This window comes from Doryrhamphus excisus, linkage group LG14 (assembly GCF_037039965.1).
Source record: "Doryrhamphus excisus strain RoL-2023G ecotype Guam linkage group LG14, RoL_Dexc_Guam_v1.1, whole genome shotgun sequence".
In the NCBI taxonomy this organism is placed as follows: Eukaryota; Metazoa; Chordata; class Actinopteri; order Syngnathiformes; family Syngnathidae; genus Doryrhamphus; species Doryrhamphus excisus.
This window is the reverse complement of record NC_136370.1, coordinates 18,249,494-18,371,098: the sequence shown is the minus strand read 5'-3', so window position 1 is coordinate 18,371,098 and position 121,605 is coordinate 18,249,494. Positions and strand designations below refer to the sequence as shown.

The 121,605-nt window shown below is 38.6% G+C and overlaps 9 protein-coding genes across 10 annotated transcripts; 3 read left to right on the top strand and 6 right to left on the bottom strand.

Moving 5' to 3' along the window:
• Nucleotides 1–20,952: 20,952 nt before the first annotated feature.
• Nucleotides 20,953–34,206, bottom strand: eif4eb (eukaryotic translation initiation factor 4eb). Its single transcript, XM_058090609.2, has 7 exons — nucleotides 34,066–34,206; nucleotides 29,924–30,036; nucleotides 27,911–28,006; nucleotides 27,762–27,825; nucleotides 25,840–25,953; nucleotides 22,953–23,092; nucleotides 20,953–22,885 (listed from the first exon to the last, which is right to left on the bottom strand). The coding sequence occupies exons 1-7, from the start codon at nucleotides 34,081–34,083 to the stop codon at nucleotides 22,771–22,773; spliced, it is 660 nt and encodes a 219-aa protein (XP_057946592.2). The 5' UTR covers nucleotides 34,084–34,206; the 3' UTR covers nucleotides 20,953–22,770.
• On the top strand, nucleotides 34,173–50,091 carry metap1 (methionyl aminopeptidase 1). The gene is made up of 11 exons (XM_078796309.1): nucleotides 34,173–34,337; nucleotides 36,221–36,272; nucleotides 36,361–36,470; nucleotides 36,594–36,654; nucleotides 42,126–42,217; nucleotides 42,285–42,368; nucleotides 42,453–42,591; nucleotides 44,388–44,519; nucleotides 46,473–46,616; nucleotides 46,704–46,769; nucleotides 49,021–50,091. The coding sequence occupies exons 1-11, from the start codon at nucleotides 34,221–34,223 to the stop codon at nucleotides 49,185–49,187; spliced, it is 1,164 nt and encodes a 387-aa protein (XP_078652435.1). The 5' UTR covers nucleotides 34,173–34,220; the 3' UTR covers nucleotides 49,188–50,091.
• An 802-nt stretch (nucleotides 50,092–50,893) lies between these two features.
• Nucleotides 50,894–60,362, bottom strand: LOC131140230 (alcohol dehydrogenase 1-like). Its single transcript, XM_078796317.1, has 9 exons — nucleotides 60,216–60,362; nucleotides 58,544–58,645; nucleotides 56,850–56,991; nucleotides 55,882–55,969; nucleotides 54,411–54,630; nucleotides 52,947–53,210; nucleotides 51,564–51,696; nucleotides 51,317–51,455; nucleotides 50,894–51,231 (listed from the first exon to the last, which is right to left on the bottom strand). The coding sequence occupies exons 1-9, from the start codon at nucleotides 60,231–60,233 to the stop codon at nucleotides 51,198–51,200; spliced, it is 1,140 nt and encodes a 379-aa protein (XP_078652443.1). The 5' UTR covers nucleotides 60,234–60,362; the 3' UTR covers nucleotides 50,894–51,197.
• A 4,142-nt stretch (nucleotides 60,363–64,504) lies between these two features.
• Nucleotides 64,505–65,348, bottom strand: LOC144901716 (olfactomedin-4-like). The gene is made up of 4 exons (XM_078796334.1): nucleotides 65,295–65,348; nucleotides 65,044–65,217; nucleotides 64,766–64,978; nucleotides 64,505–64,642 (listed from the first exon to the last, which is right to left on the bottom strand). The coding sequence occupies exons 1-4, from the start codon at nucleotides 65,346–65,348 to the stop codon at nucleotides 64,505–64,507; spliced, it is 579 nt and encodes a 192-aa protein (XP_078652460.1).
• Nucleotides 65,349–67,139: 1,791 nt separating this feature from the next.
• On the bottom strand, nucleotides 67,140–76,788 carry lrrc74a (leucine rich repeat containing 74A). The gene is made up of 13 exons (XM_078796126.1): nucleotides 76,011–76,788; nucleotides 74,250–74,419; nucleotides 74,055–74,162; nucleotides 73,878–73,971; nucleotides 72,360–72,409; nucleotides 72,118–72,199; nucleotides 71,937–72,022; nucleotides 71,684–71,878; nucleotides 71,507–71,602; nucleotides 71,270–71,413; nucleotides 71,054–71,158; nucleotides 68,623–68,708; nucleotides 67,140–67,807 (listed from the first exon to the last, which is right to left on the bottom strand). Exons 1-13 carry the CDS (start codon nucleotides 76,111–76,113, stop codon nucleotides 67,216–67,218), a joined length of 1,911 nt encoding a protein of 636 aa, XP_078652252.1. The 5' UTR covers nucleotides 76,114–76,788; the 3' UTR covers nucleotides 67,140–67,215.
• angel1 (angel homolog 1 (Drosophila)) lies at nucleotides 76,416–85,088 on the top strand. Of its 2 annotated transcripts, none has more exons than XM_078796125.1 (10): nucleotides 76,416–76,530; nucleotides 78,367–78,930; nucleotides 79,004–79,218; nucleotides 80,639–80,708; nucleotides 80,772–81,214; nucleotides 82,625–82,766; nucleotides 82,864–82,974; nucleotides 83,067–83,100; nucleotides 84,336–84,484; nucleotides 84,559–85,088. In XM_078796125.1, exons 1-10 carry the CDS (start codon nucleotides 76,437–76,439, stop codon nucleotides 84,720–84,722), a joined length of 1,986 nt encoding a protein of 661 aa, XP_078652251.1. In that variant the 5' UTR covers nucleotides 76,416–76,436; the 3' UTR covers nucleotides 84,723–85,088. The 2 variants fall into 2 exon arrangements, with proteins under 2 accessions (XP_078652251.1, XP_057947383.2); XM_058091400.2 differs by having other exon boundaries at nucleotides 82,852–82,974; nucleotides 84,559–85,087.
• A 1,065-nt stretch (nucleotides 85,089–86,153) lies between these two features.
• On the bottom strand, nucleotides 86,154–95,066 carry vash1 (vasohibin 1). The gene is made up of 7 exons (XM_058090544.2): nucleotides 94,404–95,066; nucleotides 92,832–92,920; nucleotides 91,950–92,006; nucleotides 89,983–90,057; nucleotides 89,496–89,877; nucleotides 87,198–87,307; nucleotides 86,154–87,116 (listed from the first exon to the last, which is right to left on the bottom strand). Exons 1-7 carry the CDS (start codon nucleotides 94,623–94,625, stop codon nucleotides 87,044–87,046), a joined length of 1,008 nt encoding a protein of 335 aa, XP_057946527.2. The 5' UTR covers nucleotides 94,626–95,066; the 3' UTR covers nucleotides 86,154–87,043.
• A 748-nt stretch (nucleotides 95,067–95,814) lies between these two features.
• fcf1 (FCF1 rRNA-processing protein) lies at nucleotides 95,815–98,779 on the bottom strand. Its single transcript, XM_058090545.2, has 8 exons — nucleotides 98,629–98,779; nucleotides 98,118–98,182; nucleotides 97,963–98,034; nucleotides 97,742–97,890; nucleotides 97,276–97,348; nucleotides 97,102–97,189; nucleotides 96,917–97,011; nucleotides 95,815–96,042 (listed from the first exon to the last, which is right to left on the bottom strand). The coding sequence occupies exons 1-8, from the start codon at nucleotides 98,629–98,631 to the stop codon at nucleotides 95,994–95,996; spliced, it is 594 nt and encodes a 197-aa protein (XP_057946528.1). The 5' UTR covers nucleotides 98,632–98,779; the 3' UTR covers nucleotides 95,815–95,993.
• On the top strand, nucleotides 98,717–115,986 carry arel1 (apoptosis resistant E3 ubiquitin protein ligase 1). Its single transcript, XM_078795932.1, has 22 exons — nucleotides 98,717–98,797; nucleotides 100,401–100,579; nucleotides 100,797–100,965; nucleotides 101,262–101,482; nucleotides 101,617–101,688; nucleotides 103,235–103,461; nucleotides 103,541–103,778; nucleotides 103,865–104,034; nucleotides 104,122–104,302; nucleotides 106,295–106,539; nucleotides 106,620–106,697; nucleotides 108,009–108,150; nucleotides 108,227–108,348; nucleotides 108,422–108,497; nucleotides 108,583–108,692; nucleotides 108,849–109,028; nucleotides 109,126–109,251; nucleotides 111,411–111,540; nucleotides 111,623–111,681; nucleotides 111,748–111,837; nucleotides 111,918–112,093; nucleotides 114,145–115,986. Exons 2-22 carry the CDS (start codon nucleotides 100,432–100,434, stop codon nucleotides 114,245–114,247), a joined length of 3,063 nt encoding a protein of 1,020 aa, XP_078652058.1. The 5' UTR covers nucleotides 98,717–98,797; nucleotides 100,401–100,431; the 3' UTR covers nucleotides 114,248–115,986.
• The last annotated feature ends 5,619 nt before the right edge of the window (nucleotides 115,987–121,605 follow it).

The window sequence follows — 121,605 nt, the reverse complement described above, 5'->3', positions numbered from 1 at the left end:
AACATAAAGTGGCCGGAAATATTTCAATATTGAACAAAGCAAAAAAAAAAAAAATGTGTTCTCAATCAGAAAAAAAAGACTTAAACTGTATTATAGAAAGCAGGAAGTGAACAAATGTAACAGTTAGTGATTGTAAAAGTACCAGATGGAGGGGTAGGATTTAATAAGCTTTGCTTCTTCCTACTCCTTTTGGACATGTGGAACTGTGAACTGATTATGTGATGCATTCAATTGTAATCTGATGCATGTTCAAATGAAATAAAACCATTAAAAAAATGGAAATAAAAACCACATAAAAAATTTTAAAAAAACACTTAAATTATATGTATAATTATATGTTGAAATAAAATTAAACAATTAAAAAAAATTAATAAAAAATGTTAAAAAACACGTAAAAATAAAAAATAAATTATATTAGGAAAGCAGGAAGTGAACAAATGTAACAGTTGCTGATTGTAAAAGTACCAGATGGAGGGGTAGGATTTAATAAGCTTTGCTTCTTCCTACTCCTTTTGGACATGTGGAACTGGGAACTGATTATGTGATGCATTCAATTGTAATCTGATGCATGTTCAAATGAAATTAAACCATTAAAAAAAATGTAAAAAAAAAAATAAAAAACCACATAAAAAAATAAAAAAATTAAATTAACAAAAACTTAAATTAGATGTATAATTATATGTTTAAATAAAATGAAACCATAAAAAAATTAATTAAAAAAATTTAAAACATAATTTTTTTTAACTATATTAGGAAAGCAGGAAGTGAACAAATGTAACAGTTACTGATTGTAAAAGTACCAGATGGTACTTAGGTAGGGTAGGATTTAATAAGCTTTGCTTCTTCCTACTCCTTTTGGACATGTGGAACTGTGAACTGATTATGTGATGCATTCAATTGTAATCTGATGCATGTTCAAATGAAATAAAACCAAATAAAACCTATATGTGCCCTGTGATTGGCTGGCCACCAGTCCAGGGGTGTACCCCGCCTCTCGCCTGAAGACAGCTGGGATAGGCTCCAGCACCCCCCTCACGACCCTCGTGAGGATAAGCGGTAGAAAATGAATGAATGAATTATTTGTATATTATTTGTTATTTGACTCTAATGCCTCATCTTCAGTGTCAAGAGGAAACTAAGTGTGTGTTTGCTTGTTTTTGTGTGTGTTTGTTTTTGTGCATGTGTGTGTGTGTGTGTGTGCACGCAATTAAATCAAATATCACATTAGCATGAGCTGGAAGGCTTTCCTATTGTGAGATAACTAGCAGTGATCAATGGTCCAATCTATTTGTGTTTAACCCTTTAGATGCACGAGTGACTGGACCCTACACTCTTCCATAAGTGGCTCAAAAATCACCCATACTAGAATCAATGCCTTTTTATGACAATGTTGCCATTTTGGTTAGGAATAATCACTCGTATGATATTTAGTATTATATTTAGGACCACACAAGAATCATTTCATGTTAGAAACATCTTCATTTTTCACTTTTTTACATCTTTGAAAAAGAAAATGACCCCAAGTACAACAATAGAAAATGTGAGGATCCATTGTGTGTTGCATAAAGGGAAGTTAAAAATGTGAATGGCATGATATCAAAACATGTTTTTTGAGGAATACCTGGAATATGAAATGATAAAAAAAATTTAATTATGAAGATATTTCAAGAAAACAACCTGACCGGGTCATTTTTGACCCACTTATGGAAGGTTGGGGTAGTAACACAAAAACTAAAATTTCTTAAAATTCATAAAAATGTGAATGGCATGATATTAAAAAAATGTTTTTTTAGGAATACCTGGAATATGAAATGATGAAAAATTTTCATTACAAAGATATTTCAAGAAAACAACCTGACCGGGTCATTTTTGACCCACTTATGGAAGGTTGGGGTAGTAACACAAAAACTAAAATTTCTTAAAATGTATAAAAATAAGTTAAAAATGTGAATGGCATTAAATCAAAAACATGTTTTTTGAGGAATACCTGGAATATGAAATGATAAAAAATTTAATTACAAAGATATTTCAAGAAAACAACCTGACAGGGTCATTTTTGACCCACTTATGGAAGGTTGGGGTAGTAACACAAAAACTAAAATTTCTTAAAATTTATAAAAGGTAAGTTAAAAATGTGAATGGCATGATATCAAAAACATGTTTTTTAGGAATACCTGGAATATTAAATGATAAAAAATTTAATTACAAAGATATTTCAAGAAAACAACCTGACCGGGTCATTTTTGACCCACTTATGGAAGGTTGGGGTAGTAACACAAAAACTAAAATTTCTTAAAATTCATAAAAATGTGAATGGCATGATATCAAAAACATGTTTTTTGAGGAATACCTGGAATATGAAATAACAATTTTTCATTACAAAGATATTTCAACCTAGACAAACTAGAGAGCTAGCGACCTAAACGGTAGCCTTCAAGTTATTTCCTTTAAACTCAAATAGCCAAAAACTTACCACTTCCACACGGATAGGGAGGATAACTATTAACAGTTATTTAACCTTTAACATGAACATTAATCAAACGTAATAATTTTTCATATCAAGGCGGGGGCCTCAAAGTAGTGTCCTGCGGGCCACATTTGGCCCACGGTTTGAGACCCCTGATGTAAACAAATACATGTGTAGAGTTTTTAAATAATTACAATAACCATATAGTGTATCAAAATTCTCTTATGAAAAATGTCAACTCCATATCCAAATTCTAATTTGTGAAGCACTTTCCTGATCTCCATCTTGGCCGTATTTTTTTTTTTTTTTTTTTTTTTTTTTTTTAGCTCCTGCCATCTGCCTCAATATTGGCAATAGGCTCAGGAGGTAGAGTTCAACTTCATCAGTTTGCTTAAGCCCCGGGATTGGAAGATGCTAGTTGATATTGGCAAGCATCCAATCTCTCCGTCCAGACACTGCAACCACCAGCCTCAAGGCCAGACCACCAAAGAGGCCTACGGACTCCACAGACCTGGCAGCAGATGCACAACAAGTAGGATGCAAGACCAAAGTCCATCAGGTTGGTTTTCTTGTTTCCTCCACCATCAGACTCATGAAAGATCTTGGTCTTCATGGACAGTAGGATCTAGTCTCTGAAGCGAACCGAAAGAAGCACACCTGGGTTGCCAGATGTTGTCAATAACCTCTCTGGAGATTATCAGTGGGCCTATCATCAAAACCCCAATGAAGGAGATTACCATGTGACGATCCTAATTAAGTTTGAAACCCAGCCCCTTTTTGCTCGTACCCAAGAATAGGATCTAGTGGGAAGGTGGCGGGGGGATGGGGGGCTGAACAACTCTGTAAATTTCCACGTTTTCTCCCCAACAAGTCCACTATATCCACGAAACGTTCTGCACCCAAAAGGCAGAAAAATGTAACCATTACAGAAAAAGTTGGAAATGAATCTTCGGTTCATGGAGAACGATGTTGAGGACAAAAATATTACAACAAGAACAAAAAGTTTTAACAAGGATACAAAAATGCTACAGTTGTAGCTGTTTTGACATTTTTTAAATATGTTTTTTAATTGTTTTTATTATTTTTTTAATGGTTTAATTTTATTTCAACATATAATGATACATCTAATTTATTTTATTTTATTTTTAATTTTTTAAAATTTTTTTATTTAAATTTTTTTTAATGGTTTAATTTCATTTGAACATGCATCGGATTAAAATTGAATGCATCACATAATCAGTTCCCAGTTCCACATGTCCAAAAGGAGTAGGAAGAAGCAAAGCTTATTAAATCCTACCCCTCCATCTGGTACTTTTACCATCACTAACTGTTACATTTGTTCACTTCCTGCTTTCCATAATACAGTTTAGGGTTTTTTTATATGAGGGAAAAAATTTGCAGTTTTTTCTTTGTGTAATCATTCCGTCCTCGAAAAAGAACGGTTCAAATAAATCTTAAAGACCCCGGAATGAATAAGACGTTCTTTCCATCAAGTTGCCACTTTTTTCGGTTTGAATGTGTCTTTTATTGCGACGCCTTTTATGCCTGCAAAAAAGGAACAAATAAAACCAGAGCAAAATGATTTTTATTTTTTTTTCCGAGTGTGAGCCGGCTGAAAAGACACGGAACGAATCATACGTGCGAATCTGAATAAATGACGGCGATGAAGTGACTTTCGATTTGTGTAACATGGTTACTGTCAAACTAAGACTTGGTTGCGGATACCAACGGAGACGGAACTGTCCCTCCTCAGATGAAGTTTATTCACCTGACATTTTGAGTTAGAAAATGAAAATGTCATCTTCCTTATGTTTAATAACTTGAGGTTCACTACAGAGGAATAATGTTTCCTGTTTATCAATCCAAAATGTCAGGATGAAACTTGATTATGTTTATGGCTTCGCCTCCATAACGATTTGCCCAGAGAATATTTGACATATTGGTAGAAGTATGGAACTGTAATGGTAATGGTAATGGTTTAATTTCATTTGAACATGCATCAGATTACAATTGAATGCATCACATAATCAGTTCCCAGTTCCACATGTCCAAAAGGAGTAGGAAGAAGCAAAGCTTATTAAATCCTACCCCTCCATCTGGTACTTTTGCAATCAGTAACTGTTACATTTGTTCACTTCCTGCTTTCCTAATATAATTTAAGTTTTTTTTTTTAATTTAATAAAAAAAAAATTTACAAATATTTTTAATGGTTTAATTTCATTTGAACATGCATCAGATTTTTTATGATTTTTTTTAAGTTTAAAAAAAAATATTTATTTTTTTATTAAAAAAGTTTTTCATTTTTTTTAATTATTTTTATTTTTTTCATAGTTTGATTTCATTTGAACATGCATCAGATTACAATTGAGTGCATCCCATAATCAGTTCACAGTTCCACATGTCCAAAAGGAGTAGGAAGAAGCAAAGCTTATTAAATCCTACCCCTCCATCTGGTACTTTTACAATCAGTAACTGTTAACGTTTGTTCACTTCCTGCTTTCCTAATATAATTTAAGTTTTTTTTTTAGTTTTAATTAAAAATATTGTTTTTAAATTTTTTTTTACAAATTTTCTTTATGGTTTAATTTCATTTGAACATGCATCAGATTACAATTGAATGCATCCCATAATCAGTTCACAGTTCCACATGTCCAAAAGGAGTAGGAAGAAGCAAAGCTTATTAAATCCTACCCCTTCATCTGGTACTTTTACAATCACTAACTGTTACATTTGTTCACTTCCTGCTTTCCTAATATAATGTAATTTTTTTACAATATTTTTTAATGGTTTTATTTAATTTGAACATGCATCAGATTACAATTGAATGCATCCCATAATCAGTTCCCAGTTCCACATGTCCAAAAGGAGTAGGAAGAAGCAAAGCTTATTAAATCCTACCCCTCCATCTGGTACTTTTAAAAAATTTAAAAATTTTTTTAAAAATTAGAGACCTCTCGGCATGAAATAACATCCCTATAGTCACATTCTTGACTTGACTCTTGAGGTTAATTCTTGACTCCAAATTGTCCATAGGTATGAATGTGAGTGTGAATGGTTGTTTGTCTATATGTGCCCCGTGATTGGCTGGCCACCAGTCCAGGGTGTACCCCGCCTCTTGCCCGAAGTCAGCAGGGATAGGCTCCAGCATACCCCCTTGACACCTTGTATTTGTCTCAAGGAACATTAAAGTAACAATACCGAGTGTGAAGAGTGTACTAAATACTAAATTCACCATTTGAATGCATCTTATTATTTCAGTTCTTTAACCCATTTTTTTTTTTCAAATTTAGAAATGTTAAATTTCGGCATGAAATATGTAAAATGTGGTTAAACATGCTTATTTTGTTCATTAACCGAGGGACATCCTTTTATTATATCCACTGTTTAGAGACTCATTGAAAGTCCCTCGCATGTGAAAATGGAGGTGTCCACCCGTCCATTGGGAGGCAAAAATATAAAAATATCTCAAATTCATTTTTTTTTTTTTTATGTCTAACCGAGCAGCACCCTGGAGCTAAGGAGTAGCTAAAGTGTTCCGTGTTTACTAGCAACCCAAAATACCTCACTTGGTCCGTCGCCACCGTAGTACAGTCCTGGGAATGCAGAGGAAAACTGATGGATGTCTCCTCATTGCTCTGGGCTATGCTGTGAATATTGCATAATAAATTTTTGCATTTGCGGAGTGACTCCCTCACCGTAAGGTGCCCTGGAGGAGCAAATAAACAAATAAAAAAAGGCCCAAAAGATTTAAATCAAAGTCGGGTCCTTTTTGCGGGAGAATCACTGAGGGATACCAAAGAGGTAAACGTTAAATAGTTCCAATAATCGGTGCATGCAAGGGATGTCTGTTAGGAAACCATAAGCAAAGCAACAACATGAATTTTAATAATTTAATAGATATTTTGGCTAAATATACGACCCTCGTGAGGATAAGCGGTAGAAAATGAATGAACATTATTCCAACAGTAAAATATGGTGGTGGTAGTGTGATGGTCTGGGACTGTTTTGCTGCATCAGGACCTGGAAGACTCACTGTGATAAATGGAACCATGAATTATTGTTAAACTGTTCACAAATATGGGCTGCACGGTGGATGAGTGGTTAGCTTGCAAGCCTTACAGCTAGGAGAGCCGAGTTCAATCCCACCCTCGGCCATCTCTGTGTGGTGTTTGCATGTTCTCCCCGTGCATGCGTGGGTTTTTTCCAGGTACTCCGGTTTCCTCCCACATTCCAAAAACATGCTAGGTTAATTAGCGACTCCAAATTGTCCATAGGTATGAATGTGAGTGTGAATGGTTGTTTGTCTATATGTGCCCTGTGATTGGCTGGCCACCAGTCCAGGGTGTACCCCGCCTCTCGCCCCAAGACTGTTGGTGACAACCCTCGTGAGGATAAGCGGTAGAAAATGAATGAACATTATTCCAACAGGAAAATATGGTGGTGGTAGTGTGATGGTCTGGGACTGTTTTGCTGCATCAGGACCTGGAAGACTCACTGTGATAAATGGAACTATGAATTATTGTTAATATGCTAATATGGGCTGCATGGCGAATGAGTGGTTAGCGCGCAGACCTCACAGCTAGGAGACCAGGGTTCAATTCCGCCCTCAGCTATCTCTGTGTGGAGTTTGCATGTTCTCCTCGTGCATGCGTGGGTTTTCTCCAGGTACTCCGACATTCTTCCCACATTCCAAACATGCTAGGTTAATTAGCGACTCCAAATTCCAGGGTGTACCCCGCCTCTTGACCCAAGTGACGGTGGGCAGCATAGAAAATAGATGGATAGACGAATGGGTGCCATTGAAATGATATTCTCCAATTGTGTGAGTGTGCATGGTGTGCGGCATAAAGACATGAAATAAGGCCATTGTTTGTCTCTATGTGCCCTGTGATAAGCGGTAGAAAATGAATGAATTACTTATGTTTTACTGCTAATTTCCAATTTGGTAAAATTAATTTTTTTTCATATTTTTGGGTGTGGCTTACATAAAAAAAAAGATTGCTCCGTTTTTTGTCGAACTTTTGGAACAGATAAATGACAAAAACTTCCAGGATACTGAAGATTTATGATAGAAAAGGTAGTACCTAGTACCTATGAAGTACCTATAAATCTTCAAATTTCATTACTCTGCTACATCACCAAAACAAACGAAAGGAGAGCTATTTGTGTTTTATTAATACGACTGGCAACCGCCCGGAAGCGTGATCATTTGTCATGAAATCAGAGTCACGAATGTCTGAATGGAGCAGTTATAAAAATACTGAGCGTTGATGCAAATATTCTTTGGCGAGCTAGTCAACATCAGCCGGCAAGCTGCAGGTTGGAGACCCCTGACATTGACAGTGAGCTACATTTGTAAAATCCCGAAAATACCAGGTTCCCCCCGTCTTCTACAGGAGTGTGATAGTATCATAAATATGGATATGGAGCTATATTCCTGGTCCATGTTAGCATAATGCAATGCATTGCACATGTATGAGAGATGGAATGTGAGACGTGAGCTCGCCCCGCACGCCCCACACGCCCCACTCGCCCCACAGTGGAGTGCTGTATGAGTTATTGAATGGAAACGGAATGAAATGTTGTGTGAGGCTGCAAAGATGGATGAGTCGACTGCAGAGCATCAAGCAGAGGATGAGTCAGGTGGCTTTTCTTTCACTAACTCTTCTCCGGCTTTCGGTTCCATCAAATAACTCATGTCCTTTTCTGATCAGGGACCATTTCATTTTTGGGGGGGATCAATTCCAATAATAATATTATTAATATTAATAATATTAATAATATTAATAATATTAATAATATTAATAATATTAATATTAATAATATTATTAATATTAATAATATTAATAATATTAATAATATTAATAATATTAATAATATTAATAATATTAATAATATTAATAATATTAATGATGATGAAAATAAAAATCATCATCATCATCATCATCATCATCATCATCATCATAATATATATAATATATATAATATATGTAATATATATAATATATATAATATATATAATATATATAATATATATAATATATATAATATATATAATAGATAATATATATAATATATAATAATAATATATATATAGTATAAGTGAGGATAAGTGAATGAATAATAATAATATTATTATTATTGCAGTATAAATTGATTATTATTAATATGAATAATAATAATAATAGTTATTATTATTATTATTATTATTATTATTATTATTATAGTATGACTTGATTATTATTATTAATAATAATGATAAATATTATATAAATAATATTATATAATTATTTATGATATTATGTAACTAATAACGATGATGATGATGATGATGATGATGATGATGATTATGGAATTGGTAGGAATTGATTATTATTATTATTATTATTATTATTATTATTATTATATGGAATTGGTAGGAATTGATGATTATTATTATTATTATTATTATTATTATTATATGGAATTGGTAGGAATTGATTATTATTATTATTATTATTATTATTATAAGCGGAATATGTTTGCACAGAAAACCTGTTCAGTACACTCTAAATACTGTTTTTACAATGATTAGAGCCCTCTAGATATTTAATAACACCCCTATAGTCCCCTTTATAGTACTACTACCGTATATCGTAGATATAATCATAGAAAAACCAACCATAAATAAGACCCGCGCTTGTGTGTGTTACAAAAATCCACATTCCCAAAATATGCATGTTAGGTTAATTGGAGACTCGCCCAAAGTCAGCTGGGATAGGCTCCAGCATCTCAACTCCAATGAAGATAAAACAATAAAAAGCCGTCTTTGGCGATAAAGTTTGGTGCGTATTAGTAGTGACACCCATTAGCCGGTCTAGTAAACCACAACATATGATATTGGCTTAAACTGTATTTATATTTTTGTTAATTTACAACATTTTCATGTCTAAAAATGCTTCATTAAGGCCAGGAATACGTAATACTGATGTTTTGAATCGGTTTGTGTATATAGTACATTATGTGTGGGTTTAGACTTTAGAAAAAAAGCACGTTTTTGTGCTTTGTATTCTGTTGTGTTGTTACGCTAGCAACAAAACTATTCAACTATTGTGCTGTCAGGAAATGGGCTTTGTACACAAGACTGACTCAGACAGCTGCACAGGGAGTCGAGATCAATATAACACACACACACACACACACACACACACACAACGTCCTCCATGTTTGCTTTTCACTCTAAGTGATCCAAATATTCAGGTCAGGGAAATATAATAAGAGTAATAATAAGCATAATGAGATGGGTATTTTTTAGCTTCATTCATTTTCTACCGCTTACCGCTTAAGGGTCGCGAGGGTGCTGGAGCCTATCCCAGCTGTCTTCGGGCAAGAGGCGGGGTACACCCTGGACTGGTGGCCAGCCAATCACAGGGCACATATAGACAAACAACCATTCACACTCACATTCATACCTATGGACAATTTGGAGTCGCTAATTAACCTAGCATGTTTTTGGAATGTGGGAGGAAACGGGGAATGACAGGGAGAACATGCAAACTCCACACAGAAATGGCAGAGGGTGGAATTGAACTAGGGTCTTTTAGCTGTGAGGCCTGTGCGGTAACCACTTGGTCACCATGCAGCGCCTCTAAGAAAACATTCATTCATTTTCTACTGCTTATCCTCACGAGGGTCACAGGGGTTGCTGGAGCCTATCCCAGCTGTCTTCACCCTGGACTGGTGGCCAGCCAATCACAGGGCACATATAGACAAACAACCATTCACACTCACATTCATACCTATGGACAATTTGGAGTCGCTAATTAACCTAGCATGAGGAAACCGGAGTACTTGTAAAAAAAAAAAAAAAACACGTACGCATGGGGAGCCCAAACAAGATTCGAACCCAGATCTTCCCGATTCCCAACATGCTAACCACTCGGCCACCGAAATTCCAGGCCAAATCACAAACAATACCGACAACACCGTTTCTGTATTCAGTACCAAAACTCAAAGTACTGACCAGCCCTCCTTTTACTGCATGTATTATGCGGCTGTACTGTCTGAAAGTATCCTTCTAGATGAAATCCTTCAGGCTTTAATGTCATTTGAAGATTGTAGATGAAGGCCACACGGTAGGATAACCACCTTTGTGATTGTCTCCTCCTTTCCTGTAATCTGGATGAACAAATCCTGCCATTGATCTTTACGCCACCGGGAGAAAATAAGTGGAAGATCGTGGACCCTGGGGAAATTCATCAGTCTGCTGGAGAACAGTTAACTCCTAAAGCAATCAGCATCGGTGGCGGTGGCTCAGATCCTCCACTTGCCAAGGGTACAAACTCATTTCCTTAGGACACTACACCACAAAAAGTGCAAATCAAAATTAAAAATGGAATGGACGGTTTTGCCCACCACCGCAATTGACCGAAATGAACGGATCTTTTTACTGAACAAACCGGAATTATCCAGTTCACAGAAATGAACGGTTTTGCCCACCACTACAATTGACCAGAATGAACAAAATGAACGGATCTTTTTACTGAACAAACCGGAATGATCCGGTTCACTGAAATGGACGGTTTTGCCCACCATGACAATTGACCGAAATGACCGAAGTAAACCAAATGAACGGATCTTTTTACTGAACGAACCGGAATGATCCGGTTCACTGAAATGGACGGTTTTGCCCACCACTACAATTGACCAAAATGACCGAAGTAAACAAAATGAACAGATCTTTTTACTGAACAAACCGGAATGATCCAGTTCACTGAAATGGACGGTTTTGCCCACCATCACAATTGACCGAAATGACCTAAATGAACGGATCTTTTTACTGAACAAACCGGAATTATCCGGTTCACTGGAATGGACGGTTTTGCCCACCACTACAATTGACCGGAATGAACCAAGTGAATGGATCTTTTTACTGAACGAATCGGAATCATTCGGTTCACTGAAATGAACGGTTTTGCCCACCACCACAATTGACCGGAATGAACAGATCTTTTTACTGAACGAAACGGAATGATCCGGTTCACTGAAATGGACGGTTTTGCCCACCACCACAATTGACCGAAATGACCGGATCTTTTAACTGAACGAACCGGAATTATCCAGTTCACTGAAATTAACGGTTTTGCCCACCACTACAATTGACCAGAATGAACAAAATGAACAAATCTTTTTACTGAACGAACCGGAATGATCCGGTTAACTGAAATGAACGGTTTTGCCCACCACCACAATTGATCGAAATGACTAAAATGACCGAAATGAATGGATCTTTTTACTGAACGAACCGGAATCATTCGGTTCACTAAAATGAACAGTTTTGCCCACCATCACAATTGACCGAAATGAACGGATCTTTTTACTGAACGAACCGGAATGATCCAGTTCACTAAAATGAACGGTTTTGCCCACCACTACAATTGACCGGAATGAACAAAATGAACGGATCTTTTTACTGAACAAACTGGAATCATTCGGTTCACTAAAATGAACAATTTTGCCCACCACCACAAATAACCAAAATGACCGAAATGAACGGATCTTTTTACTGAACGAACCGGAATTATCCAGTTCACTGAAATGAACGGTTTTGCCCACCACTACAATTGACCGGAATGAACGGATCTTTTTACTGAACGAACCGGAATGATCCAGTTCACTGAAATGGACGGTTTTGCCCACCACTACAATTGACCAAAATGACCGAAGTAAACAAAATGAACTGATCTTTTTACTAAACGAACCGGAATGATCTGGTTCACTGAAATGGACGGTTTTGCCCACCACCACAATTGACCGAAATGACCGAAATGTACGGATCTTTTTACTGAACAAACCGGAATTATCCGGTTCACTGGAATGAATGGTTTTGCCCACCACTACAATTGACCGGAATGAACAAAATGAACGGATCTTCTTACTGAATGAACCGGAATTATCCAGTTCACTGAAATGAATGGTTTTGCCCACCACCACAATTGACCAAAATGACCAAAATGAACCAAGTGAATGGATCTTTTTACTGAACGAATCGGAATCATTCGGTTCACTGAAATGAACGGTTTTGCCCACCACTACAATTGACCGGAATGAACGGATCTTTTTACTGAACGAACCGGAATGATCCGGTTCACTGAAATGGACGGTTTTGCCCACCACCACAATTGACCGAAATGACCGAAATGACCGGATCTTTTAACTGAACGAACCGGAATTATCCGGTTCACTGGAATGAACGGTTTTGCCCACTACTACAATTGACCAAAATTACCGAAATAAACAAAATGAACGGATCTTTTTACTGAACTAACCGAAATTATCCAATTCACTAAAATGAACGGTTTTGCCCACTACGACAATTGACCAAAATTATCGAAATGAACGGATCTTTTTAATGAACGAACCGGAATTATCCGATTCACTTAAATGAACGGTTTTGCCCACCACTACAATTGACCAAAATGACCGAAATGAATGGATCTTTTTACTGAACAAACCGGAATGATTCGGTTCACTGAAATGAACGGTTTTGATCAGGAGATCGGGAAAACCTGGGTTCGATTCTCCGCCTATGTGGAGTTTGCATGTTTTCTCTCATGAAGGGACTTTTATTCACATTTTAATTGCTTCTTAAAACATTAATGAGGCTGCAGTCCAGAAGAAATACCCACAGACGTGCAACAGACCCTGGCGGATACGCAGTGAAGAGTCGGGAGGGTCGGGTATGTTGTTCTCATAAGGTTTTTGGGAATAAAATCCAAATGGTTTTTCAAGTGACCTTAATAAATGGCTTTTCCTCTAATTACAGTGCATTACTCTTTATCCAATAAAAAACCCAGTGAGCCCCACATTAATTAACGGCTGCCTGAACAATGAAGGGATTAAGCCCACATGACATTTACTGGACTAATATATTTAGAAATGCAACACCACTGGTCAAGACGAGGTTGACAGTTAAAGAACCAGTGGATATATATGGTACAGTCCAGACCAGGGGTGTGCAAACCTTTTGACTCGTGGGCCATGTTGGGTTCAAACATTTGGTGTGTATTAGGGTTCGGCGATATGGACCTTAGAATACTATCACAATATTTTCAACATTCTCACAAAGGTCGCGGGGGCGGTGGCTGGAGCCTATCACAGCTATCTTCGGGCGAGAGGCGGGGTACACCCTGGACTGGTGCCCTCATCAAAGGACCCACCTAGACATATGAGAATCGTTATTTTCATTTTGACGCAGAAGATAAGCTCTATTTCATGTCTTCATGCCGCACACCATGCACACTCACACAATTGGAGAAGATCATTTCAATGGCACCCATTCGTCTATCCATCTGTTTTCTATGCTGCCCATCGTCAGTTGGGTCACGGGTATGCTGGAGCCTACCCTGGAGAGGCGGGGTACACCCTGGACTGGTGGCCAGCCAATCACAGGGCACATATAGACAAACAACCATTCACACTCACATTCATACCTATGGACAATTTGGAGTCGGGAATTAACCTAGCATGTTTTTGGAATGTGGGAGGAAACCGGAGAACATGCAAACTCCACACAGAGATGGTCGAGGTTGGGATTGAACTCGGGTCTTCTATCTGCGAGGCCTGTGCGCTAACCACTCGTCCACCGTGCAGCCTGCAATATGAACTCATTCATTCATTTTCTACCGCTTTTTCCTTACGAGGGTCGTGGGGTTGCTGGAGCCTATCCCAGCTGTCTTCAGGCGAGAGGCGGGGTTACACCCTGGACTGGTGGCCAGCCAATCACAGGGCACATATAGACAAACAACCATTCACACTCACATTCATACCTATGGACAATTTGGAGTCGCTAATTAACCTAGCATGTTTTTAGAATGTGGGAGAACATGCAAACTCGACACAGAGATGGTCGAGGTTGGGATTGAACTCGGGTGTTCAATCTGTGAGGCCTGCGTGCTAACCACTTGGCCACCGTGCAGCCTGCAATATATAACTATGAAGACTAAAACATCGATATCAAGAGTATGTTAACTCTTTGTTTACTTTTCTGTAACAACCTCCTCAACAAAAACGGCAAAATGTTAAGAGAAAGTGCCAAAACCTACCCAGCATGCCTTGCGACGGGAATATAAGGGTGTTTTATGGCATGGGTGTTGTACGTAGATATTTAGGTACGTAGGTTACTTTGACTCAAGCATGCCACAATAGCTCCAGTGTCGTTGTTAAAGGTTTTTAAAAAAATGAATTTACATATGCCCGGTGGGCCGGATTAAGACGCTTGGTGGGCCTGGTGCGGCCCAGTTTGACCTCCTCTGCTCTAGACTCAAATGCAACTCATTAGTGCTGAACTAAACATTGCCTAAAGTATGTACATGTAATATGTACAAACAGATACACACAGTATAAGAACACTAAATTTTAAAACTAGCATAATTATAAAAAAAACTATAAATCAAATAATTAGAATTAGATCAAATGTATAGATATATATGTATATATATATTACACACAATTCAGAACAACAGTATTTTTAACACAACAGGAGCTGCAGCTAGTGTGGCGAGTCCATTAATATTTTAGACCACTATTTACACCAGGATCCTTTATACAGGCCAAGGTACGGATAGAGTGGAAAAACCCTAAACCCTCTCCATAGTGCCCCTACAGCAGGGGTCTCAAACTCAATTTACTTGGGGGCCACTGGAGCTAGGGTCTGGGTGATTATTTATACTATTTTTATTTACAACATATTGCGCAACTGCAGGGTCTTGAGACACATGCTAACTCGCAAATTAGAGAGCTAGCGACCTGAACGGTAGCCTTCAAGTTATTTCCTTTAAACTTAAAAATGCCAAAATTACCACTTCCACACAGATAGGGAGGATAACTATTATTCTCAGCTTATTCTAACGAGGGTTGCGGGTGTGCTGGAGCCTATCCCAGCTGTCTTTGAGCGAGAAGCGAGGCCAGCCAATCACAGGGCACATATAGACAAACAACCATTCACACTCACATTCATACCTATGGACAATTTGGAGTCGCTAATTAACCTAGCATGTTTTTGGAATGTGGGAGGAAATTGGAGTACCCGGATGGGGAGAACATGCAAACTCCACACAGAGATGGCCGAGGGTGGAATTGAACTCGGGTCTCCGAGCTGTGAGGTCTGCGCGCTAACCACTAGTTATACCATATTATACCATATTTGCATATTAACAATAATTCATGGTTCCATTTATCACAGTGAGTCTTCCAGGTCCTGATGCAGCAAAACAGTCCGAGACCATCACACTACCACCACCATATTTTACTGTTGGAATAATGTTCATTCATTTTCTACCGCTTATCCTCACGAGGGTCGTCACCGGCTGTCTTCTTGGGGCGAGAGGCGGGGTACACCCTGGACTGGTGGCCAGCCAATCACAGGGCACATATAGACAAACAACCATTCACACTCACATTCATACCTATGGACAATTTGGAGTCGCTAATTAACCTAGCATGTTTTTGGAATGTGGGAGGAGAACATGCAAACTCCACACAGAGATGGCGGAGGGTGGAATTGAACTCGGGTCTCCGAGCTGTGAGGTCTGCGCGCTAACCACTAGTTCACCGTGCAGCCCATATTTGCATATTAACAATAATTCATGGTTCCATTTATCACAGTGAGTCTTCCAGGCCCTGATGCAGCAAAACAGTCCTAGACCATCACACTACCACCACCATATTTTACTGTTGGAATAATCACAGGGCACATATAGACAATACCAGGGTTGTATGAGGGACATCAGTGGGCATTAGACTTGACAAAACGTACCCAAATAAGAACGCTACAGTAGAAGTAGACATTTTCCATCAGGAGTAAAAGGATCTTTAGTTTGTACAATAAAATGGATGTCGGAGTTTTACGTTTTCTGCGCTGCGTTTATAAACCCCCACTCAAGTTTTGATTGCTGATCAAGCTGCGTCCGGCTTTCCTTAAAAGGGATCATATGTGGGGATCAGCTGACCTTTAAAGGTTGCTTCCTCAATCAAGTCACCTAAACAAAGACCCAATCTGCCTTCCTACGGGCCATTTAACACTTGAACACATCATGGAGGATCCGGCGGTTACTCGGCTCTCGCCCGCTGACTTTAAGAGTAGCGCATCTTGTGATGACATTTGTCATACCGAAGTGACATTTTTAAAGCAGCCTAGGTAGGAAACAAGACGTTAACATTGGCCAATGTAACCTTTTATTTCAAAGTTCCTTTTACGGTGACATTTGAAAGGATTGCCAGATGATATTGGGCGGGGGTTTAATTTGGTGCACGTGCATGTACTCCAGTTATTAATTGTGAATGTTAAAGCGGCTGTAGGATTGGGACGGTTATTTCACTGCCTCGCAGACGTCAATCAATGGATCCGTAATTCTTAACTCGAAGTGTGTAAGCGAGGTGAAACAGGAACTGGCAGTTCGTATGGTTGTCGTGGTAGCAAAACAACCAAGCGAGTAGCTGTTTTATCGATCATCTTTCATTAGCAAACATTAGCGGTGAGTGATCATTAGTGGTGTGTCGGTCATGAACAAACAGGTCAAAATAACTAGTTCTTTTATGTGAACGGAACGAACGAGGTCACCGTCTTTAAAATACCCGTTCAGTTCGTTCAGTTGCAAATGCTTTGTTTTTGATTGGCTGAGTGGGTTAGCTGACTGAAAGACCGACACCGAGAGATTGACCGACATTGTCGGTGACCTCGTTCATTCCGTTCACAAAAAAGAATTGGTTCTTTTGAACTGTTCGTTCGTGACCGACACACCAGTAGTCATTATGTCTTGTTGCGCTGTTGAGTCGGAACGAACGTGAACATGCACAGAGGGAGATCATAGGCTAACGACTAATTGACCAAAATGAACGGATCTTTTTACTGAATGAACCGAAATGATCCGGGTCACTGAAATGGACGGTTTTGCCCACCACTACAATTGACCAAAATGACCGGAATGAACAAAATGAATGGATCTTTTTACTGAGTGAACCGGAATGATCTGGTTCACTGAAACGGACGGTTTTGCCCACCACTACTACAGACCAAAATGACCGAAATTAACAAAATGAACGGATCTTTTTACTGAACAAACCGGAATGATCCGATTCACTGAAATGAACGGTTTTGCCCACCACTACAATTCACCAAAATTACCAAAATGAACGCATCTTTTTACTGAACAAACCGGAATGATCGGTTTCACTAAAATGAACGGATCTTTTTAATGAACAAACCGGAATGATGTTTTGCCCACCACTACAATTGACCGAAATGACCGAATCTTTTTACTGAACGAACCGGAATGATCCGGTTCACTGAAATGGACGGTTTTGCCCACCACTACAATTGACCAAAATGACCGGAATTAACAAAATGAATGGATCTTTTTACTGAGTGAACCGGAATGATCTGGTTCACTGAAACGGACGGTTTTGCCCACCACTAGTACAGACCAAAATGACCGAAATTAACAAAATGGACGGATCTTTTTACTGAACAAACCGGAATGATCCGATTCACTGAAATGAACGGTTTTGCTCACCACTACAATTCACCAAAATTACCAAAATGAACGCATCTTTTTACTGAACAAACCGGAATGATCCGTTTCACTGAAATGAACGGATCTTTTTAATGAACAAACCGGAATGATGTTTTGCCCACCACTACAATTGACCGAAATGACCGAATCTTTTTACTGAACGAACCGGAATGATCCGGTTCACTGAAATGGACGGTTTTGCCTACCACTACAATTGACCAAAATGACCGGAATTAACAAAATGAATGGATCTTTTTACTGAGTGAACCGGAATGATCTGGTTCACTGAAACGGACGGTTTTGCCCACCACTAGTACAGACCAAAATGACCGAAATTAACAAAATGGACGGATCTTTTTACTGAACAAACCGGAATGATCCGATTCACTGAAATGAACGGTTTTGCTCACCACTACAATTCACCAAAATTACCAAAATGAACGCATCTTTTTACTGAACAAACCGGAATGATCCGTTTCACTGAAATGAACGGATCTTTTTAATGAACAAACCGGAATGATATTTTGCCCACCACTACAATTGACCGAAATGACCGAATCTTTTTACTGAACGAACCGGAATGATCCGGTTCACTGAAATGGACGGTTTTGCCTACCACTACAATTGACCAAAATGACCGGAATTAACAAAATGAATGGATCTTTTTACTGAGTGAACCGGAATGATCTGGTTCACTGAAACGGACGGTTTTGCCCACCACTAGTACAGACCAAAATGACCGAAATTAACAAAATGGACGGATCTTTTTACTGAACAAACCGGAATGATCCGATTCACTGAAATGAACGGTTTTGCTCACCACTACAATTCACCAAAATTACCAAAATGAACAGATCTTTTTAATGAACAAACCGGAATGATGTTTTGCCCACCACTACAATTGACCGAAATGACCGAATCTTTTTACTGAACGAACCGGAATGATCCGGTTCACTGAAATGAATGGTCTTGCCCACCACTACAATTGACCAAAATGACCGGAATGAACAAAATGAATGGATCTTTTTACTGAGTGAACCGGAATGATCTGGTTCACTGAAACGGACGGTTTTGCCCACCACTACTACAGACCAAAATGACCGAAATTAACACAATGAACGGATCTTTTTACTGAACAAACCGGAATGATCCGATTCACTGAAATGAACGGTTTTGCTCACCACTACAATTCACCAAAATTACCAAAATGAACGCATCTTTTTACTGAACAAACCGGAATGATCCGTTTCACTGAAATGAACGGATCTTTTTAATGAACAAACCGGAATGATGTTTTGCCCACCACTACAATTGACCGAAATGACCGAATCTTTTTACTGAACGAACCGGAATGATCCGGTTCACTGAAATGGACGGTTTTGCCTACCACTACAATTGACCGAAATGACCGAATCTTTTTACTGAACGAACCGGAATGATCCGGTTCACTGAAATGGACGGTTTTGCCCACCACTACAATTGACCGAAATGACCGAATCTTTTTACTGAACGAACCGGAATGATCCGGTTCACTGAAATGGACGGTTTTGCCCACCACTACAATTGACCAAAATGACCGGAATTAACAAAATGAATGGATCTTTTTACTGAGTGAACCGGAATGATCTGGTTCATTGAAATGGACGGTTTTGCCCACCACTAGTACAGACCAAAATGACCGAAATTAACAAAATGGACGGATCTTTTTACTGAACAAACCGGAATGATCCGATTCACTGAAATGAACGGTTTTGCCCACCACTACAATTCACCAAAATTACCAAAATGAACGCATCTTTTTACTGAACAAACCGGAATGATCCGTTTCACTGAAATGAACGGATCTTTTTAATGAACAAACCGGAATGATGTTTTGCCCACCACTACAATTGACCGAAATGACCGAATCTTTTTACTGAACGAACCGGAATGATCCGATTCACTGAAATGGACGGTTTTGCCTACCACTACAATTGACCAAAATGACCGGAATTAACAAAATGAATGGATCTTTTTACTGAGTGAACCGGAATGATCTGGTTCATTGAAATGGACGGTTTTGCCCACCACTAGTACAGACCAAAATGACCGAAATTAACAAAATGGACGGATCCGATTCACTGAAATGAACGGTTTTGCCCACCACTACAATTCACCAAAATTACCAAAATGAACGCATCTTTTTACTGAACAAACCGGAATGATCCGTTTCACTGAAATGAACAGATCTTTTTAATGAACAAACCGGAATGATGTTTTGCCCACCACTACAATTGACCGAAATGACCGAATCTTTTTACTGAACGAACCGGAATGATCCGGTTCACTGAAATGAACGGTCTTGCCCACCACTAGTGCCCATACATGTCACAAGGTAAAAAAAAAAAAAAGCACATTATTAATACGAACTAGGATCATTTTTGCTGTTGTTTTTGTGTATTTTTAAAAATTAATAATACATTATTTTGTTTTTGAATGTACTACGTGTCACAAACATTACAGCCGTTCTCTTTAACCTCCATTGGTTTCCGGTCCAACAACGCATTCAATAAATAAACTGCTTATAACCTTCAAAGGGCTCCATAACCTTACGCCCCCCATACATGCATGACCTCTGATCTCCACCCACATCCCACCCTACTGGCTCGCTGCATTCATCTTCAGCTCACAAAACCTCACTTTTAAAACGACTACTTTTGGCGCTCGGCCTTTTAGCTGTTCAGCCGTTTGACTCCGAAACACTCTCCCACCACTTTGTTGAGTGTTGATATTTTAAAATCTCCACTTAAACCTAATCTGTTCCAAACCGCTTCCTCCTCCTGACTTTAGTTTTGTCACAACTAGCAGGTGATTTACGATATAAAATTTGCCAAAAAAAAAGCGCAACAAAATGATTGCTAAATTCCCATGTTTTAATCACTCATTAAATACATATACTACAGAGATGGATTACATGCAACGCTCAGGTGAATAATTTTCAGGCAAATTGGTAAATTAAATTTTCATACACAATTCCAGCACAACACTTATGCTGGTAAATTGTAAAATGTATTTTTACATTTTCGGATTGCCTGCCATTTCATATAGAAAAAGGTTTAATGCGCTTTAAACGGAAACTTGTAATATATAACATTGGCCATGTTTACATGCACCGCAATGACCTAGGACAGGGGTCGGCAACCTTTAGCATCAGAAGAGCTCGTCTTGCAGTCAAGAAAACACGAGCCACAAAACACGACACAAGTTGATCAACTTTTTAAAAGCTTTAATCTTTTTCAAACGTTACCATTTCTGCAACAACAGAATTGAACTTCTGCCAAGATGAGGGGACCAACATTCCTCCATGGCACTTTTGAGACTCATTGCAAGTTATCGCAAATGTTTGATTGCAGTTAAAAAGGCTAATTTTAAAAACATTTTGTATTCGGTTGTGTTGTCATTGAAAGGTTTCAGCTGCACGGCGGTCAAGTGGTTAGCGCGCAGACCTCACAGCTAGTAGAGTTCATCCCGTCTCTGTGAGTTTGCATGTTCTCCCCGTGCATGCGTGGGTTTTCTCCGGGTACTCCGGTTTCCTCCCACATTCCAAAAACATGCTAGGTTAATTAGCGACTCCAAATTGTCCATAGGTATGAATGTGAGTGTGAATGGTTGTTTGTCTATATGTGCCCTGTGATTGGCTGGCCACCAGTCCGGGGTGTACCCCGCCTCTCGCCCAAAGAAGACAGCTGGTGACGACCCTCATGAGGATAAGCGGTAAAAAACGAATGAACATTATTCCAACAGTAAAATATGGTGGTGGTAGTGTGATGGTCTGGGACTGTTTTGCTGCATCAGGACCTGGAAGACTCACTGTGATAAATGGAACCATGAATTATTGTTAATATGCAAATATGGGCTGCACGGCGGACGAGTGGTTAGCTCGCAAGTTACAGCTAGGAGACCCGAGTTCAATCCCGCTCTCGGCCATCTCTGTGTGGAGTTTGCATGTTCTCCCCGTGCATGCGTGGGTTTTCTCCGGGTACTCCGGTTTCCTCCCACATTCCAAAAAACATGCTAGGTTAATTAGCGACTCCAAATTGTCCATAGGTATGAATGTGAGTGTGAATGGTTGTTTGTCTATATGTGCCCTGTGATTGGCTGGCCACCAGTGTACGCCGCCTGGATAGATTAATACGGTTATCAGGATGTCTTTTTCACGTCTCACCGACGGAACCAACTGACCCCTTCCCTTGCTTATCCAATCAGCAGTTAGAATACAGTATAGATGCATTCACGGTCTGGCGGTGAGTCGGGTATTTTATACTGCAAAAAGTGAAAACAAACATTTCCTATTCTTCGGTATTAAAAAAAAAAAAAATCAGAAAGCTTGGCCTGAGAGTGCAGCGAGCCACGGGTTGCCGACCACTGACCTACTTTGATCACAGAGTTGCTTAGAACTATTCCATTCATAATCCCGTTTATATGTTTAGAGACGGCAATGTCATAATCGCCTTCACGTCACTTAAGAAGAAGTTCCCCCTCCACACCAATATGGTTCATTCCGGAATATTGCTATCCGTGTACAGTAAGTACACAACGTGTGTTAGTGTTTCGGAAGATGCAGATTCAGCTATTTTGTGGTCCAGGTCTTGGGCAGGCGATTTTGGCACGTAGTCTTGGATCGCATTCGTCAGTCTTTAAAACATCGTAAACAATCGTCACCGACAACAAATAAGACGAGACGGTGAAAAAAGGGGCCACGCCGGATGCTTCTCAAACGACAAATTTGTTCTTGGTGGTTGAGCCACTTTTGGTTGCCGTGTCGGCGTGGGATTGGTAGCCGATGGTCATCTTCATGGGGAGCATCAAGCGCTGCTTGTAAACTCTCCTGTTGACAGGAAACAATCAGGAGGAGGACTGGGGAAAACGTTCCGACGGGGGAAACGGTTGCTCACCCTATGTGTGTTATAGCTTCACGGTTGTCAAAGTCGGAAGTCCAGACGGCGATTTTATTGCCTTTTGCGCGGATGTTGACAACAGCTCCGCAGACTTCGTCGCTGTAGTCGTCAAAGGCCTCGCCGACTAAGCACAGGAGCTGGAGAAAAAAAAATAAAAAATCTGTGCTCCTAAAATGACATTATTGTTCCTCGGGGCGGCGTGATGCGGGGCAGAGCCTCGAGCAGCTGATGCCCCCTCCGCAATTAGCCTCTTGGTTGTCGGGGGTATTGTTCCTGCCTGTGTGCATGCTCTCGCTGTATTTAGCCACGACCTATCGTGTTCTTGATTGTATGCTACTCAGTGAGCGGGGCCCCTTTTTGTATCCTGTTTCCATTCCATCAAGGTGTTTTTTTTTTCTTGAGATTTTTGTATTACCTTTGTTCCCACGCCAGTGTTTTGTGTTATTAAATATTCTACCTGGACTTTTTAGACTTAGCATCCAGTCTGCTTAACATATATGAGTGTATTTGTTCTTGATATGAGTGAGAATATTCTTGTAAAGTTTAATTTTTGTCTTGTTAGATTACCGTATTTTCCGGACTATAAGAGGCACTTTTTTTCATAGGTTGGCCGTTCCTGCGACTTATACTCCAGAGCGACTTATAAATGAAAAAAAAGTGTTTATGTTTACATAAACACTGGACACCTTTTCTGTTCATGTTTATTTTTAGTGTAGCTGAATAAGCATTGTGTTAGCATATCTTACACCTATTCAGCCTGTTCTCTATTCTTTTATTCATGTTAGAACTTGCCTTCCAAGATATGTATATGTATAACAGACGTAATGTCTGTTTTGGTCAAGTAGTTTGGAAAATAAATTACCCGCAAAAAATGGGACTTATACTCCAGTGTGACTTATGTATGTTGTTTTTCTACCTAATTATGCATTTTTGGCCTTGTGCGACTTATACTCCAGTGCGACTTATGTATGTTTTTTTCTACCTGATTATGCATTTTTGGCCTTGTGCGACTTATACTCCGGAGCAACTTATAGTCCAGAAAATACGGTAGTTTATAAAATAAATTACCTACAAAAAAAATGTGACTTATGTATGTATTTTTCTACCTAACTATGCATTTCTGACCTTGTGCGACTTATGTATGTTTTTTTCCTACCTAACTATGCATTTCTGGCCTTGTGCGACTTATACTCGGGAGCGACTTATGTATGTTTTTTTCTACCTTATTATGCATTTTTGGCCTTGTGCAACTTACACTCCAGTGCGACTTATGTATGTTTTTTTCTACCTAATTATGTATTTTTGGCCTTGTGCGACTTATACTCCAGTGCGACTTATGTTTGTTTTTTTCTACGTAATTATGTATTTTTGGCCTTGTGCGACTTATACTACAGTGCGACTTATGTATGTTTTTTTTCCTACCTAATTGTGCATTTTTGGCCTTGTGCGACTTATACTCCGGAGCTACTTATAGTACGGAAAATATGGTAGTTTATAAACTAAATTACCCACAAAAAAATGAGACTAATGTATTTTTTTTTTCTACGTAATTATGCATTTTTGGCCTTGTGCGACTTATACTCCAGTGCAACTTATGTATGTATTTTTCGACCTAACTATGCATTTCTGGCCTTGTGCGACTTATGTATGTTTTTTTCCTACCTAACTATGCATTTCTGGCCTTGTGCGACTTATACTCGGGAGCGACTTATGTATGTTTTTTTCTACCTTATTATGCATTTTTGGCCTTGTGCAACTTACACTCCAGTGCAACTTATGTATGTTTTTTTTCTACCTAATTATGCATTTTTGGTCTTGTGCGACTTATACTCCGGAGCGACTTATGTATGTTTTTTTCTACCTAATTATGCATTTTTGGCCTTGTGGGACTTATACTCCAGTGCGACTTATGTATGTTTTTTTCTACCTAATTATGTATTTTTGGCCTTGTGCGACTTATACTCCGGAGCGACTTATAGTCCAGAAAATAAGGTAATTTATTTTCTTGTCATGTTGATTTTGTTCATGGAAAATTACTGAGTTTTGTAGTTTTTTTTAATGTTCCACAAATGCTCCCCAGGCTGCACTTTAGTCATTACTGATAGCCAAGCCCTGATAGACCTGATACTTCTTGTATTTCAAGTACATGGACCAGACGTGGCCCCCGGTGGGGGTGGGGGGGGGGGGGGGTCTGGTACCGTGGTGTTCCTTGAGCAGTACAGTATTGACAGTGCACTACGTAGTATTTGTTACCTAGCATCTCTCCGTCCAGAGAGATGCCTGTGTGCCGCAGCCAGTGACCTTTGGAGCAGCAGGAGAGCACGCCATAACTCCGCATGGGAGTGCTCTGGTGTTCTGTGTCTCGGTGTACGCTCTATGGACAAATCTACTGAGATACAACTCTTAATTGATTCATGAATCAATCGGGTTGGAACTGGACTGCATGAATAAATCCCTCCATATTGAAATATTTTGTTCAATAGTATCCATTAAGCATTGTAGAAACAAGTAGGAGGTATTACTGTCTGTGTTTTATCTTCCTACCTTTCATTGCTCTTTGGCTATGTTGAAGTTTGTACTTCCATGAAAGTGGATATATAACAGTTCGTTGCCTCTTCCAGAGTTTAAATTGTGAAAAAAAAATTCAAACATTGCAAACATCAGGTTTGTACTCTAATCAGTTGCAAAAACCTCCATAGCACTTTAATTAGCCTTTTGCATAATATTCTAATTTATTCAGATGCACCTTTATATATTAAGACTATATATTTCCCTCCAAGCTGTTTCTGGCTCAACACCCCCGCAAAATGGCAACGTAATTACCCCCCCCCAGTATACGTATTATGGAATATAAATAAACCAAAGTTGTTGAGTGTAAGCATACAGTTTCCAACCAGAAGCGATCCAGGTCTAATCTCCTCTGCTGTCTGTTGAGCGTGATCAGCCAGCGTCCTCCACGCTTGTTCCTCTCATCCTCCCACATGGGCTCAATGCCGTCCTGCAGCAAGAGTTCATATTGCTTATGCTCGTTCTTTTAACTTCTTTGTTCCCTATTGTCAACTGGAAAGCGGTAATGGTAATGGTTTTATTTCATTTGAACATGCATCAGGTTACAATTGAGTGCATCCCATAATCAGTTCACAGTTCCACATGTCCAAAAGGAGTAGGAAGAAGCAAAGCTTATTAAATCCTACCCCTCCATCTGGTACTTTTACAATCAGTAACTGACTAATTGAAGTTTTTAATTTAATTTAATTTAATTTAATTTAATTTAATTTAATTTAATTTAATTTAATTTAATTTAATTTAATTTAATTTAATTTAATTTAATTTTTTTGTCACGTACCAAAGTACTCGGTGATATGAGCATCCAATGCCATAATGGGTACCATAGTAAGTGTCAATATAGTGATATATATACGTATATATATATATATATATATATATATATATATATATAGCACATCATGACTGGTTCAAGACTCTTCATCCTTGTATTTAGCAAACATCAACTGCTTGTATTGTTTCTTGAATTGGCTCATCGTTGTACATTGTTTGAGGTCCTTACTCAATCCATTCCATCGTTTGATTCCACATACTGAAATGCTATGGCTAGCATAACGTAGTCCTAGCATAGAAGTGTTTCAAATGTACTTCTTCCCTGAGATCATATTTCTCCTCTCTTGTAGAGAAGTATTGGATGACATTTTTAGCTCATTGGTTATTTTTAGCTTTATGCATTATTTTAGCTGTTTGAAGATGAACTATATCAGCAAGTTGAAGTATTTGTGATTTTAGAAATAAGGAGTTAGTATGTTCTCTGTAGGCGGCATTATGAATTATCCTTACTGGCCTTTTTTGCAGTACATTTAGCGAGTGAAGATTGCTTTTATACTTATTAGCCCATATTTCCACACAACAAGTAAGATATGGTAGAACCAGAGAGCAATAAAGAGTGTGGAGTGATTTCTGATTGAGAACCAATTTTGCTTTGTTCAATATTGAAATATTTCTGGCCACCTTATGTTGTATATTTGTAAAATGAGGTTTACAGCTCATATTTTCATCTATTGTGATCCCTAGAAATGTATTTTCCTTCACCCTTTCAATGTCCACAACGTCTATTTGTATTTGCTGGTACGTGTCCTTTCTGCTGTTAGCAAACAGCATGATTTTAGTTTTATTTAGTTTCAAGGACAATCATGTCATTGTCATTGCAACTCCGAACAGTAGATGGCACTGTTACTTTGCTTCTGAACTGCAACAATTAACTGATAATCAATTACCTCATTAATCCACAAATATGGTGTTTGATTAATCATTTTAAAATGTAAATATCCTGATTTCAGCGTCTGAAATGTGAATATTTTTTTAATTTCCTTCGTCATCCATCCAAGTACTCCGTTTATTTTAAATGGCTGGCGTGTGTCATAAGGCATGCACACCAATCTGCTGCTGCACAAAATGAAACCAACACCTGTTAAGTCAATAACTTCAGTCCACACACTAATACTGAGTTCAGCATCATGGCCAATTATGCAAATGAGACGCTGGCTGCATCTTGATTCCTCCTAAATCTTTGGCAGTTATTGTATTTTCGGGCCTAGATTGAGCTGAGAAAAAGGAGCTGCCTATAATTATGCACACTTTGATGTGGAATGATGATCTTTAGGCCGCATCTCCCACTCATTATACAAATACCATACACATCACCACATAGACTTAAATCCAATGAAGATGGAGTTTGAAAATATGCATAAAAATGACGAGATGGTGAAAATTATTGTATGAACTGATGACACAAACCTTAAAAAGGGAGTAATCACAGCCTGTCATGAGATTGCTTGCCAACTGGATGTGGTTGTAGAGACTGCAGGTGAAAAGTAGATGATTTGAGTCAGCACTGGTATATTACAATCTCATGACATCGGATTTTGACGTTGACTACGACTTACGCCCAGAAGTCTTCAACTGTGTCAAATTTTGAAATGAGTCGCAGGTTGGCTTGCCATGTTTTGTTCTTGTCGTTCTTGTAGAACCACAGAGACCATCTGTTGGGGTGAGAAGAGGAGAAAAAAAAGCACATTTGCATAACTGTAAGAAGCCGCTAATTAAAAAGGAGGTGCGTAAAAGTAAACGAGAGGCATGAAGCTCCATAGCGTCTGATGGGAGGTGTGAATGCACCTGGATGGTGCCGATAGCTGTGGTTAGGGTGACTCTAATGAGGATAAGCAGCATCGAAAATGGATGGATGGATGCCAATTACATGCCAATTAGTACATGGCATATCGACCTAAGCGCTAACGAAGACAATATGACTGTTTAAGTCACTGTGACATTTCATCCGTCTTGACTGGATCACTACCGTAATTGTGGGTGTATAAGACGCACACATGTTTAAGCCCCACTCACTACATTTAGAGAGAAAAACGGACATGTACATAAGCTGCGCATGTCCATGTCCATGTCATAAAAAGATATATCGTGGCTTGCACAATTCAACCCATCGGAACCCGTTAGGTGACTACTCAATGTAACAGTCTGACACTAAAATCATCACACAGCAACTTAACACTCACTAAAATCATCATACAGCAACTCAACACTTACTATAATCATCACACAGCAACTTCACAGCCACTAAAATCATCACACGGCAACTTCACAGCCACTAAAATCATCACACGGCAACTTAACACTCACTAAAATCATCACACGGCAACTTAACACTCACTAAAATCATCACACGGCAACTTAACACTCACTAAAATCATCACACGGCAACTTAACACTCACTAAAATCATCACACGGCAACTTAACACTCACTAAAATCATCACACGGCAACTCAACACTCACTAAAATCATCACACGGCAACTCAACACTCACTAAAATCATCACACAGCAACTCAACACTCACTAAAATCCTCACACATCAACTTAACACTCACTAAAATCATCACACGGCAACTTCACACCCACTAAAATCATCACACGGCAACTTCACACCCACTAAAATCATCACACGGCAACTTCACACCCACTAAAATCATCACACGGCAACTTAACACTCACTAAAATCATCACACGGCAACTTAACACTCACTAAAATCATCGCACGGCAACTTAACACTCACTAAAATCATCGCACGGCAACTTAACACTCACTAAAATCATCACACGGCAACTTAACACTCACTAAAATCATCACACAGCAACTCAACACTCACTAAAATCATCACACAGCAACTCAACACTCACTAAAATCATCACACAGCAACTCAACACTCACTAAAATCATCACACAGCAACTCAACACTCACTAAAATCATCACACAGCAACTCAACACTCACTAAAATCATCACACAGCAACTCAACAATCACTAAAATCATCACACAGCAACTTAACACTCACTAAAATCATCACACAGCAACTTAACACTCAAAAGGTTTACCTAACAAACATATAAGACGAGTACCAATACAAGTCTGCTCTATGCATTGTGTGCAGAGGAGCCATCGCATTAATGAAATGACGTGCCTTAATTTGAACTTTGTGGAGTCGCTTCCAGTTTGAAGGAAGTGACAGGAAGTCAAAGTGATAGCAAAAACAGAAAACGGTTTATTTCTTCAGTGACATTGATCATGGCTGAGAAACCATCGCGCTGCTTTCAGAGGGGAGCTTGTGACATTATATGAGTGATAATGATCTGCTACACTACGCTGAATAATTTAAATGTCAGACTCCGTGTATGTTGTTGACCATTTGCCCTTATAAAAATCCAGATGAATAATGAATTTGGTTACATTTTTTTTTCAATGCAATAAATACATAGTGTAGTAGCTCCCTGGTGTCAACTGGCTAGGCGGCAGGACTGAACAATCCGACGGCAAAGACGCGTACTAGAAAGTTGAATTTAATTTAATTGAAAGTTTGTGACAGACACACTGTTCAACTGCAGAGCACCTGTTTTGCAGAGGGAGTTTGATGTAGGATTCCGGGTTCACAACTTCCTGGCCAGCCTCCTTTGCCTCTTCAGCTCCATCCTCATCTGCCAAGGATGGACTTGGGTCGGTTTCCTAAAGTTAAAAGGAAAAACGGGATATCATTAGCCTGATCGAATCGATTAGATAATCTTGGGGCAGTAAAAATAACCAGAATTAATATTCATCACTTTTGTTGGGTGCATTCAAGACTGCGTACAGTGGTACCTCGGTTAACATCCGTCTTGGTTAGTGTGTTTTTCAGTTAACATCCAAAATTTTGGCTAAAATTTGGCCTCGACTTGGGAAAAAAAATCTGTTTTGGGTTGAGTTGAACCTGCTAACATGGAATTGCTAGTATGTGAACCCTTTGGAATTGGCTGGATTGTTCTGACCTTTATCCAAGTCATAATAGACAAATACGGTGTTCTTAAACTCAGACCACACAATTACAGTGGCTAGAAGAGGTGTCAGTGGTACCTCGGTTAACATCCGTCTTGGTTAGTGTGTTTTTCAGTTAACATCCAAAATTTGGGCTAAAATTTGGCCTCGGCTTGCGTTCATCAACTTGCTGAGCATCCAAAATAGCATCCTGTTTGTTTACATGAACATCCTGTTCAGATTTACTGTCTATAAAATGCTTTACAAAATTATTTACATAATTTTCTATGGGAAAAAAATCTGTTTTGGGTTGAGTTGAACCTTCTAACATGGAATTGCAAGTATGTGAACCCTTTGGAATTGGCTGGATTGTTCTGACCTTTATCCAAGTCATAATAGACAAATACGGTGTTCTTAAACTCAGACCACACAATTACAGTGGCTAGAAGAGGTGTCAGTGGTACCTCGGTTAACATCCGTCTTGGTTAGTGTGTTTTTCAGTTAACATCCAAAATTTGGGCTAAAATTTGGCCTCGGCTTGCGTTCACCAACTTGCTGAGCATCCAAAATAGCATCCTGTTTGTTTACATGAACATCCTGTTCAGATTTACTGTCTATAAAATGCTTTACAAAATTATTTACATAATTTTCTATGGGAAAAAAATCTGTTTTGGGTTAAGTCGAACCTTCTAACATGGAATTGCTAGTATGTGAACCCTTTGGAATTGGCTGGATTGTTCTGACCTTTATCCAAGTCATAATAGACAAATACGGTGTTCTTAAACTCAGACCACACAATTACAGTGGCTAGAAGAGGTGTCAGTGGTACCTCGGTTAACATCCGTCTTGGTTAGTGTGTTTTTCAGTTAACATCCAAAATTTGGGCTAAAATTTGGCCTCGGCTGGCGTTCACCAACTTGCTGAGCATCCAAAATAGCATCCTGTTTGTTTACATGAACATCCTGTTCAGATTTACTGTCTATAAAATGCTTTACAAAATTATGTACATAATTTTCTATGGGAAAAAAATCTGTTTTGGGTTGAGTCGAACCTTCTAACATGGAATTGCTAGTATGTGAACCCTTTGGAAATGGCTGGATTGTTCTGACCTTTATCCAAGTCATAATAGACAAATACGGTGTTCTTAAACTCAGACCACACAGTTACAGTGGCTAGAAGAGGTGTCAGTGGTACCTCGGTTAACATCCGTCTTGGTTAGTGTGTTTTTCAGTTAACATCCAAAATTTGGGCTAAAATTTGGCCTCGGCTTGCGTTCACCAACTTGCTGAGCATCCAAAATAGCATCCTGTTTGTTTACATGAACATCCTGTTCAGATTTACTGTCTATAAAATGCTTTACAAAATTATTTACATAATTTTCTATGGGAAAAAAATCTGTTTTGGGTTAAGTCGAACCTTCTAACATGGAATTGCTAGTATGTGAACCCTTTGGAATTGGCTGGATTGTTCTGATCTTTATCCAAGTCATAATAGACAAATACGGTGTTCTTAAACTCAGACCACACTGTTACAGTGGCTAGAAGAGGTGTCAGTCGTACCTCCGTTAACATCCGTCTTGGTTAGTGTGTTTTTCAGTTAACATCCAAAATTTGGGCTAAAATTTGGCCTCGGCTTGCGTTCACCAACTTGCTGAGCATCCAAAATAGCATTCTGTTTGTTTACATGAACATCCTGTTCAGATTTACTGTCTATAAAATGCTTTACAAAATTATTTACATAATTTTCTATGGGAAAAAAATCTGTTTTGGGTTAAGTCGAACCTTCTAACATGGAATTGCTAGTATGTGAACCCTTTGGAATTGGCTGGATTGTTCTGATCTTTATCCAAGTCATAATAGACAAATACGGTGTTCTTAAACTCAGACCACACAGTTACAGTGGCTAGAAGAGGTGTCAGTGGTACCTCGGTTAACATCCGTCTTGGTTAGTGTGTTTTTCAGTTAACATCCAAAATTTGGGCTAAAATTTGGCCTCGGCTTGCGTTCACCAACTTGTTGAGCATCCAAAATAACATCCTTTACGCCGCCATCTTAGATCACACACCGGAGACAAAATCAGAGCAACTGGGTTTGTTTATATTAGATTTACTGTCTATAAAATGCTTTAAAACATAATTTACATAATTTTCTATGGGAAAAAAATTGTTTTGGGTTGAGTGGAACCTTCTAACATGAAATTGCCGAAAAAAAAAAAGTATGTAAACCCTTTGGAATTGACTGGATTTCTGTATAAATTTGTCATAAAGTGCTCTGATCTTTATCCAAGTCATAATAGACAAATACGGTCTTCTTAAACCCAGACCACACAATTACAGTGGCTAGAAGAGGTGTCAGTGGTACCTCGGTTAACATCCATCTTGGTTAGTGTGTTTTTCAGTTAACATCCAAAATTTTGGCGAAAATTTGGCCTCGGCTTGCGTTCACCAACTTGCTGAGCATCCAAAATAACATCCTGTTTGTTTACCCCGCCATCTTGGAACGAATCTGTATGAATGCCAGGTTTTAATTCTACGAAAATGAGACCAAAATAAATCATTTCAAAAGGTTTCCTACAATTAATGTGACCTATACCTTGAACAACTCCATTAAAGCATTAACTGGATTAATTAATTACTATTATTAGTCAAAATATATGCAGGTTTAAGACTACTTTACATGTTTTTGACTTAAGTGTTTTTTAATCATAAAAATGACTAAATAAGCTAAAATACACATATAAGACATAGAAAATGCATTGAAAAATGCAATATGTAGTATTCTACACTAGTCACTAGGTGTCAGTAATGTTAATTTCCCCCCAAAAAATGTTAGAGTCCATATTAGGTCTTATTTCTCTGATTGTGTCTACTCCATTGGCGTGAAAAGGTGATTATAAGGGTTTCATTTTATGTCGAGTGGGCTCTAATAGTGTTTAAAAAACACTATGTTCTCATCACAAAAAATATTGGGTGGGGTAAGCAAACACTGCCATCAAGTGGCCAACTCCCACAGATCCTATCTGGGAATGGGACACACTTGTGTAAATTGTAACTGCCTGAGGCCTTGCCTGGCTTTTAGGTATTTCACTACATTTAACTTTGAGTTTTTGAAGTATACATTTTATATTTGCTTTCTAAGTTATACGGGTTTTTACACTTAAAAAAAATCGATTTTAGTTCCCAGCTTTAATTTTAAAAAATTATCGATTTTAGTTCCCAGCCTTAATTTTATGTCTGACATAGCATATGTCAAAAATTAAAAAAAATAACTATAGTCACACGTCCCACCAACAAAAGTAAGAGTTTTATATAGGTTAAATATAACGGGAAACAGGTGAGGACCTAAAACCGTTAAATCCTAGCCTGGACTTAGATAGTTCACAATTTTCCTTTAAACACAAAAGTTCCTAAAATGTGTTTTTGACACACTGGTTTTTAAATGTCCCATGTCCCAAACGGGTACGGAATAATGGTTTATCACAGTCCAAATCTCCAGAAGTGGCTGAGTGGTTTTTGACAAAAGTGGACACCGAATCTCAACGTCATCTTAAAAGTTGGGAGATCTCCATAAAAAGCTTTGAAGCTACGCTTTGATCGCAGCAAAGCAAACACAAAGCATATAGTGGAATAACAATCTGTTTACACTTCATGTTTACTGCTAAGACGAGCAAATTGAATAGTAGGTGTTAAAGCAGAACCTTTTAAATGTTTGAAGTTTTTTTTTTTTCTGAAGAGAAAGTGCTCACCGGTTCGGCAGTCGCCATCTTACAAATCTGAGTTAGGAAAGTGTCATTTGATTGGCCAGCACAGAGCAACGTGACCTGTCGCTGCGGACATGCGCAGTGTGTCGCCCGTGGTTGTGCTGTTTCTCCGGGACTCCACCCCTCCTGCAGACGAAGGCATGGCGAGCACAGAGGAGAGAAGGGAGTGTGAGACGGAAGGCTGCAACAAGGACGCCAAACTTCAGTGTCCCACATGTATCAAGCTTGGGATTCAAGGGTCCTATTTCTGTTCACAGGTAGAGCTTTTTTCTCCGGTCTCGCAGTGTTGAAAACCCCCCCGTACTTGCCTTAGCACCGGGGCCCTGTTTCTCATCACGTTGCTGATATGTAGCTGTCAAGCTAGGTTGACGTGTAGTTGCTTTAGATTTTTACAACTTTGTTGTCAAAAGTTTCATTATATCCACCTGATGTGTTCTGTAGATTACTATTTAAGGTGAGGAATATTTAAACCGATGCTTAGCGAGGCTAACCATGTACACAACTGCTCGGCTAAAGTGAGTGAATTTATTACGGTTCACTGCTAGAAACGGCAGAAAAATGAATGGAGCGAGCAGGTTTTGTGTGTGCAGATTACACAACAAAGAGTGGTTTACATTTTAATTTTTTGTTTTTATGGAAATGAAATGAACAGCTAGCTAAGTTAAAAGTAGCGGAGAAGCGTGGTAGATCATTCATTCTTTCTTAAAACCGTTCACTTTTCTAAACCAGTGGTTCTCAAGTGGGTCCACTTTTACCTGACGGTACTTGAAGGCACCTCAGGGAGTACTTGAGATAAAAAATAAAATCATAAAAATAAATATATACTATACATACGTATACATTGGGGGATAATAAGTATTTGATAAGTAAATTTAACCCCTTACAAACACTACATTTACTTGTACGCAGGATTCCTGTATGCAAATGGGTCCACTAGTACCCCCGACGGTACTTGAAGGCACCTCGGAGTACTTGAGATTAAAAAAAGAAATGATAAAAATAAATATATACTATACATACGTATACATTGGGGGATAATAAGTATTTGATAAGTAAATTTAACTCGTTACAAACACTACATTTACGTGTACGCAGGATTCCTGTATGCAAATGGTCCACTAGTACCCCTGACGGTACTTGAAGGCACCTCGGAGTACTTGAGATTAAAAAATGAAATCATAAAAATAAATATATACTATACATACGTATACATTGGGGGAAATTAGTATTTGATTAGTCAATTTAACCCCTTACAAACACTACATTTACGTGTACGCAGGATTCCTGTATGCAAATGGGTCCACTAGTACCCCTGACGGTACTTGAAGGCACCTCAGGGAGTACTTGAGATAAAAAATGAAATCGTAAAAAATAAATATATACTATACATACGTATACATTGGGGGAAATAAGTATTTGATTAGTCAATTTAACCCTTGTACGCAGGATTCCTGTATTAATTGGAATATTGTGATTATTCCAAAAACAAGACACCGCACCCTGATGCCTGTATCATTCGGAATATTAAGTCATGTAAACACAAGAATCGTGAATTGCAAAGGAACGTGGAATTTGTTTGGTCCCACGCCGGGTGGTCGGTGTTCCTCACAATCAAACACAAATGCATATGTCAATACATCGAAGCCGGCAAAATGATCATTTTTTTATTTATTTATTTATTATGGCGGTAAATTAGTTTATTGATTATTGTGACAGGTCTACCTGCACATACTGAATGAACACATACTGCATGTGTTTTTATTTATATATTGGTTTTCATAATCAGGGGGGAAAAAACCTAATGCCGATTATATATATCACATTTTTATGCTGATATCAGGAAGATAATAATTAGTACCGATAATTATCCCCATTTGATGTACATACTGGGATCGTGTATTTTTGATGATACATTGTTTGTTATTGTGAATGATGGGCAAATTTTCCTTTAATGAAAACACATTTACTGAAATCTTACTGTTTACTGAACACTTAAACATGCACAAAAATACATAAAGGACTTTTACTCTGGTCCCCTACTTATTGCAAAATATTTTTTTGAGCCAAATGACTGATACCGAGTTCATATTGACTAATAGCTATTGCACATAAAAAAAAAAATCTCTTTTTCTCTCTCTAGGAATGTTTCAAAGGCAGCTGGGTGTCTCACAAGTTGCTGCACAAAAAAGCAAGTAAGTATGAGTTGTTGCTGTTTGTAATGCAATTTCTTAATTAACGGACTTTTCCGAATATACTTGCATTTGTTTTTTTTTTCATCAGAGGACGACAAGAACCAAAATGCAACTAAGAACTGTGTGGAGAAAGACATCAGCACCGACCCATGGCCCGGCTACCGTTACACGGGAAAACTTCGTCCTCACTACCCACTTGTACGTTTCCTTATATCAAAATGTCTGAGAAAGAAGCAACGACAAACTAAAGAAAAATGATTATGCTAAACACTGAATGTCGTTATGTAGTCTGACATGTTTTCTCCTTGGCCCCTCATGTAGACACCTTTGCGGCCTGTACCCAGTGACATCCAAAGACCCGACTATGCAGATCATCCCAGAGGTAACGAAGCTTCCGTTCAAAGGAAATATCTTTTAGGATGTTGAGCAACTGAAACCAATGTTGTGACTTCACCTGTTTTAAAGGCATTAGAGAATTATTCATTCATTCATTTTCTACTGTTTATCCTCACGAGTGTTGCTGGAGCCTATCCCAGCTGTCTTCGGGCGAGAGGCAGGGTTCCCCCCCCCCGGGCTGGTGGCCAACCAATCACAGGGCACATATAGACAAACAACCATTCACACTCACATTCATACCTATGGACAATTTGGAGTCGGGAATTAACCTAGCATGTTTTTGGAATGTGGGAGGAAACCGGAGTACCCCTAGAAAACCCACGCATGCATGGGGAGAACATGCAAACTCCACACAGAGATGGCTGAGGGTGGAATTGAACTCGGGTCTCCTAGCTGCGAGGCCTGCACACTAATCATTGAGCCCGGTTGTAAATATTCATTCATTCATTTTGTATCGCTTATCCTCACGAGGGTCGCGGGGGTTGCTGGAGTTTATCCCAGCTGTCTTCGGGCGAGAGGGCACATATAGACAAACAACCATTCACACTCACATTCATACCGATGGACAATTTGGAGTCGCTAATTAACCTAGCATGTTTTTTGGAATGTGGGAGGAAACCGGAGTACCCGGAGAAAACCCACACATGCACAGGGAGAACATGCAAACTCCACAAAGAGATGGCCGAGAGCGGGATTGAACTCGGGTCTCCTAGCTGTAAGGCTTGCGAGCTAACCACTCGTCCGCCGTGCAGCCCATATTTGCATATTAACAATAATTCATGGTTCCATTTATCACAGTGAGTCTTCCAGGTCCTGATGCAGCAAAACAGTCCCAGACCATCACACTACCACCACCATATTTTACTGTTGGAATAATGTTCATTCGTTTTTTACCGCTTATCCTCACGAGGGTCGTCACCAGCTGTCTTCTTTGGGCGAGAGGCGGGGTACACCCTGGACTGGTGGCCAGCCAATCACAGGGCACATATAGACAAACAACCATTCACACTCACATTCATACCTATGGACAATTTGGAGTCGCTAATTAACCTAGCATGTTTTTTTTGGAATGTGGGAGAAAAACGGAGTACCCGGAGAAATCAAGTACAAATCAAACTCGGGTTTCCTAGCTCTGTGGCCTCCATGCTAACCACTCGTGCACCGTGCAGCCTGGTTTAATTTAGCAGGAGCTTATTGTGCTCTTATCATGTCACAAATGACGCCCGATGAAGTTCTTAGTAACGGTTGCCTTTGTGTACATAAAAAAAAATGTAGTGTTGCATCACTTGTTAATTGTGTATATGTGGCGGCCTGCTACAAATACATTTGGACCGCCACATATTTGGCGCTACATGTTGACCCATGCTCATTCAAACCCCGTAGAACAGATGGCGTTGACGGCAAAGACGTAGCAGGTGGGCTCAGTGGTGCCGACTTAGCGTCTTTGTTTCTATATTTAGGGACTTTTACACTCTAAGTTGTCTGTTTCAAAAAAAAAGTGACTCACGCAAATCTCGTGACCTTCTCGGATCTTACTGGACCCTTTTGGAGACTGTAACATGAAAGCATGTATCATTCTTCTCAACAAGCAGCAGGTTCTAGTGTGGTCAAAAATTCCATAGACAATTATGCAAATCATACAATGCCGTAATCTCGTCCTCACTTCCCTCGCAATCCACCGCCACTCAGATCCTACAGCCCCGTGGGGAAACTGCTTTTGATCTCGCAAGATCAAAACATGAGATTTTTCCTTCATTCATTCATTTTCTAACGCTTATCCTCACGAGGGTCGCGGGGCCGGGGGTTGCTGGAGCCTATTAACCTAGTCGCCAATTAACCTAGCATTTTTAGTTTTTGGAATGTGGGAGGAAACCGGAGTACCCGGAGAACATGCAACCTCCACACAGAGATGGCCGAGGGTGGAATTGAACTCCGGTCTCCTAGCTGTGAGGTCTGCGCGCTAACCACTCGACCGCCGTGCAGCCACACGTTGAACTGTCAAAGAGAAAATACTATACTCCAACATAACCTTGGATTAATGTTTGAATTAAAGCAGATTATCATGGTGATTAACATGATTAATTAATTAACCGTGATTTATGATTTTTAAAAAAAATGATTTGACAGCCTTATGTTCATGTTGTATGGACTTTCCAACTTTGTGGAAAATATCCGTGTATACGATGCATCATACATTGCCATTCAGACAAAATATTTTTAAATATGACTTTTGGCCTATACAGCTTTTAGCTAATTATATATATATTTATATATATTTATATATATATTTATATATATATATATATATATATATATATATGTATATATATATTTATATATTATATAAATATCATATTTATAAATATAATAATATTTATAAATATAATAAAATAAAAATAAATATAAATAAAATACTAAAATAAAAAATATAAATAAAATATAAAAAATAAAAAATATAAAAAATAAAATAAATATAATAAAGCTAAGTTGAATTATTTAGGCTGTTCATTTCCTCAACAACCGTCATTGCTTGTCTTACCCATGCATGTAAGCAGTCTTATTATTCCCTGGGCAAGTTGTTCAATGTGTTACCACGGCAACCTCTGCATCCCTGTCATCTGCCGTCATAGATCTTTACTCTGGTAGGTAGCCATGGTTACGTCTTTTCATTCTCATGTGAAGCTTTTTTTTAGGAACGGTGCACCGCATCTTCAACCCGGTGCGTCTTACGATGACACCGATATTGAACTGAAGTCAAATTGTGTCGTGTACTACTAATAAATGTGTGTTGCTTTTACAATTGAAATTATGCTTAAAAAAATATCAAGCATACTTGGCTGGAGCTGCCCTCCGAACGTAAATCAGGTTTAATTGATTATTGCACACTCAGTGTGGACACTCGGGGGTCAAAAAGAGGCTGGATGTGACTTGTACAAAATCACTGTTGCCAAGCAACTGTTGACGTTCACCCAGCAATCACCTTGTTGACTTCATAAATTATAGATCAGTGATTAGCAGGTTCCGGCGCGTTGACCAAACAAGACGCTGGTGTACCACCGTCAACAAGGTTTGCCTGTTGAATCACCAAAATGCTCTCATAAATGTGCTGAGGTTTGGTTTTTAAACCGTTCTTCTTTGGGTGCATTCACACTTGGTCCGCTTAAAACGAGCTGCAGTCAGTTTGTTCTGCTTTAGTATGGTTGGTTTTGGTAAGTGTGAACCCACTCTGGTCAACCCAGGAACACAGAGATTGGTCCAAGTAGACTGACTCCTCACCGCCAAATCACTAGTGGGGTGTCGGTCATGAACGAACGGGTCAAAAGAACTAGTTTTTTTTGTAAACGGAATGAACAAGGTCACCGCCCCTAAAATACCCGTTCAGTCCGTTCAGTTGTAAATAGTTTTTTTGATTGACTGGGGAGTCAGTTCAGCGTTTCTTTTGCAGGGCGGGACTATCTTATCCTATCGTAAGGCCCCTAAAATACCCGTTCAGTTCGTTCGGTTGCAAATGTTGTTTTTTTTGATTGGTTGGGGAGTCAGTTCACCGTTCCTTTTTGCAGGGCGGGACTATCTACGTGCTTGCCTGTCTCATCCTATCGTCACGCCTCGCTCTGTGGGTGGGTGCGTGGGGTTAGCTGACTGAAAGACCAAGACCGAGAGATTTCCAGTCAGAAAGACCTGGTCAATCTCTCGGTCTTTCAGTCTTGGACGAGTATTGCCTGTCTTATCCTATCGTCGCGCCTCGCTTTGTGGGTGGGTGAGGTAAGCTGACTGAAAGACCGAGACCGAGAGATTGACCGACATTGTCGGTGACCTTGTTCATTCCGTTCACAAAAAAGAACTAGTTCCTTTGACCCGTTCGTTCATGACCGACACGCCACTAGTCATCACGTGTTGTTGCGCTGTTGAGTCGGAACGAACATGAACATGAGTGAACGGACTTACTCGACACGGCTGACTGGGTCTATGCACAGGGGGAGCTCACAGGCTAACGATCAATTGACCAAACAGATTGAACGGATCTTTTTACAGAATGAACCGGAATGATCCGGTTCACTAAAATGAACGGTTTTGCCCACAATTTTGCCTAAATCACCATAAATTCATTCATTTGTTCGTTTTCTACCGCTTATCCTCACAAGGGTGGTCCTCGCGGGGATGCTGGAGCCTATCCCAGCTGTCTTCGGGCAAGAGGCGGGGTACACCCTGGACTGGTGGCCAGCCAATCACAGGGCACATATAGACAAACAACCATTCACACTCACATTCATACCTATGGACAATTTGGAGTCGCCAGACCTCGTTCATTCCGTTCACAAGAAAAGAACTAGTTCCTTTGACCCGTTCGTTCATGACCGACACACCACTAGTCATCACGTGTTGTTGACTTACTCGACACGGCTGACCGGTTCTATGCACAGGAGGCGATCACAGGCTAACGACTAATTGATCGAAATGAACGGATCTTTTTTACTGAAATGAACGGTTTGGCTCACCACTACAAATCACCGTAAATCAGGGGTCTCAAACACGCGGGCCGTGGGCCACATGTGGCCCGCAGGACACTACTTTGAGGCCCCCCGACTTTGATATGAAAGTTTAATGTTAGTGCGGCCCGCGCAAGTGGATGCTGTATGGTATCATGTACCCAGAAAAAAATATTGAGTTTGATTAATGTTATAGGTTAAATAACTGTTAATAGTTCTCCTCCCTATCCGTGTGGAAGTGGTAAGTTTTTGGCTATTTGAGTTTAAAGGAAATAACTTGAAGGCAACCGTTTAGGTCGCTAGCTCTCTAGTTTGCGAGTTAGCATGTGTCTCAAGACCCTGCAGTTGCGCAATATGTTGTAAATAAAAAGAGTATAAATGTGACTATAGTCGTGTTTTGTCATGTCTACAGGGCTCTAATAATGCTTTGTTCATTTTAATCTGAAAAAAAATCATTTGTCTACCCACCAACTATATGTGGTTTCTTAAGTTTTTATTATTATTATTATATTTATTTATTTATCTATTACTGATTGATTGATTTTCTTTATTCCTGACGCGGCCCAGTCTCACCCAGACCCGAGCTCCAGTGGCCCCCAAGTAAATTGAGTTTGACACCCCTGCTGTAAATGATATCATCAAATGCAAGATATGGTTGGCAAAACTAAACACGAAAACAATGAAATAATCATGAATGGTAAACCCAGAAGCATAAATACAGCAAACGCACCATGCCTTGACTGTCAGCTGAGTGACGTGGCCGACAGCAGCTCCTGTGAGAACGTTCACCGCATGTGTTCTCTCCTTGTTTAAAAAAAAAAAAACAACTGAAGTGTCTTCTATATTCACCTGTGACTGAGAGTTTTTCTAAACACAATGTCACTGGACTGGAGTGTCTTACCGCTACACGGAAGTTCCCGTTGTCCATCAATATCATGTGGATGATTTGCGGTTATCTTCCCCCCCCCAGGGATGTCTGAATCCGAGCAGTTTCTGAAAGGAACATCGCAAATCAAGATCCTCTCTCCCGACGACATCGAAAGCATGAGAGTGGTGTGCAAGGTAACATGAAATCCTCTTTTGTATGACAAGCCCATCATTTATTATTTACCGGGATTGTCCGTTGCAGCTGGCGAGGGAAGTCCTTGACATTGCGGCTCTCATGGTGAAACCGGGTGTTACGACAGAAGAAATTGACCACGCGGTACATCTGGTATGGACACACATGGGGGAAAAAGATCTTTTACATGATAAATTTAGCCAGTATCCATCGTTAAATACCCGTTTGTGTGCTCAGGCTTGCACAGCAAGGAACTGCTACCCTTCTCCTCTAAACTATTACAACTTTCCCAAATCCTGCTGCACGTCTGTCAATGAAGTTATCTGCCATGGAATCCCGGATAGGAGACCTCTACAAGATGGAGATATCCTTAATGGTATGCAACATATGGTATTAATAATTCCAGTTTTCAAGCTCGGCTTCTCATCGGCACGATTGCTAGCTATGACTCCTGTTAGCTGAAACGTACCGTATTTGTTTGTTGAGTATACCAGTGGTGTCCGAAATGTTGCCAAGGTTCCATTTGACAAGACGAAAATTGTGTAATTGTGTCTAATTCTATAAGAGTCCACTGAGCCAATTCGCGCCAATGCAATTTGGTGTGGCGCCTAGTGTCACCGATAAGGTGCGCATTGGCTCAAACTGCCTCCCAACTGGCTCGTGGTGGCCCGTAACGGGGGCAAAAATTTAGTTTTGCGGCAAGAAACTTTCATTCATTTTCTACCGCTTTTTCCTCACGAGGGTCGTGGGGGTGCTGGAGCCCATCCCAGCCGCCTTTGGGCGAGAGGCGGGGTACACCCTGGACTGGTCGCCAGCCAATCACAGGGCACATATAGACAAACAACCATTCACACTCACATTCATACCTATGGACAATTTGGAGTCGCTAATTAACCTAGCATGTTTTTGGAATGTGGGAGGAAACCGGAGTACCCGGAGAAAACCCACGCGTGCACGGGGACAACATGCAAACTCCACACAGAGATGGCCGAGGGTGGGAATTGAACCCTAGTCTCCTAGCTGTGAGGTCTGCGCGCTAACCACTAGACCGCCGTGCCGCCCGCAAGAAAATTTCAAAATGTTTAAAATTTTCATCCACCAAGTGGAACCAAATGTCACAAACAATGCGCCTATTGGAATCCACTGGAATGTAATGGAGCGAGCCAAGTTGCGGCAATGATGCTCGGAGTCCACTGGGCCGGTGCCAGTTGGCGCCAAAGATTATGTGATTGCCGCGTAGTGGCTCGCTGTGGTGCGGAATCGATGTTGCCGTTATTCGACGGACTGGTGGCCAGCCAATCCCAGGGCACATATACATAGACAAACAACCATTCACACTCACATTCATACCTATGGACAATTTAGAGTCGCTAATTAACCTAGCATGTTTTTTTTTTTTGGAATGTGGGAGGAAACCGGAGTACCCGGATGGGGAGAACATGTAAACTCCACACAGAGATGGCCGGGGGTGGGATTGAACTCGGGTCAACTTGCTGTGAGGCCTGCGCGCTAACCACTCGACCACCGTGCAGCCCTAAAATGTACATTATGTCGCCGAAAAAAAACTTGTTTGGGTGGGGGGGGGCAATAGTTACTTTTACTGCTAAATAGTTACTGTTTTTTTACATTTTTTTGACAAGTAACTAGTAACTATAAGTAATTACTTTTTTAAAGTAACATGGCCAACACTTTTAAGGTATGACATCATACCTCCATTGGGTGTGTGCCATGTGGAACTCGGCACACTTCTGTATTACCGTAAACCGAAGACCACCTTTATAAGCCGTCTGGGTTGCCAGACCCGCGTGTGGATGCCAGTCCTGCACGGATAAGTCGCCCAACTTTGGGTCTCAAAATGACATCAGCAGGAAGTTTTTCCAATTTTAGTCCCTTCATCAGACACTCCCCGCCTCAGACCCCCCCGAGAGTCACCTCACGCGGCGTGATCCCGTAAGACAAATGATGTCATTAACCTTTAACAATGGGGGTTTTTCCGCTCGTCAAATTCTCTGCTGTCCATATCTCAAAACTTGACCGGGTTCGACCCGCTAACTGAAAACAGTCACTTCATAATCACAAGGGGGGGGCTTACTTGTTCTTTGTCGCGTTACACGATTTTATTGATTTTGTGACATTTCAATCCGTTTAAACATGCTCGTCTGTCTCACGCAGTGGACATCACGGTCTACCACAACGGATTCCACGGCGACCTCAATGAGACCTTCTATGTCGGAGACGTGGATGAAGGATCAAAGAAACTGGTTCACACTACATACGAATGCCTTATGCAAGCTATTGATTCCGGTAAAAGCTTTTTACTTTATTTTACTTTGTATTATTTTTCCTTTTTGATCATCCTGTAATGAATCCTTAGTTTTCATCCGATTGTATACGGTCACTTCCTGGTTTCCCTCAATGAGGAAAAACTGCAAAGTGATGGAGATGGACGTAACGCTCCCTCATTATGTATATGGGACACACAATGTAACTGCACCGCACTGAGGGTTATCCGCAAGGCATGCTGGGTAACGCCTGCTCCAGCAAGTTGAAGTTGGATTTTATACTAATCATTCGTTCATTCATTCATTCATTTTCTACCGCTTTTTCCTCACGAGTGTTGCGGGGGTGCTGGAGCCTATCCCAGCTGCCAGCCAATCACAGGGCACATTTAGACAAACAACCATTCACACTCACATTTTCTACTAATCATTCATTCATTTTCTACCGCTTTTTCCTCACGGGGGTCGCGGGGGTGCTGGAGCCTATCCCAGCTGCCAGCCAATCACAGGGCACATATAGACAAACAACCATTCACACTCACATTTTCTACTAATCATTCATTTTCTACTGCTTTTTCCTCACAAGGGTGGTAGAGGGTGCTGGAGCCTATCCCAGCTGCCAGCCAATCACAGGGCACATATAGACAAACAACCATTCACACTCACGTTTTCTACTAATCATTCATTTTCTACCGCTTTTTCCTGACGGGGGTCGCGGGGGTGCTGGAGCCTATCCCAGCTGCCAGCCAATCACAGGGCACATATAGACAAACAACCATTCACACTCACATTTTCTACTAATCATTCATTCATTCATTTTCTACCGCTTTTTCCTCACAAGGGTGGCGGGGGTGCTGGAGCCTATCCCAGCTGCCAGCCAATCACAGGGCACAAATAGACAAACAACCATTCACACTCACATTTTCTACTAATCATTCATTTTCTACCGCTTTTTCCTCACGGGGGTCGCGGGGGTGCTGGAGCCTATCCCAGCTGCCAGCCAATCACAGGGCACATATAGACAAACAACCATTCACACTCACATTTTCTACTAATCATTCATTCATTCATTTTCTACCGCTTTTTCCTCACAAGGGTGGCGGGGGTGCTGGAGCCTATCCCAGCTGCCAGCCAATCACAGGGCACAAATAGACAAACAACCATTCACACTCACATTTTCTACTAATCATTCATTTTCTACCGCTTTTTCCTCACGGGGGTCGCGGGGGTGCTGGAGCCTATCCCAGCTGCCAGCCAATCACAGGGCACATATAGACAAACAACCATTCACACTCACGTTTTCTACTAATCATTCATTCATTTTCTACCGCTTTTTCCTCACGGGGGTCGCGGGGGTGCTGGAGCCTATCCCAGCTGCCAGCCAACCACAGGGCACATATAGACAAACAACCATTCACACTCACATTTTCTACTAATCATTCATTCATTCATTCACTCATTTTCTACCGCTTTTTCCTCACAAGGGTGGCGGGGGTGCTGGAGCCTATCCCAGCTGCCAGGCAATCACAGGGCACATATAGACAAACAACCATTCACACTCACATTTTCTACTCATTCATTCATTTCTACCGCTTTTTCCTCACGAGGGTGGCAGGGGGTGCTGGAGCCTATCCCAGCTGCTAGCCAATCACAGGGCACAAATAGACAAACAACCATTCACACTCACATTTTCTACTAATCATTCATTTTCTACCGCTTTTTCCTCACGAGGGTGGCAGGGGGTGCTGGAGCCTATCCCAGCTGTCTTCGGGCGAGAGGCGGGGTACACCCCGGACTGGTCACCAGCCAATCACAGGGCACATATAGACAAACAACCATTCACACTCACATTTTCTACTAATCAAAGCCCAAATTATGCGGATTATAAGCACAAAATGGCAGTTTTTTTTTTCCACTTCTACGCTGGGATCTTTAACGTAGCTGACGTTCTCTCCCCCCCCCCCCCCCCCCCACGCAGTGAAGCCCGGCGTCCGCTACAGAGAGCTTGGTAACATCATCCAGAAGCACGCCCAGGCCAGCGGGTTCTCGGTGGTGCGGAGCTACTGCGGCCACGGCATCCACAGGCTTTTTCACACTGCGCCTAACGTGCCACATTATGCCAGTGAGTGGAGGAGAACCTGAACTGTACATCACAATGATTCATATGCATTTATATATATATATATATATATATATATTTGCTCCCCAGAAAACAAAGCCGTCGGCGTGATGAAACCGGGTCACGTGTTCACCATCGAACCAATGATTTGCGAAGGTGAGTCTCCTTGTTCTCGTTTGTTACAACATGACTTTTATTGTGAAAGATGCAGACCTGCCAACATGGATGCACTTTTCATACTTTTGAACCCTCTCCTATACGCGGAGATGCTTGTGCTACCCAGGTGGGCGTTTTGTTGCATTTTGCCGGTTTCAGTTCCAAATTCTGTACCCGAATCCTGGATTATTCTCCTGTGTCAAAAACATGATGTCTTTTGCGTATATGTATGTAGGACTCTATATAGGATGTCGTTAGCTCGGCTCATATAACTAATAACGACACAAAGCTTTGTCTTCACATCATTACTTTGTCTTTACGTCATTACTGATCAATGATTGCTGTTTCCTGGTTGACAATTGGCCTGTTATTTGTGTGGAAGTGGTTAATTTTTGGCTGCTTATTTTTTTTACATTTAGAATAAATAAATTGGATGCTAACAATTTGGCTTGATATATTGCTATGTTTAAAGCAGCAGGCGTCTCATTCACTTATTACGGTCAAGTTTGGAAACAGTTACCGTATTTTTTGGACTATAAGTCGCTCCGGAGTATAAGTCGCACAAGGCCAAAAATGCATAATTAGGTAGGAAAAAAAAACATACATAAGTTGCACTGGAGTATAAGTCCCACAAGGCCAAAAATGCAGAATTGGGTAGAAAAAAACATACATAAGTCGCACAAGGCCAAAAATGCGTAATTAGGTAGAAAAAAACATACATAAGTCGCACAAGGCCAAAAATGCGTAATTAGGTAGAAAAAAACATACATAAGTCGCACTGGAGTATAAGTCGCACAAGACCAAAAATGCATAATTAGGTAGAAAAAAAACATACATAAGTCGCACTGGAGTATAAGTCACACAAAACCAAAAATGCAGAATTGGGTAGAAAAAAACATACATAAGTCGCAAAGGGCCAAAAATGCATTATTAGGTAGAAAAAACATACATAAGTCGCAGTGGAGTATAAGTCGCACAAGGCCAAAAATGCATAATTAGGTAGAAAAAAAACATACATAAGTCGCACTGGAGTATAAGTCACACAAAACCAAAAATGCAGAATTGGGTAGAAAAAAACATACATAAGTCGCACAAGGCCAAAAATGCGTAATTAGGTAGAAAAAAACATACCTAAGTCGCACTGGAGTATAAGTCGCATAAAGCCAAAAATGCAGAATTGGGTAGAAAAAAAACATACATAAGTCGCACTGGAGTATAAGTCGCACAAGCCTAAAAATGCATAATTAGGTAGAAAAAAACATAAATAAGTCACACTGGAGCATAAGTCGCACAAGGCCAAAAATGCAGAATTGGGTAGAAAAAATATACATAAGTCGCACAAGGCCAAAAATGCAGAATTGGGTAGAAAAAATATACATAAGTCGCACAAGGCCAAAAATGCATAATTAGGTCGAAAAAAAACATACATAAGTGGCACTGGAGTATAAGTTGCACCAGTCCAAAAATGCATAATTAGGTCGAAAAAAAGACATACATAAGTCACACTGGAGTATAAGTCGCACAAGGCCAAAAATGCGTAATTACGTAGAAAGAAAACATATATAAGTTGCACAAGACCAAAAATGTGTAATTAGGTAGAAAAAAACATACCTAAGTCGCACAAGACCAAAAATGCATAATTAGGTAGAAAAAAACATACATAAGTCACACTGGAGTATAAGTCGCACAAGGCCAAAAATGCGTAATTACGTAGAAAGAAAACATACATAAGTCGCACACGGCCAAAAATGCATAATTAGGTAGAAAAAAAACATACATAAGTCGCACTGGAGTATAAGTGTCATTTTTTGCGGGTAATTTATTTTCCAAACTACTTGACCAAAACAGACATTACGTCATCTTGGAAGGCAAGTTCTAACATGAATAAAAGAATAGAGAACAGGCTGAATAGGTGTAAGATATGCTAACACAATGCTAATTCAGCTACACTAAACATAAACATGAACACAAAAGGTGTCCAGTGTTTATGGAACATAAACACTTTTTTCATTTATAAGTCGCTCTGGAGTATAAGTCGCAGGAACGGCCAACCTATGAAAAAAAGTGTGACTTATAGTCCGGAAAATACGGTAACGTATCATTGATCCATTCCAGCAGTTCAATACCGTGCTAATATAATGTGGATAAAGTCTGAACACGTTGGCCTTGTTTGTTTTCGTGAGCCCCCATCACCCTGCTGAACTAGCGTGTCTGACCCAGAGTCGTTTTTTTTTTTCACTCACCGTCTCAGGTGGCTGGCAGGATGACACGTGGCCCGACGGCTGGACGGCGGTGACCAGAGACGGGAAGCGCTCAGCCCAGTTTGAACACACGCTGCTGGTGACGGACACGGGCTGCGAGATCCTCACCCGCCGCCTGGAGGACAACGGTCAGGCTCATTTTCTGAGCCAGGTGTAAGGCCGCTACTGGACCACGAGGAGGACTGGATTTGGCAGTCGGTGACATCGGTGACATCCAGCACGTCTGTCTGGTACGGCACCGTCAAGACAAAGATACCGTGTGTGTGTCACTGTGGCTCTTGTCTCAATTAAATATCAGTCCTCAAATTCGATGGAAGTACTTGAATGTGTCAAATGTGCATTGGTCTAATAGTGGAAAACTGTTTTTTTTTCTCTGAAGTAAATATTAAAATATTTCTAAAACAACTACGTGAAGTACGCAGGCTCGACGTGAATGATTCACTTCATGCAGGAAATGTTCCTCTAATGGTCAACAGGTGGCGCCTGATACTCAATTCCTTTTGAAGGATGTACACAAATTATTTACATCTTAGAGAAATATGCATTTTTGCAATTTATTTTGTTGATAAGCGGACACTTTGAAGTGAAGGAAATAACATATAATTCAAAACGGTGTCATTCATTGTGTGGCAGTTTCCATACAAAATATTAGGCTATAGAACATTTCATTCATTTTTTTATATAAATTCATAAAAAAAAACAGTAATAACATTTTAATTGCAACTTCAACTTGAGTTCTTCATGAAAAATGACAAAATATCTAATTTTCACAGATCACAGGCTAACAAACCAATTGACCGAAATGAACTGATCTTTTTACAGAACGAACCGGAATGATCCGGTTCACTGAAATGAACGGTTGTACCCACCAATAATTAAACAAAATAAAAAAAAAACATAAAACAAAAAAAAAAACTGTAAAATTCAATTTTGTAATTTGATGTTGTCTGATGTTTAAAGTGCTCCTGAAAAAGGGACATGAGAACATACAGCTGATAGTATAACACTTTTACAGATAACATTTATTAAATTAAACTAAAAAAAATAAAAAAATTAATATATATATATATATAGAGCTCAGCAAAATTATGGAGTTAATTTGATTTTTTTTCATAATTTTTTTCAGAATTTCATAATTTTCATAATTTTGCTGGCCTCTGTATGTATGTATGTATGTATGTATATATATATATATATATATATAGAGAGAGAGAGAGAGAGAGAGAGAGAGGCCAGCAAAATTCTGAAAATTATGAAATTATGAAAAAAATATGAAAAAAAATCAAAATGAACTCCATATATATATAAATGAACTCCAAAATGAACTCCATAATTTTGCTGGCCTCTGTGTGTATATATATATATATATATATATATATATATATAGAGGCCAGCAAAATTATGGAGTTCATTTTGATTTTTTTTTCATAATTTTTTTCATAATTTCATAATTTTCAGAATTTTGCTGGCCTCTATATATATACACACACATATATATATATATATATATATATATATATATATATATATATATATATATAGAGGCCAGCAAAATTATGGAGTTCATTTATATATATATGGAGTTCATTTTGATTTTTTTCATAATTTTTTTCATAATTTCATAATTTTCAGAATTTTGCTGGCCTCTCTATATACATATATATATATATATAGAGGCCAGCAAAATTATGGAGTTCATTTTGGAGTTCATTTATATATATATGGAGTTCATTTTGATTTTTTTTCATATTTTTTTCATAATTTTCAGAATTTTACTGGCCTCTCTATATACATATATATACATATATATATATATATATATATATATATATATAGGCCAGCAAAATTATGGAGCTCATTTTTATTTATGGGCTGCACGGTGTACGAGTGGTTAGTGTGCTGGCCTCACAGCTAGGAGACCCGAGTTCAATTCCACCCTCGGCCGTCTCCTCCCACATTCCAAAAAAAAAAACATGCTAGGTTAATTAGCGACTCCAAATTGTCCATAGGTATGAATGTGAGTGTGAATGGTTGTTTGTCTATATGTGCCCTGTGATTGGCTGGCCACCAGTCCAGGGTGTAAGACAGCTGTGATAGGCTCCAATGTGTTGTATACTGATACATACATAGTGAACTTTGAGAAGGTATTCAAACCAATTACGTTGACTTAATGTGGATGAGCACTCAAGACCGTTCGGATGCTGTGGAATAAAAATAAAAAATATGAATATATACGTAGTACAGTATTAGTTGTCAGTTTGTACTAGTATGTTGTAGTAGCGCTACCTTTTGCCTTCCTGCAGCAATGTGATAGCTTCATTGATGTGGTCCAAAGGCATCTTATGAGTTATGAACTCATCTATCTTCACCTTCTTATCCAGGTAGGCTCTTACCATCTCAGCCACACCATCCTTACCCTTAAAACCTGAGGAGCAAAACAATGTTTATATGGTATCAACCAGATGTGTTCCAGCTGTTCTGCAGTAGACCGTGGACTAGTAGAAAAGTAGGAAGTGCATTTAGGCAAATTCACCTCCAAACACGGAACCTTTCCACGTGCGGCCCGCAATGAGCTCACCGGGACGAACAGAAACATCGTACTTGTCGGTCCAACCCACAATCACGCTTACGCCCCAGCCTTGCAAACAGGACTCCAACGCATGGCGCTAGGAAACAACACACATATTGTGGATCAGTACTTTAACTCCGTTTTAACATTGATGGAAAAAAAACTCCGGAATGGAAGCACGGCTTTGGGCTTTAAAAACAAAAAAACAAGCTGCGTTTTTTTGTTTTTCAGAATATGTCTGAGTCATTTTAGAATTTTTTTTAGTAATTTTTATTTTTATTCTATTCCCCCAAAATTGCAACTTTATTTGTTCACTTCCTGCTTTCCAACTTTATTTATTTTTATTTTTACTTTTACTTTTACTTTTACTTTTACTTTTACTTTTACTTTTACTTTTACTTTTATTTATTTTTGTTTTTCATAACACATTTTTTATTTGTTCATTTCCTGCTTTCCAACTTTATTTATTTATTTTTAATTTAATTTTTATTTTATTTTATTTTTCATAACACATTTTTTTATTTGTTCACTTCCTGCTTTCCAACTTTATTTTTATTTTTATTTTTATTTTTATTTTTATTTTTATTTTTATTTTTATTTTTATTTTTATTTTTATTTTTATTTTTCATAACACAATTTTTTTTCTACCCTCTGCGACTAAAATTACATTATTTATCCTGGTAATATTACGAGTTTATTCTTGTAAAATTGCGACCCTTTTTTTCCTCATTATAATACAACTTTTTTATCGCTTGATGTTTTGATTATTGTCATAAAATTACAACATTTTTTTTTACATTTCTGACATTTTTTTTCCCTTCGTAACTATGACTTATTCCCAAAACATTTTCTTTATTCTCGGAAAATGACTTTTTTTTGCAAACAAATTTTCCAAAACTCACAATGTTGTTCTTTTTTTTTCATGGTACGACTTAAAATTTTTTTTTTTGTAATATATATATTTTTTGTAATATTTAAACTTTATGCTACAAAATGATGTTTTTTTTTTGTTTTTTGTAATATTTAAACTTCATGCGACTAAAATGATGTTTGCCCACATAATATTATGTTATTTTAGTAATTTTTTCTCCCAAGATCCCATTTTTATTTTTATTTTTTAGACAGTATTTTCTGGTCCAAGTGATATTGATACTGAATAATAGGAGTTTCAATATTCTGATTTATGTTTTTTTTTTTTAGTTTTGTCTATTTGTTGCCTTTTTTCTGAAACATGCCTACAAAACAACGACTTCTGGACTACAAAACACAATGGCGCCATAGTGTGAGTCCTAACAAGACAAATAGGCTATCAAAGGGTTAATAAAGTCAACATTCCCGAATCCCTACCATGAGTTCCACATTCCCAACACACTCTATGGAGTAGTCGACTCCACCGTTGGTCATCTCAGCCAGCACTCGACTGATGGTTTTGTTGTTGTGATCCTTCGGGTTGACAAAGTCAGTGGCTCCAAACTCCTTGGCCTTGTCAAACTTGGCCGCGTTGATGTCGACAGCGATGATCCTCTTGGCACCAGAATATTTACAACCCATAATGGCAGCCAAGCCCACCGCACCCAGGCCAAACACGGCACACGTAGAACCCGGTTCAACCTGAAATAAAGAATACGTTATTTGGTAATGCTGGTAATGGTAATGGTAATGGTTTAATTTCATTTGAACATGCATCAGATTACAATTGAATGCACCACATAATCAGTTCACAGTTCCACATGTCCAAAAGGAGTCTTATTAAATCCTACCCCTCCATCTGGTACTTTTACAATCAGTAATTATTACATTTGTTCACTTCCTGCTTTCCTAATATAATTTAAGTTTTGATGTTTTTTTAAAAATGTGTTTTTAATTTTTTTAATTAATTTTTTTAATGATTTTATTTTATTTCAACATATAATGATACATATAATTTAAGTTATTTTATTTTTTTAATAATTTTTTTTAATGTGTTTTTAATTTTTTTTATTTACATTTTTTAATGGTTTAATTTCATTTGAACATGCATCAGATTACAATTGAATGCACCACATAATCAGTTCCCAGTTCCACATGTCCAAAAGGAGTAGGAAGAAGCAAAGCTTATTAAATCCTACCCCTCCATCTGGTACTTTTACAATCAGTAATTGTTACATTTGTTCACTTCCTGCTTTCCTAATATAAATTAAGTTTTGTTGTTTTTTTTTAAATGTGTTTTTAATTTTTTTTATACATTTTTTTAATGGTTTAATTTATTTCAACATATAATGATACATATAATTTAAGTTATTTTATTTTTTTAATAATTTTTTAAAATGTGTTTTTTAATTTTTTTTATTTACATTTTTTTTAAAGGTTTAATTTCATTTGAACATGCATCAGATTACAATTGAATGCATCCCATAATCAGTTCACAGTTCCACATGTCCAAAAGGAGTAGGAAGAAGCAAAGCTTATTAAATCCTACCCCTCCATCTGGTACTTTTACAATCAGTAACTGTTACATTTGTTCACTTCCTGCTTTCCTTATATAGTTTAAGTTTTTTTTTTTTCTTTTTTCTTTTTTCTTTTGCTATGTACCGAAGTACTCGGTGATATGAGCATCCAATGCCATAATGGGTACCATAGTAAGTGTCAATATAGTGATATATATAGCACATCATGACTGGTTCAAGACTCTTCATCCTTGTATTTAGCAAACATCAACTGCTTGTATTGTTTCTTGAATTGGCTCATCGTTGTGCATTGTTTGATTTCCTTACTCAATCCATCCCATTTTATTAGCACTACCAGGTGAATTTGGAACGACAGTTCCCTTACCTTAGCATCATTGACTGCGGCTCCAAATCCCGTGCAAATCCCGCAGCCGAGGAGGCAGACTTTATCCAAAGGGGCGTCAGGGTCAACCTTGGTGAGAGCGATCTGATTGACCACGCTGTACTCCGAGAAGGTACTGATTCCCATAAACTGCAGCAACTTCTTTCCTTTGCAGTTTAGTTTGGAGGCAGGCGCTCGATTCACATTGTGAGGAACAATATCCCTAAAATGGGGGTGAGAGGCAGGGTAGACGTGGTACTGGTATCTGGTACTGGTATCTAGTATCTGGTACTGGTACTGGTATTGGTAATGGTCGCCACACAAACAGCATGATTTATTGAGAATTATTATATATTTTTTCATAATATATTATTTTTATAATATATTATTATATATTTATTTTATTTTAATATATACATATTATATATATTTATTATATATATAATATTATTAAGATTATAAAGACTTTTTCCGCAACCTAATTTTCTCATTAGATTACAACAACTAAATATTTGGACTTGACTCTATATATAATATTATATATATTATATAGTATAATATAGATCAATAATATAATAATAATATATAATAATAATATATAATATTATTATATATAATAATAATATAATAAATAATATATAATAATATAATATAATATAATAATATATATAAATATATATTTTTTAAATAAATAAATAAATAATGAGTGGATGCAAGGGCCACTTAGAAATTTTGCAAAAGGAAATAAATAAATAAATAAATAAATAAATAAATAAATAAATAAATAAATAAATAAATAAATAAATAAATAAATAAATAAATAAATAAATAAATAAAATACTGAGTGGATGCAAGGGCCACTTGGAAATTTTGTAAATTTGTACGCTAAGAAGTTATGAGAAGTCTTTTCTAAAAAGAATCTCCCAAAAAATTATTTTTGGAATTTTTGTTTTTATTCTATTCCCCGAAAATTACAACTTTACTATTTTTTGTTTGTCATAACATAATATATATAATAATATATAAATATATATAATTATATATATTTACATAATTATATATATTGGGAGCATTGAGCGTAAAAGTGACTATAGGGGTGCTATTTCACGTCTGGAGGGCTCTAATAATGTGAAAAACTGTGTTTAAAAGGCCATAAGCTGATTTAGCTGTGCAAACATTCCATTTATAAATAAGGAATCTGTATTGAAAAGGTCATAAACTGCTTTATAAACTGCAAATATTCCATTCATAAATAAGGAATCTTACATAGTCGAATTAAACAGGTATTACTCTACAACACATTCAGCATATGTGAACCTAATGGTGTGGCCGGCGAGTGAGTGCAATCCTAAATCGTTAATGTGCTAAAGGTCTTTAACGTTAATGAACCTCCAGCTGAAGGGTGTGGGGGGGCGGGGCGGGGGGGGGGTGGAGTAAAAGCAGGTAGAAGGTTGATGCTGTTAAAGGTGCTCACCATGCTTTCTCACACTGGTTGGTCTTTGGACTCTTGCAGAAGCGACATTCACTGCACTGGGAGATGATGAGGGGGATCACTTTGTCACCTAAAACAGTTATCAATGATATAATAATCATTATTATATTATTAATAAGCCTATTATTATTACTATCATCATTATTCTTATTCTCATTATTAGTAGTAGGCTCGTATTAGTCTGCTTATTAGCTTGCTTATTAGCCTGCTTTTGTCCTATTATATGAAATTTGTCAGAGATTTTTTTGTACAAAGAAATCAATAATTTTTTTTATATCAATAAAAAAATATAAAATTATTTAGGGGGTTATGAACATTTTAGGGGGACTTCAGCCATTATTATTATTATCATTATTCTACTTCTGATTAGCTTGCTTATTGGCCTGCTTATTAGCCTGCTTTTGCCCTATTATATAAAATTTCTGATTTGTGATAAAATTTTAGATTTTTTTGTAAAAAAAAAATAAAAATAAAAAAATCTATAATTTTTTTTTAAAAATCTACTAAAAAATCTCAAATTATTTAGGGGGACTTATGAACATTTTAGGGGGGCTTCAGCCATTATTATTCCTATCATCATTATTATTCTTCTGATTAGCTTGCTTATTGGCCTGCTTATTAGCCTGCTTTTGCTCTATTATATAAAATTTGTGATTTGTGATAAAATGTAAGATTTTTTTTGTAAAAAAAAAAAATCTTATTTAAAAAATCTATAAAAAAAACTCTATAAAAAACTATAAAAAATCTATTAAAAAATCTCAAATTATTTAGGGGGGGCTAAGAACATTTTAGGGGGGCTTCAGCCATTATTATTATTATCATTCTTCTTCTTCTGATTAGCTTGCTTATTGGCCTGCTTATTAGCCTGCTTTTGCTCTATTATATAAAATTTGTGATTTGTGATAAAATTTTAGATTTAAAAAAAAATAAAAAAATAAAAAAATCTAAACCTGGTTGAAATTCGGTGACTCCGGGACCAACGCTCTCCACGATGCCTGCTCCTTCATGGCCAAGGACCATCGGGAAGAGCTCCATATTGTCGGTCTCATACAGGTAGAAGAGGTCGGTGCGGCAGAGACCGGTCGCCACAATCTGCTCCGATGAAAAAGGATATTACATTTGATTAAAAAGCAATAACGATTAAAATTTTAGATTTTTTTTGTAAAAAAAAAAACAAAAAAAAACTATTTATAAAAAATTTAAAGGATTTTACATTTGATTAAAAAACAATAATGTTTAAAATGTTAGATTTTTTTGTACAAATATAAAAATAAAAAAAATCTATAAAACATGAAAAGGGTTTTACATTTGATTAAAAAGCAATGTTTAAAATTTTAGATTTTTTTGTAAAAAAAAATTAAAAAATCTATAAAGAATTGAAAGGGTTTTACATTTGATTAAAAAGCAATAATGTTTAAAATTTTAGATTTTTTTGTAAAAAAAAAAAAAAATAAAACAATTTATAAAAAATGTAAAGGATTTTACATTTGATTAAAAAGCAATAATGTTTAATATTTTAGATTTTTTTTGTACAAAAATAAAATAAATCTATAAAACATGAAAAGGATTTTACATTTGATTAAAAAGTAATGATGTTTAAAATTTTAAATTTTTTTGTAAAAAATAAAAATAAAAAAATCTACAAAAACTTTAAAGGGTTTTACATTTGATTAAAAAGCAATGTTTAAAATTTTAGATTTTTTTGGAAAAAAAATCTATAAAAAATTAAAAGGATTTTATGTTTGATTAAAAAGCAATCATGTTTAAAATTTTAGATTTAATAAATAATAATAAATAAATAAATCTATAAAAATTAAAAGGATTTTACATTTCATTAAAAAGCAATAATGTTTAAAATTTTAGATTTTTTGTAACAAAATAAAAAAAAATCTATAAAAAATTAAAATGATTTTACATTTGATTAAAAAGCAATAACATTTAAAATTTTAGATTTTTTTGTAAAAAAAAAAAATAAAAAAAATAAATAAAAATTAAAAGGATTTTACATTTGATTAAAAAGCAATAATGTTTAAAATTTTAGATTTTTGTAACAAAAAAAATCTATAAAAAATTAAAATGATTTTACATTTGATTAAAAAGCAATAACATTTAAAATTTTAGATTTTTTTGTAAAAATAAAAAAAATAAATAAAAATTAAAAGGATTTTACATTTGATTAAAAAACAATAATGTTTAAAATTTTAGATTTTTTTGTAAAAATAAAAATAAAAAATCTATAAAACATTAAAAGAATTTTACATTTGATTAAAAAGCAATAATGTTTTAAATTTTAGATTTTTTTGTAAAAAAATAAAAATAAACAAATCTATAAAAAAATTTTTAAAATCTATAAAAAAAAATTAAAAATCTATAAAAAAAATTAAAAATCTATAAAAAAAATTTAAAAATCTATTAAAAAAATTTAAAAATCTATAAAAAAATTTAAAAAATCTATAAAAAAAATTTAAAAAAATCTATGTGGAAAGTAGCGTACAAGATTCTATAGTATTTACAAAGCAGAGTTATGTCTTTTAACCATAGTTTGTTTGTTAGCACAATTTTTGGAAAAATACACTTTCAGCCGTTTTATAATAAAATGTATATGAATTTCACATTGAGTACAGAACACTTCTCAATGTCTCACCTTTACGCGGACCTCGTTAGCTTGCGGTGGTTCCACCTCAATCTCCTCAATCACCAGAGGCTTTTTTGGCTCCCAGGCCACTGCTGCCTTGCACTTGATCACCTTTACAACAACAACAACAAATCCACTAAACTCTCTAGCAGATATATTTTGGTATTTGGTTAGATGCAGCTGCACGGTGGTCGAGTGGTTAGCGTTCAGGCATCACAGCTAGGAGACCCGAGTTCTATTCCATCCTCGGTTCCTCTGTCTTCCCGTGCATAATGGCTCTCACTGTGGTTGGCTGGAGTCCCAAAGCTTTGGAAAATGCTTTATAACCATTTCCAGACTGATAACTCTGAATTAATCTCAGTAACCTTATGGAGGGTGGTTAGCACGCAGGCCACACAGCTAGGTGACCCGAGTTCAATTCCACACTCGGCCAGCTCCAGCACCCCCCCGCGACCCTCATGATGATAAGCCGTAGAAAATGAATGAATGATTTATATGGAGGCTGCACGGTGATCGAGTGGTTAGCACGCAGGCCACACAGCTAGGAGACCTGAGTTCAATTCCACCGTCGGTCATTCGGTGGAATTTGCGTGGGTTTTCTCCTTGTACTCCGGTTTCTTCCCACATTCTTCCCACAAGACAGCTGGTGACAACCCTCGTGAGGATAAGCGGAAGAAAATGAATGAACATTATTCCAACAGTAAAATATGGCGGTGGTAGTGTGATGGTCTGGGACTGTTTTGCTGCATCAGGACCTGGAAGACTCACTGTGATAAATGGAACCATGAATTATTGTGAATATGCAAATATGGGCTGCATGGCGGAGGAGTGGTTAGCGCGCAGACCTCACAGCTAGGAGACCTGAGTTCAATTCCACCGTCGGTCATTCGGTAGAATTTGCGTGGGTTTTCTCCTTGTACTCCGGTTTCTTCCTACATTCTTCCCACAAGACAGCTGGTGATGACCGTCGTGAGGATAAGCGGTAGAAAATGAATGAACATTATTCCAACAGTAAAATATGGTGGTGGTAGTGTGATGGTCTGGGACTGTTTTGCGCCATCAGGACCTGGAAGACTCACTGTGATAAATGGAACCATGAATTATTGTTAATATGCAAATATAGGCTGCATGGCGGAGGGGTGGTTAGCGCGCAGACCTCACAGCTAGGAGACCAGGGTTCAATTCCACCCTCGGCTATCTCTGTGTGGAGTTAGCATGTTCTCCTCGGGTTTTCTACGGGTACTCCGGTTTCCTCCAACATTCCAAAAATAATTTAAATGGAAGCTGCACAGTGGATGAGTGGTTAGCGCGCTGGCCAAGTCAATCATTGATTAGCGGCCAAGATAATTAAATGATGTACTGTATGGACGCAAGCTAGCAAATACACTTAAACTGATATCACGGGTTCAAAGGTGGCAACAGGGAAAGGAACAGGGAAAAGAAACGGGACAGGGTTTGTCCTTTACATAACAAGCGTACAATAAAAAAAAAAGTACACTCGTAGTACTACTTGCGCTTGAGTAGCGTGATGAAGTATTCCGACTTTAATCCCAGAAGTCTCCAACCTTAAAGCTCATCCACGCTATATTAAATATTCCTGCCATACATTATCATGAACGACACCCCAGGATCCGAGTGGGTTTACGGTATTTTTTTCACTTTCCACGACTAAGTCACTTACCTTACCGGCTGTGGCCATTTTCACCGGAATGTTGTTTTCAGGAAGGAGGGAGGAGACGTGTGAAACAAGGCTGCAGCTGCTGGCTGATCTCGTGGAGGAAATCCTTGACTTTTTATCGTCGGTTTATAACAACACAATGGGCGTCGCTTCACACTCTGGGGGGGGGGGGGGGGGGAGTGGAGAATAAGTGGCTTACGACTACGGAGTCCAATTTCTTGGAACAGAAATGACATTTTGGGAAAAGTGACAATTTATGTCGGAAAAAATGTACTTTTGACACATCAGTGAACGGTTTCGAGAGATACAGGAACATCTGTAGATGAACCGTAGTGTTGTGCTGGCAATTCGGTCTGTGAAACGTTTGCAGCATTTCCCGAAATGCTGGATTTTCAACTGTATTAAGAATCTGTGGCTGTACGTTGGTTGAGTGGTTAGTGTGCAGGCCACACAGCAAGGACACCGAGTTCGATTCCACCCCGGCCATCTGAAAAAAAATATGTCATGGTATCAGGTTGTGGATTTGGTGTTTGTGGAATTTTCTCACAGGCAATTCGGTCTGTGAAACGTTTGCAGCATTTCTCGAAATGCTGGATTTTTGCCTGTATTAAGAATCTGTGGGTGCGCGTTGGTCGAGTGGTTAGTGTGCAGGCCACACAGCAAGGACACCCGAGTTCGATTCCACCCTCGGTCATCTGAAAAAAATATGTCATGGTGTCAGGTTGTGGATTTGGTGTTTGTGGAATTTTCTCACAGGCAATTCGGTCTGTGAAACGTTTGCAGCATTTCTCGAAATGCTGGATTTTTGCCTGTATTAAGAATCTGTGGCTGCACGTTGGAGAGTGGTTAGTGTGCAGGCCACACAGCAAGGACACCCGAGTTCGATTCCACCCTCGGTCATCTGAAAAAAATATGTCATGGTGTCAGGTTGTGGAATTGGTGTTTGTGGAATTTTCTCACAGGCAATTCGGTCTGTGAAACGTTTGCAGCATTTCTCGAAATGCTGGATTTTCAACTGTATTAAGAATCTGTGGCTGCACGGTGGTCAAGTGGTTAGTGTGCAGGCCATGCAGCAAGGACACCCGAGTTCGATTCCACCCTCGGCCATCTAAAAAAACATATGTCATGGTATCAGGTTGTGGATTTGGTGTTTGTGGAATTTTCTCACAGGCAATTCGGTCTGTGAAACGTTTGCAGCATTTCTCGAAATGCTGGATTTTTGCCTGTATTAAGAATCTGTGGCTGCTCGTTGGTCGAGTGGTTAGTGTGCAGGCCACACAGCAAGGACACCCGAGTTCGATTCCACCCTCGGTCATCTGAAAAAAATATGTCATGGTGTCAGGTTGTGGATTTGGTGTTTGTGGAATTTTCTCACAGGCAATTCGGTCTGTGAAACATTTGCAGCATTTCTCGAAATGCTGGATTTTTGCCTGTATTAAGAATCTGTGGCTGCACGTTGGAGAGTGGTTAGTGTGCAGGCCACACAGCAAGGACACCCGAGTTCGATTCCACCCTCGGTCATCTGAAAAAAATATGTCATGGTGTCTGGTTGTGGAATTGGTGTTTGTGGAATTTTCTCACAGGCAATTCGGTCTGTGAAACGTTTGCAGCATTTCTCGAAATGCTGGATTTTTGCCTGTATTAAGAATCTGTGGCTGCGCGGACGAGTGGTTAGTGTGCAGGCCACACAGCAAGGACACCCGAGTTCGATTCCACCCTCGGTCATCTGAAAAAAATATGTCATGGTGTCAGGTTGTGGAATTGGTGTTTGTGGAATTTTCTCACGGGAAATTCGGTCTGTGAAACGTTTGCAGCATTTCTCGAAATGCTGGATTTTTACCTGTATTAAGAATCTGTGGCTGCACGGTGGACAAGTGGTTAGTGTGCAGGCCACGCAGCAAGGACACCCGAGTTCGATTGCACCCTTGGCCATCTGAAAAAAAATATGTCATGGTATCAGGTTGTGGATTTGGTGTTTGTGGAATTTTCTCACAGGCAATTCGGTCTGTGAAACGTTTGCAGCATTTCTCGAAATGCTGGATTTTTGCCTGTATTAAGAATCTGTGGCTGCGCGTTGGTCGAGTGGTTAGTGTGCAGGCCACACAGCAAGGACACCCGAGTTCGATTCCACCCTCGGTCATCTGAAAAAAATATGTCATGGTGTCAGGTTGTGGAATTGGTGTTTGTGGAATGTGGAATTTTCTCACAGGAAATTTGGTCTGTGAAACGTTTGCAGCATTTCTCAAAATGCTGGATTTTCAACTGTATTAAGAATCTGTGGCTGCGCGTTGGTCGAGTGGTTAGTGTGCAGGCCACACAGCTAGGACACCCATGTTCGATTCCACCCTCGGCCATCTACATGTTCTCCCTGTGTATATGTGGGTTTTTGGTTGGCTGATTACTCTTGGGAAGCTTCACTAATGTTCCTTGTTTTTGCCAATTTTGGATAATGGCTCTCACTGTGGTTGGCTGGAGTCCCAAAGCTTTTTATTTTGCTTAAAGAGTGTTGCGAAAGTCCAGTCTAGGAATCTTTGCATTCCTGTGGCATTATTTAGTTTATAATTTATAGTTTATACTATTTATAGTTTTTGCCAATTTTAGATAATGGCTCTCACTGTGGTTGGCTGGAGTCCCAAAACTTTGGAAAATGCTTTATAACTATTTCCAGACTGATAATTCTCAATTAATCTCAGTTACCTCATATTTGAACAGGAAGTGCAATCACTTTTTCATGCGTGGGTTTTCTCCGGGTACTCCGGTTTCCTCCCACATTCCAAAAAAACCTGCTAGGTTAATTAGCAACTCCAAATTGTCCATAGGTATGAATGTGAGTGTGAATGGTTGTTTGTCTATATGTGCCCTGTGATTGGCTCCATTCTGCTCCGTTTGCCACAAATCTGCGACTGGAGCTGATCAAACTTAACCTACCCAACATGTGGAGGAAGCAGGAATGTCTTCCCACACATTCCGCACAGTAATAACTCAGGAATGTATTTGGAAGAGATCTTATTTCCTCCCATCCCTTTGAGTCTGGTGGAGCCTCAATTGTCTGTTTTGTTCTCTACTGACATCTGCTGGCAAATGATGGAAATGGTTGTTCCCTCTAACATTAAGAAGATGTATCAGGTGAGCATCATCAAGCATGATGAGGAATTACTACTTCTTCATGTTGTTAATCTCTTGCCTCCACTCACTCAATTGTTGTGCCATCATCTCCTATTATGCTTATCATCGATCATAATATAATCGACTATGATATCACAACATCAATAAAACATCACCCTGTTAGCCTTAAAAAACAATAGATCATAAAAAGCAAACAGCCTCAGAGAAACAACTGATAGTTTATCCACATGTGGTGGCCAATTGGTGGCCAGCCAATCACAGGGCACATATAGACAAACAACCATTCACACTCACATTCATACCTATGGACAATTTGGAGTCGCTAATTAACCTAGCATGTTTTTGGAATGTGGGAGGAAACCGGAGTACCCGGATAAAAAACCCACGCATGCACGGGGAGAACATGCAAACTCCACACAGAGATATGGAACCGAGGGTGGAATTGAACCCTGGTCTCCTAGCTGTGAGGTCTGCGCGCTAACCACTCGACCGCCATGCAGCCCATATTTGCATATTAACAATAATTCATGGTTCCATTTATCACAGTGAGTCTTCCAGGTTCTGATGCAGCGAAACAGTCCCAGACCATCACACTACCACCACCATATTTTACTGTTGGAATAATGTTCATTAATGAACATTATCCTCACAAGGGTCGTCACCGGCTGTCTTGTGGGAAGAAACCGGAGTACCCGGAGAAAACCCACGCAAACTCCACACAGAAATGGCAGAGGGTGGAATTGAACTCGGGTCTCCTAGCTGTGTGCCCTGCATGCTAACCACTCTACCACCGTGCAGTCTCCATCTAAATCATGGTTATCGTTATCATCACGAGGGTCGCGGGGGGTGCTGGAGCTGGCCGAGGGTGGAATTGAACTCGGGTCTCATAGCTGTGTGGCCTGCGTGCTAACCACCCTCCATATAAGTTAACTGAGATTAATTCAGAGTTATCAGTCTGGAAATGGTTATATGTAAAGCATTTTCCAAAGCTTTGGGACTCCAGCCAACCACAGTGAGAGCCATTATCCAAAATTGGTAATTTATATGCAAAGTCTGCTGGGATAGGCTCCAGCATACCCTAGTGATGGATGAATTTCACAATTAATTTCAGATGAAACAAATTTAAGGTGACCACAAAATGCTGTTTTACATCAAACTTTGTATTATTAACGGAGCTCCTGGTGACGTTTCTTGCATTCCTCGAGCTCCATTTGGATCTTGATGTACTCCCGACGTGTTACAAGAACTTGATTCTTGTCATGGGTCTTCTCCAGCTGGTCTAGGTTCCCGGTCATTACCGTGACCTGTGCAATGAAGTAGCCATTTTTATTTCCCACAGATTCAAATATTTCGCTTTGACATGGTAGACCAGGGGTCTCAAACACGTGGCCCGCGGGCCAAATGTCAGTCCACATTTGGGGACTTACCTCTCGGTGAAGAGACTCAAAGACAGCGGTGGAGTTTTTGAAGGAACGCTGAAGATCTTTAATCAGAGCCTCCACTTGTTTAATCTTCACCTCCAGAACCTCCAAGGTAGCGTCACTGCTGCTATTGGGTTTCTTCTCCAATATCTCGATTTCCGTTGTCAACTCCGTAATATTTTCTGCGTATTTTGCCATCTTACTCTCATAGTCTTCCATCTGAAATCGAGTAAAATCAGATTAAATATTATTTATCTGTAGATACTTTGCTTCTAATCGATTACCTTTCCCGTTTCCGTCTCCAACTTGATGGAGATCTGCTCAGCTGTCTCGTCCACCATTGCTAGATCTTTCAGAGGGAAGGTAGAACTCGGCAAGAAGGCATCACAGCTGCAGGAGTTCGCACCGTCGTTTCCTGCCATCATGTCAGCACCCAGTTCACTAAAGGGGCTCAAACGCTAAAAAACGACACAAGATTAGATGTGGTTCAAAATGTAAACATGAACAAAAACGATAATTTGAGTCATAAACGTACCCCCAAGGTCAGCGTGGAGCTCAGCAGAGCGAAGAAATAAAATTTGTCAATCATTCTGTCAGCCACTTAGGTCTTGTTGCTGTCAGGATGCTGATGAGCTTATATATGAGCTCATTTAGCCCTTCTCAAAGTCTTGCAGGATGTCACACCTGTCCTTGTTCACAGCATTGTTCGCTCAAACAATGCTATCTTCAGCAAACAGGAAGTTCATCCACGGATATGCATACCGATGGTTGGGTGTATCCAACACCTGGTTAGCTTCCCATTGTGTATACGGCTTTGGAATTTGATTGACATGAACTCGGAACTGGGCTGCACGGCGGTCGAGTGGTTAGCGCGCAGGCCTCACCTAGCTAGGAGACCAGGGTTCAAATTCCACCCTCGGCCGTCTCTGTGTGGAGTTTGCATGTTCTCCCCGTGCATGCGTGGGTTTTCTCCGGGTACTCCGGTTTCCTACCACATTCCAAAAACATGCTAGGTTAATTAGCGACTCAAAATGTTAACGGACAGCATTTCACTAAAATCCGTACAAGTATACTGTATGTCAAAAAACATTAAGCCGTATTTGTGGAAAACACGTTTTACTCAGTTGCACAGTGGTCGAGTGGTTAGCACGCAGGTCTCACAGCTGAAAGACTGGAGTTCAATTCCACATGTTCTACCCGTGCATGCGTGGGTTTACTTCAGGTACTCCGGCTTACTCCTAAATTCCCCCCAAAAAACATGCTAGGTTAATTAGCGACTCCAAATTGTCCATAGGTATGAATGTGAGTGTGAATGGTTGTTTGTCTATATGTGCCCTGTGATTGGCTGGCCACCAGTCCAGGGTGTACCCCGCCTCTCGCCCCAAGACAGCCAGTGACGACCCTCATGAGGATAAGCAGTAGAAAATGAATGAACATTATTCCAACAGTAAAATATGGTGGTGGTAGTGTGATGGTCTGGGACTGTTTTGCTGCATCAGGACCTGGAAGACTCACTGTGATAAATGGAACCATGAATTATTGTTAATATGGAAATATGGGCTGCATGGCAGATGAGTGGTTAGCAAGAAGACCTCACAGCTAGGAGACCAGGGTTCAATTCCACCCTCGGCCATCTCTGTGTGGAGTTTGCATGTTCTCCTCGTACATGGGTGGGTTTTCTCCGGGTACTCCGGTTTCCTACAACATTCCAAAAACATGCTAGGTTAATTAGCGACTCCAAATTGTCCATAGGTATGAATGTGAGTGTGAATGGTTGTTTGTCTATATGTGCCCTGTGATTGGCTGGCCACCAGTCCAGGGTGTATCCCGCCTCTCGCCCGAAGACAGCCAATGACGACCCTCCTGGGGATAAGCGGTAGAAAATGAATGAACATTATTCCAACAGTAAAATATGGTGGTGGTAGTGTGATGGTCTGAGACTGTTTTGCTGCATCAGGACCTGGAAGACTCACTGTGATAAATGGAACCATGAATTATTGTTAATATGCAAATATGGGCTGCATGGCGGATGAGTGGTTAGCACGCAGACCTCACAGCTAGGAGACCAGGGTTCAATTCCACCCTCGAATTTGCATGTTCTCCCCTTGGATGGGTGGGTTTTCTCCGGGTACTACGGTTTCCTACAACATTCCAAAAACATGCTAGGTTAATTAGCGACTCCAAATTGTCCATAGGTATGAATGTGAGTGTGAATGGTTGTTTGTCTATATGTGCCCTGTGTACAACAAGGAACAAGTAGCAGTAAACTTTATTCCTGAAGAGAAATTCGGTTCCGCCAGCCCCTTTTACACAGAAGTCCCGCAAAGTAGCAGCATCGGAGTCGCAACAGAAAATCTGGTATTTATTCAACTGTGCCTTTTATACAGAAGGAAGCAATCAACTGATTCCACGGATGGTGATAATTGCGTTCAACACAACGAGTGAAACGCTGACATTCAGGTTGTTTTTTTTTCAATTTTTGTCGCATTTTTCGAGTATTTCACGACAAGCTTCTTTGCTTTTGTTTTCCTGCCTTTTTTATGTGTAACTTCAATCCCAATCTGGTTACCGTCAAGAGCCGGTCTAGACCTGGTCAGATGGTTAAGAATGCTGTGGTCCATCTCTGGGTTGGAACGTACGGCCTCTGCAGAGATGGACTTACCTTGTGCGGAGCGAGGGAACGCGCTCAGCAGGTTGGGTTGAGAGCGAGAGTGCAAAGTTGGAGATCTGGTGTAACCGGGAGGCTTTGTGGACATGTGGACATGATCGCTGCTAGGGTCGGAGATCGAATACCGACCACTATTGGACGTCACAATGTGGTGCCAAGAGCTAAGAGGCGTCGCAGAGAAGTGACGTGGTCCAGATGACTCTCTGGGGTCGCCTGGAGACATGACCATAGAACCGCGCGGCGTCACCGCCTCCACCGCGTTTCGGAAGGTCTTCAGGATGCGGTCGCTTTTATGCTTTTCTTTCTTCTGACGGGATGCGACCTTGCGCAGTTGTCGGCGGTGATTCTTCATCATCTGCTTTCTCGTATCAGCCAGGCCTCTGTGTGCATTAAAACAGTCCAGATCAGTCATTTTCAACCACTGTGCCACTTGACAAACCGTGAGGAATTATCCAATATCACTTTTTATAATTAACATTAATTAATCATCATTTGCAAATATTATGTCAATAGCCATGAATATATGGACCCAAATATTCCAATTGCATTTGCTTTATTTGCTCAAACGGAAAGAATTTAATCTAAACACTTTATACCAGGGGTCTCAAACATGCGGCCCGCGGGCCAAATGTGGCCCGCAGGACACCAGTTTGAGGTCCCCGCCTTGATATGAAAGTTTAATGTTAGTGCGGCCCGCGCAAGTTTGATACGGATGCTGTATGGTATCATGTACCCAGAAAAAATGATTACGTTTGATTAATGTTCATGTAAAAGGTTTAATAACTGTTAATAGTTATCCTCGCTATCCGTGTGGAAGTGGTAAGTTTTTGGCTATTTAAGTTGAAAGGAAATAACTTGAAGGCTACAGTTTAGGTCGCTAGCTCTCTAGTTTGCGAGTTAGCATGTGTCTCAAGACGCTGCAGTTGCGCAATATGTTGTAAATAAAAAGAGTATAAATGTGACTATAGTCGTGTTTTGTCATGTCTACAGGGCTCTAATAATGCTTTGTTCATTTTAATCTGAAAAAATAATTTGGTCTGGATGATACATTTCACACGCTATACAGTATCAGTCAAATAAAAACGATATTTCAGGAATACTATCATTAAGTGTACTTTTATGTAACAGTAAACTCAACAAAGCAATATAAAGGCTGCCTATGGGAATGCAAACAAACATTACGGGACATAGTCACCTGTAGTCTATCATTCCTGTCTTATCACGAGCCAGCCTCTGAATAAGATCCTCAATCTGGAATCGATCCAAGGGAATACTTGATTGCTGGAAAAGTTTCAAAGGAAATTCACAGTCAAAATGAACCTAACGGCATTGTAACATTTGAAACAGTCATTTATTGGATTACACGAAAACTGGAAAGCAATAAAGTTAGAAACACCTTTGACTTGAAACCAAGTGAAAAACAAGACCAAGGTTGGTCGAGACCAAATTAATATCAATACTTGAGAGAGTTGACACCAAGTATAGACAAAGACAGACAATGTGAAACCACGAAGGAAGGTCATACCTGAGTAAAGATCAAAATTTCAGGGTTTGAGAACAGTTCAAGACTGAGGTGATGTAAAACCAAGGCAAGAAAAAGGCAGATGCAGATCGAGACCAAGACGTTGAAGACTTGAAACCAAATGAAAAACAAGACCAAGGTTGGTTGAGGCAAGTCAAGACCAAGAATGTGAACAGTCGATACTGACCCAAGACAGATCAGGTCCAAGTTAAGACCAAGACTTTGACGAACTGACACAGAATCAACACCAGGATGTTAAGAAGTTCCGAACAGTTCAAAACCAACACTGAGGCGATGCGACACCAAGTCAAGAACAAGACCAGGACGTTGAAGACTTGAAACCAAGTGAAAAACAAGACCAAGGTTGGTCGAGACCAAATTAATATCAATACTTGCGAGAGTTGACACCAAGTAAAGACAAAGACAGACAATGTGAGACCACGAAGGAAGGTCAAAGATCAAAGATTTGAGGCGTTGAGAACAGTTCAAGACTGAGGTCATGTAAAACCAAGGCAAGAACAAGGCAGATGCAGATCGAGGCCAACATTTTCAAGAGCTGAGACCACTTAAAAACAAGACATTCAGGAGTTGAGGCAAGTCAAGACCAAGAATGTGAACAGTCGATACTGACCCAAGAAAGATCAGGTCCAAGTTAAGACCAAGACTTTGACGAACTGACACAGAATCAACACCAGGATGTTAAGAAGTTCCGAACAGTTCAAAACCAACACTGAGGCGATGCGACACCAAGTCAAGAACAAGACCAGGACATTGAAGACTTGAAACCAAGTGAAAAACAAGACCAAGGTTGGTCGAGACTAAATTAATATCAATACTTGCGAGAGTTGACACCAAGTAAAGACAAAGACAGACAATGTGAGACCACGAAGGAAGGTCAAAGATCAAAGATTTGAGGCGTTGAGAACAGTTGAAGACTGAGGTCATGTAAAACCAAGGCAAGAACAAGGCAGATGCAGATCGAGGCCAACATTTTCAAGAGCTGAGACCACTTAAAAACAAGACTTTCAGGAGTTGAGGCAAGTCAAGACCAAGAATGTGAACGGTTGATACTGACCCAAGACAGATCAGGTCCAAGTTAAGACCAAGACTTTGACGAACTGACACAGAATCAACACCAGGATGTTAAGGAGTTCCGAACAGTTCAAGACCAACACTGAGGCGATGCGACACCAAGTCAAGAACAAGACCAGGACGTTGAAAACTTGAAACCAAGTGAAAAACAAGACCAAGGTTGGTCGAGACCAAATTAATATCAATACTTGAGGGAGTTGACACCAAGTAAAGACAAAGACAGACAATGTGAGACCACGAAGGAAGGTCAAAGATCAAAGATTTGAGGCGTTGAGAACAGTTCAAGACTGAGGTCATGTAAAACCAAGGCAAGAACAAGGCAGATGCAGATCGAGGCCAACATTTTCAAGAGCTGAGACCACTTAAAAACAAGACATTCAGGAGTTGAGGCAAGTCAAGACCAAGAATGTGAACAGTTGATACTGACCCAAGACAGATCAGGTCCAAGTTAAGACCAAGACTTTGACGAACTGACACAGAATCAACACCAGGATGTTAAGGAGTTCCGAACAGTTCAAGACCAACACTGAGGCGATGCGACACCAAGTCAAGAACAAGACCAGGACCGGTCATGATTGAAGTTAAGACCATGACTGATGAAGTCACTGAGTCAACAAGACCAAAGCAGGTCAAAACCAAGTAAAACCGATGCGACTGGTCTTGAGACCGGTGTTAAGACCAAGACTTTGACGAACTGACACAGAATCAACACCAGGATGTTAAGAAGTTCCGAACAATTCAAGACCAACACTGAGGCGATGCGACACAAAGTCAAGAACAAGACCAGGACCGGTCATGATTGAAGTTAAGACCATAACTGATGAAGTCACTGAGTCAACAAGACCAAAGCAGGTCAAAACCAAGTAAAACCGATGCGACTGGTCTTGAGACCTGTGTTGAGACCGAGACGGATCTTGACCATGAACACTGTGAAGACACACCAGCTGTTTTGAAGTGCTTATAGTGTGGTTACACTCGTTCCTTTTGCAAAAAACTCAGTCATTGTTCAAACCTGTACTGCGTTCCTGAAATCAGCCACTGGGACTCGCATGGTGCCATCTTTGTCAATGTTTCGGAAGAAATCCCAAAGACGTAGCTTGTGTTGATCCAGATAGTCCTTCAATGAATGACATTAATATGTGTTAACCCAATCAATGACCTGTTATTGTATGTGAATTCAGTAAAAGTCTATGAAATATTCAAGGTTTCATTCGGAAACATCACCAACCTGAATGACTTTCATTGGGTCTATGCGTTTTACTGGTTTCTTAGCAATAAACCCTCCCACGCCTCCGTATTGTACATCCAGACCGGGATGCTCCTCACACGTCAAATCCAGTAAACGTAAAAAGTTCTCATTGACTAACACATTCTGTTTGGATAACAAGGAAACAACAGAAAACAGGAAAACTGAACACAGTCGACTGGTTGCTACTTGTATCGGACATCCCGATCGGACACTCACACATATATTGATCTCCTCCAAGGCAGTTTTAGGTGTGTTCTTCACCACATTGACCAGCGCCAGCGCTCCCTCTACCGTTAATGAATTGTAAGCCAACTAAAGGAGCCATTGATTTGACATGGATCAGAACTACGTACAAAATGATTGTCAGTCACTACGCTAACTAAAGTTACCCACCAGCAGAACTCGTAGAGCGTCGTTGTACTCAAGACCCTTACAGAGCATCCCGACACCCTCGTCGGTGATGCGGTTGTTGCTGAGGTTGAGGTGCGCCAGAGTGTTGTTGAATTTCAGAGCTTCGCCCATAGCCAGGGCGCCCTCGTTACCGAAACCGTTCCATGATAAGTCAAGGTGCTTTAACATCGTATTCACCTGAAAATGAAAAAGATGCACTGAACACTGACCAATTAGAAGGTGTCACGCGGGTCACCTTGAGGCCAGCGCAAAGAGCAACAGCTCCTTTCATTCGGAGGTGATTCCAGCAAAGGTTCAGCACCTCCAGACTCTCGTTGTTGGCTGTGAGTATTATGAGATAGACACAAACCTTGTGTTTACATTGTGCTTATTATGTTTGTTATTGCATTATGTACTGTATGTGGTTTTACCCATACCCAAAAGGAACCCTAGATGCTCTCCTCCTCTTCCACAAAACTTATTATGGCTCAGGTTTAACTCCTTAATTCCCAAATTGATCTAAAAGAACAAAATACAGTATTAGCAAATAGAAAATAGCTGGATGGGAGTACTTTAATTTAGTAGTTGGTGAGTATGGAGTATTTTTTTCTTTCTTTCCAATTTCAATTAGTTTTATTTATTTAGTTTTTATATGGTGCAAAGAGTTTTAATAACTTACTGTCAACGCGTCTGCAAAATACTTTGCATCATCACCGATGAATCCATTTCCTGTTGGACGGATAAACAAACATAATGACTAAAAGATTCATTCATTTATTTTTTACTGCTTATCCTCACAAAGGGGGGGGGGCTGGAGCCTATCCCAGCTGGCGGGTTACACCCTGGACTGGTGGCCAGCCAATCACAGGGCACATATAGACAAACAACCATTCACACTCACATTCATACCTATGGACAATTAGGAGTTGCTAATTAACCTAGCATGTTTTTTGGGGGGGAATTTGGGAGTAAGCCGGAGTACCTGAAGTAAACCCACGCATGCACGGAGAGAACATGTGGAATTGAACTCTGGTCTCCTAGCTGTGAGGCCTAACACAGCTAACCACTCGTCCGCCGTGCAACTGAGTAAAACGTGTTTTCCACAAATACGGCTTAACCCTCCTCTTGTGTTATGATTCTTCAAAGCAGGGGTCTCAAACACGCGGCCCGCGGGCCAAATGTGGCACGCACGACACTAGTTTGAGGCCCCCGCCTTGATATGAAAGTTTAATGTTAGTTTGATATGGATGCTGTATGGTATCATGTACCCAGAAAAAAATATTACGTTTGATTAATGTTCATGTTAAAGGTTAAATAACTGTTAATAGTTATCCTCCCTATCCGTGTGGAAGTGGTAAGTTTTGGGGTATTTAAGTTGAAAGGAAATAACTTGAAGGCTACCGTTTAGGTCGCTAGCTCTCTAGTTTGCGAGTTAGCATGTGTCTCAAGACCCTGCAGTTGCGCAATATGTTGTAAATAAAAAGAGTATAAATGTGACTATAGTCGTGTTTTGTCATGTCTACAGGGCTCTAATAATGCTTTGTTCATTTTAATCTGAAAAAAATAATTTGTCTACCCACCAACTATATGAGGTTTTTTAAGTTTTTATTATTATTATTATATTTATTTATTACTGATTGATTGATTTTCTTTATTCTTGATTTATTTATTTATTTTTCATCTTATTTTGTGTAGAAAAATAAAAATTAAGATATTTGAGAACAGTGGAATGTTTTATCAGAGCTTTTATGGTAGAAAATCGGAACCAAAGCACTGAAAAAGTTTGTATATTTTTCTGTTTTTAATATTTTTTTTTTTTTTTGGAAAACCTGATGCGGCCCAGCCTTGCCCAAACCCTAGCTCCAGTGGCCCCCAGGTAAATTGAGTTTGAGACCCCTGCTTTAGACGTTCATTTGACCATTTTTGGAAATAGAAATGGAGGGGTATAGTGACAAAAAAAGGCCTACATGCCCACACCAAAAGTATTAAAACCAACATTTTCATGCATGAGGAAGCATAAGAAGGTAACCAAGACATGAGAAGTAAATTTGATTCTTATTGTTTTTAGTGTATTTTATAGCTGATTTAATACATGGGTCAAAACCCACCCGTTAACATAAGAGATGATACCAGAAAGCTAACACAAGAGGAAAGTTAATATTTTTTGACATACAGTATACTTATACTTATACATTACCTGAGACTTTGACGGATTTTAGTGAAATACTGTCCGCCAACATTTTACCCACATACTCAGCTCCAGTAGAATGAAGTCGGTTGTTGGATAAGTCCTACATTATACATATACATACAAACACACACATATTTATGCTTATATGGATATATAATTGGATTTATGTTTTGCTTCATATACCAAATGCTGGATGGTGAAATTAGCCCTCAGCATCTCTGCCAGGTGCTTGGCTCCTTCTGCTTGTATGTCGTTATCGGCCAGTTCAAGAGTGTCGATATGCATGTCGCTCTGAACACAAAAGACTCAAAACATATCATATCATACTTTTAAAAAAAAAAAATTTTAGTGACAAGCTTGCATTTTGTTGCAACTCACCACTAATGCGATACTGAGTGCCTTGCACCCCAGTGGGCCGAGGCTGCGGTGGCTAAGTGCCATGATTGGAGAGTCAAGGTTCCGAATGAAGTATGAAACCGGCACAACGCCCACCAGCTTGCAGGCCTGCAGGTAGACGTCGGCTACAGAGGTCTCGCCGTTCCTGCCTTCTTTGAGGAGAGTTTAAACTTCACGTGTGAAGGATTTACAGCCAAACAACATGTATGTATGTACTGCTTTTGTGTGTGTGTGTAGACATATTTTGTCTGTTAATGAAACCGCTATTGGTGACACGCTCTATGCTAGGCTATGGTGTTGTTTTGCTTTTTGTAGTCCTTGGCATAAAGTCACTTTAATGTGTAGCAGTGGCGTCATTAGGCCTATTTTAGGGGGTTGAAGCCCCCCCTAAATAATTTGATATTTTTTATAGATTTTTTTTTAATTATTTATTTATTTATTTATTTTTTAATGATGTACCTTTTACTATGAAACAGGAAAACATATACAACATACTATATATACATAGTCCTGAAAGCAGAGATTGTTCAACATCATGGTCACTTTAATGTGTAGCAGTGGCGTCATTAGGCCTATTTTAGGGGGTTGAAGCCCCCCCTAAAATGTTCTAAAGCCCCCCCTAAATAATTTTATATTTTTTATAGATTTTTTTTTTTTACAAAAAAAAATCTGACAAATTTTACATAATAGGGCAAAAGCAGGCTAATAAGCAAGCCAATAAGCAGGGCTAATACTAGCCTACTACTACTACTACTACAAGTGGTAGTAGTAGTAATAATCAGAAGCAGAATAATGATGATAGTAATAATAATAGGCTAATTAATAATATAATAATTATTATTATATAATTGATCACTGTTCACTGGACAGAATGGTTGCAGAGCTTGAGCAGCGGTTTTATGGTAATGGTAATTTGGAATGCAATTGAATGCATCACATAATCAGTTCCCAGTTCCACATGTCCAAAAAGGAGTAGGAAGAAGCAAAGCTTATTAAATCCTATCCCTCCATCTGGTACTTTTACAATCACTAACTGTTACATTTGTTCACTTCCTGCTTTCCTAATATAATTTAATCTTATTTAATTGTATTTTTTTAATTAAAATATGTTTTTACATTTTTTTTCAATATTTTTAAATGGTTTTATTTCATTTGAACATGCATCAGGTTACAATTGAATGCATCCCATAATCAGTTCCCAGTTCCACATGTCCAAAAAGGAGTAGGAAGAAGCAAAGCTTATTAAATCCTACCCCTCCATCTGGTACTTTTACAATCACTAACTGTTACATTTGTTCACTTCCTGCTTTCCATAATACAGTTTAAGGTTTTTTTTTTTTAAATAATGCACCTCGTACCGAAGTACTCGGTGATATGAGCATCCAATGCCATAATGGGTACCATAGTAAGTGTCAATATAGTGATATATATATATATAGCACATCATGACTGGTTCAAGACTCTTTGTTTTGCAGTGTAGATTGTGTGTACTTGTGTACATTTAATGGTAGCCTAAAACAATTGAGTATCTTTACTAAATCTGTCCAAAAGTGGGAAAGTTATATCCCGGTTCTTGTTCCTTATTTGTTTTTTGCATTTTTTTGAATGTCTACTACATAAGTGAAGGTTTGAAAAATGTGTTTTTGTTTATTATTCTCAAGCTGCTGTGCCCCCAACGAGAAAACCTCTGGTTTAGACCATGGCTTTTTAAAAGCTGATCCATTAATCAATGAATGCACTTACCATCCATCTCCAAGTCTGCATCAAGCTCATCTTCCAAGCCTCGTCTCAGTGTAGATGTATTATTATCCTCTAAGCAGAGTGATTCAAAAGATAATGTGGACATTTTTTTTTTGTCAGCTTTTGTTAATACTTAACATTCTACTAGTAAAGAATTGTCTTCTCTGTGTGAGTCAGTAAAGTGAAAATAAATGCCTTCACTGTGCTTCCTAGCTGGTAATTCTATCCTTTAGTGTAGTACTAAATAATTCATGGCTTCTGGAGTTGTGTATGTTCAATAAAGACATGGAATCGAATATAAATTATTGCTGCAATGGCTTGGAAACATTTTAAGGTTGATTTTAGCCGAAATAAAAAGCAAAACAATGTGACTTGTGGATGTTTATGTCTCCCTACGTCACACCATAGTCAAGTGACCTCACAGCGCGCATGCGCACACACAAAAACCGCAACATGATTGGCTGCCTGTTATTTTACATTCTCTACCCGCTATCACGGCACCTGTTTAGTAAACGACCCGCAGGTAAGAACTCTAAAAACATAATTTTATGTCTTTGTGTTAAAGTTTTCCCCATTGAGACCACTTACATAATTAGCACATACTGACAGCTCCGTCAACCGGAGTTGCTAGCGTTAGCTGTCCCGGAACTCCACTGCTGACTGTGAGTGGTTTTGTTGTATCACAAATAATGGCGTGATAAGTTCCCTCGCACAAACTAACGCAAGAATACCTTGTCGATAAAAGCGACAAAGCAAACAAAACACTCTTGTAGCGGTGAGTTATTCAGAAATAGCGCTTTAAATCCTGCTAGCTTGTTAATTTGCACCTGTTATCAGAGCTCTCGGAGTGTCGTGACGTCACAACGCCAGCGCGTGCCACAATGTTTTGTTGTGAATCGAACAAAATAAAGAAAAACATGGATTCGGATCGATGAATCGTTTTTAAGCATCCAAACAGAAGGAAGGTGTTTATTCAAATAAGGATAAAGTAAGATTTATTAAAAGTAAAATATGAATACATTCTCAAATACAGAAAAGAGATGAGTGAGAATAAGTGAAGATAATAATAATAATAATAATATTATTATTATTATTATTATTATTATTATTATTATTAAGTAAAGCAAGACATTTACATTTAAATATGTGAATACTGGAGTCCAAATTCTGACTGAATTCATGACTAATTTATTTCTATAAGTTAATACTTTATTAGCCATGTTCAATGAATATTGTTGAATTCGGGACAATGAATGATATTATATATGTTATGTATTGTAGTTATTGTTTATTGTGATGTATTGTATGTACTGTATCAAGATGCATCAAGTCTTTGAGTTTTTTGTTTCAAATATAGGTCAGTACCATAACCAGCTATTACAATTGCATGAAATTTGTCGCTAATTTGTGACCTTCAAGTGCTTAATTTTCCTCACAGGTTAATAAAGTATAGAATATTTTCTGCTAGCTCTGCATTTGAGTAAATGGTAATGGTTTTATTTCATTTGAAAATGCATCAGATTACAATTGAGTGCATCACATAATCAGTTCACAGTTCCACATGTCCAAAAGGAGTAGGAAGAAGCAAAGCTTATTAAATCCTACCCCTCCGTCTGGTACTTTTACAATCAGTAACTGTTACATTTGTTCATTTCCTGCCTTTCTAATATAATTAAAGTTTTTTTTATTTTTTTAATTTAATGAAATTTTTTTTTTCAATTTTTAAACATTTTTTAATGATTTTTTTTCACTTGAACATGCATCAGATTACAATTAAATGCATCCCATAATCAGTTCACAGTTCCACATGTCCAAAAGGAGTAGGAAGAAGCAAAGCTTGTTAAATCCTACCCCTCCATCATACATTTGTAATATAATTAATTTAATATAATTTAATATATATTTTTTAATTTTATTTTTTTAATTTAATGAATTTTTTTTTTTCAAATTTTTTAACATTTTTTAAATGGTTTTATTTCATGCATTTTGTTTATTGTTTGAGGTCCTTACTCAATCCATTCCATAGTTTGATTCCACATACTGAAATGCTATGGCTAGCATAACGTAGTCCTAGCATAGAAGTGTTTCAAATGGAGTTCTTCCCTGAGATCATATTTCTCCTCTCTTGTAGAGAAGTATTGGATGACATTTTTAGCTAATTGGTTATTTTTAGCCTTATGCATTATTTTGATGAACTATATCAGCAAGTTGAAGTATTTGTGATTTTAGAAATAAGGAGTTATTATGTTCTCTGTAGGCGGCATTATGAATTATCCTTACTGGCCTTTTTTTGCAGTAAATAAATACCTAATAACTATTCGAAGGAATACACACTTCTAACAACGGTTTTGTGTTTCAGAGTCAACAAAGAGGAGTCGCTCCTCCGCAGCGGTTAACGGCACGGCAGCATACGATGGTGCTGCTATCACTACCAGGATGTTCACTCAGTTTCAGAAGCACTTGCTGGACCTGTGTCTTCAACAAAGGCGTGGGTCAATGGGACAGAAGGAGGAAAGGATAAGCAAAGGATGTTCCTCAGAGGAAGAGAAGGTTCCAGATGCGGAACGGCTGATATCTGTCACGCAGCAAGTGAATGAGACACACACTGAAGAAACCGAAACTATGCAACACAATGTCCGTCATACGGAGGAGCCAATGAAAACGCACAGATTAAAAGCGTCAAATCCAGCTGAGAACACCGGACTGGAAACAGAATGCTGGGATGAATATCTTGCCCCTGCTGCTGATGGGACCCCAATGATGCTTGCTCGAGCTCAAATTAATCATCGTGATGATGATGATAATGAAACCGGATGGCACTTCCCGACAGGACCTGGTTTAATCGATGAAGTCCATCGTCCACTCTGGCGTTTTCCTGCTGTGAGCTATTATCCGTCACTCGAGCCGACGGAGCCCTTTGAGGGTAAATTTTTTGACATATTACTTAATTTCTGATAAAGTTACATTTTAATACATTCTTTTTTTGTATTTTACAGTAATGTGGAGAGTATGGCGGGAGAGTCAAGCTGATTATCCCATGATTCCTTTCACAAGACCTTCCATGGACTTCACTGTCATGTCCTACAACATATTAGCCCAGGACCTGCTGGAAGCTAACATGGAGCTGTACAAACACTGCCGCCTGGAGGTGCTGGACTGGGACTACCGCTGCAACGTTCTTTTGGAGGAAATAGGCAGATGGGAGCCAGATGTAAGTCAAGTATCCTATACTTGCCACTTTTCAGACTTGTGTATAGTTGTATGCCTGATTTTTATTTTTAGGCCGCTCCGAAATCTTAGGAATCTTAGTAGTGAGGGGTGATAATTGGGATGGAAATTTAAATTTGGAAATTTGATTTACGTCCACTTCAGGAGTGATGCACTCATTCATTCATTCATTTTCTACCGCTTTTCCTCACGAGGGTCGCAGGGGGTGCTGGAGCCTATCCCAGCTGTCTTCGGGCGAGAGGCGGGGTACACCCTGGACTGGTGGCCAGCCAATCACAGGGCACATATAGACAAACAACCATTCACACTCACATTCATACCTATGGACAATTTGGAGTCGCTAATTAACCTAGCATGTTTTTGGAATGTGGGAGGAAACCGGAAATGGATGAAGAGTCTTGAACCAGTCATGATGTGATATATATATATATATATATATATATATATATATATATATATATATCACTATATTGACACTTACTATGATACCCATTATGTCATTGGATGCTCATATCACCTTGTACTTCGGTACGAGGTACATTATTAAAAAACAACAAAAAAATACCTTAAACTGTATTATGGAAAGCAGGAAGTGAACAAATGTAACAGTTACTGATTGTAAAAGTACCAGATGGAGGGGTAGGATTTAATAAGCTTTGCTTCTTCCTACTCCTTTTGGACATGTGGAACTGGGAACTGATTATGTGATGCATTCAGTTGTAATCTGATGCATGTTCAAATGAAATAAAACCATAAAAAAAATAAAAAAATGAAAAAAAAATTCTGATGTATTTTTTTAATAAAAAAAATTAAATTAAAAATTACAATTAAATAAAATTAAATTATATTGGGAAAGCAGGAAGTGAACAAATGTAACAGTTACTGATTGTAAAAGTACTAGATGGAGGGGTAGGATTTAATAAGCTTTGCTTCTTCCTACTCCTTTTGGACATGTGGAACTGGGAACTGATTATGTGATGCATTCAATTGTAATCTGATGCATGTTCAAATGAAATAAAACCATAAAAAAATTAAAACAATAAAAAGCAATTTTTTAAATAAAAAAATAAAATAAAATTTTTTAAATTATTTTTTTTATTAAAAAAAAAAATAAAAAAAAACTTTAATTATATTAGGAAAGCAGGAAGTGAACAAATGTAACAGTTAGTGATTGTAAAAGTACCAGATGGAGGGGTAGGATTTAATAAGCTTTGCTTCTTCCTACTCCTTTTGGACATGTGGAACTGTGAACTGATTATGTGATGCATTCAATTGTAATCTGATGCATGTTCAAATGGAATCAAACCATTACCATTACCATAAAGACCTACCGCATGGTTAGTGCTCTTCTGCTGTGAGTATTCCACAGTACCCACTCATGAAGTTGCCGTTTTTTTGTGCAGATTCTTTGTCTCCAAGAGGTTCAGGAGAACCACTATGATACCCGTCTGTGCCCAGCACTGACTCAAATGGGTAAGTGTTCTTTGGTGCAGACAAGTATGAGAAAATTGAGATCCAGACCTGGTTCTCTTCCAGGCTACAACTGTGCATACAAGAAGCGCACGGGGAACAAGACGGACGGCTGCGCTACCTGCTATCGCAACAATCGCTTCTCTGAGGTGTCGGTCACCCTGATCGAGTTCTTCCGGCCCGAAATCGAACTTCTGGACCGGCACAATGTGGGCATAGTTTTGCTGCTCCGTCCCCGTGTCCGCCAGGGGTCCAAGGTCAGTGCGATGGGCTCGCTGCTCTGTGTGGCCAACACACACCTGCTCTTCAATCCGAGTAGGGGCGATGTCAAGCTGGCCCAGCTCGCCATAATTTTGGCAGAGATCGACGGCGTGGTCACGTCATGGAAGGCCAAAGGGGAACACTGTAATGTTGTCCTGTGCGGGGACTTCAACTCCGTCCCCCACGCGCCTCTTTACCAACTCGTCACCACTGGGGAGCTCTACTTTCAGGGTGTACCAGCGTGGATGGTGAGACTGTACTACTTTGTACTACTTTGTAGCACTATGCACACGCAACACCGTATCGGCACTGTTCTAATGATATCACAAATGATTAAAAATTAATTAAATGAAATTTAATGAAAAAAAAAATAAAAACAATTTTTTAATTACATTTAAAAAAAATTTATAAAAAAACTTAAATTATATTAGGAAAGCAGGAAGTGAACAAATGTAACAGTTAGTGATTGTAAAAGTACCAGATGGAGGGGTAGGATTTAATAAGCTTTGCTTCTTCCTACTCCTTTTGGACAAGTGGAACTGTGAACTGATTATGGGATGCATTCAATTGTGATCTGATTTCTTTTTTTATAAAGAACAATAAAACAATAAACTGATAAAACAATAAAAAAAAATTAAATAATTAAAAAGATAAATTAAAACATGGTTTTTAAATAAAAAAATTAAATTATATTAGAAAGGCAGTAAGTGAACAAATGTAACAGTTGTTGTAATCTGACGCATGTTCGAATGAAATAAAACCATAAAAAATAAAAAATAAAATATTTAAATAAAAAATAAACTAAAAAAAAAACTTAAAAATATAACTTAAATTGAACTGATTATGTGATGCATTCAATTGTAATCTGATGCATGTTCAAATGAAATAAAACCATAAAAAAATAAAATAAAACAATTAAAAACATTGAAAAAAAAATTAAATGAATTTAGGAAAGCAGGAAGTGAACAAATGTAACAGTTAGTGATTGTAAAAGTACCAGATGGAGGGGTAGGATTTAATAAGCTTTGCTTCTTCCTACTCCTTTTGGACATGTGGAACTGTGAACTGATTATATGATGCATTCAATTGTAATCTGATTTCTTTTTTAAATGAAATAAAACCATTAAAAAAATTAAAATAATTAAAAAAAAAATTAAAACATTTTTAAAATAAGTGAACAATTGTAACAGTTATTGTAATCTGATGCATGTTCAAATGAAATAAAACCATAAAAAAATAAAATAAAACTATTAATTATTAAAAAAATAAAATAAGAAAAACTTAAATTAGAAAAGCAGGAAGTGAACAAATGTAACAGTTAGTGATTGTAAAAGTACCAGATGGAGGGGTAGGATTTAATAAGCTTTGCTTCTTCCTACTCCTTTTGGACATGTGGAACTGTGAACTGATTATGTGATGCATTCAATTGTAATCTGATGCATGTTCAAATGAAATTAAACCATTACCATTAGCATAAAATAGTATGTGTGATGTGTGTTAAATATATGTTCTGGCCCCCCCGGACAATTTTGTTAACTAAATGCGGCCCAAATATTTCCCCACCCCTGCTTTAGATCGTGTTCGCGTACATTAACGCCACGTCTGTACAGAATGAATCTGCTCACAGTCTCTTTCCCCTTACCTTTCCGACATAACAGGTATCGGGTCAGAAGAATCTATCACACAAAAGTACTTGCCACAGACTGTTTCCGCCTCTGTGGCCCAGCACCTTGGGGATCTCCAACAACTGCCAGTACGTCACCGCCAACCAGGTGGATGAAAGCCACAGTCCAGGAGAAGGTCAGTTTTTTTAAACTGAACCATTTCTAGTAAAACTATTTGTGGCTTTTTAATTGTTATACTTCACTACTTGAATACGCTTAAGTTTGTCCCGAAGGGAAACTTCAGTACAGCCACCACTTCCTCTTGAGGCTGCGCTTCTGTCCAGCCTCATGTGTACGTCCAAGTGATCTACAAGTAATCCCGGGCGTCACTGACAACACCCCGGGTACGGTTAAACGCTCCGGAAACCACAACATGGCCACACTTCTACACCCTATTTTATTTTATTTTAACAATTATTTCTGTTATTGTCCACAGATATGTCCAGCGACAAGCAACCATACGTCCAAAGGTTAGTCAACATGTAGTACATATGCCACGGGTGTCCAAACTTTTCCCACCCAAGGTCATGCACAGAAAGATTTTAGAATTTTGTCCGATAAAGATGCTGAAATAAAAATGCTAAAAACTAGACTTGACGATAATAATGATGATTATGTATCACAGGAGGCTGCACGGCGGTCGAGTGGTTAGCGCGCAGGCCTCACAGCTAGGAGACCCGAGTTCAATCCCACCCTCGGCCATCTCCGTGTGGAGTTTGCTGGAGGGGTCATTAAGGTTAAAGACCTTTAATGATACAGGATGGCACTCACTCGCCAGCCACACCATTAGGTTCACCTGCTGAATATGTTGTAGAGTAATACCTGTTTAATTCGGCTATGTACGATTCCTTATTTATAAATGGAATATTTGTATAGCTAAAGCAGTTTATGACCTTTTAAATACGGATTTTTCCACATTAGAGCTCTCTAGACATCTCTAGCACCCCTATAGTCACTTTTACACTTTTTATTATAATGATATATTTATATATAATATTGTTATATTATGTATTTTTATATATATAGTATATTATAATATTTTCACATTTGGTGTGTAGTCATTATTACCTTAAAATTTTGTAAAAATATATAGACAGTGGTTAGCACATTCCAAAAAAACATGCTAGGTTAATTAGCGACTCCAAATTGTCCATAGGTATGAATGTGAGTGTGAATGGTTGTTTGTCTATATGTGCCCTGTGATTGGCTGGCCCACCAGTCCAGGGTGTACCCCGCCTCTCGCAGAAGAAGACAGCCGGTGACGACCGTCGTGAGGATAAGCGGTAGAAAATGAATGAACATTATTCCAACAGTAAAATATGGTGGTGGTAGTGTGATGGTCTGGGACTGTTTTGCTGCATCAGGACCTGGAAGACTCACTGTGATAAATGGAACCATGAATTATTGTTAATATGCAAATATGGGCTGCACGGTGAACGAGTGGTTAGCGCGTAGACCTCACAGCTAGGAGACCCGAGTTCGATTCCACCCTCGGGTATCTCTGTGTGGAGTTTGCATGTTCTCCCCGTGCATGCGTGGGTTTTCTCCGGGTACTCCGGTTTCCTCCCACATTCCAAAAACATGCTAGGTTAATTAGCGACTCCAAATTGTCCATAGGTATGAATGTGAGTGTGAATGGTTGTTTGTCTATATGTGCCCTGTGATTGGCTGGCCACCAGAAAATGAATGAATGAATGTATCTCAGGTTTGGACCCATCATCAGACACCAGTTAGACCTGGAATCCGTCTACCAGCACAACCACTCGGAAGTCACGACCCTGCACTCTGAAGGGGGAGCCACTGTGGACTACATATTCTACTCCCCTGAACGCATCCTAACTTCAGATCAAGCAGGTACGATTCCTCATAATATGCCACAATCATGGTTGCAATGTGCGTTTTTTTGTTTTTGTTTTTGCTTTGCTTAGCTGGCGACAAGTTTGGGCGTGAAGGTCTAAAGCTGGTTGGTTGTCTCTCGCTCCTGTCCGGGGATGCCTTATGGTCCATGGAAGGCCTTCCCAACCACACATTCCCATCCGATCATCTCAGTCTTCTGGCTAAACTCCGCTTGGACCTCAACGCACCATCGTAAAAAAAAAAGACTTTGGGTAACATTTAATTCAAATCACAGTAGTTCAAACGTTTTGTGTGAAATGTGCGATCTTCCTCTGCTTGATTGTGTTTCTTACAAAACTTACTCGCGGTTTAGTTAAGGATCCGGGAAAAACATAAATAGTCATAATATTGACTCATGCAGAATAATGACTGACATCTGGCACTTTTTAAGCCAGAAATGTTGCTATTATTTAATTTTTTTTCCTCCCTTTGTATTTCAATGTTAAAATTTATTTTGAAATGATACAATATTTAATAAATACGTTTCATCCATATGTATTTATGTAGACATTTAAGTTATATATATAGCTTTTCTTTTGAGGGTCATCTTATCAGTTTTGTAGTATTTGGCTGAAATATTATCGATAGATTATAAGGTCGTCATTAGTCAGCAGTGACCGGTTAAATATCTTAATTTTTATTTTTCTGCACAAAATAAGACAAAAAATAAACAAATCAAGAATAAAGAAAACCAATCAATCAGTAATAAATAAATATAATAATAATAATAATAATAAAAACTTAAGAAAGCACATATAGTTGGTGGGTAGACAAATTATTTTTTTCAGATTAAAATGAACAAAGCATTATTAGAGCCCTGTAGACATGACAAAACACGACTATAGTCACATTTATACTCTTTTTATTTACAACATATTGCGCAACTGCAGGGTCTTGAGACACATGCTAACTCGCAAACTAGAGAGCTAGCGACCTAAACGGTAGCCTTCAAGTTATTTCCTTTCAACTTAAATAGCCAAAAACTTACCACTTCCACACGGATAGCGAGGATAACTATTAACAGTAATTTAACCTTTAACATGAACATTAATCAAACGTAATCATTTTTTCTGGGTACATGATACCACACAGCAGGGGTCTCAAACACACGGCCTGCGGGCCACATGTGGCCCGCAGGACACTAGTTTGAGGCCCCCGGCCTTGATATGAAAGTTTAATGTGAGTTGCGGCCCGCGCAAGTTTGATATGGATGCTGTTTTTTTCTGATTAAAATTAAGACATGACAAAACACGACTTTTTTTATTTATACTTTTTTTATGTACAACTAATTGCGCAACTGCAGGGTCTTGAGACACATGCTAACTCGCAAACTAGAGAGCTAGCGACCTAAACAGTAGCCTTCAAGTTATTTCCTTTAAACTTAAATAGCCAAAAACTTACCACTTCCACACGGATAGGGAGGATAACTATTAACAGTTGTTTAACCTTTAACATGAACATGAATCAAACGTAATAATTTTTTCTGGGTACATGATACCATACAGCATCCATATCAAACTTGCGCGGGGCCGCAACTAACATTAAACTTTCATATCAAGGCGGGGGGCCTCAAACTAGTGTCCTGCGGGCCACATTTGGCCACATTGCAGGGACTACATGCCTATTTGCTGACTGCTTTCCAAAGAAGCAGACATCCAGACGGCTATTACAGTATTTTCCGGCCTACAAGTCGGAGCTTTTCTTCCTGTCACTCACACAAAGCAATGACCCGGATTCACACAAGTTGCAAACATGTAGTCTGCGGCAATTTATTAGTAACCGTGAGTTTTAAAAATGCAGTAGTTTACAGATGCATGGGGGGAAAAAGTGCAGTATAAAACACAAGTGTTCATTTTTGATAAATACAAAGTCAAAAAGTGCTGCGAACGAACATTGACACCTCGGTTTTTCAGATGTTTTTTTTTTTTTTTTTTTAAGGCAAGTGACAACTGAATGCTGCTTTGCTGATTTGCATAACTCAATTAATTGACATCTTACTGTATATTTATACTAAATAACATATGATAATGCACCACTAATGTCAATAGTGATAAATTATGAAACACTTTCATACACAATAATGCAATAACTATTCTGTGTTCAGTTCAGTGAGGATTATGATTGTTTTTGTGATCATGTTTTTCCCAAAAATTATGAATTCTAAATCCAAGGCACAGGGGGTTTTAGTACAGTATCTGATTGGATGGGGAAACAACACATACTAACATTCAAATGACAAAGATCGATATATGTAACATGAATTACCAATACAGTATTTCCCTACAGTACAGTACAGCTAGTTAGTAAAAAATGATGACATTGTTTACACAATACTTCACATTTGGGAACATCTCCAGCACCTATGCTTATGAAATAGTTAAAAAAAAAAAACAACCCTGATGACTGTGACATTGAGTGCGTGCATATATGCGTGTAGGTCGCTGGTTCCTTATCGACCTTGTAAATAAAAAACAAGGCATTGAATAAACCCTCAAAAAAAATTATTATTATTATTATTCACACCCGAATCTGATACGCGCTCATGTCTCCGGATGCTTTCTGTTCCAATGCCGCTTTCTCTCCAGAGGGACTGAAACAGAAAATATCCAACCGTAGTTATGCTTAGACTTGCACATAGATGAGGATTAATGGGTTAATTAATTAATCTTACCGTCTCTCAACACGGCTGATTCTGCGAAAGGGGCTTCCTGGTCCTCTGAGGGGCGAGCCCATGCTGTTTCTCCTGTCTTTGGTGGGAGAAGACGGCGTCGCTTTTCCGATCTGCACAAAAAAAACCACAACTCAGTCTTATTATATATACGCAGTATAAAAATACTATTGCCGTTATTTTAAAATATGGTGGTGGTAGTGTGATGGTCTGGGACTGTTTTGCTGCATCAGGGCCTCTCGCACCAAGAGAGCCGGTGCCGACCGTTGTGAGGATAAGCGGTAGAAAATGAATGAACATTATTCCAACAGTAAAATATGGTGGTGGTAGTGTGATGGTCTGGGACTGTTTTGCTGCATCAGGGCCTCTCGCACCAAGAGAGCCGGTGACGACCGTCGTGAGGATAAGCGGTAGAAAATGAATGAACATTATTCCAACAGTAAAATATGGTGGTGGTAGTGTGATGGTCTGGGACTGTTTTGCTGCATCAGGACCTGGAAGACTCACTGTGATAAATGGAACCATGATTTATTGTTAATGTGCAAATATGGGCTGCACGGTGAACGAGTGGTTAGCGCGCAGACCTCACAGCTAGGAGACCCGAGTTCAATTCCAACCCTCGGCTATCTCTGTGTGGAGTTTGCATGTTCTCCCCATGCATGCGTGGGTTTTCTCCGGGTACTCCGGTTTCTTCTAACATTCCAAAAACATGCTAGGTTAATTAGCGACTCCAAATTGTCCATAGGTATGAATATATACGTAGCATAAAAATGCTATTGGCGTTATTTCAGAGTGATAGCAGGTGACATGGTGCGGCAAAACCGTTTTATGGGCTCAGCAATATGTAAGCTTTTCAATAGCAGTGGAATAATACACACTGACATTTTATTATGGAATTTAGTTTGGAGCTCGTTTTTGTCCCATAAGGAAGTGCATATTGCGTTATCGGGTACATACTAAATTTTTCAAGTGTCTATTGTCATTGTACTATATGTCTTGTCCTCCAAACGCTATTTGTGTGTTGTTTAATTAACATTTATTATTTGCCATTATGTAATGGTGACTCATTTACAAATACTGTAAATTGAAAAAGTTAATCCATGTATATATATCACTATTGATGGTTACTATGGTACCCAATATGTCGTTGTATGGTCATATCACCTTGTACTTCGGTACGTGACAAAAAAAAAATAATAATAATTAAAAAAAACTCAAAAGTACCAGATGGAGGGGTAGGATTTAATAAGCTTTGCTTCTTCCTACTCCTTTTGGACATGTGGAACTGTGAACTGATTATGGGATGCATTCAATTGTAATCTGATGCATGTTCAAATGAAATAAAACCATTTAAAAAAAAATACAAACATGTAAAAAAATATATATATTAAAAATATTTAATTTTTTTTAAATTATATTAGGAAAGCAGGAAGTGAACAAATGTAACAGTTACTGGGGTAGGATTTAATAAGCTTTGCTTCTTCCTACTCCTTTTGGACATGTGGAACTGTGAACTGATTATGTGATGCGTTCAATTGTCATCTGATGCATGTTCAAATTAAATAAAACCATTAAAAAAATACAAAAATGTAAAAAAAAATATTAAAAATATAAAAAAACAAAATTATATTAGGAAAGCAGGAAGTGAACAAATGTAACAGTTACTGATTGTAAAAGTACCAGATGGAGGGGTAGGATTTAATAAGCTTTGCTTCTTCCTACTCCTTTTGGACATGTGGAACTGGGAACTGATTATGTGATGCGTTCAATTGTCATCTGATGCATGTTCAAATGAAATAAAACCATTAAAAAAAATACAAAAATGTAAAAAAAAAAAAATTACATTTTTTTTTAATTAAATTATATTAGGAAAGCAGGAAGTGAACAAATGTAACAGTTACTGATTGTAAAAGTACCAGATGGAGGGGTAGGATTTAATAAGCTTTGCTTCTTCCTACTCCTTTTGGACATGTGGAACTGTGAACTGATTATGTGATGCATTCAATTGTAATCTGATGCATGTTCAAATGAAATAAAACCATTAAAAAAAATTACAAAAATGTAAAAAAAAAATTTAAAACTATTTTTTTAATTAAAATTTTTTTTTAATTAAATTATATTAGAAAGGCAGGTTTCTATTGTGTAAGTGGTTCCTATCAATACTGCTGTTCAATTCCCTCAGAGAAACTGTCCCTGCTGTAAGACCATTTTTGGGAAAAGCGGCTATAGCAAAGATCACGTGAAATCGATGACGCCTGGAATTATCCAGAAAGCTAAAACCAGTGCCAGATTGTATCCTACCTTGAGCCTCATGTCTCTAGTGTGTCTCTCCAGCTCTTTCCGCAGCTCCTCCTTGCTCAGTTTCTCCACATCCAGCACCGAGTGCTTCCACTCGATCTGCTCCACGCTATGAGGGTCGTGCGACACATACTGGCCGATCTTCACCTTTTGAAGCGTGTGCCAGTAACCCCTGTAGGCTCCTTCAAAGTCCTGTACCAAGTCCAGAAGTGTCCGATGCTCCAGGGGTTTGAACATGAGGTCCTCCCGCCGACTCATGCCCAGCGCGCCGAAACGCCCGCCGCTGTGGACTCCGAGCACGATGTGGTGGAAGTAGTTCCCTGAGAAGTGAGACTTAAAGCTGAGAGGGAAACGCTCCACGCCTGGCATGCTGTTGGTGAGGTAACTTTGATGTGGGGGGGGGGGGGGGCGTCGGTCAAGGAAATGGGCTCATAACATAAAAAATATGATTCATAATTGGACAAAATCCTGAGCTAAGTTGAAAAGATACATCCCCAGGATCACTGCCTCCAGGCATTTGATTGGCAGGGCTTCACGCGTCATCTCCTTGGCGATGTCCATCAGCCTGTGGAGAAAAATGTGCCAATAAGATGACCCAAATATGAACATTATGGAGTTTTGAGAAAATCATCTATACTATATGAATAATATTGATATTATGTAAACCAAAACATGTCCATATAAGTTACATATACTGTGTTTAGCTTTGTTATTAGTATGAACTTGGTTGGTTTCCCCATCTTATTCTCATTATTACTACTAGCAGTAGTACTAGTAGTAGTAGGCTAGTATTAGTGGTATTAGTAGTATTAGCCTGCTTTTGCCCTGTTATATGAAATTTGTCAGAGATTAAAAAAAAATATATATATCAATAAAAAATATCAAATTATTTAGGGGGGCTAAAGAACATTAAAAAATTACAATCTATAAAAAATATGAAATTTAGGGGAGGCTTAAGAACATAATTTTTTTTAATCAATAAAAAATATCAAAATATTTAGGGGGGCTAAAGAACATATTTTTTTAATCAATAAAAAATATCAAATTATTTAGGGGAGCTAAAGAACATTTAATTTTTTTAATCTATGAAAAAATATTATTTAGGGGGCTAAAAAACATTTAATAAAGTTTAAAATAATAAAAAATATCAAATTATTTAGGGGGGCTTAAGAACATAATTTTTTAATCAATAACAAATATCCAATTATTTAGGGGTGCTTAAGAACAGAATTTTTTTTAATCAATAAAAAAATATCAAAATATTTAGGGGGATTAAGAACATATTTTTTTAATCAATAAGAAATATCAAATTATTTACGGGGGCTAAAGAACATTTAATTTTTTTAATCTATAAAAAATATATTATTTAGGGGGCTAAAGAACATTTAATAAAAAAAATTAAATATCAATAAGAAATATCAAATTATTTAGGGGTGCTTAAGAACATTAAAAAAATCAAAATATTTAGGGCGATTAAGAACATTTTTTTAATCAATAAAAAATATCAAATTATTTAGGGGGCTAAAGAACATTTAATAAAAAAGTTTAAAATATCCATAAAAAATATCAAATTATTTAGGGGGCTAAAGAACATTTAATTTTTTTAATCTATAAAAAAGTATCATTATTTAGGATCTAAAGAACATTTAATAAAAAAGTTTAAAATATCAATAAGAAATATCAAATTATTTAAGGGTGCTTAAGAACATAAAAACATCAATAAAAAATATCAAAATATTTAGGGGGATTAAGAACATATTTTTAATCAATACAAATATCAAATTATTTAGGGGGCTAAATAAAGAACATTTAATTTTTTTTAATCTATAAAAAAATATATTATTTAGGGGGCTAAAGAATATTTAATAAAAAAGTTTAAAATATCAATAAGAAATATCAAATTATTTAGGGATGCGTAAGAACATTTAAAAAATCAATAAAAAATATCAAAATATTTAGGGGGATTAAGAACATATTTTTTTAATCAATAAAAAATATCAAATTATTTAGGGGGCTAAAGAACATTTAATTTTTTTTAATCTATAAAAAAAATATATTATTTAGGGGGCTAAAGAACATTTAATAAAAACTTTAAAATATCAATAAGAAATATCAAATTAAGGGTGCTTAACATAAAAAAATCAATCAAAAATATCAAAATATTTAGGGGGCTAAAAAAAGAACATGTAATTTTTTTAATCTATAAAAAAAATATCATATTTAGAGGGCTAAAGAACATTTAATAAAAAAAGTTTAAAATATCAATAAGAAATATCAAATTATTTAGGAGTGCGTAAGAACATAAAAAAACAGCCTCCAAATGGCTCATGGGCTACACATTGGACACCCATGACTTAAATGTAACTTTTTCATTATGAGTCTTATCAAGCATGGCTGCCATAATATTCTGCATGTAAAAGTCATATATCTAATAATCAACAATATGTATTTCCTTACGCAGTAAGAGGCCGGCTCTTCTTTATTTCAAAAAACTGCGTCCCGGTGTGATTGTACCTGTAAATTACAGTTAAGGCAAAATCAATCATAGAACACTGAACACACCGTCAATAGGATATTATTATATATTATTGGTTACTGTATTACAGTAGAACCCGTTTATGTTGACCTTCATTAAGTCCCGCACATCTAAGTTAGTTGATGTCAACATATATACATATTTAACCGGGCTGCACTGTGGAGGAGTGGTTGGTGCAAAGGGCTCGCAGCTAGGAGACCTGAGTTCGATTCCACCCTCGGCCATCTCTGTGTGGAGTTTGCATGTTCTCCCCTGTCCGGGTACTCCTGTTTCCTCCCACATTCCAAAAACATGCTAGGTTAATTGGCGATTGAAACGGTGTGCGAGTGGTTAGTGCACAGGCCACACAGATAGGAGACCCGAGTTCGATTCCACCCTAGGCCATATCTGTGTGGAGTTTGCATGTTCTCCCCCTGGTTTTCTCCGGGGACTCCAGTTTTTCCTCCCACATTCCAAAAACATGCTAGGTTAATTAGCGACTCCAAATTATCCATAGGTATGAATGTGAGTGTGCATGGTTGTTTGACTATATGTGCCCTGTGATTGGCTGGCCACCAGTCCAGGGTGTACCCCGCCTCTCGCCCCAAGACAGCCGGTGACGACCCTCGTGAGGATAAGCAATCTAAAATAAATGAATGAATTTGTAACCCGCAAGGTATGCTGGGCAGTCCACAATGCATTGACTTTGTGTGTTCCACTGTTGTCATCTGATTAGTCATTTTCTTTGAATGTTTGACCATTTTTTTTTATCACATGGACCAAGAATTCCAGGTTTTAAATATTGTTTGGTTCTCTAAGGATACTGCAATTCCCTGATGTATTTCTGTATGGCTTCCAGGCGCTGCGGGACCGGGGTGGTAGGCTGGTATGTAGGCACACTCGGAATCGGAATCTGTGAGACACAGCATATAAACAAGTGTCAATTATTTTGCGACCCAAAACTATGTCATTCCTAAATGTGAAAGATGGCCGTCTATGCTTGGGTTGCGTAATAATTGATTTTTATTAACAAACGCAAGGATTCGTACTGGGTTGTCCTTGACATGATGGCCGACTTGCATCCGTTTACGGGAGAATTGACAGACTTTTCTTGTCTTTATTGCCAATAAGTCAATGTTCTTGATTTGATGGGTTATGATGTGCTTTTATTCATTTCTATTAAGAAAGTCTCATGAAAAACAGCAGAAAGTTCATTGGAAGTTTCACTAATAAATAAAATTATTCATAAAAAATTATAAAATATAAAAAATATAATTTTATATAATAAATATAAAATAAATAAATTCAAATAATAAATAATATAAAAATATAATATATTAAAAATATAAAAAATGTAAGCATGTAATGTAAAAAATATATAATTTATAAAAATAATTCATAAAATAATTTATAAAATTATTAAATTATTTACAAAATTATTTATTAATTTTATTAATTTCTATTAAGAAAGTCTCATGAAAAACAGCAGAAAGATCATTGGAAGTTTCACTAATAAATAAAATTCATAAAAAATTATAAAATATAAAAAATATAATTTTATATGATAAATATAAAATAAATAATTTCAAATAATAAATAATATAAAAATATAATTATATTAAAAATATAACAAATGTAAGCATGTAATGCAAAAAAATATAATTTATAAAAATAATTCATAAAATAATTTATTAAATTATTTACAAAATTATTTATTAATTTTATTCATTTCTATTAAGAAAGTCTCATGAAAAACAGCAGAAAAATCAGCGGAAGTTTCACTAATAAATAAATTTATGTATAAAAAATATAAAATATATATTAAAAATATAATTGTATATATTACATCTAAAATAAATAATAGTATTATTTAAATAATAAAAAATATATAATTATATAAAAATATATACAAAAATGTAAGCATGTAATGTAAAAATGTAATGTAAAAATATATAATTTATAAAAATAATTTATACAATTATTTACTAAATTATTTATTAATTTTATTCATTTCTATTAAGAAAGTCTTGTGAAAAATAGCAGAAAGATCATTGGAAGTTTCACTAATAAATAATAAAATTATTTATAAAAAATATAAAATATATATATATATATAAATATAATTTATATAATAAGTATAAAATACATTATATTATTTAAATAATAAGTAATAAAAACATATATCAAAATATAATTATATAAAAATATTTTTAAAAATGTAAGCATGTAATGTAAAAATGTATAATTTATAAAAATAATAATTCATGAAAAATAATGTATAAAATAATTTATAAAAATAATTTATAAAATTATATACAAAATTATTTATTAATTATAAAATAATAAAATAATTTAATAAGCCTGAAAATGATGGGAAAACTGGTTTGCAGGTTTACCTTGGGTAGGTCAGTGGCAGCACGGATGCCCTTCCCCACGGCCTCCCCGTCCGGGTGGATCCGAGCCACATGGCGCCACATCCTCTCCCACGTCTCCTCGTCCACTGGGAGGCCACCTCGGTTCACATAGAAAGGCACCCCTCCGTCCCTCAACTCTTCATCCCCTTCGTCCTCCTGCTCCTCGTCCCTTTCCTCCACGGAACCCATGGTGGTCCTCGGCATCTGAGCAACTGAGTCCTTCAGCAACAAACGGATCTCTTGGTCCACTTACAGGTTTCTATACGATCATTCCGGTCTCCGGATTATGGCACGACTGATTCCAATGTATTAAGAGGTATTATTTTTCATAATGAGGCTGAAGGTGAGTAGCACCGGATATTTCAGTACTGAACATCTCCTTGACTTTGCAGGGACTCCACAAATGCAATTGTTTCCATTCACCGGGAACACACGGATGTGAGCATAAAGAAAACCCATAAAGGTAATTAATAAATATATGCACTCTTCACTGCACAGCCAAGAATAGAACTAAGCCATCAAAGCTTTATAGATGACGAAATCCCTGTTACTGTACAGTCAGATGTCATTCACAGCAAAGATATCCATAAAACGACCCGTTCGACAAACCAATCCGGTATTTTCTAATCGTTGTCTTCATTTCCGTTTCTCGGCATTAAAAAAAAAGTATTTCCACGTACTCGTAAATCGGTTTATTGTTTAAATGCTGCCGGTTCGAGCCAAAATGTGACGCCTCCCATCCGATAAGGCGACCGACACTCCCTGTTTGCCCCTTTTATTGCGCATGCGCACAATGAAGAGGCTGCGCTCAGACGTGACGAACGGGACGTTCAAGTACACTCGTAAAAGTCAATGATAGTTACGGTAGGTTTATTTCAACAGAGAATGACAACAAAACGTGTTATGTTTTGAATCAATTTGCTAGCATAAAAACGTTTTGTGTGTCGTAGTCATAAAAGTTAATAAAAAAGTTCAAATATTCAAACAATGAATATCAGTATAATTCTGTACATGTATTGTTTATACTGTATACACACAAACAGTATACTGCAAGTGTACACCAATGGCTCTCAGACATTTAAGAAGTAGGAATATTTTGCTATTATTTTTAAGTTTTAATACTTAAGTCATATGAAACCAATTAAACATTACTATTTCAGAAAAAAATAATTTTCAGAGAATATTTAGTTCATTATTTAACAAATTATTTAATACATTTAAATTATTTAATAAATTTAATAAATGTGTACATTTATAAATAATTGTTTTTACTTGAAGATAGGGGACCAGTAGTGGTATTACAACCAAAAACATATTCGGTAGCATTTTTGACATACTTTTCCATTAAACTAATTTTGCAGTTTTGTTATGCTGTCAAAATTCAGACAAAAAAATGAAGACATCTGCAACAATCCGTTTATTCACACTCCATAACAATGGGTGGTGACACTTCTATATAGGAAACATAGCTCAAAGTGACACGACATAAATGCAACTTCCTCTGCAATGTACATCCTCTGATGTACGGTACATAAAAGTAAAATGTATATACAGCGACATTTGTACAAATAATCAAAACCTCGGCGCACCATAATCATCAGGCATTCTTTCAATGTTGTACCTGTGTTTAAAGAAAGATAAATGATTAGTACAATTGTTTTTGTAAGACATTTACAGAGGAACCTTGGTTAGCATCAATCCGTTCCAGAAGGTCAGACTGTAACCAAAACATATGTTAAACAAAACCATTTCTCCTGTGAGAAATAAGGTCAATATCAGTACAAAAGTTTTGCAACGACATTTCATTGGCAATTTCACTGCTGTAATATACAATATAAATAAAAATATAAAAATATAAATACAATTTCAGAGAATATTTAGTTCATTATTTAATACGTGTACATATAATGAACTAAATATTATCTGAAATTGTATTTTTTTTTTCTGCAACGACATTTCGTTGGTAAGAAACAACAACAAGCGCACCATATTGAATGCAAACAGGAAGATGTACATAAACCAAGGCAAAAATTTTGCACGCTAACCAAGGTTCCACTTTATTAATAATTAATTAAGATTATGATTCTCACACACACACACACACACACCATATTCAGGGCCACATTTGCAGAAATGTCGTTGCAGAAAAAAAAAAATACAATTTCAGAGAATATTTAGTTCATTATATGTACACATGTATTACATAATGAACTAAATAGTCTCTGAATTTTTTTTTTCTGAAACATTTCGTTGGCAATTTCACTGCTTTAATATACAAAAAAAAATATATATATATATATATATAAATACAATTTCAGAAAATATTTAGTTCAGCAATTTCACTACAAGAAAGTAATAAAGTATATCTATCTATAAGAAACAACAAGCGCACCATATTGAATGCAAACAGGAAGATGTTCATAAACCAAGGCACAATTTTGCACGCTAACCAAGGTTCCACTCTATTACATCTAATGTCTAAAAAACGACGTTACCTGTGGTTTGAGATGTACATGATGGGCACTCCGGGGATCTTCCTGACCCTTCGTTTCAAATCTCTATCCACAGTAGCCAGGATGTAACACTTGTGCTGCGGAAATATCAGCACACATTATTATCATTATTATTATCATATCTTGCTAGCGTAGCCACAACAGAGCTAATCGTTTCATGACAATACCTGTGTTACCCTTTGGACCAGACAGTCATCAGCGTATGTTCCTTTGTGTGTGCAAGGTAAACGCTCAAACCTCGGATCCTTTGCTATCCTGCAACAACAAACAAAAGAGTCACTTGAGAAAAGTAAGGACATTTTTGCGAACGAATTGCGACGGTGAAATTTCGTTGCTCGTACCTGAGCGCAACTCTGTACTTCATTCCCAGCTTTTCAATTTCAGCCATCACGCAGTCTGTGATATAAGGGATACCTGGATTAAAAGAAATGGAAGGAAAGATCGGAACCTTGGTTAGCGTCACTCATTTGACTTTAACCAAAACATACGCTAACTGAATACATTTTTCCCATAAGAAATGATGTCAATCCAATTAGTCTGTAATTGGATAACAATACGCACGCCATATTGGATGCAAATTGAGAAAAAAATAATTGACTACATTTCGGACTTTAACCAAAACAAACACATATGAATGGTATATGTTGGAGATAGCGCCATCAAACCACTTTTTACTTAAGTTACCATTAAAAACAACAAAGTATGTACAGTTTAAAGCAAATAAAAATAATCTGCCAATATGTGTGGACACAAATGATTGACAGCAACTGTACATCTTTCTAATTTAATTAGTTAAATGTTTCTTACATTTGGCATACAGACAGTCCATCATAGACTGAACGATGTCCAGTTTGGCCTTGATTGAGAAGTTGATAAAATTGGTATCAATCAGAACGTGGTACGGTGGACCAAGCTGAGTGTTGTACTGGAAGAACAGGCATGATGGGTACTTGGGCCTGCAGAAAACAAGAAAGAATCAAGTCAAAACAACCACTATTTATGGTCCAAACGTCTACTTGGCAACCTACACTTCTCTCTCCTTCAGCTCAGAAGGGTCTTTCTTCTTTTTTTCATTTGCCTTGGAACGTTGTTGTTCTTTTCTGCAAATAAAAAAATGCATTATCAGAAGAAACAAAACTAATTATACAGTAAAAAAAGACATTGAATACAAATCAGGACTCACATGCGATTATCTTTCAAACTGATCATCCGTTTCATTGCAGCAAATTTCTTTGTTTTCTGTTTCGGCTATATGAGAAAACAAGAGTGATTAATTGAAGCAGGCCCTTCCAATGCACGGAGTATTATGGCATAAGTACAACATCACAATATTACATCTCAAAAGACATATTTAGTAACATTTCAATAGAGTTATATCATTACATGAATTGATTATGGTGGCAAAACATTGACTTCACTCATACTAAACTTTACCATCATCAACACTAGTACTGTATTCTTAACACAATGTATTCTTCCTCATATTATTATGTGTTCTTTCTCATTATTCATTATTATTGAATATATTATAGATTGTTTTTAAGCAGCTGTGTACGCATTATGCTAGGCTACAGTTAGCTCAACGGCCTAACGCTTACGATACAACAACAATCCATGCATGTAACATAACCAGACAATTCCCAATCATTTTTTTAAAAATTCATACAAATGTAACAAATATTAAACTTTTATACCATAATGGAAAGTGTTGATATTATCCCTCTCAATAATGGAGTTATCAGCGGCTGCTCTTGTCCTCGTGTGTTGGCGACACCGTGTTGACGTCATCAACAGTCGACAGTCTTCTGCGTATATTCCGGCTGTTTGACTCATAAGTCCACGGTGATGCGAGATTTACCTGAGGTAAAGGATGTTGTTTTTCCCCATTCACAAGATATCAAATTAAGAAGTTGTGTTATTGATGTTTTTTGTTGCACAGACAGGGGATGTGATGTGTGTTGTTTTAAGTGCGACAGAAACTGTTACTGAGTCGGCTAGCTTTGTGCTTCTACTAGATACGTTGACAATGCATTGCTTTTGTTAGCATTATAGCTTCTCAGTTTTTGGACTTTCTTGTATTGCGAGTATCCTTTGTTGTGTTACGCATTTTTTTTTGGTTATTCATAAGAATATTACAATCGAGTATATAAACTGAACAGTTGCGTTTGGTTGTTTTTCACATTTTTTCATATAAAAGACACGGAGCTAGCATGTCACGAATGCTTGTTTTTGGCATGACATCACAAAGCACCTGCTCTGTTGGGTTAGCGGTTAAATTCTCTGTTATTCTAGTCATAAACAAGGTGTTGGTCATTGTAAGCTGCGTTTTATACATTTTTCAGTGTGGCAATGCTCGTCTTCTCGCATTTGCGAGCTCATCCCTGAAGTGGCACGTCAATATTTATGTTTGTGTGACTTAACCAATCAACAGCTCAAGCTTCTACGACAGATTTATAGTTTAAAGTATGATGTAAGTCTTCATTGAATTCAACTTCCGTAGTGTGTATGGATTCTTTTTTTCGTGTTGCGGTAAAAATCAGTGTCACAAACAAACGCTTCCTTCTGGATGTCCTGGTCCCGCAGCTTGAATGGCCAACCAGGCTTGCTGGCTATAATTTAACAAAAGTGTGATTTCTTAAAAATGTGTCCCTGAACATTGTGTGTGAATCATAATAATTTCCATATGATCATTTTGCATGTTTTCCAAAATCATTTAGCCCAGGGGTCGGGAACCTTTTTGGCTAAGAGAGCCATGAAGGCCAGATATTTTAAAATGTGTATCTGTGAGAGCCATATACATTTTTTTAAACATTGAATACAATAAAATGTGTGCATTTTTATGTAAGACCAACAATTTTAGATATAATGGGCTCTAATTACGTAGACCAGGCACACTACCGCACGCCAATGGGGTGTGGCCAGCACACTTTCGTGAGCAGCGCAGTGTCTAATAATAAATCAAATACTTGTTGCCATTAATACAACTTCTGCTGCTGCATAGTTTTGCACCGTACTCAGTATATTTCATTCTTTTGGCCATCTTCATCAGAAGGCTTGGTTCTGCAGCTTTAGCTAGGTGACTATTTGACTAAAGGAGAAAAGTTTATATTTACATGTTGACATCTCAATGACCGAGGTAGACTACCGCATTACCCAGTAATAATCAAGTTTTGGTGTTTGACCTGGAAAATATCAGGAAAGATAGATATGGTCGGCCGTATTGCAGTAGAAAATAGATGAACGAATTAAAATGCATAAAAAAGTTGATTTTTAATATTATTTTTAACAGTCATTTCTGTGATGTTTACTTTAAAATGTTAGCAAAAATACATTTTTATTGTGGTAAGAAATGCTTGAGAGCCAGATACAGTCATCAAAAGAGCCCTACCTGGCTCCCGAGCCATAGGTTCCCTACCTCTGATTTAGCCTGAAGTTGTTTGCGAGTCGTCTCTTATCTTTCTCTCAGGAGATTAGATTGTGAGTGTCAAGATGGTCTGATGGACCGGCGCTTCTTCCTGACCTTTCTCATCTGCTCCGCGTTGTGGATCTTCTTCTGGGAAGTGCACTGGAAGAAAGGCAAAGAAGGCCAGATTGAGGAATGGCTCCAAGGACATCGACTTTCTCAGTACAGACATTTATTTGAAGGTCAGTTTCATTTCAGAAAATGTAATATCAAGCACCATACAAGCTGTGTATCCGCTTCTGCTCAGTGGATTAGATTGGATCTTGTATTGCACGAGTCAGAAAACATTAAAAGCTTAAAATCCAATTACAGATCAACAACCACTCCTTTTCTTATGCAGAAATTATTTCACGGCTGCTTTCTGGTATGTTTCACTGTGGTGGTCTGTCGTATAATCAGATGTACAGACCTTGGAGGAGCTGAGTTTGAGTGTACTGAGTCGCCTGGAAGAGGTGGTGAAGGAACAGCAGAGCTGGAGGGAAATTGCTGAGGCTCATATCCGGCTTCTCCAAGACTTTGCCTTCCAGGAGTGGCTTTGTTCCCAGAACCTGGAACACTTTTACCATACGTAAGTCAGGAGAGGTTATTCCCCACTTCAGTTTGTCTTTTAAACAACTGGAAACATTTTTCTTGAAATTTCCTGTCGTCAGGCAGATTTTTTTAAAACACATAAATGAAGCATGACATTTAAGCCCACACGTCTGTCGACAAAGTATAGTCATGTCAGATGCATTGCTGATAAAATAGTGTAGAGTGAAAAAAATAGTCTGAGTGGTTGATATGAGGTCTTGATTTGTTGTCATAAAGGCAGCATTGTATGCTAATAAAGTAAGTTTTTTTTAATACATCAATTTTGATTTTCAGGTTGAAGACTTTGGGTTATATGAATCTGGATGATCTGTCGCAGTTCGACAGCCACCTGCACCTCTCCCTAGCCGCCTGGGGGTATTACTACGAAGACTACATCAAGCTGTCTACCGGCATCAAGATCCTGCAGAACTCCCGGAGGAGTCGCGACCAGGACTACGAGATCCAGCTTGTGCATAGTCTTGCTGAGAGGCGTCTGAATGAGAAGTGGTCGATTGGTGAGGGCGAGAGCACTTTCATTTTCATTTGCTTTTTGAAAGGAAACAACATACGTTGTGCAATGTTGAGTTATTCACAAGGCTGTTGATACAAATAATTCTCATAATAATTCATAAAAATGTGTCTTTTGCAGCTGGAGCTCTCCTATTTGGCTGTACTGTGGCGCTGTGCTTCTTGATAAGGGACCTGATGTTTTACGTGATTGGTGAGAACTGTTTGGTACATACAGTGAGTGTGTGTGTGGCGTTATATCCATCGTGAGCGCAGAAATCGATCGATTTGTGCGCTAACGATGGATCCATCTCGGCCGCAGCGCTATCCATCGTTAGCGCGTAATATATACAATATGTGCAAAGTGTTTACCCCCTTTCTGATTTTTATTTTTTTGTCACACTGAAATATTTCAGCTCATCAAATATTAGTCAATGACAACACAAAATGTAGTTTATATATGAAACATTATTATTATTATTATTAATGGATAAAAAAAATCAAACCTACATGCCCCTGTGTGAGGAAGTGATTGTCCTGGTTAAAACAACTACTTTACCCCGCCTGAGTTCCAATTTCTTTAGCCACACCCAAGATCTCAAACGCTAGACATCATGCTGAGATCTAAAGAAATTCAGGGACAAATTAGAAAGAAAGTAAATTGGTATAAAGCCATTTCTAAAGCCTTAGGACTCCAGCAAAACACAGTGAGAGCCATTATCCACAAATAGCAAAAAAAAAAAAAAAACATTCAGTGAATCTTCCTAGAAGTGGCCGGCTAACCAAAATTACCCCAAGAGTGCAACAACGACTCCTCCAAGAGGTCACAAAAGACCCCACAACATCATCCTGTAGGCCTCAGTTAAGGCTGACTCCACCTAAGAAAGACCGTGGGCAAAAACGGCCCGCATGGTAGAGTCCCAAGACTCAAACCACTGCTGAAGAAAAAAAAGAACACTGCGGCTCGTCTCAATTTTGCCAAAAAACATCTTGATGATTCCCAAGTCCTTTAGGGAAAATACTCTATACTGTGGTCTGACGAGACAAAAGTGTGTGTGTGTATTATTATTTATTTATTTTTTATTAAAACCGAAAAATATACAAACTTTTTCAGTGCTTTGGTTCCGATTTTCTACAATAAAAGCTCTGATAAAACATTCCACTGTTCTCAAATATCTTAATTTTTATTTTTCTGCACAAAATAAGATGAAAAATAAATAAACAAATCAAGAATAAAGAAAATCAATCAATCAGTATTAAATAAATATAATAATAATAAAAACTTAAGAAACCACTTATAGTTGGTGGGTAGACAAATTATTTTTTTCATATTAAAATGAACAAAGCATTATTAGAGCCCTGTAGACATGACAAAACACGACTATAGTCACATTTATACTCTTTTTATTTACAACATATTGCGCAACTGCAGGGTCTTGAGACACATGCTAACTCGCAAACTAGAGAGCTAGCGACCTAAACGGTAGCCTTCAAGTTATTTCCTTTAAAATTAAATAGCCAAAAACATACCACTTCCACACGGATAGGGAGGATAACTATTAACAGTTATTTAACCTTTAACATGAACATTAATCAAACGTAATCATTTTTTTCTGGGTACATGATACCAGCATCCATATCAAACTAACATTAAACTTTCATATCAAGGCGGGGGCCTCAAACTAGTGTCCGTGTCGAGCCCTGAAACCGGTGCGATTTTGCAAACATCTTCCATTAATGCCCCTTTTTTGTGTTGTCAGGTGGAATTACTGTTTCCATCATTGCATTCGTCTTCACCATCAAGTTCCTCTGTGAGCTTGCAGCCAGAGTTGTTAGCTTTCTGCAAAATGAGGATCCAGGTCGACGCGGGGACCGCAGCATCTACGACTACGTGCGGGGCAACTACCTGGACCCACGTTCCTGCAAGGTGTCCTGGGATTGGAAGGAGCCACAAGAAGTGGGGCAGACGATGAGCTTCAGAGTCCAAGTAGCGATCGAAAACCTCACGGATTGTAAAGTGTCACATTCCAGCGCGGCGCTAATCCATTGTTGCGTCTCGTCTCCAGCTCTTCTATAAAAATGGCCAGCCTTTCCCGGCACATCGGCCCGTGGGGTTGAGGGTCAACATCACCCACATTGAACTGGCTCTGGATATCCCTGTTACACAGGAGGTCTTACAAGAACCGGAGTCCAATGTGGTGAAAGTAACGTTCACCGTGCGCAAGGCCGGCCGCTACGAGGTTGCTGTCAAGCTAGGTGGCCTCAATGTGGCCTACAGCCCGTACTATAAAATTTTTCAGCCAGGTTGGTTTTGATTAATTCAATTTTTTTTTTTGTGTGTGTGTCTTTCCGCTTTTGGCTGACTTTTGGCTGTCTTTCGTACACTTCAGGTACAGTTGTTCCATCCAAGACCAAGATAGCCTACCATTTCTCCACTCTGGTGCTAACACACAGCCAGCAGCACACTCTGCAAATTGAGCCCAGGGACGAATACGGCAACCCCACTAGTAACTCTACATCGCTGACAGATGAGGCAAACTACAGTGTCCAAGTACACTCTGTAAGTTTATAAAAGTTGAAATCTCCCAACTTGATTCAAAGTGTCTGTGAGACGGCGTTGTGTTTTTTTTTTTTTTTTTGGTGGCAGCTGGGCACAGTGGACGATGACAGTATGGAGGGCCACTACAGTAAGACGGTGTCCCTCAACAAGCAGCAGTGTCAGGTTCTGATGAGACTGACCCTGTGGAAGACCGGCTGTTTCAGAGCCCGCATCTCCTATCAGGATCAGCCGCTCAGCAACGGGGAGTTTGACATTATTGTTCTCAATGGTGAGCAAATTGTAACTTTGGGATTGGGTACACTTGGGCACATACTCGATGGACTCCAATAGAAGACAGCCTAGATTAAACTGGAAGATATTCCCTTTTTTTTTTTTTTTTAGGACCTGTTTTTGGGAAGATCTTTTTTAAGAAAAAAATTTATCTCCATGTCATTGCTGCATGTGAGTGACAGAAGAAAAGCTCTGACTTGTTTCGTGCCACTCACCTTTTTCAGTAGTCTTATAATTGGATCAGTTTGATTAAGCAATTATCCATTTTCCCTTTTAGCCTTCCTCTTGTGTTAGCTTTCTGGTATCATCTCTTATGCTAACAGGTTGGTGCTGACCCTAACACAAGAGGAGGGTTAAAAGCAAAAAAACAAGCTGCGTTTTTTGTTTTTCAGAATATGTCTGTCATTTTAGAAACATTTTTCCACCGAGGGCCACATACTAAAAAAAAAAGAGTGGATAATGTAACATTAATTTTGTATGCTAAGAAGTTATGAGAAATTTCTTCGAAAAAGAATCTCTCAAAAAATTATTTTAGTAATTTTTATTTTTATTCTATTCCCCAAAAATTACAACTTTACTATTTTTGTTTTTCATAACATATTTTTTTTTTATTTCTCCTCTGCTACTAAAATTACATTATTTATCCTGGTAATATTACGAGTTTATTCTTGTAAAATTGCGACCCTTTTTTTTCTCATTAGAATACGACTTTTTATTGCTTGATGTTTTGACTATTGTCATAATTTTTTTCCCCCATTTCTGCCATTTTTTTTCCCGACAAAGTCAAAAAGCCTTGATGCAATAAACAAATGTTATGTGATTCTTTTTATGCATAAAAATGTAAAACGGGTCGGTGCCGACCATAACACAAGAAGAGGGTTAAAAGCAAAAAACAAGCTACGTTTTTTTATTTTTCAGAATATGTTTAAGTTATTATAGAAACATTTTTCCACCAAGGGCCACATACTGGAAAAAAATAAAAAAAATTAGTGGATGCAGGGGCCACTTCGAAATTTTGTAAATGTTAATTTTGTATGCTAAGAAGTTATGAGAAATTTCTTCGAAAAAGAATCTCCCAAAAAATTATTTTAGTTATTTTTATTCTATTCCCCAGAAATTTACTATTTTTGTTTTTCATAACATAATTTTACTAAAATTACATTATTTATCCTGGTAATATTACGAGTTTATTTTTCTAAAATAGCGAGCCTTTTTCTCATTAGAATACGACTTTTTATCGCTTGATGTTTTGACTATTGTCATAAAAATTTTTTCCCATTTCTGACAAAGACAAAAAGCCTTGATGCAATAAACAAATGTTATGTGATTCTTTTTATGCATTAAAATGTAAAACGGGTCGGTGCTGACCCTAACACAAGAGGAGGGTTAAAAGCAAAAAAACAAGCTGCGTTTTTTGTTTTTCAGAATATGTCTAAATCATTTTAGAAACATTTTTCCACCAAGGGCCACATACTGAAAAACCAAAAAAAAAATTAAATGAGTGGATGCAAGGGCCACTTGAAAATTTTGTAAATGTTAATTTTGTACGCAAAGAAGTTATGAGAATTTTTTTTGAAAAAGAATCTCTCAAAAAATTATTTATTTTTATTCTATTCCCCAAAAATTAGAACTTTACTATTTTTGTTTTTCATAACATAATTTTTTTTAAATTTTTCCTCTGCTACTAAAATTACATTATTTATCCTGGTAATATTACGAGTTTATTCTTGTAAAATTGCAAGCCTTTTTCTCTCTCATTAGAATACGACTTTTTATCGCTTGATGTTTTGACTATTGTCATAATTTTTTTTTTCCCATTTCTGCCATTTTTTTCCCTGACAAAGTCAAAAAGCCTTGATGCAATAAACAAATGTTATGTGATTCTTTTTATGCACTAAAATGTAAAACAGAGGGTTAGTCAATCAGTGTAATTTAGTCAAATGCTCATACCTAATATTAAAGCTTAGTGACCTCTCCCCTCGTTTCACAGAGAATGAGAAGACCTACGTGGAAAAAAATGTGTCCACGCCAGGCATCAGCATCTATTTCGAGGCGTACCTCTACAGCAGCGGCAACTACAGCAGCTGCTCGTGGCAACTACCGGCCTCCTCTCTGCTGGCTCCCCAGAGGAGGCCGTCCACGGCGGATGAGGAGGACGAGCACGACTCTCCTGTGGAGGGGCAACCTGAGAAGGTCAAGAAACCAAAAAAGGTCTACTGTTACATATCGCCAAAGGCAAGTACCTCGACCGAATCGTAGCCGAGAACTTTACCGTGACGACGTGTCGCTTACACAGATTTCTGTTTGTCAAACAGCAACTGTCTGTGAAGGAGTTCTACCTGAAAATTATTCCATGGCGCCTTTTCACCTTTCGAGTATGTCCCGGAACAAAGGTAAACGGCAAACTTTTCACTCCTAAACATTCATTCATTCATTTATTTTCTACTGTCTTCGAGCGAGAGGCGGGGTAAACCCTGGTTTGGTGGCCAGCCAATCACAGGGCACATATAGACAAACAACCATTCACACTCACATTCATACCTATGGACAATTTGGAGTCGCTAATTAACCTAGCATGTTTTTGGAATGTGGGAGGAAACCGGAGTACCCGGAGAAAACCCACGCATGCACGGGGAGAACATGCAAACTCCACACAGACATGGCCGAGGGTGGAATTGAACCCTGGTCTGCGCGCTAACAACTTGTTCACCGTGCAGCCCATATTTGCATATTAACAATAATTCATGGTTCCATTTATCACAGTGAGTCTTCCAGGTCCTGATGCAGCAAAACAGTCCCAGACCATCACACTACCACCACCATATTTTACTGTTGTAATGTTAATTCATTTTCTACCGCTTATCCTCACGACGGTCGTCACCAGCTGTCTTCGGGCGAGAGGCGGGGTACACCCTGGACTGGTGGCCAGCCAATCACAGGGTACATATAGACAAACAACCATTCACACTCACATTCATACCTATGGACAATTTGGAGTCGCTAATTAACCTAGCATGTTTTTGGAATGTGGGAGGAAACCGGAGTACCCGGAGAAAACCCACACATGCACGGGGAGAACATGCAAACTCCACACAGAGATTTCCGAGGGTGGAATTGAACCCTGGTCTCTTAGCTGTGAGGTCTGCGCGCTAACCACTCGTTCACCGTGCAGCCCATATTTGCATATTAACAATAATTCATGGTTCCATTTATCACAGTGAGTCTTCCAAGCCCTGGTACAGCAAAACAGTCCCAGACCATCACACTACCACCACCATATTTTACTGTTGGAATCATGTTCATTCATTTTCACGGCGGTTGTCACCAGTGTTTACATTTCAATAAATATTTGTTTAAACATGAGACCTGTAATATTTGTTAATATTGTCATTTTTTCATTTAAATTGAGGGATCAAAAGCAGTATCGGCCACAAATATCAGCCCAAGCAAAATCGGCTGAGGGTGATAGAAACAAAAATCGGTATCGGCATCGGCCCCAAAAAACCATATCGGTCGATCCCTAGTTTGTATCCCGGACCACTGAATTGAATAAAACCTTTCTGATGCACTTTAAGGTCCTCAAACACGCAAGGAAACACTGAGAATGATGATAAACATAGAACATCTACAGTAGGCTTTGCCTGTTGGACTCACTCACTTTTGAATTGAATCCATGTTTAATTAAATTTCTCTTTTCATTTCAGTTTAGCTATCACGGCCCAGACCCTGTTCACAAGTACCTCACCCTAGTGGTGGATGATGGGATCCAGCCGCCGGTGGAGCTCAGCTGCAAAGAGAGAAACATCATGGCCGCCACCTTCATCCGCTTTCTACACAAAAACATCGGTTAGTTAGTCCAACTGAATCCAAATAACGTTTTGCTGCAGCTCCTTGTTGTCAATGTTAGCAATGTGTCCAACAGGCGGCTCCGAGACCTTCCAGGACAAGGTGAACTTCTTTCAACGTGAACTCAGGCACATCCACTCCAAGAGACCTCGCACCAAGACTTGCCTAAAAATCACCCGCCACTCGATTCTCGATTCAGTGAGTTTTGCATCCAGGATTTAAAAAAATATATATTTTTTTCAAGCTCTTTTTTTACTTTACTTTTTCTCAGTCCCTAAAGGCAACACGGAACTTCTCGGTGTCAGACTGGAATAAGAACTTTGAGGTGGTTTTTCAGGACGAGGAAGGTAAATAACGCTTCATACGTTGTAAACAAGTCCACCAGACTCGGATTCTGATAAAATCCAGTAACATTTGGGTGTTGGTCTGCAGCTCTGGACTGGGGGGGTCCTCGCCGGGAATGGTTTGAGCTAATATGCAAGACCCTTTTTGACACCTCCAACTACTTATTCACTCGCTTCAGTGATAACAACCAGGGCCTGGTAAGATGTTTGCTCATATTATCGTCAAAGATGAGAAATGAGAAAAGTTTTTTTAGTAAAAAGAAGAGTAGAAGTTGAATAAATGATAAATGTTTCCCCAACCATCACCACACATTTTTTTTTTTAATAAAGATTATTTCCTACCACCTCATTCAGGTGCACCCAAATGCAGAGCGACCGCCACACCTGCGGCTGAAGATGTACGAGTTCGCCGGCCGCGTCGTCGGGAAGTGCCTGTACGAGTCCGCGCTGGGCGGGGCTTACAAACAGCTCGTTCGAGCTCGCTTCACGCGCTCCTTCCTGGCTCAAATCATTGGCCTAAGGATGAATTACAAGGTACGAAGCGCAACAAGGCTTCGCATCCGTGTCGGCTGGTTGGCAGCCGGTCTGCATCATCATCATGTCACGGACTCTTCCGTGTGTGTGCCTCCAGTACTTTGAGACGGACGACCAGGAGTTCTACAAGACCAAAGTGTGCTTCATACTGAACAACGACGTGAGCGAAATGGACCTGGTGTTTGCTGAGGAGAAGTACAGCAAGTCGGGACAGCTGGAAAAGGTGATGCTAACACCCTCGTCCTTCACTCGCTTCCTTTTTTTTTTTTTCAGTCCGTGACGTCTTTTCTCAGGCGATAGAGACAATAAAGCATATAAACGAGAAACCAAATTGCTTTATACTGGCATGAACATTGTTATTCCGTGGAGGCTTGCATGAGTTGCATGTTATTTTACTCAGTATTTGCATATCATTGCAGCAAAGTGGCATTTATTGCAACATCATAAATATTATATGTATGACATAGTGTTTTTCTTTCCAAAAAAAAGTCTATAAAAGACTGGTCACCTTATGTTCCGGGTCTTGCGATTTCTACATGCAAACCAGAAGGGGAGAAAGTAGTACCCGTAGTAGTACCTACACTACTATTTGCAAATTTCTTTGTTTTCCAAAGAAAAACAAATTCTCTTGCAACATTTTTATCCATTTCACAAACAATTAAAATGAATCAGATGATTTTTAAAGAAGGGACTACATTTTTGCATAGAGGCCTACTATCAACAACTGTCAGTCTTCTGCATCAATCTCCTGGTATGGCTGCTAATCCAAGTTCATCATTTTATAATAGCTAATAGATTATTAGAAAAGCCATCTAAAAATCTAAACTAAACTAAAATCTCTTACCATGCTGTTAACTACTCCCTTCAGAGAGCAGCACAAACCGGGTCTAACAAGGACACAAAAACGATGCACAACTGTGCAAGAAGACAAATATCAGAGTGTAGTGCATGTAAAGAGAAACCCAGATGAAATATAAAATACAAAGCACCACTGTGGTTGCCAACTGTCCCTTTTTAAAAACAGAATCCTGTATTCGGATAAAAAAAAACATTTTGTATTGATGGGGAAAGATAAGATAAGATAAGATATGCCTTTATTCGTCCCTCAGTGGGGAAATTTACATTGCACAGCAGCAAAGGTACAGAATCAGTTAAGCAGTACAAAATACACAATATAGAAAAATAAACAATATAAACAACCCAAGTATTAACAAAATCAAGAGTTTTACATATAACAGAGTTATATACAAATACAGTATGCAGATAATATGAAACGAGATGACATATATGACCAGTCTATACACTGAGATCTTGCTAGTGAGTTAATATGAAGCATTATAGAAATACTTCACATAGAACTCAATATATTGCATTTAGAGCAGGGGTCTCAAACTCAATTTACCTGGGGGCCACCGGAGCTAGGTTCTGGGTGAAGCCGGGCCGCATCAGGTTTTCAAAAAAAAAAAAAAAAACGCATTTATTAATAACTCGAAAAAAATTAATAAAAAAAAACATTTTCAATGCTTTTGCTTCTGCTATACCCTACACTTTTTCAGTACTTTGGTTCCGGTTTTCCACACCAAAATATCTGATAAAACATTCCACTGTTCTCAAATATCTTAATTTTTATTTTTCTATACACAAAATAAGATAAAAAAAATAAATAAACAAATTAAGAATAAAGACAATAAATCAATCAATCAGTAATAAATAAGTAAAATAATAATAAAACAGCAAATAAGAAAAACCTAAGAAACCACATACAGTTGGTAGAGAAATTATTTTTTTCAGATTGAAATGTACAGTGTTAACAGTTATTTAACCTTTTAACATGAACACTAATGAAACTTAATAATTTTACCCAATTAGCAAGTTAGCATCATACTCAGTTCCGTCTGGGAGCGGCGGCGTAATTTTAACAACATGTTTGATGAGATGCTTTATCTTGACGTGTATTTTCCATTTTAATTCCAAATCATTTCCTGCATTTATTTGTACCCAGGCGTCATAAGCTTCATTAGCTTCATTGCTAATCCAACGCAAAACAGGGCGGGGCAAAATCATGTTAATTGTGTTTCCGGTGTGCACAGAGCTTTAAGCTGTCATTTCAACATTAAACTTTGGTATCAAGGTGGGGACCTCAAAGTAGCGTCTTGCGTGCCGCATTTGGCCCGCGGGCCGCAAGTTTGAGACCCCTGATTTTAGAGCCTTAATATTGCACGTGGAGGTTGCTCAGATATGGAAAGATGTCATTTGTCCCTTATAAATATGTTAAATGTCAGTGGAATTTCCGTGAAAGGGTTCTTTTTATATGAACTCATTTCCCCTGCATTAACGTGCTGCATCTGCAAAGACCATTCAGCACTTTTTTGTCTTCTGCAGGTGGTGGAGCTGATCTCAGGGGGGGCCCACATTGCCGTTACCAATGAAAACAAGATGCATTATCTCAACCTGCTGGCCCAGTACAGGCTGGCCAGTCAGGTGAGAGATGAGGTGGAACACTTCCTGAAAGGTGTGAAAGCAATGATGCACCTGGTCTGAGATCATAATGAAATGTGAACGTAACGAGTATTGTTTTTCCTCATCGATTCCAGGTTTGAACGAACTGGTTCCAGAAAATCTGCTAGCCATATTCGATGAGAACGAGTTGGAGGTATGAGGTGTTATGTCGCCCAGGCTACTGAAACTCATCCAGATCACTTTTATTTTTGTTTTTTAGCTGCTGATGTGTGGCACCGGCGATATAAACGTGCAGGACTTCAAGGCCCACGCTGTGATCGTCGGGGGATCGTGGCATTTTCGGGAGAAGGTGTGTTGTTGGAGATCGCCCGCCGCTCATGTCGCCACACGGCCATCACTCCTGACAAATGTCCACGCTCTCGCACGCAGGTGATGAAGTGGTTCTGGGCGGTGGTGTCCAGCTTCACTCAGGAGGAGCTGGCTCGACTCCTGCAGTTCACCACTGGCTCCTCCCAGCTGCCCCCTGGAGGATTCAACACGCTTTGCCCGTCTTTTCAGATCATTGCAGCCCCCACACACAGCACCCTACCCACCGCACATACTTGGTCAGTAGGGATCCATGTGTTATGGTGTTACTTTTATTGCCAATGGTGATCCAAAACCAATCAATCGTGATAAATGAGGGATTGCTGTATTGTATACTGTACATACATACATACATATACGCTGACTCTAAAGTATATTGAAGTTAAATTTATGTATTGTTGTCCGTGGAGAAGATCCACAATAGATCCGGCAAATCAGTTATCATGCCTAAAAATAGTCTCAACCCATTATGCCTCCCATTGTTATTAACACCACGTTCTATTACATATGTGTACGTGTGTACGTGTACTGCGTACGTGCGTGTACGTGTGTATGTATGCGTACGTGTACTGCGTATGCGTACGTGTACTGCGTATGCGTACGTGTACTGCGTATGCGTGCGTGTGCGTACATGCGTGTGCGTACGTGCGTGTGCGTACGTGCGTGTGGGTACGTGCGTGTGCGTACGTGCGTGTGCGTACGTGCGTGTGCGTACGTGCGTGTGCGTATGTGCGTACATGCGTGTGCGTACGTGCGTGTGGGTACGTGCGTGTGCGTACGTGCGTGTGCGTACGTGCGTGTGCGTATGTGCGTACGTGCGTGTGCGTATGTGCGTACGTGCGTGTGCGTATGTGCGTACGTGCGTGTGCGTATGTGCGTACGTGCGTGTGCGTACGTGCGTATGTGCGCGTGTGCGTACGTGTACTGCGTGTGCGTACGTGTACTTTGTACGTGTACTGCGTGTGCGTACGTGTACTTTGTACGTGTACTGCGTGTGCGTACGTGTACTTTGTACGTGTACTGCGTGTGCGTACGTGTACTTTGTACGTGTACTGCGTGTGCGTACGTGTACTTTGTACGTGTACTGCGTGTGCGTACGTGTACTTTGTACGTGTACTGCGTGTGCGTACGTGTACTGCGTGTGCGTACGTGCGTGCGTGTGCGTACGTGCGTACGTGCGTACGTGCACTGCGTGTGCGTACGTGCGTACGTGCACTGCGTGTGCGTACGTGCGTACGTGCACTGCGTGTGCGTACGTGCGTACGTGCACTGCGTGTGCGTACGTGCGTACGTGCACTGCGTGTGCGTACGTGTACTTCGTACGTGCGTATGCGTACGTGCGTATGCGTACGTGCGTATGCGTACGTGCGTATGCGTACGTGCGTATGCGTACGTGCGTATGCGTACGTGCGTATGCGTACGTGCGTATGCGTACGTGCGTATGCGTACGTGCGTATGCGTACGTGCGTATGCGTACGTGCGTATGCGTACGTGCGTATGCGTACGTGCGTATGCGTACGTGTAATGCGTACGTGCGTATGCGTGCGTGTAATGCGTACGTGCGTATGCGTACGTGCGTATGCGTACGTGCGTATGCGTACGTGTAATGCGTACGTGCGTATGCGTACGTGTAATGCGTACGTGCGTATGCGTGCGTGTAATGCGTACGTGCGTATGCGTACGTGCGTATGCGTACGTGCGTATGCGTACGTGCGTACGTGCGTATGCGTACGTGTACTGCGTACGTGCGTATGCGTACGTGTACTTCGTACGTGTACTTCGTACGTGTACTTCGTACGTGTACTTCGTACGTGTACTTCGTGCGTGTACTTCGTGCGTGTACTTCGTGCGTGTACTTCGTGCGTGTACTTCGTACGTGTACTGCGTGCGTGTACTGCGTGCGTGTACTGCGTGCGTGTACTGCGTGCGTGTACTGCGTGCGTGTACTGCGTGCGTGCGTGTACTGCGTATGTGTACTGCGTGCGTGTACTGCGTATGTGTACTGCGTGCGTGCGTGTACTGCGTATGTGTACTGCGTGCGTGTACTGCGTGCGTGCGTGTACTGCGTCCGTGTACTGCGTGCGTACACGCATGCACATACATGCACACGTACACGCACACACACACACACACGTGTACGTATGTGTGCGTTTTTCCTACCAAACTATGCATTTTGGCGACTTATAGTCCAGAAAATACGGTATATACATATATTATACTACAGGCTAAAGGGTAAATATGATTTCATATTTTCAATAAGTCAAAATGTGTGTTCTTCTCTTCTGTGCAGTTTCAACCAGTTGTGCCTCCCCACCTACGACTCGTACGAGGAGCTGCACAAGATGCTGAAGCTGGCCATCAGCGAGGGCAGCGAAGGCTTCGGCATGCTCTGACGGCTCGCGCCGTACGCCGGCCCAGCAGGAGGAGCCAGCCACGCTCGGTGCCGCGTTCGTTCCCCTGCATTCATCTGCTTCTGAGAGAATCACCCACACTTCTTCTGAACTCTTGTTAGGATGAGAAGGTGTCACGTGTGGATTGACTGCGCTGGAATTATATGAACTTACCATGTATGTATAGAAGTACCTTTTTTTTTTTTTTAAAAGGATCCCTCGGCCTGCAGAAAAGGGTGAGGTATGAGCTTCTTCTTGTATCTCAATGCTGACATTAGCTGACTTTTATATACAGTAAAGTGAAAGTTAGTGACACTAGCGCAAAGGCCTTGAGTATTCTCGCATAAACCGAAAACCGAGGAACACTAAAGTGCAGCAGCAGCTCTCACGTGATACGGCTGCTGTTTGCATCTCCAGCACTTTGGCCTTAAACCATCAGGGACTGATGTCTGTTTGTAAATATACCATGTCATTATACTTTTTTTTATATTCATTTACCTGTACATACTAGTGTACACGAAGGAGCATTAGGGTATCAAATTTTGATGTTTTTGCTTGTAATATTTTGACTTTATTCTTGTAATATTACAAGAGAATTTTTTTAAGATAATAGTCTTAATGTCTGACAGAATAAAGTCTTACATTGCTGAGAACAAAAATTTAATTTAATAAGCAATACAAATTAGAATAAATTAGAAATGTCAAAATATTGCAGGAATAAAGGTATTTTTATTTGTTCAAGAAAAATGAAAAACATTAAAACTAGAGCTTTTTTTCTTGTAATATTGGCTGAAAAATATCTAAAAAAAAAAAATTTGTTGTAACGACATAGAAAAAATATGAAAAATATGTTCTCATAATACAATAGTATTATGGGGACAAAATGCTTCTTACAAATAGCACAAAAAGGAATAAACAGTATTACAAGCATGAGATATATTAAAAAAAAATACTTTATCATCCTAATGCATTTTTTCCCCCTAACTAGTTTAGATCTAACTTTATTCATGTTTTTTTTTAAATAATAGTTTTAATGTCGGACAGAATAAAGTCTTACATTTCTGATAACAATGGATTTAATTTAATAAGCAATACGAATTAGAATAAATTAGAAATGTCAAAATATTACAGGAATAAAGGTATTTTTATTTGTTCAAGAAAAATGAAAAACATTAAAACTAGAGCTTTTTTTCTTGTAATATTGGCTGAAAAATATCTAAAAAAAATCACAAGTTGTAACGACATAGAAAAAATATGAAAAATATGTTCTCATAATACAATAGTATTATGGGGACAAAATGCTTCTTACAAATAGCACAAAAAGGAATAAAAAGTATTACAAGCATGAGATATATAAAAAAAAAACTTTATCATCCTAATGCATTTTTTCCTCCTAATTATTTTAAATCTAACTTTATTCGTGTTGCGTTTACAATGGGTACATGAATGCTTCTATTAATCCAGCTTTATTCTACTCTTGGAATGTTACATTTTTCAAAGGTTTACAACTTTTTCCCTAATATTTCAATGTATCGTCATCAGTGCAGCCCTAATGCTCCTTCGTCCTCTCCGTTTTCATTTCTTGATGACTCTCGATATTTAATCTTAGTTATAATAATCCATACAGTACAGGTTTTTTTTAAGTTATTGAGGAAATATATGTTCAACCCCCCGTGTTGTGAATAACGAGCAGTAACAAGTATTATGTTGGTCTTTTTTTTTTTTTTTTTTTTTTTTTTTTTTTAAAAGCCTGCCTTAGTCGTGCTTGGCCTCTGATTGTATCCAGACGCTTTGTGAAGGCGAGCGGACTCGACAAACAATCCGCAAAACGGCTAAAGTCGGCGAGCATTTCCTGTTAACACGGGAATAAGGAATGACTTTGCCACACACGTTCACAGCCTCTGATCGGTTTACCTCAGAAGCCTCTAGGCCCGCCTTTGCATCCTCCTCGACGCGGGAGAGTGGCGGGTCTGAGCAAACGCGCACATGCAAGTTCATAGTTGCCTCCCCTACCTGTGCCCCCCCCCACACACACACACACAATGTACAGCCAATCATGCAGTGAATCGTGTTGTTAATCGTGCACACTCCATCGTCTCCTATTATTTATTTTTAATGTATTCTGAGTTGAAATTGTTCCAAATGCTGTTTATAATCCCGTTAGCTGTTCCTAAAAGTCAAAAGCTTACTGAATGTAGTACTTCAAATTTAACACTGGAATTTTTATTTAACGGGACATGCTGGCATTTTTTTTTTTTTTTTTAAGTTTGTGCAATGTAGGTCAATTCAGAACAAGTTTAAAGTGCTACAAATGTAACTTTTGGGCACTTTGTGGTGTGCTGAAAGCATATTTATTGTAACTTAGATCAACATGTAAATCAACGCCATTTATACAGTATAGAATTAACAACAAAAAAACATGAAGGACAACGGTTTTTAGATTAGACGGCACGAGTGATTATTAGCTATAGAGTCCGTTTTTTTGGGATAGAGTGGCCTGTTGCGTTTATTTTTAAAACGAGTATTTTTGTTTTGTTTTGGTTTGTTTTAATGGCAAGTGTTATGAATGTGTGAGATTCTCCGCTTTGTTAATGGGAATAAAAAAACCGATGGATTTATTCTTTAAAAATACATCATGTGTCTTTATCCTTTACACAAATATGCAGAATTAGTGGGAATATTCCGGAAACTTGCAGGTCATGTTTAAAATGTACTGTATTTCATTCTTTTTATTATTATTTATATATGTGTGGATTTGGCATATTCTCATATTCTCACTGAGGATAATCAGCATAGAAAATGGATGGATATTTTTAATATTACAAATCATGTGTAAAATCATGCAAACTTCGTAAATGTTTCACTTTATTGCAACTGTTTTTTTTTTTATAATATATATTTTAATGATATGGGAATATTCCTGAAACTTGCACTACTACTACTAATATTAATAATACTTATTGTCTCAGTAGGGAAGCCCAGATTTCCTGGTTCCGGGCTACTTTTTCCAGTTCCACCAAGGCAGACCCCGAGGTGTTCCCAGGTTCCCAGGCCAGCTGTGAGACATAATCTCTCCCGCGTGTTCCCGGTCTTTCCCGGGCCTTTTCCCACCTGGATATGTCTTGAGTCCAGGAAGGCATCTGGACTAGATCTCGAGCTCCTTACCCTGTTCTATAGGGTAAGTATGTTAAATTATGCATGGAAATTTCCAGAAATGTATATGCGTTTAAATAAGACCAAGAACATTGTTGATGGTGCTTGTGCTTATCAGGGTCATGCAGGTATGCTGGAGCCTATCCCAGCTGTCTTTGGGTGAGACGCAGGGTACACCCTGGACTGGTGGCCAGCCAATCACAGACAGTAAAGACCAACATCAAGGCATATTGTGGAAATTTTGGCCTGAAAATGCATCATTTGTACAGCAGGGGGCAGTGTTTCACCACGCAATCTGCAGCTCAACATTTTGTACAAAAATAACCACATTAGACCAGGGTTCAATTCCACTCTCTGCCATCTCTGTGTGGAGTTTGCATGTTCTCCCCGTGCATGCGTGGGTTTTCTCCGGGTACTCCGGTTTCCTCCCACATTCCAAAAACATGCTAGGTTAATTAGCGACTCCAAATTGTCCATAGGTATGAATGTGAGTGTGAATGGTTGTTTGTCTATATGTGCCCTGTGATTGGCTGACCTCCAGTCCAGGGTGTACCCCGCCTGGGATAGGCTCCAGCACCCAATGTGACGCTCCGGAGGAAAATGAATGATTGATTCATGGCTGCACGGTGGACGAGTGGTTAGCGCGCAGGCCTCACAGCCCGGAGACCCGAGTTCAATTCCACCCTCGGCCATCTCTGTCTGGAGTTTGCATGTTCTCCTTGTGCATGCGTGGGTTTTCTCCGGGTACTCCGGTTTCCTCCCACATTCCAAAAACATGCTAGGTTAATTAGCCACTCCAAATTGTCCATAGGTATGAATGTGAGTGTGAATGGTTGTTTGTCTATATGTGCCCTGTGATTGGCTGGCCACCAGTCCAGGGTGTACCCCGCCTGGGATAGGCTCCAGCACCCCTTGTGACGCTCCGGAGGAAAATTAATGAATGATTGATTGATTCATGGCTGCACGGTGACCAAGTGGTTAGCGCGCAGGCCTCACAGCCCGGAGACCCGAGTTCAATTCCACCCTCGGCCATCTCTGTCTGGAGTTTGCATGTTCTCCTTGTGCATGCGTGGGTTTTCTCCGGGTACTCCGGTTTCCTCCCACATTCCAAAAAAAAAACATGCTAGGTTAATTAGCGACTCCAAATTGTCCATAGGTATGAATGTGAGTGTGAATGGTTGTTTGTCTATATGTGCCCTGTGATTGGCTGGCCACCAGTCCAGGGTGTACCCCGCCTCTCGCCCCAAGATGACAGCTGGGATAGGCTCCAGCACCCCTATAAATGAATGAATAACCACATTAAATATTTCCTGTAATATTATATTATAGTACAAAGTACTATAGTACTATAGTATTTATCTGTGTGTGGGCTGTGATTGGACGGCACAACTAAATAACGATGAGCATAAGATTCTTCCCGCTTCACCTGATCCTGGTCAACATATCATTACTTTTACAGTAAGACCTCCATCCAGGAGGTGGACATACAAGCCCCCCCCCAAACAGTGTAGTCCAAACAGGCCAGATAGTCATCTTGAAGTACTTGGGGAGGAACCGGTCCTGTTATTACTTGGCATGCATGCACCTGTTGATTTGCATAATGGTCCTTCTCAAATTCCCCAGGAATGCTTGCTAAATAGGGACCACAAATCAAGAGTTATATCCTCTTGGCGTGACTCACCCTGTCGGAGCGCTCTGTTTTCCCAGAGAAACCCCGTTTGCCGGTACTGATCTCGCTTAAGATGTTAAATGGAAACTCATCTGATACTACAGAAGATGTCCCATCATCTTGACTCCTTGTCTCCTATAAGAAGATCTTTGTCCACAGACAGTTTCTGGAGGTCACGGAACTTCCTCAATGGAACCAGGTAAGTTCACTTGACACGCAACGCCAACACAAAGTAACCCAGCAGACCGTAGGTTCTGTAGGTTCACGTTTTGAAGGACTGCGTCAATCAATTTATGTAAAAATTATTAGTATTCCATCAGACCTGAAGTAGACCAGAAACGGAACATGGTCTGCTCTTAAAAGAACGCAGAAAAACAGAATCAGAACAATGAGTTCGGTTTTTGAGTTCGACACTCAGTCACGCAATCAAACGGTCTTCCTGACCACCAGCAAAGACCCTGGTCCTTTTTCCAATGAATGGGAAAGCACTTTTTTTAAACATCCTAAATCAAAGTTGCTGAGTGTTATATGAGTGTCACTCTAGCCGCACACTTGGACTCAAATTCCCAATTCAGGATCTGTAGTGGACTGACTCGAGAAGTCCCTTTTAGGCCTTAATCCAAACCTTCACGAGTTCGTTCAGTGACCGAAAAATCCGTGCTCTCCAACGATTTTGGATGTTCAGGGTTGGTCAGCTTTCTGATGGCTGACTCCCGTGTGTTTCCATAGAACTGGAGTTTTATGGTAATGGTTTTATTTCATTTGAACATGCATCAGATTACAATTGAATGCATCACATAATCAGTTCACAGTTCCACATGTCCAAAAGGAGTAGGAAGAAGCAAAGCTTATTAAATCCTACCCCTCCATCTGGTACTTTTACAATCAGTAACTGTTAGATTTGTTCACTTCCTGCTTTCCTAATATAATTTCATTTTATTTAATTGTATTTTTTTTAGTTAAATGTTTTTTTTTAATTTTTTTTAATTAAACAATACATCAAAAATTATTTAAATTTTTTTTTTAATGGTTTTATTTCATTTGAACATGCATCAGATTACAATTGAATGCATCCCATAATCAGTTCACAGTTCCACATGTCCAAAAGGACTTTCAGTAACTGTTACATTTGTTCACTTCCTGCTTTCCTAATATAATTTTATTTTATTTTATTGTATTTTTTTAATTAAAAAATTGTTTTTAATTTTTTTAAATCAAAAAATACATCAGGAATTTTTAAAAAAAAAATTTTTAATGGTTTTATTTTATTTGAACATGCATCAGATTACAATTGAGTGCATCCCATAATTCCACATGTCCAAAAGGAGTAGGAAGAAGCAAAGCTTATTAAATCCTACCCCTCCACCTGGTACTTTTACAATCAGTAACTGTTACATTTGTTCACTTCCTGCTTTCCATAATACAATTTTAGCTTTTTTTTTTTTTTTTAAATAATGCACCTCGTACCGAAGTACTCGGTGATATGAGCATCCAATGCCATAATGGGTACCATAGTAAGTGTCAATATAGTGATATATATAGCACATCATGACTGGTTCAAGACTCTTCATCCTTGTATTTAGCAAACATCAACTGCTTGTATTGTTTCTTGAATTGGCTCATCGTTGTGCATTTTTTGATTTCCTTACTCAATCCATTCCATAGTTTGATTGATAGTTTGATTTAAAAAAAAAAAAAAAAAATCAGTCATGTAAGACGTCTGGCAACCGAGAACAGCGAAGGAATGTATGGATCCTCGCCCCTCAATGATGACATCATATGTATGAGCGTTGTATGAGAGATTCCTAAACCATTATGAAGTCAGGGTGGTGCCCATAAGGGGGTATCCGATCACCTCACCGATCTCCTCACTCCTTCCTTTGGGACGCCCGCTCTTTGCCCGTCGTCGACTTTTGACGCATCATATTCCATTACCTTCTTTCAGTGCGGTGTTAAGAACCGTGACCCGTCTCTCCACGCCGCTACGGCCTTATTAGATTATATTTCTACGTGTGCAAAGGACAAGGAGCGCTTACACGTGCTTTTGTTGTGAACATGATTTAAAGTGCGGTCAGTGACGAGCAGAAGCTTGAAGCCACAAGTGGTTTTCGTGCGGAGATTAAGTGTCCCGTAAGCCGGTGGCTGCCTGTATTATATATGACCATAGAGACGGGGGGGGGGGGGGGGGCTGATTCATGGAGTTGAGTTGTTCTATTGGGAGACGAAGCGCTATAATACTCCATGTGTCATGAAACATTTCATACCAATGTGCTGTACTTCCTCTGTAAGCTACACAGTTTTGACGCCTTTACAAAAAAAAAAAAAAAAAACTACAAGGACGCGGTTTTACGACTGTCTTCCTGTCTGCCACTGACTTCATACGTCGAGGTGACCATTATGCAGTTTTAAACCTGGAACCACAGTGACATCACACACTTGTTTGAGGAGTCCGAGTCCGGCTGGTGTGTTTTTGTCCTGCTGAAGAACCCGAGTTGGTTTTTCGATATTCTACTTCGGGATTTTTTTTGGTATACAACAT

Coding starts and splice junctions, on each gene's coding strand:
- eif4eb (XM_058090609.2), bottom strand. Junction 27,826..27,910: donor ACAGTTGAAGACTTCTGGGC/GTAAGTCGTAGT, acceptor TTTCACCTGCAG/TCTCTACAACCACATCCAGT. Junction 22,886..22,952: donor GAAGCTATAACACACATAGG/GTGAGCAACCGT, acceptor TCCTGTCAACAG/GAGAGTTTACAAGCAGCGCT.
- angel1 (XM_058091400.2), top strand. CDS start 76,437: ATGCGCACACACAAAAACCGCAACATGATTGGCTGCCTGTTATTTTAC. Junction 78,931..79,003: donor GCCGACGGAGCCCTTTGAGG/GTAAATTTTTTG, acceptor TGTATTTTACAG/TAATGTGGAGAGTATGGCGG. Junction 82,767..82,851: donor AAGCCACAGTCCAGGAGAAG/GTCAGTTTTTTT, acceptor AATACGCTTAAG/TTTGTCCCGAAGGGAAACTT.
- metap1 (XM_078796309.1), top strand. CDS start 34,221: ATGGCGAGCACAGAGGAGAGAAGGGAGTGTGAGACGGAAGGCTGCAAC. Junction 36,273..36,360: donor GTTGCTGCACAAAAAAGCAA/GTAAGTATGAGT, acceptor TTTTTTCATCAG/AGGACGACAAGAACCAAAAT. Junction 42,218..42,284: donor GCATGAGAGTGGTGTGCAAG/GTAACATGAAAT, acceptor TGTCCGTTGCAG/CTGGCGAGGGAAGTCCTTGA.
- lrrc74a (XM_078796126.1), bottom strand. CDS start 76,113: ATGTCCACATTATCTTTTGAATCACTCTGCTTAGAGGATAATAATACA. Junction 73,972..74,054: donor ATTTCACCATCCAGCATTTG/GTATATGAAGCA, acceptor TGTATAATGTAG/GACTTATCCAACAACCGACT. Junction 72,200..72,359: donor ATTTTGCAGACGCGTTGACA/GTAAGTTATTAA, acceptor TTGTTCTTTTAG/ATCAATTTGGGAATTAAGGA.
- arel1 (XM_078795932.1), top strand. CDS start 100,432: ATGGACCGGCGCTTCTTCCTGACCTTTCTCATCTGCTCCGCGTTGTGG. Junction 104,035..104,121: donor ACAGTGTCCAAGTACACTCT/GTAAGTTTATAA, acceptor TTTTGGTGGCAG/CTGGGCACAGTGGACGATGA. Junction 111,838..111,917: donor CGTGGCATTTTCGGGAGAAG/GTGTGTTGTTGG, acceptor TCTCGCACGCAG/GTGATGAAGTGGTTCTGGGC.
- LOC144901716 (XM_078796334.1), bottom strand. CDS start 65,348: ATGATTGACAAATTTTATTTCTTCGCTCTGCTGAGCTCCACGCTGACC. Junction 64,979..65,043: donor TGGAGACGGAAACGGGAAAG/GTAATCGATTAG, acceptor ACTCGATTTCAG/ATGGAAGACTATGAGAGTAA. Junction 64,643..64,765: donor TTGAGTCTCTTCACCGAGAG/GTAAGTCCCCAA, acceptor TTCATTGCACAG/GTCACGGTAATGACCGGGAA.
- vash1 (XM_058090544.2), bottom strand. CDS start 94,625: ATGCCGAGGACCACCATGGGTTCCGTGGAGGAAAGGGACGAGGAGCAG. Junction 92,921..94,403: donor CTGCCACTGACCTACCCAAG/GTAAACCTGCAA, acceptor TGTGTCTCACAG/ATTCCGATTCCGAGTGTGCC. Junction 90,058..91,949: donor AAGAGCCGGCCTCTTACTGC/GTAAGGAAATAC, acceptor TTTTCTCCACAG/GCTGATGGACATCGCCAAGG.
- LOC131140230 (XM_078796317.1), bottom strand. Junction 51,697..52,946: donor TTGGGAATGTGGAACTCATG/GTAGGGATTCGG, acceptor GTTGTTTCCTAG/CGCCATGCGTTGGAGTCCTG. Junction 51,456..51,563: donor GAAAGGTTCCGTGTTTGGAG/GTGAATTTGCCT, acceptor TTTGCTCCTCAG/GTTTTAAGGGTAAGGATGGT.
- fcf1 (XM_058090545.2), bottom strand. Junction 98,035..98,117: donor AGTTTGAAAGATAATCGCAT/GTGAGTCCTGAT, acceptor TTTTATTTGCAG/AAAAGAACAACAACGTTCCA. Junction 97,891..97,962: donor GAGCTGAAGGAGAGAGAAGT/GTAGGTTGCCAA, acceptor TGTTTTCTGCAG/GCCCAAGTACCCATCATGCC.